The following is a 121,896-nucleotide window of genomic DNA, read 5'->3' on the forward strand; positions in this document are numbered from 1 at the left end:
AGAGAGAGAAAGAGAGAGTGAGAGAGAGAGAGAGAGGGAGAGAGAGAGATGTCATGTTGTAGCAGAGTAATCAATGCACTTTGTTACATAGTTATTCCTTCTTGTTTTGGGGTATATGGTTAGCATTATGTCTGCTAAAAGTGGTACTAATACCATATGGCGTGCTGGAAATGTTTGTTTCTCTGTTAATGAAACATGACAAGACATATTAGTATTTGCTATGATCATAAATGATCAAGCGACCATAAAAGATGCCTTGGTCAACATCATCAAACTATGTGCCACCACTATGTGTCATATTTTACAGAAAATATATTACAAAATGACTTGGCGATTTGTGTATAAAACCTTCAGGTGATCAGCTCTAATAAGTTTTAACATTAAATATTAACTTTCAACGTGAGCAGCACTTTTCTTTGTGGGACATTGGTGATTAGACAAAAGTAACACACCGCTATGACACTGGTTTTAAGTGGGAATTTCACACTTATCAAGGCAAACCAGAACATCAAATCCTAAGTTTAAATTTGCTGAGGGAAGGTTTGTAATGCGAAGGAATGTTAAGGGGAAATAGGGAAAACTCATGTTCCAACTGTGCTAGAGGCGATTCAGCTGATACAGAAAGACAGAAGAATAGGATCAAAAGAGGGAGAGACATTATCCAAAAGTTCCCCAGGGGCCATTTTAGGGTGTGTGTGTGTGTGTGTGTGTGTGTGTGTGGATGAGGGGGTACTTACAGCTTGCAGTAGGTAAAAAATTGATATGGTCTTCTTGGCCTTGCATTACCTTCTCCGTAACACTGTGCCTTAACATATATCTACTGAGCAGTTTCACAACTAATTTGCCATTCAAGTAGTTAGAGATAAGCCTAAAGAAAAGTTGCTCACCGTTGGAGCTGGACAAATGTTATTTTGGTCGCAGAAGACGACATGAGTTACTGGAGTTGATGAGACACTTTTTCATAGATAACACAACCATGCTTGAGTCACAGATAAGGGTTAGAAAACAGTCTAAATCAAAAAAAGGTAACTGATTTACTCTGGAAACAAGGTGAAAGGTTATCTGATAACAATGGCAATACATCTAGCTGTGTGCACAGTAGATTCTTGTTTATCCCAACTTCAGAATTAGACTGACTGCTCTACCAAGGAGGTAAAATCAGAAAAAATGTGGCAACTATAGTCTATAATACACTAAAATATACATTATATTATGTTGATTGTGGTCAGTCTTCTTATTGATACATATAAACTGCATAGATAATTTCAGGATGCATGTGTATGCAAGGTTATCGATACCGATTTCAATGGCCGATACCAACATATACCAATTTCAACCAACCGATACTAATATGAATACTAAAATCAGGACATGTTGGCTATTTTTCAAATGGCAATATGTACAACTTTTCCAAAACGATGAATCAAGCTTAAATTCTCACTGTCAAATCGTTTGCTCCATGGGCTTTGACCCCGCTAATGGCTGCTTACAGCTATATTTTAATTATCCTTTTTTCCAAAAGAGACAGTGACACATTTTCACTCTCTGTATTATTCTGTCAGTGACTAGCTTTACAGAGCTGTTTGGCAGAACATGCCAAGGGGGGCTAAATCTTTTTTATCCATTATCAAGAATAATCTAACTCTAAATTTCAACAAATTTTTCTTAGTAAACTAATACATTTTGTTTTGCCTAAACCAGATCTTTTCTATCCATTCCCTAAACCTACTTACCTGAATATATGAAAATATCTTGCCCACTTTGAGGAAAAAAAACTGTGACACCTTGTAGTACTCAATGTGACGCTTCAGCCAAATTCAGTCTGTAAATACTAACCTTTAAATGCTCAGAGCACACACAGAGTTTATTTTGTATATAACTGGCCTTACTGTAACACAAACGCAGCAGGCACATGCATTATGGGCTTTCAGAGCTGATTATCAAGTTTAATCTCATCCCCTCAGCTTGTTATTGATTATTTTCAAGTTTCATGTGCAGTCCAACAGCTTTTTAAAAAACACTTGTAAACTTACCTGCTCTCGCTCCCCTGAGTGCAGTCAGTGTGTTAGTTGTTCATTTAAAACCCATCTAATTAATTATTCAAGGGTATTATTTTCTACATTGAATCTATTTCCTGCATCAGCGATGCCAATAATGGCTCCCAGAGGACTCTGCAGTGCCACGCTTTCACCTTCCCTGCTTATAACGCATTACCTTCATAATAGTGCTGCAGACACACACAAACACACACAAAAATCAATGTTTCAAGGGCTTTCTGCGTTAAGCAAAGTACTCTACTAAGTGAAATTTCTGTTCTTAGCGAAGTGCTGACTTTTTGCCGATGTTTTTTTTGCCGTTGTATGTGACTCATCATGCTAGAGCAGAACCAGTGTAAAGCCTCTCTGAGTGGCATTAGTACTACCAGGGGAGGTCAGGGGTACGTCCCGTTACCCTAGAAATGCTTCCACCTTCCCTTCACTACACTAGGCAACATGGGAGTATCCTTTCAGGTAGTATTTTCACGTGACGCCCCCGACCACATACAAGTAACTACATTTTAAGATGACATCAGTAACAATGACAGACGGCCAGGATTATTTGAATAATGATAGACTCGAAGATGATTATTACATTTCAAAGCTGTACCTTTATTTGAAAACACTTATGTAGGCTAGCCTGTAGGCTTAATCCTAAACTCCATGAAATGTCTGAAGACTATAGCGTACATACAGTATCTTAGGCCCAATCCTACTTATAAAATACAGATTCAGACTAGGTTTAGCGACAGAATGTTGTTTAATATAATCTTTATCACAGTGCAATAAAACAATAGCTATTGCACTTTTAACAGGCTGATGATGAAGCCCTGAGATTGGCTATAGGACTGGAAGTTTGTGATAGGGCCACTCCATCTGTAATCGATGCAGACTCTTTTGATGCTGTAATGTGATGTGATGAAGGAAACAACTGTTTCAAATCTTTTTTTGTGACCAAATGTTTTCATTATTCTCTAGGGATGGGGATAATTAACATTATCTTCCCCATTTTGTCCCCCAACCAAGTCAATTTTATCCGTGGATGCTTTCCATTCCATAAAAATCTAGATATTATAGAAATGCAGTTTCTCCCAGTATCCTGGAGGCGGTGACAAAGGCAACATAGAAAACACGTGGGAGAATATTAATTTTGATCACAGAAATTCTTCCAGCCAGGGAGGCGGGGATATTGGCCCACCAGTCTGCTGCTGTAGATTTAAGATGTGGCATTGAAATGGTTTATGTTATTTATTATTATTATATTTATTATGTTACAATAGTTGGGAATATGTCAATCCCCAAATATCGAAAATGTGAGACCACTGTGACTGAAAAGTTCTGGGGAAGCATTTAGAAATGTGAGAAATTATTTAAGTTGACTTTATAGCTGGATAGCTGACTAAATTCATTAAGGATATCGAGTGTGGTGGGAAGAGAGGAAGATGTATTATCCAGGTAGAGCAGTGTATCATCTGCATACAAAGAAATATACATGTTGGCGAGTTGCCTAACTAGAAGCCCCAATCAGGTCACTTTAGATCCATTACATAGGCTATAATGTTTCAGATTACTCCAACTGGAGTAATCTGGGGTAGAGTAACATCACTCTTTAATTTAGATTAGATTAGGTTAGATGAGATTATATTAGATTACACTTTAATGATCCCAATGGAAATCAGGTTGCTTCAGCAGCAAAAGTAAAAGAATTCAGCTGGGAAAAAAGACAAACAGAATATGAGCACACAAATAGAATATAAAATATGCAATGAAAGGAAGATATATGGGGGAATCCTGGTGGCTCAGTGGTCTAAGGCACGTACCATATAAACGCGACGTCCTGGGTTTGAATCAGGTCCAGGATCTTTGTTGCATGCCATCCCCCTCTCTCTCCTCTTTCCTGTTTCTGTCGACTTTAAACTGTCTAATAAAGGCAAAAATGCCAAAAAAAAAAGTATCTTAAAAAAAGAAAGGAAGAGATAGTGCATTTATACGGAGCCCGGGAGTGGCCATCAGGAGAAAAATAATTTATATCGTGGCCACGATTTACTGTAACGTGCGATACAATTCGTTCCCTCGATCTGGTTAAAATGAGCCCTCGTTTTGGCGCAAATTGCCAAAATGTGCCCTCAAAATAGTGATATCGTGCTCTCGATATATAATACATGCGCTCTTCACGAGCTTATAAAGAGTCAGTGCACATATTGGTGATTATGTTTAAATGTGGCACTGTCCTGGGTGTGTTGCAGCCACCTGATTGTGTTTACATGGCCTGAAGGTTAAGTGGCTAAATATGTTACAATATTTGGGGGATATGCCTAGTCAGTGTAAACAGACAATGGATATTAACATACCAAATCCTTACTGGCATATCTGCAATACCTAAAAGGTACCTTTTAAGTTGCATTTTTTTCCTAAAATACACAGTTTAATGAAATCGAGGGAACGAATTGTATCTCGTTACAGTAAATCGTGGACTCGATATAACTTTTTTTTCTCTCCAAATGGCCACTCCGGGCTCCATACATTTAACCACAGTTTGATGCCAAGAAAAAAAAGTGAAAATAGTGGAAAAATGTGCAGGAACTATTGGCATTACAATTTGGATTTTGAGCAACTAGAGGAGAGCTTTGCCTGTTTTGCTGCACTTTGGGTGAAGTTGTGTGGCAGGTCCCTGGATTACCATGGTCCCCCAGAAAATGATTTTATCATTTGGATGACTGACTCAATTTACCAATGTGCATGTGTAAAATCAAATTGCCAACCTCCCCTGGCAATACTAATGCCATCCGGAGAGTTCTTCAACCGTAGGAGTGATCACACCTACAGTTGGTTTTCAACTAGTTGAAAAGTTTACTTAGGTTAGATTTAGATTTTGTTAATGGAATCAAAATAAATCTGATTCCATAAACATTAGACAAGCATGATAGACTTGTCTATTTACCCTCTCTGGTCTTCTCCAGTCACATAAAAAATAAGTAATTGCTGGCTATCAGATGCCGATCCGTCTCCTTACACCCATAAAACCTTGTGTTGTTGGTTTGGATTACATTCTCACTCCTAACAAACCTAACATTTCCAGGCGTCTCGGCACGGTTATTTGGTGAAACAAACTGAACTAAAGGAGTAAATGCGCCAGAGTTCAAATAAACCGCTCCAAACTCTCACAAAAGGAGCCGTTCCCAATCCATATGTGACTGCTGATATGGTCTGTCTGTCATTTAATTTTCAACATCAGGTTGCTGGAACAGCTAAGAGCAGTAGAATCAATGAATTCACAAGGTTGCTAGGGGAGACACCCGGACTCCCTATGGCCTTGTGAAATGATTTCAAAATTGTCTCATATTAAACAATACATGACGTGTGTATAAAAATGTATGTCAATGCATGGGTATGGAACTTATTGCAGACTTTTTCAAGTAAACAAATCAGCCACTTGTTGACTGACTGGCTGGCAGGCTGAACACCATTCTAACAGGAACTACACTGTGGCTGTAATTTATTTTGCTTAAGCACTGATAGTGGTGATTGCCACCTTGTCCCATCTCTACGCTTGACGTCACTCAGCACTCTCGGACTATGTTCGTCGTTATGCTTTTGAGATGATGTGACACCTATTTCAAAGAATAATTAAAGAGAAAGAGAAATGGAAGCTGCCAAAATGAAGAATATATGAGTAAACAAAAGGCTGCCAGCTCAAACACTTGGTCTAAGATGCTTTTTAAAACATCATTATGGCTCTATGGTCAAAGATAATTGCGTCTCTGAGATTGTTTCCTAAATGTAACATAACTCTATAGACATAAATAGTGTTTGTATAATAAAGGTGTGAATAATAAGTGTTTTCAAAGAAGCCATACCTTATATGATAGACAATTAGTTTGGTAAGGTGAGATTTCAGAAGGTTTAAAAGTTGATGTGTACTATAGAAAGGAGACAATCCTATGAAAATGAAAGTCAAAAAGTCAGAAAGCCTTGGTCAGACCTGATAGCATGACAAATAAACCATCATATCAGGAATACTCTGAATATGGGATGTGCTATCTGCTAGGATAGGAGGTTAGGACCAGACAGATGGATCAGCACACCAATACGCTATATGGCATTTTTTCTTCTTGTAGTAGATCAGGTATCAGCACACATGAACAGATATTATCAGCACATATTTTGTTCTTGTAAATTTGTCATCACAAACTGAATGAGGATGACCAAAGCATGGGCAAACATCTTTGTTTTCCTTCATATTATCACAAATCGGTGGCCTAATTAGTAATTTTGTTCCCCAATTACCACTTCTGATGTTGAATCTGAAAATTCTGTATCAGTTGGCCCTACATGAGAAACAGTTTTGTATTTCTGGCAATTTATCCTACGCACATTTCTTAGTGAAAATAAACACACATAAAACTTTAAAAACTTGCTGGCAACAAACAACTGCTCTCTAGTGTAATATAATATGTATGGATGGTTAAAGTTCATACATTTACAGGATATATCTCATAGATTAAACTATGTAGGTTTATGTAAGTTTGTTGTGCCAACATTAGGTTAGAGATAACAAAAACACTGCTTTATGCAGTATGTTATTATGAGGTTATATTAATGGGTTTGACACATGGTGGAACTGCTACTGAATCAAATTGTGGCATTGAAAGCAGCATCAAATTAAACGTGGTAGTGAAAGCAGCAATGGATTAAAAGAAGCGGTGGCTATTGGAAATGCAGTAAAATTAATTGTTTAAATTGCTTGTGAATAAATAAATGTCAAGGCGATTAAATGCAATGATAAAATGATGTGTAAATAATTTAATTTCATCACTGTGCAATCATTTAATTTGGTAGTATTTTAACACTTCAATATTGCATTTTATTTGATTTGATTTAATTTGATTGATTTTATTTGATGCAACATTTAATATGATAGCATTTTATTCACTCCACCATTCAATTTGATAGGTATTTAATCAATTCAGTGTTTAATTTATTATTAACTTCCACCCCTCATATGTTATAGAGCTCAAAGCTAAAATATGTAAAGAAATTAAAGAACTTATATTCCAAGGCCATGTCTAAAGATATGTAGGCCTATATCTAAAAAATATGACATGTGGTAGGGAAACTACTATACCTACAGTACAGCCTAGTTCAGTAGTTACATATTTGTGGATTGTGACAAGGACAGGGAACTTACTTCTTCATCCACCAACCACAGTGAATGTTGTTCCACTTTCACTACTTTACCAGCAAAGTGTGATTTTAGAATGCAAAAGCACCCCCACATAATGCCTGGCTATGTGTCCAAGTGATTGGTAGAGCAGACAAGCTTACCAGCCACTGGGTTGGTGTGTTTGTGCTTGTGAATCCTACAAAATCAAAAGGGAAGCCTCACCATGCAAACCTGCAAAACAATCAATTTTCTTTCCCCCTCTCCATGCTCAAAAACAATCGCTAAGCAGATAGCATCTCTAAATATATTTTTCCCACATATTTAAATTGGTTAAAAAGCTCGCCCAAAGACAACTAAAGGTTAAGGTTAATGTTATCTTGGGAGCATAATCTTCCCTTGCCTTGTCAATCATCAGGTAGAACCAGTTTACAGTGTGCCTCATATTAGAGTCAGAATAAACCAACATCACATGATAAAGATAACATTTTCCTCTCCATACACTTAATGAGGACAATTATGAGCGATGTCAGTTTGCCCACAAATAACGGCTCTCGTAAATAAACCCACCTTCCATTTAAATGAACGTGCCAAGTGAATCAAATGTCTTATTATCGCCTGCTGATTATTTTGAGTGTTTTCTAAACAATGTTTTCTAAAGCCCGGGAGTACAACGGATTCTGCATTCCACAAAAGCTCTCCCTATCAGAATTACATTTTTTTTCTTTTTTCTATCAATGTGCCACGGCGAGAGCATTTAATTTAGAGAGAGAGAGAGAGAGAGAGAGAGAGAGAGAGAAAAACGGCATTTCTAAAATCACGGTGGAATTATATGCACAGGGAAAGACACATGAGGAGGCTGTATAAGTTAGCTTGTGTGTGTGTGTGTTCGTGTGAAATAGGAGGAGAGAGGGAGGGGTGGGTAAGGTGTGTGTGTGTGTGGGGGGGGGGGGGGGGGGGAGAAAAAGGTGGGTAAAGCAGAGAGATAAATCAGAAATTGCTCTATACAAAGGATCCATTAATATAACTCTGGCCCATTCTCATTCAAACAGACATAGTGTTATAGAAATTGGGTGATGAAAGTGGTAGTGGAGTGGCGACTCACCTGTAAGATTTCCACATAATCCTTTTTCTCTGATGTATCAATTCTCATTTGCATCACAGTGGGCAGCGTAATATTATGCATTTAAAATATTCTAAAAAATGTTCAAACACCTAGACACATTTTGGTCGGCTGTGCGCGCAAGCCTCCATTTGAATATTGGTTACAGTGCTTGCAAATGCACGCTACCCTTGGTATATCATCATCAGCTGCAGCCCAAAACGCAGCAGAGTGAGTCCGATTGTAGCATTGAGATGTCTTTTTCCAGCCGACATCTCTGAATCTGCATCGCGGTGATAAGGCTCAATTGTATTTCAAAATGTGACTGACTGCATTCCTGTTTCCAGTCAGTCAAATCCAAGAAGCGATTAACATATTAATGTTTTCCCAAACTTTATGTGTAGGAACTTGAACCAGCGTCATCAGGCAGGATCACTGCCAGTGCCCACAAAAGTTTCTGTGCTTTTATGTTGACATGCATATTAGCAGTGTCTCTGTCAGATGTTGGCACAATAACTAGCAAAGCATCCTCCCATCTTGGCCAAACAGATCCTATTCATTTCGGAAACAAAGATTCTCTTGATTTTCTACTCGTGAATATATCAAAGGCGAGACAAAACACCTGCAATTAGGCTTAGGCATGCATCTGCATCTAGCGGTGGCATTCAAACCTTCTAATCTGCTTCAAAGGCTTGTAGGATTTATAAGAAAGAAAGAAATGTGCTGTATTTTAATTTTATGTGATATAGCAGCACTCGCAGGTGCAGAGGGAACTCCAGTGCTGAGCAAATGGGGGGGGGGGGGCTCTGATGCTACCCTGCAGCTTATTTTACTGAGTGGCATAAAGTCAACCAAATACAACAAAGCTTTGCTCAAACACTGTAATCACTGGGGGGTCACACACAAACACACAAGGCACGCCGAGCCTTGAAAGAATACCCACAGTGCCCTCTGCTGGGGACAGGGGGGCGCACCTCCTTCCAGCTTCAAGATTTGACGAGATGCAATGCAGGAGCATCTTGGGACAGCGAGCCCCGGTTAGAGAAACAGGTGTTCACATAAAAAATATAAAACAAATCCTCCTACCTGTTGTTGCACCTCAGACTGTCATTAACCTCAGGCACTCTCAGAGAAACCTCTTCGGTGTAGTCCTTGACTGCATGGCAAACCTCTGGAGAGCTCTAGGAGTGAACAGCCCAGTCAACAAACTATAAAAAATAAAGAAGAAGTCAATTGAAAACAGTAATATCTTATCATATCTTCTATCAGAGGGAAATATTATATGTGTGAGTAATTGCAGTATCAGAAAAGCCCAGTTTCTGTGTTTAATATGATTAAGCAGTAGGGGCCTATTGCTTAGTATTCTGCCCCATCACCACATGGCCATCTTGGTAGGAAAATAACAGGTGATTGTAATAAATTAACAGGTGACTACAATCAAATGACAGCCACAGCCAAGTCAGTTATTCCAGACTAAGATGGGAAATGAAAACCAGCTCCCAGCCAAACTCTGGTCAATTATAGCAGGTAAATTTGAACCAACCATCAGTTGAAGGTTCCTTTCTATTCCAAAAATCTGTTTGACTGGTAAAACAGTGGAGGTGGTAGGTGACGCTTGCAATCAATCAGTTAGTGTCCTGCTTTGCTGTAGACTTTAGTTTTTTTGAAAACTGGGAACTATGTCCAACCGAACGGTGCAGGAGACTGTAACAAGCTCTTAAGAAACAGAAATAGCTGCTGGTAGGCGACTGCACTAATCATGTTATTCTGTCTGCATAATGTGTGATCTGTTCTAGCTCAGTAACCAGCTCACTCAGAGGAAAGGGGAAAGATGATGTGTTAGTGAACATAACTATAGTTTGACAACGCATCAATATAAGTCTTATTATCATGCAGGAGCTGTCTGACAGCTGCTGCCAGCAAAGCAGAAACACACACACACACACACACACACACACACACACACACACACACCCCCTAGGACAGGGTGTTCCTCTGACGCTTTAATCTTAAATGTACAGAATGTGCAAAACGATGATCTTATGGAAATGATGCAAATAATCACACTGCCATCCTCCATAAATATGTGACAGCCTTGCATTATGCAATGCAGTGAATAGTGTTCCATCTACCCAGCACCGTAGCCTTCAGAATGCAGAGTGATGGTGTGCATGTCTAATAAATATTGCAGGAGGATACATTTGGACCATCTACCCCATTGCATAAATCAAGAAGCCTCCTAACCCCACATTATCCAGGCTTCGCTTGGCACTGGCTGCATGGCTGCCTGCTTGGCCCTTCTGCTCTCCAGCAAACTGTCAGTGGCTGCTCTTAAGCATCTGTTAGGCTACATCCATTTTCCAACCTCTCTCTATGGATTGGCCTCCATGTTACTGCCCCCACCTCTCCCCTAAAATCAATGTGTCATTGCATTAAATACAGCTACCCAATTATTTCCATTGTTTCTGTTTTGATTCGTTGGAAGTGAGGATTTTTTTCCATGCTTGCCTAAGTTTTAGATTACAGGAATGTGACAGGTAAACTGAGCGGAACCATTCTGTTTTCAATAAATGGGTCATATTCCTGGCATTAAAGCTGCACTAGGAAACTTTGCACTTTGGCGGCCCCAAGTGGCAGCAGGGAATAACGGTTTGATGTTTTTTTAAAGTTTGAAGGACTTCATTACCCAGAAATCATGTAACGTGATGTCAGTAAGCTACGGAGCCCCCCAGGGGTCACCTGCTAGAAATAAAAAGGGAATTTGGGCAGCAGTTTATTTGGAGTCTTGATCTTTTGAGCACACTTGTAGAGTTGCATAGAATATTTATAGATGTATGCATTAACATGCTTTTTCTACAAGCATGATTTATCGCAAGTAATTAGGTTTCATGTTGTCACCAAATTGTATAGTAAAAAAACAGATATTGCTGCCATCTCTGTCTTCATGGCCTCTTGTTTTCAGCTGAAAATGTAATAATTTAATCTTTTTATTAAGGTTATCCACCGGAATTTCATAACGTGTATTATAGGTTTATGTATGGCGCTGGCATCCAGCAGCTAGCTAGCTTGCTAGATTAAATCCTATATAAAAATAATCACCGCTATTATTTCCTGGTTGTGTTTACTATTTAGTAGCAGTTGGACAGGTCACCTGACCAATTTTCTTGTCTCTGATTGGTTGATGCTGAAACTCAGCTTGGATAGATTTCAAACTGATATAATGTTTTCAGTGATAAAATATTTCCGTAAAATTTTGCCTCTGTATCATCACCTTTAGATTCTGATTCGTCAATTACTGTGGGCAGAGAAGATTTACCATCAGTTGGCATACCTGACATCTGAAATTAATTTAGACAAATACAGCGACTCCATAACATCTCCATCTCAATTAGTGGGATGGGACGCTCTTCTATATTGCAGCCCCACTTTGTGATTTAGGCTGATAAACTGCTGAGTGCAGCTTTAACCTATTTATACAGCATATGTATATAACCACTATGTTAATTAATCATGAATCAAGTGATGACTGTCCCTGGAGATATATGGGCTAAACAGCAAAATTGCCATAAATTACATTGCCATAAGTCACTGTAAACCTACTATTGGGCACCACAAACACACTTAAGTCTCTCTATGGGTATTATAGGAACATAATACCTAGGAACAACAATATAATGATTATCACTCACTGTGTATAGGCTATATTTATTCAATATAACAAATACATTGTATAGAGAGCTGTGTTTGGAGTTTGTTTGGTGTCTATTTCCATGTCTTCCTTTCTTTTCTTTCCCAACAGTTTGGTATCATGGTTAGTAAGAGAAAATGCAATGCAAGAAAAATACAACATGCAATAATGTCAAGTACAAGATGAATCATAAACAATAGGCTAGAAAAACACAAAGGTATGCAGGGGTTACTTATACAAAGACTTGACATGACAGACGTTTACAGTTCCTTTTTGTTAAGCGATGAGGAAATTAATGATGTAATGTTCTCCATTTCTTCAGAAACAAAATAAATTGTGGTTTTCTATTAGTGTATTTGCATTTGTGTATACAGAATTTTGCTACAATCAAAATAAAATACAAAAAAAAGGCTTTCTCATCAGTATTGAGGTCTGCATCACACCCAAATTAAACCATTAACATCTTGCCATAGTTTACAGGTATTATTACAAAACCAGAAGAGATGAAATATTGTCTCTGGATGTGACTTGAAAAGAGCAACCAACATCAACGTCTTTCTTCATTTTCTTTTGAAAATCCTTTCAAGGATATAACCGATGGAGTAATTTGAATGAAATCTCTTTGACCTTGTTCGTCAATAAGTACTTTTGAGGCAAGAACCGTACTTTTTTCCAGTCTCTATTTTCAACTAAATTATTCCAATAAGAAACAGTTGAAGGAACAGAAACAGTGTCTCATTGGAACAAAGCACATATTTTTGTACTGTTGCCACAACCAGAAGAAAAGCAAATTTGCTGCAGAGTCAGCTGGCTTAATAGAAGGAAGTGGTAAAAGTGAAGATATGGCAAGGCCTTTAAATTACATGGTATAATGCCTGAGAGAACAGCATCAAGAACTACGGCAAATTCTCTGGGAGCCTACTGGTACTTTGTATTTTGAAAGAAAGAGTATAAGGAATGACTTCTTTATTGAGTAGCTTAATCACAAAAATGATGATATTGTTAAACCATTATTCAAAAAATAAAGATGTGTTATGTCTTAGATAAATACCCCAAATCTCCATTAAATCAAAGATGGCCAACAGATGCCTCGACTTCTTCGCTGGACATTGATGATAAATGTACCTTTTGTAAAAAAAAAACAAAAAAAAACAACAAACTAATTCAGAAACTATAAATCATCTGTTTTATGGTTGCCCTTATTCAGTTAAACTATGGAAAGATTTAGAGGAATTTCTTCCAATCCTTAATTGAGTCTTGTGGATGTAGGCTATTGAAAATTAAAAAATGTCTGTCTATGTTTAAGCTGAAGAGCTATAAGATATGCTATTATCGATTGTTTGTTATGTTGTTTGCTAATAAATAAAAGAAAAGAAAAATGTGATAAAAATCATTCATTTTGTTAATTTTATTTGAAAATAACGGATTGCTCTCTACACTTGACTTTTCCTTGGTGTCAGAATTTAGTTGGATATTTAGTCTTTTGACAAATATTGTACAAAGATATGATGCCTCCTGGTGAGGCTGTGCAGGCTGTGCATATATTATTTATGTATATGTCATATATTTTTTATATTGTCAATAAAGGAAATCCCAAGTAATAGCCAACTGACCACCTGAAAGCTGAGGTGAACAGCATTTTCTTGTAGTATTTACCATTTGAAGGCTGAGATTAACAGCATTTTCTTGTAGTACTGCTCAAAGCTGAGGTGAACGGTGAATGCTGGGTGAACGGTGGAGTAGCAGTAGCCTACATACTTACCATCTTTCTCACATGACGCGAATGCAGCATAATACAGGTGAGCCTGAACCAGCTGGACCAACGTCACGTCACGTGTTCATGCACAGGCATTTCAATTAACTAGATAATTAGTCGGTTAGAGAACCGTCATGTTACAGTTCGGCTCGCGTGAGAGGTAAACTTGTGATTTGTTTTGTTTTGTCTTAGCCAAAAACGTCGTACATGTTATGCTAGGCTAATCCATTCACTCGCATATTGGCAAAAGACATGAGACTTGTTACACTGCACAAAATGCCTACCTTTGGCTTCATATTCAATCTTGACAAAAAAGTAAAAAGAAAGTGAAAAATGGCCAATGTGGTTCCACTTGTTTCCAATGCCAATGCAGCTTTTTCTTCAAACAAGCGTCATGTCTTGAGACGAGGCAGAATGACACTTCACTGAAGAAAAACTTGAAACGAGCAATGGAAAGCAAGAGAAATTGCTCCTTGGTAGATTTTTTTTTCACCTCCTTTAAGAAAAATGAGATTTAATGTGTCAATACTAGATTAAGTGACTTATTATTACGTTTATGTTTTGCAGCGTGGAGACACTATTTCCAGTGTAGTCCTGAACCAAAGAAGTGCTTTGCTAGCAGCAATGGGGGAATCTCGGGTAATCGTTGGAGAGCTCCTGGCCTTGTGCCTTCAGAGGATTACTATGGAGGACAACGCACTCAACACAGAGCTCGGTAAGACATTGATCTACATGTGAATAGATCCACATTAGACCACAGAGATATGGTACAGCTACAGTATTGAGGTCAGCAATTGGCACAGATGCAAGCCAATGACAGTAGCTTTCTTTACTGTCAAAGACCCCACAAGCATATCAGTAAAAAAGTGTTGATGTTTCTACAGTTAAGGATGATGGATGCTTCTTAAATGCAATTTGGATACATTTTCGGTGTTTCTGTACCTGCCCGTTATGTGTTTTGCTTAGTTGAAGAACAAGGCTAGATGATGAATTTCCCACTGTCTTCAGATGTGTTGGTAGGGGTTGCGGTGGGGAGACTGACTTTTCCCCATTTCAGGGTTGGTCGAAGTGGTTAAGAACTTTGAGGCCACCAGAAAAAAATGGCTTCACGCTGAGCTGGAGCTGAAGAAGTTCAAGGAGCTGCTGGTGAAATCGGACGTGGCCAAAGCCGCTCTGGAGGTGAAACTGAAACACGCCCGCAACCAGGTGGACGTGGAGATTAAGAAGCGCTACAGGGTTGAGGCAGACTATCAGTACTTGGTGAGTCAATCAATGAATTTCACTTATTATAAGCCCACACTCGATGCCCTGTAAACTCCTTTTTTTGCAGGGTTGATGACATTTCCTTTTTTTGTTTATTGGAAACAAAACAAGAAAATGCATTCTTAAGATAACAGATAGATAAAAACAAGGTGGGTTTTTTTTTTAAACTTGGAGGTTAGAAGTCAGCTGGAACAAAGTACGGACAAAGCTCCGGCCATGAGAGACTAGAGGTCAGCTGACAGCCACTGTTCTGTCGTGTCGTCTTATCGTCACCGCAGAGCCTGATGTTCGCTGCTGCGTAGCTGTACACTCACATCACTCAAGCACAAGTGGGTGATTTGATTTTTTTTTTTAACCTGAGGACAGGCTCAAACTTGGCACCCTGTTGGTTTTGCAGCAGAGGCAGATGCAGCTGATGTGTGACATTCTGGTCAACGACGGCAAATCTAGCGCGTGTCTGAATGACGAGCAGAAATCTCTACTGGCTAATTTTGACCACAAGGGAGCCAATGTCACTCTGCACAAGAGCAGTAAACGGTAATGGCCGCGTCACCCTCCTAGTTTGCTCTTTGAACATCAAATATTAAATGAGATTTTGTAATCGATTGCATAACTGTTATTTATTTTCTCTCAGGTTGTCTGTCATCGATGAGTCATCTTTCCTGTCGCACTCTGATATCAGCTATGATAGAACAGATGACGACATGGTATGATCGTTTTCCTTAAACACTAGGGATGGGATGATATATCGAAATTCAATATATCGCAATACAAAAATGTGACAATACGTATCGTGGGGCAGAAAAATGAATCGCAATATTAGCTCCATTTTATTCTGCTGTAGTAATCACAAATGAGACGGCTTGCCCATCACAGTTTCACAAGCTCTTCATCCAAATTCTATTATTGGCTGTTTGTATTGACATTTTTAAATTGTTTACATTCTAGCGAGCCAATACCATAGCGAGAAATATTATTATATCGTGGTTGTATTGAATCGTGAACCCCATATTGCATATTGAATCCTATGGTGAGATAAGCGTATCGTCCCATCCCTATTAAACAATTAGATGTTTCAAATTGTAGCATATAGGCAGTGTGACATACTGTGATAAGAAAGCTGCATGATATGATGCATCAACTTGACGAGATTGCTCTGAAAGGAAGGTTTCACCCTGACTCTTGTTTAAATTGGTGCAGGACCTGGACACAACTGTGCTTAAGCCCCTGAGATCTAGAGCCAGGGAGAAGAGGGTAAGCTGCATTACGCCTCACACACTGTAGGTAACGCAACTGCTTATTGGTTATTGCAAGTATTCAAACTGAAGCTCAAACTGCCAGAAGAACACAAGCTATGTCACCAAATACACATGAACAACTTCATCACACTTAAAGGACATTTCCAGCCTGATTTGAATTTTTTACATTTTCTGTCCATTTTATTCAATGCTGTGACTGTTTTTACATGCATGCACCACGATTAAAGCTATTTTTACATCAGTTTGGCCATACCTCTCAGGCTCATTCACTTCCATTCAGCTCCAAACAACAGAGAAAACAACTCCGGTCTCCTCTAATTGAGTCGGTAAAGGTAATCCATCATGATGAACAAGAAGCCAACAATCGCATTTTGAAAAATTGCATCGGAACGCTAATATCAGGGTATAAACATTTACATTTTGAAAGGAGTTCCATTCACTGTTTCATAATAATCTGCATTGAGGAGGGGTCAGATTTTTCCTCACCAAAATAAAACTTTCAAGCCATAGCTAACGTTCTCTGCAGTTGCGTTAGGACCCGCCTCCTGTCAGTCACAACCCAGTCAAGCCAATAGACAACAGGTGTAGTCCGTAAAATTAAACAGAAAATAAAGCTTGATTTTACACAACTCCAGCTTAAAATTGGCGTCTTTTTCTTTACTGGGAGTAATATGTTTTGAAAAAAGCAAATATCTCACGTGATGAAAATATCTCATGTGATAAAAGCACTAGAAAATCACAGTGCTGTAAAACACTAAGGCAATGCAGGAAATGTGCAAAAACTCCAATCATGCTGGAATTGTCCTTTTTTAGAGAAATGTGATGTGTATACATGTTCTGCACTTAAATGTTCTGATTGGTCTATTAATGGCAGTTAAATCAAAGTACTCCACGTGTTACTCCAGTTACGCTGTTTACTTCCACTAAGAGCGTAATGGCACTAATATAATCAGATTATGGTGTTTACATGGGTCCTGACTTACTTGCATTATTATCTTAATCACACTGCAGTCACATTTTTGTGTGCATGTAAACGTGGTCATTGAAACCTTAATTTTCACAGAGGGAATCTTTTTGCACAAAAAAATGGGAACCACCATCAAGCAGCTATTACAGCGCAACCGTATTAGTATCCTAGGAGTTAATAGAATCTGATCAGTTCTTGTGTGTAATGATATTGGTTTCTAGTATTTCTTTTAGTCCTGCTGAACGCCTCAGGGACCTGATTGCATATTTGATTTCACTGTATTGGGCCATATGAAAAGTGATGTGATTTATTGTCAGTGATGCTATAAAACAGTAATCCATGTTCTGTTGACCTACCCAGCGGTCTTCTATGGGACCCACCATGGGCGCTCCAGCTGGGAGGAGGGGGAGAGTAGGAAATGGCTCTGGAGACCTGCTGGAGAGAAAAACTGTGGAAAAGGTGAATAGAGACTGATAAAATGTCTGTCAGTTGCGTCACAATTGCAGATTTTACCTTGAGCTGTAAATTCTGTATGAGTTAGTGCAACGCTGAACTGCCTGATCCAAGTTTTATTGAAACCCTTTTATTAGTTTAATTTATGAATCCCTATACTGGATTCCTAGAATCTAGCAACGCTATTTAATATTTAGTTTGTGTGGGGTTTAAACAAAAACAGCACTTACCAAAGGACCTGAGGTGAGAAAATAATATGTTGTGTTTAAGTATCTGCCAACACAACATGTTCTTCATTGTGCGTGGTCAGAAAAAATGGGAATTCGCCAACTTGGAACAGAGTATGTACAGCTCCACATTTGATTTCTCTTAGTTTCACACATTGTTGGTGCTAAATCTTGTGCTGAGAATTATTTGACCACACAGAGAGACGGAGCAGCTGAGGTTATGAAAGTTATGTTCAATCCGCTGAAGTGGAACTAAGAGTGTTTTTACTGTGGGGATTCTGACTTGGCTTAGCCCCTCAATTTAAACCTGCCAAAGCATACATTCAAAGGCACAAAAACACTAATTGGTTTCAGTCAGACCACATAGGTCAACTTAATCAACAAGGCATTACTTTCTTATGTTTAAAGAGCTGTAACTAATGCTGTGCACCATTCAAAGTGCGAAATTCTTAGCTGGTAGCTCATAATTACAACTTTCCTGTGTTCCAGTGATCCAGCTCAGATAAACCAGGAGAGAAACATGGACGCCTGTATGACTTTCTTTGCCCAGCGTATACTACCTATACAACAGATGCATTTTTGGCTGCTTTGGTATTGCCTTTCATAATGCTACATCATATTGATGAGTTAACCTAGCTAGCTAGCAAGCACTAATTAGGTAGTATTAATAGAAAATAAAAAGTACAATTACTTCAGCGCTTACCATCGACCCCAACGATGGATGCAACACTTCTCCAAGCATTGTTTTTGAGACTGTTATTCCTGTAGTCTGTGAAATAAAACTTGTAGAGAACTGGGAAACCTTTAGTGGCTATGATCAACTTTTCATTTTGTACTTGACATGTGCAACTATTGTTCAGGAAACTAAATCACATCGGTAGGGAAACAAGAAAGCGTGGAAATCTGATTGGCTGTCAAAAAAATCCATCCATGGCCACACATCGTCCGAGTTTCCCTGGTCAATCAGTTCTATATGAAGTGATTGGACTTCAGTGAGTTGTTGATCATGTTGCTGTCAGTTTAAACATGGTGTAAGTGCAACTTAAAGGTCCCATATGGTGTAAAACAGGACTCCCCTTGCCTCTTTGATTATAAAGGAGTTGGATGTGCTATCTAAACATGGTGAAAGTATCAAAATGCACAGTCGCCAACTAAATCCACACAATCCATATTAGAAAAGCGAGCCTCTAAACGAGCTGTTTGGACTTCCGTAACTTTGTGGCATCACAAAGGTTCGCTCATTATCATTTCTGTAAGAAATAATAGACTAACAAAGCGTTTTTGTCAGCTAACTGCATCTCTGAAAAACTCAGATTAAGAAAACAGTTTCTCAGCTCTTACATTGCATTTTTCCTAGTAGGAAGTCAGAATTTCCACCTGAACGACATCTCCAGAATGCAGCATAACCACCGAGTGAGAAACGACAACTCTTGCCTTACTACTCTTAGGGGCATCGGAGAAATGGCACTCACGACGTTTCAGAGCACAGTTTAGCAAAACATTAGCATTCTCTGGTGAAGCATGACAGCCAAGTGCTATTTTTCTTTACCCTCTGAATTTAGGCACCGTGAGATGTCAGTTTCTATTTGACGGCTCATCCATCAGTCCTTAAGTTCTGTTAGGCGTCATCCTTTCAGTGTACAGACGTGCAAACCATCCACCTGTCCTCTCAGGTGGAAATGACCCTGGATCATCGCCCATAGCTAGTCTGCCCACCACTGGAAGACCTACACACACACACACACACACACACACACACACACACACACACACACACACACACACACACACACGGTAGAGATTGCTGGTAAAGAACAATGGCCACTCATAACCTTAAGCTGATTTTGTTTTGTTTTTCTTTCATAGCAACAGACATTGGAGTGGCCACTGAGGATACATGGCTGCTGATTAGTCTGGAATGATGTTTGGGTTTTTTTTTAACCCTGAAGCTTATTCTGTGTAATTCAGGAAGTGGAGACAATAGTGAAGGCATCCGTCACAACCCCTGAAAACGGAGGTCAAATTCACATGGTGATAGGCATTACCCAGGAGACTCCAGAGAAACCGTCCAGGACAATAACACAAGAGTGTGTGGTTTCAATCGGGGGTGAGCAAGGTGTGTCGAATTTACAATGACATAAATTACTGTCGCTGAAGGAATTTTGGTTTTCTGTCTTAAAACCCACATCTGACCAGTATAACCGTGACCTGGCCATGATATAACCCCAAAATCGGCGATTCTCTGCTATCTGTTTCTCCGGTGCAGATAACAAAGAAAAAGCAAGAGACTCATTTTTCATATATTGGCAGAATCTGCTTTGTCAAAGTCCTGTCTCCCACCTTTTTTCGCCTATTTACAATTATTGATATACGTACTATTTTCTTTGTTCCATCTGTTCTTGTTCACACCGAAAAGTTTAATAAACATAAAGAAACCGATCCACTTTAACACAATTCAGCAGCATGACTAGTTTTTAGCCCTGCGACAGCAGGGGCTGTGGTCTTGTTTTATATATTGTCAGAATCTGCTTTGTTTGCGTTTGTTTTTGTGCTAGAAGTGTGATTTTCAGACCTGTTCCACCATACAATGGCAGTGAATGGAGAGAGAAAAAAAACACAATTCTCCAATCTCCTCTACTGGAGCAACAGATAACAGAGAATCACAGATTTTGGGGTTTCATCATGGCCAGGAAGCTACACAACCCAAGGTACCAAAGTCCAACAGCACTTTAAGCTTAGTTGACGGATGCACTTCTCATTCCCCAGACCAAACTTCAGTGTGGGTGCCCGATGATGAGACCATGGCAGAACCTGACACTGTAGGAAAGATGGAGGAAACCACGGCAGAGGTCCACGTCAGACCGGTTTACACTCCTATAGCAGAGAAAATCCTGAAGCATGTTTTCCTGTCCAAAACGGTATGAACTGAATCATGACCTACACCTACGCCTTTAAAAAGCAAACAAAAAAAAGTGTATTAGTGCTTTCCAGGTGCTACGTTGACTTTAAAAACTCCACCTATTAACACCAAAGTGCAGTAGTAGCACAGTGTTTAATTCATTAATTGACCTAATTTCCCTAAGAATGAACACAAACAGCCCGGCTCTTATAGAGATGCTCCTCCTGAGCACCTAATAAACTGAAAGAGGATGTAATGATTCTTTATTCCCCGAGTTATAATTAGAAAGACTTGTGAGAGGTGGACTGGAAGTGTTCTGAAGGTTGTTAAGAGGCATGGGTGCATTTACAGACTTGCATTGACCTTGAATACTGATTTAACACTTGAGTGAAAAGTTTCTGCTGAAAATCTAATCAAAAACGTAGATCTTATGGTGGCATTTCATTTTGGTCCAGATTTTTGGTAATATAGTGTATATATCTCTAGTTTGTGAGTGTGGAATAGGGGCAACCTATAACCAGCACCATTTTATTTATATTTTTAAAACCTAACATAAAACTGCACTAGGCAAGATTTTTATCTAAAAAAAACACCCATCCTGATTAGTTCCTCCTCTCTGGTTGAGCAATTAGCAAATCAGCAAAGAAAAAAAGTCGAACAGGTAATATGATTTTCACTGTGCTAGATCCTACTTTTTAAGCATTGGTTTTGCCAATTTGCAATCCCCAATATTGAGAGATATGGGGAAAAAACAAAATACCAGTGTCAACAGCGGGTCCCCAGGGCAGACGGGACTGTTGCTGAATTTCTGTCGAAGCGTGCGTGCTGAAAAGTGCAACTCCTCCTAACAATGTGAAATATTGCTTTAATGCCCTGTAAGACATCCCGAGTCTGTCAGAATAACTGCCGCAGTACATCCGTGCCTCCTTTCAGGTGATCCGGCCAGAGACGTGCTTGCCATGCGGGAAGAGGATCCGCTTCGGCAAGATGGCAGTGAAATGTAGAGACTGTCGTGTCGTTGCACATCCAGAATGCAAACAGAAATGCCTTGAAGGCTGCTCTCCTACCACCCCAGGTGCTCCTGTACAGGCGGCAAAGGTTCAGTGTAGCACTCATAACCTCCTGCTCTCACATACAACTAAGGATAAAGGACTACACACACTTTTTTTTTTTTTTTTTTTGGTTGTGTTTTTAAATCAGATCTTTTCATTTTCAGGACACCTTGGAGAGCTTTGCTCCAGTGACCCATCCTAGAGTCCCTCTCTTGATAGTTCGCTGTGTGAATGAAATCGAGAGAAGGGGACTAGAAGAGGTAACGCTTATCCACAGTGTCCCAACCGTGTGTTCTCACCTCTGACTCGTATCACAGAACCGTCATTATAATGGTTGATCTCCTCATCTCTTGTCCTCGCTGTCCCAGAGAGGAATTTACCGAGTTCCCGGGGGGGAGAGGTTGGTGAAGGAGCTCAGGGAGAAGTACATCCAGGGCAAAGGAGTGCTGATGCTCAGCAAAGTGGACGACATCCATGTTGTCTGTGGCCTTCTCAAGGATTTCTTGAGGAAACTGAAGGAGCCTCTCATGACCTTCCGGCTCCACGGGACTTTCATGCAGGCCTCAGGTGCGTAATGTCAGTTTAGCAAATCATTTATTTATTATTAATTTATTTGCACATTTGAAAATAATAAAGCACAGAAAAAAATACAGATCGGGCAGAGATTATAGAGCCCAAGGGGTTTATAAAAGCTTCTCACTGCCATTCAACTACACTATATTTTATTGCTATAAGCACCAAGTGGAGATCGAGTAGCACTAGAACTGCCCACACTTTACTTTCTACACACACATCAAGAGTTGTGTAATTTACATGTGTAATCCTCGACAATCAGTAGCACCGCAGTTAGTAATCTATGTGATTGCAGGCTTATTGTATTATTAACATAAGCACACTTGGTCATGATTGCTGAGCAGGGAGGTGTTACACTACCAGATTGAGTGGCAGGCATGGACTTAGCCACAGCGCCGACGAGGCTGAGCTGACACGGATAGTGTGTTTTCAGATAATTGAAGCTACTTTCTTCCTGGAGATGAGAAGCTCACTCCACGAAGCAACGTGAGGCGCTGAAGATGAAAGATCTCAACCTGGCCTCCGTTTAGAAACTCCATAGAGGATGGGAACTCGGTGAAACATTCATGACTCCATAAAATGCATTAGCTGCAGTCACAAAATGGATTTTGAAAGAGCATATTTAGATGCCTGCCTAAACCGGGAAATACTAAGTGCCCAAGGCATGGTAATTGATTGACTTAACCTCATCCATTTTGGACAGATTATTTCCTTTCCATAATGTCTGACAATTCCCTGATGCCTGCAAAACAATCAAAACTCAATACTTTTCCCTACATATTACTGCTCCTTGCATAGCATGTTAATTTCTGTTTACTAGATAAACTTGTCTAAATGGAAATTGGTAATTTGAGGGTAATCGGGATGCGTGCATGCCTGGAGTTATCGCATGTAGATGTGCTTATTTGTCCATCTTCAGAAGGCAAACATAAAGGCTGACAGCCACAGCTCCTGTTTACTAAATTGGCATTGGTGCGGGAAACTTACGAGCACCTCGGCTGGTTTTGTGCCCTCATTTCCTTGTGTCGTTACAGCCTGACTGTACTGTGGCACCTTAGTGGCCTCTGATCAACTCATAACTATGTTGCATTGTCTCTCTATCAGAGATCCCTGATGAAAACAACAGCACAGCCATCATGTACCAGGCCATAGGGGATTTGCCAAAGGCTAATCGAGACACCCTGGCTTTCCTTATGCTTCATTTACAGAAGTAAGACCTACTGTTACATTGTACTGACTGCCCTCTGTTTGCAAGAACCTTTGACACAAAACAGCAATGACTTGTCAGATAATGGAAGGTGTAAGTATAAGAAAAGATAGAAATACAGTAGTAAATACATTATTGACATAGGGTGCATTACATACATTGTTGTAATTAAAGGTATTGGTAGATCAATTATTCCCAAATGTTCATTTTTCTAGGGTCATGAAGAGCCCACAGTGTCAAATGGACCAGAACAATTTGGCCCGGGTGTTTGGACCGACCATAGTTGGACATGGGATGGCCGAGCCCACTCCGATGACCATCATGAGAGACACAAACACTCAGCCTAAGGTTGGCATCTCTCTACTATTGAGAGGAAATCTATATAGTCCAACAACATATGCCTGGCACCACCAATGTGAGGCCTGCTGTACCTCAGTTATACATCAAGGCTGAAGATTTGTTTTCTCCAGTCTTGCCCTTGAGAATACAGTACGCAAGTAACCCCAGTTCATTTATCAGATCAGTTTTGTTGTGACAGTGTCACATGGGGGACCTTATAGATTCCATTTGAAAGGCAGAAATGCTCAGATTTTGTTGAACTGCAGTGCATCAGCATTTTACCGAGTTGCTTGATTTCATCGTCTCAGGTTGTTTGCCGCATGTTGTCCTTCCCTGAAGAGTATTGGAGGCGTTTCCTCGCTGTGCAGAAGGATCAAGTCTTACCCTCCATGAACAAGGCCAACAACCAGGATGACGGACATGGTACTCGCATAGCATGTCGTACATTAAATTGGCTAAGACACTGGCTAACAACACCCATAGGGTTTTGAACAGAGGCCATTGAATGCTATAGTTTTTCTTGGGAGTGAACAGCTACACAAACGACGATCAGAATGATTGCTTGAGCTATAAACAAACAGCAGTGACTCCAGTCCCTCACTAGGCTTATACACAATATGTGTGCCTTCCGACAAATTGAGTCTGTCACCCTGCAGCAGGAGACATCGTCAGTTGCACAGCTGCTGCCAGGGATTGCAGGGTAACAGTGATGTAGAGGTAAATAACGTGCATCAGTTTGATATTGCAACAGTCCAGTAAATACTCTGGTCCCCATGGCTGTGCTGCCCACGCTGTTGTTTCCTCAGATCGGTTGTTCAAGCCGCTGACCTCCCCCGAGCTGCGCACCTACTACTCCCAACAAGCTCCCAACGGAGGCTCACTGAGGGGCAGAATAAGGAACCTGGGCAACGCTTTCAGCAACACGTAAGACGTCGTTTCTGACGGCGGTTGGATTATTTATTTATTTTTTTTCCACTTGTCACAATACTCTTAACACCTCTCCCGTTTGTTTTGACATTTACCCTCAGTGGCAAGGCAAAGGCAGAGCCGGGGAAGAGGTTCTTCACATCCCCCAGTTGATTGCCTCGTCTTCCCTGAAGCCATGAGTGTTTGTTTGTGTGTGCGCGTGTCTCGCTTTGTTATTGATTGTTCAGTAAAGTGAAGAATATTGGTATTTGGATGTAAAAGCTATACAAGCTAAGTAAGCAAGTATTTTTCGTGTATAAATATTGTGCTTGTACACTTAGTGTGGTATGGGAGTGGAAAGCTCATCTGAGCTAATGAATTTTGGATTGCCCCTTGTGTGGGGAGCATTCATCATTCCAACTAATCAGCCTCCCACCTAGTGGATAAAATACAGTAATGAATGCCTTTAGATTGGGAATTGGGAGTTTTTTTTTAAGCACTTCAGTCACTTGAATCAATGAAAAGCACAAGCATCTATGGAGGAAACTTGAAATAAATTGATCATGAATAAAAAAAAATATATAAACTTGGAATTTTTTCCCTTTTCATTGGAGGGTAGTTTGTGACAAGATTACCTTTCATGGTCAAAATATGCTGCAGCTCCAATTTCACAATTTAGAAACTAATGAAGTGTTTTCCGCACTGCTCCTTAATAGACACTCATGCTTTAATAATGATCTTTGGAACAGCAGGCTAAAGTGTTCATGAGTGCTTGAAGGCCGTATAAGTTCATGTTTTAACACAAGAGCTGTAACCACAAATAGGAACATTTCTTCCGGTGATTGCAAATACAGAAGGTTCCCAATTTAAGTCTGTTGTAGCTGCTCATAAGCCAGTCTCAAGACCCCCTGCTAAGTTCACATTTAAAAAGTCAACATTGCTTGATTGTGATTTAAATCTTAACATCACTGATTTATTTTGTTGGGAGCCGCTGTATGAGGCTAACAATTACGATGCTGAAAGGTTTTAATCAGAGCCCCTCACAAATAATCACCTCTTCAAATTAACCACACAGTTGGTAAACGCTGATTTTTATTTTTTAATTCTTGTTCTCGCACAAAAATAACTACTTGTTCGAAGTAACAAGTCCTGAAACACAAGGTTACCCTTGAGAAACAGAACATGGTCATCTATAAACCTTTTTTTAAACCATATTACATCCAACCAAATATATTACACAGGTGTCTGCAGTAATTCAACAGTTCAATAAAATTCATAAAAATCCAATATCAAGTTCTGGCATAACAGCACTTTTCAAGGTGAGTCAACATGCGTGATTAGCCTCTCTAAGTACTTCCAATGTTGCCAACACCCAAGGATGCATAAAGGCTTCAGCACAAATATATAAAAATCCATCTTTCAAAACCACTAAATAAATGTCCCATATCTTCTCTCTTTTGACATCTTATATACAGTAACTCAGAGGCAGCGCCAACGCTCTGCTCGCTGCATCCTTCATTTGTGACACTAAGTGGACAGGGCATGAGGAAGATTAACTAGAGAATAATTTGGTTTTTGAAGCTGCGGTTGAGGTCTTTGTGCGGGAGAACAATCGAGTTGAGAATAATCACCTCGGAGGGGATGGTCACATTACAACCTGAGGAGACAAAAGCAGGTATTTAGTCTGCAGTGCGGTGTGCAGTCTGCCTGGGACTGAAATGCTGCAAAGCACCAAGACATTTCAATGAAAACCCTCAATAGACAGTTTTTTTTTTTAGAAATTGAGTTCCTCATAACATTGACTGAACCATGAACCAAGTCTTTATTCTTTGAATTTTCTAATTCATCCACAAATACCGCTTTTCAACCAGTGGATTTTGTCATATACTGTGATTTCAGGTAAAATCTTAAGGTAATAATGTGACATTTAATACAAATGAATGTCTGTTTTGCTACTCTCTATCACTGATTGATACAACACAACAGTGATTCAACTATATAAATACTAAATATTTATGTATATAATCTATATTTAACCATTCATCAGCAGGTCAGCAGTGAATACAAGCTTCAAATTTCACCCAAGGTCAGGGCATGCTTACCGAGAATAGTAATTGAGGGTGTGAGTTTCCCATCTCTGAACAGGGTCTCACTGTCAATCTTTGCATAGGGGTCATTGGGGTTGGGGTCGCTGGGAGTTCCTTCTACTCTTGCCCACTTGCCAATGGTGCTGTCCCATCCCACAATGCAGTTCAAAACACAGCTGTGATCCTTGTGGGAAAAGAGAGGAATTAAGTTAAAGCAGATGCAATAATTTAAATACCAAACTGAGCATGGGAGAGGGGATGGTCACGTGACAGAACAGTATCTACTGTCTATTAGGATACCAAGAAGTACTTGTCAGGGATAGGGCCAAGTCGAAATATTCATAACGCCACATCAAAAGCACTGAGTGTTTATTTGAAATTATAGCTCAACTAACAAATTGCCCTTGTGGGCAATATGCAATGCAAGTCAATATGTCACCATCATTCTAAACTCATTTTGGAGACACCCAATCATCAGTGGAGACACGAGGGATTGTATTATGCCAATAGTCAAATCGTTAAAAATGACATCTCTTTGTGAAAGGCAGAGGTAACAAAACAATTTCTGGTGTGACTGGACAGCATAAAGATCCTCGTCACCGTTGAAATGTGACTAATCTTGCTAATAAAATGTTGAGGATGTCTCCAGCAGTGGAGGGGCGGATACATTTTTAGTTTACATTTTTATCTTAAGTTTTTCTTATTTAACCATGATCAAAACCTTATCCTAACCTTAACCAAAGGTGTTGTACTTGATCAGGTGAAAATGGCGTGTCCAATTCAAGCTTTTGTCACATTATCCTTTTGTGGTAGAGGAAAGTAATGTCCACAATATTCGTGTCCACAACACGTACTCTGCATGTCGGAGTTCGTGCTAATTTCACAAAATGTGAGACTATATTGGAATAAGCCCTGTGATGTTTCTCCTTGTCCAGCATGTAAGCCAGTATATGTTCATACAGGGGCTCACCTGTAGAGTTGCACCATGGAGGATGATGGATTCTCGGACTCTCACCCCAGCACCGATGGTCACTCCAGTGCCAATGGAGACGTTGGGACCCAACTGTGGAGAAAAAGGAACAACTGACCATAGGTGATAACGGTTGCACACAAATGCTCACAATAAATAAACAACAATCAACCATCCAGCTAGGAGTGAAGACAGCCTTTCCTTATTCCCAGACTCATTTCTTTTTCTATGCATTTATGGTGTACAGTGCAGTATAATACGGAAGGACCCTTACCACAGCAGTGGGGTCAATATTGGCTGTAGGATGAATATAGACGTTACCTAAGGAAACAGAAAGTAGCATGAATAGAACTGTCAATAAATGCACTCTAGGAAAGAGCAAAGCTACAAAAGGTTAATAAATGTACCGCTTATTTTGGGCCCTCCCTCCTCATTTGAGGCCAGTCTTTCAGGATGGGTTTTGTGGTACTGGTTGAGGTACAATCGACTGGCATAAATCGCAGACCTGGGAAAAGATTCAAAACAACAGAAGATGATTATGAAGGTAAAGACGGCTAGCTTTCAGCCTAAACATAAAGCAATTTCTTTTGAATTAGGGGCAGTAATGTATGGTTATGTTGTTCATAGCACAATGCACCAGCTGACCAGACCTGGGTCCATTCACACTGTTTATTTTACCACATGGGTGGGGTTACGGCAGCAGCACAACTGAGGGTGAGGTAAGTTTTCTATCACATAAAATTATGTTAAATAGCCTTGCAAATACTTTCCTGTGATTGTCTTAAGTTTCTGGCATGCATTTGCTGAATCTCATTTCAGGAATGTGTAAACTCCGAGTTTTTTTGGGACCGATCAACTGACAGATCACTCACATTTCTCCATCCATATCTGCCAGTCAGTCAAGAAAACATTCAACATTTTAGGCTATTTAATACCTTTAATTCGCAATGAATTATGTGAAATTCAAATCGAGAAACTGTCTGGAGTCTAAAACACTCGTAAATGAGATTCAGCCATTGTATTGTCCTTTGTGGCACACCTCACTTACTGTACCTGCTATGCTGCTGGATATGACATATGCACTCACCCTGCAGATTTGATCTGGCTCCAGAAGCTGAGGGTTTTATATACGTAGAGCTTGCCCTGTCCTGCCAGGGCGGTGAAGATGTCCTGCTCCAGCCGGATGGCTTCCGCCCGGTGCCAGCCGTTGGTTGGCTCCTCTCTAGAAGGGACAGGACAGGCCTTCAGATTATGGCACTGTGTTACAAACCAGGGCCTGGGGCCTCATTTATTTAAAAAAAACTAATGCGCAAAGTTTGTGCTTACAATCAAATCCAAACCAATGTTGGGATTTATAGAAAAAAGAAATCTCGATGCCAAAATCAGTAGGTTGCATTGATCTACTCAAATTTCTGTGATATTATGATAAAACTAAATTCTGACATTATCTAAGGCATGAATGCCATGAATACAATTACAGTTGTTTTTTTCCATATCGTTTGAAAAGAATTAGCAACATTTTTAAAAATGAGGCCCCTGGTTTCCCAAAGGTCACTGACTTAATGGATCAAAGGTCCTCTTAGTACTAAGAGGCTATTGAGAGACCTAAGCCCAGGGTTCTCCCACTACAACCAACAGGATTTGCAGTCTTGTGCAGCAGCCTAGCCCCGACACACCTGATTCAAGCCGTTTTTACTGCCCATTAAAACCCTCGGTGGCCAACCTGACCGTTCTCTCTGACCGGCTCATGAACAATTCAAATATTTAGTACATATTGTTTCATTGCATAACAAATTGTATAGGAAATGGAATAGGAATTGTGTAAGAATTTTGAATGAGTTCCAATGGCCTTCTGTTTACCTCTCAAATACTTTGTAGTCTGTGAGATTCTTCAAAACCAACCCAATGGCAATGTTGCCACCAAAGTCTCTCTAAAAGCCGGGCAGAATCCTGGATTCAACGCCTTGTGATCCAGCTCCCAGAATTAGACGCGAGCTCCGATTTAAAATGCATCGTTGATAAAACGTTGACTCAGATGTGTCAGTGCTGGATTGAAACCAAAGCTGATTACCCAGTAGTGATCCAAAACTGAAGTGGAAGAGTCTACTTGTTCCATATTAATCAACATCTCTGGTACAGTATATCCAAGCTAGTGCATTGTGAGAGCCCCAAGATGAAAGGGAGTGTTAAAAATTGATGAAAAGAATATTAAAAAGGATTGTGCCCACAATGGAAGTTTGGCCAAAAAGGAAGATATGTGGTTAGAGGCAAAGTACTCCCAGTGAGTGATTTTGCAAAGTGTAACCCTTTTCATGTATATCAAGCATCTCGCTTGTGTCGAAAATGTTGCTGATTATTCAGTGCACCGCTTGACAGCTTTTAAAGTGCACCTGATATAAGCAAGTGACTTATATTCTCATATTTGAAGTCTCATTATCTATGACAGGGATGCACGTTAGGTCACATAAACTATGGAGAATGTGAAAACACAAAAAATGAAATGTGTCAAATCTCCAATCAACTTAAAAAAAAAGTACACACTTTGGCAAACATTAATCCCATGTGCCCTAACTGTAGCTGTATGAAGTCTTAACCACTTTTAGGCCGTGATCAGATAGGAGGCTTTTTTTCTCATGTTCAGACGCAAAGCAGAGCTGTGACCGTTGCTGGTAACAAAGAGCAAGAGCTCAAAAGGCATGAGGAGTGTTATATCATTCTCCATCCTATGCAATATAATTATCTAATTAGCATTAACTAACTTGAAGTAATGAAGGGGATAACGTTGAAAATAAAAGTGGACGAGCGGAAGTTAGAGATTGCTCTGCTTGCTCTTGAAGGAGGAGCGGATTCAGAAACGGAGGATGTGGATACAGGATGTCTTCCTAGGGAGAACAGAGCACCAACAGTTTCATCATCTTCTCTGCCTAGATAGAACCCGGTTCAGACATGTTCAACTTGGAGTAACCCGAAATGTGCTGCATCCAAAACGCAAGCTGTATAGGAGAAGACGTGCGCCTGTTGCAACCAAACCAATGAAAATAACTGGGGGGGAAAAGGCGTGTTTAAAAAAGCGTCCCACGTGATCACACCCTTATCATGGCTAATCTGTCCCTAGCTGACACCTGACACTGAGCACTCTACAACCACACCGTGCAGCCTAGTTGTACCAACTTACCCATCGTATGGATATCTGATGATTGTGGGAGGGAGGGAGGGGAGGGGGGAGGCAGGAAACAGAAATCATGGCAGGGAGAAGGGAAGAAAAAAAAAGACAAATGAAGAGAATGAAAGAAAAGGAATTGATGGTATTCACGTGCATGCCCCCGGCGCACAGGGAGGAAGCCCTCCCACTCACAACAACATGTCCTGCTGGTTCTTCTGGAAGACGCCGCCGATGTGCTGGAAGATGTCGGGGGTGAACAGGTATATGCCGCAGTTGATGATGTCGCTCACGAACGTGCTCGGCTTCTCCACGTAATGCAAGACCTGGACAGAAGACATGGGTTCAGCGTTTCGAGGGGAACCGGCGAGAAGCGGCCGTTTGTGTGAATGAGACGGGACTGGGGCAATACCTCGTTCGTTTCCTGGTTTTCAACAATGCATCCGTAATTCATGGACTGCTTCCTGTTTGCCTAATACAGGAAGAATGATGATATGATTCAGGATCATGTTGTTACACTAAATAGCGAGAACCAAGATCTGACATGCCAAAAACAAACAAAAGGTGGATATCATTACTAACCGAAACCGAAAAGAAGCTAAAATTCTTAGTTTTACAGATGAGTCATTGTTGTTTAACTCGGTTTTCACTATATTGTGCCAGTTGTATAAAAGACAGTCAAATGATGAAATCTCACCGTTGTCCCTAGGATTACAAAGCTGTTTGGCTCTCCGTGTTCCTTCTGGAAGCTGAGCATCTCTGGTAGAGGGAACTCGGAGCAGACGTCAGCGTTCAGGACAAAGAAAGCCTCGGGACTGCCTGAGACGATCTGATCTCTGAAGTGATAGATGCCCCCTCCGGTGCCCAAGGCTGCATACTCCTGCAAATACCTGTAGTGCAGGTTCAAGAAGAGCAGCGTCACACTGCAGCAAGGAAACTACTACCACTGGTACAGAAAATATTCCATTACAAATGCCTTTGTCCCAAAAAAATATCAGAAATCACAGGACCAGGGCTCGGATTTAGCACTTTTTGTTGATAAAGCATTCCAATAGGAAACGTTGTAGTGCCACAAACTGTACTATAAACAACACTGAGTAAAATATGCAGATATACTGTAGAGCCAAACACAAAAATAGTTATAGGGGAAAACTTTGAAGAGTGTCAATAGAGGTGCTTTCTATTCTTTTAAGTGCTGTGATCAGTCAAGTGAAAATCAGGATGTATGCTCATAAGAACATTTGAAATATATAGCATTTACTTTAATAGAATTGTGCATTTAATCTAATATGATTGTACTTTTTGAAGGCAAGACATTAGCAGCTGTTAAAATAGCGTTTTAATTGAGTATTTCTATTTTTCCCAAGGCGCTGTAGGCATCAAGAGCCAAATTCAGGTCAGACAGTCAGGGTGTGATAAAATGTAATTCAGAAAAGAAAGGAAAAAGAAATTTTAACTATGAATATTCACACCTTAGCCTTTCCACAACACCCAGAATCCTCTTCTTGTATTCAGAAAGAACTACACATCATCTACGACCGCGAAGAGGATTTTCTGAGCCTTTTCTTTTCTGAGCTCTGCTGTTTACCTAATGGAAATTTTGAATTCCTGCTGCGCATTCATCAGGAATCTGGTCAGTTCTTCATTTGGCTGGTAAAAGCCGATGAGCAAGATCTCCTTCATATTTGGTACCTTGGAACACAAAAGATGTTCAGTGTTAGACAAAATTTAATTACAAGCTATTCTCTGTATCACAAGGCGCAGGGCGGGAAATTATTAACACCAACCACCAGCTAAATGGAGTCAATTCAACCAGCCACTTGGCAGGTGGGCTATGTTAAGTGTAAGACATTTTAAAGGGTAATTCTGGTTATTTTCAACCTGGGCCTTATTTTCCTAGTTTTTGCCATCATCACGATTGATGGCATTGAACATTTCATTCACAAAAAGTGATTAAAACACGTCCTTTAAACACAGTAACACTCGCACTGCAGTTACACATATCTTTAAATAGCTGTGATTGAACGATTATCATAACATTTCAGTTATAAAAGCCCATTTGATACTTTTTTTGCCATGCTCACACACTTCCTTGTTTACTGTGCTCGCTGCTGGTCTTCTGCTGCATTCAAGTAATCTCAGAAGAAGCGCAAGAACAAGATTTTGTTGCCTCAGTATGAAAGCATTCTTTACGTGTTTTACTCATTGGAATGGCCACATCCAAAATGTGTATTTCTGAATTTAAAATCAACCATAAACAAACTACAGCAAATACTTCTCGCTTTTTGTGAGTGTGGTTGATTGTATTAGTGTGAATATAACTGATAATTGTGCTTTTTCACACCTTGGACCACCAATATCGGTGGATTTGCTGCTATTTTTCTACTGCTTGTGTTGACACACGCAAATTGTGATGCCGGATGGGAGATATCATAGCCTACCAAAAACTCCCACATATACTACTTGTAATTACCACTAGGAGGCTGATGTGACGTTTTTTCAAAGTTGGCAGTTCCCAATGAGTTCATCCTAGTAAAAATAAGTTAAAATAACATATCTAATACCGCAATATACAAAGTTTCAGGCATGGGATAATTGGACATTGGATGTAGGAAGGTCCCATTGCAGTATGAGCTGGTTGGTTACTGTGTTAAAAGGATGTGCTTTAACCGTTTTGACCCTGTGCATGTGTGTTGGGACAGCAGCGCTCCCAGCAACCTGCAGGTATGAACGTTCTACAGTGAAGTAAGTGATGAAATTTTCAACACAATCAAATTGTCATGATGGCAAATCATTAGGAAAATAAGGCCCAAGTTGAAAATAGCTGGAATTATCCTTTAAGACCTTTTAATGCCAATTTAAAATCAAATTTAGGACCAATTCCGCCCCTCATAATAAACCTTAAAAGTACAAAAGACAGTAGCAGCATCAGAGTAAATAGTGCAGAACCAGGGAGATTTCTCACCGTAAAGTAATGTACCCAGAAAAGTCAATATTCTAAGATCTCTGAGACTGTATAAGGTAACATTTAAGACCTAAGGCCCTTACTTTAGATAATTCAACTAAACCGTTTGAGAAATGTAAGGGCCTGCAGAGAAAACATGTTACACACTCTGAAAAAGAGTGGCAGGTGCACAACTGAAACCCAATACATGCTGCTATTCATAGCACCAAATGATAGTGTGTATTGAACTCACCTTGGCACATGCTTCAATGTGGTGTTGCAGCATGGGCACCCCAGCTACTGGAAATAAGGGTTTGGGAACTTCAAATGACAGTGGCCTAAACCTCGTGCCTGCAAAACAATGTATGTGATTACTTGCCGCACTCAGACAACTTTTTGTCTCTGCTGTTGTTGTGTAAACAGTGTCCTTTCAACAACGTTGCCATACAGTTACCCCAATATGTGACGTTCAGTCATGTATTAAGAGAAATCACGCGCCAAGCTCATTAAAAAAAATCTGTCCGTTTAATGTGGCCTCGCTTATCAGCAAACGCATGCTCGTGCAATGGGGGGGCTCGCGGGCTTGGACACCTGCCCTTTTGGTTTCCATGTCAAAAGTTTGGCCAGGTCGAAATTTGGAGTTTGTGCCCTCAGCCAGCCCTTTATGTACATACCTAGCAAAACAAAAACTTATACGAAACGTTAGGGTCTTATGGTAAATTCGGCATACAAGTGATCCACAAAGCAGCACTTTATTTCAATAAAATCTCTACTTTTAGAATTGTTTTCCACTGCTCGATAGGCTTTCCGCTTAACACGGTGTATTGTGGGGCCAACCAATTTTTAAAAGTTGAAATCTCATTGAGGAGTACTGCTAGTGGATTGGATGCATGCCGAATTGAACAGCAGATCCTACCAATATGTAAAAGGTATTTAGTCATGTTCTGCGTGGTGTGTACGTTTGCCACTTTACAGGTAATATTAAAAGGCCACATTTTTTAATCGAGTTTCTGTTGATATACAGAAGAGAACGGAGCGTTGTTACCTGTACACTATTATTTATTTGTGAACGGTTTGTTTTGTTACGTGTTGCGGTCATTAACATTACTAATGCTCGTGTTTATAGTCTTTTATAGTAATTATTAGTCTATCAAGTCCAAAATATTATTGTTTGTGTGTCATCTCTATATGCCACGTCAGTGATATAAACAAGCTCCGCTGGGCTTAATGCTGAAAGCTAGTTAGTATTAGCTAATTTCACTTTGACCGCACACACAGCGCTGGCTCTGGAAACATGACGAGCTGTGGACATCCATCTGATTTATTCTCACCTTTCTGGGGACCTCCAATTAAAATAACTGCCTTCAACATCTTGACTGTGAACCTCCGATAAACCTCTCTGCCTGACAGCTAGCGGAATCTGCTGCTCTTCTGTCGATACTTCCGCATCCACTTCCTGCTTCTGACGTTTCACGATGTCAAGGCAAAAACACGGAACGGAGTCACGTTAGGTAGAATATACCATGGAATATACACTGAGGTTACTTACAGCGAGGTCACTATAAAATCCCTTATCATAGACCTACTACAAGTTCCTATAGGAGGATTATAGGAATATTATCGTGATACTATAGGTGTTTCACTATAAACTCATTACCATAGACACACTATAAGGAATGTTAGAGTGATTTTCTGTTGGGCACACAGATACAAATACACACACAGACAAACAGCCATCTCTCTCTCCCCTGGGTGCTGGTGTAGCTGGTGCTTGGACTGTGGCAAGAGGCTCTCTTTGGGAACCTTTTTACACGGCCCTCATTTCAGACCAGTATTGGACGCTTGATGGAGTGTTTGGGAACTTTGTCTTATATTATGTAAATACTACTGAAATGTGTTTCTGAGAGAAATGAGGACCCTGTGAAAACACGCCTTTAAATGATCGCAATCCACCGAGAGGTGGAGCAGAAGCATCGGGTGATGGACAGGTGGCAATCACACCGAGAAGCCCCGCTAGAACCCGTCACCAGTAAAACCATTGTCTTCCTATGGTATGGCCCCACCCGGCGCGCGTTCCTCTCTTGTGACGCGCGTCGCGTTTTTCTGGCGGTTTTTAGGCGCGCATAAAAGTTTAAATATTTTCAACTTTTTAGCGCAAGGCGCGAGTTGCACCGCTGATATTAGCGGTCTGTAACCCTGTCGCACACGCTGCCCTGCTCCACAGCCGCACCAAGCTGTTTTTGCCGACACGGTCTGCCTAGGTGTTTTTGAAGCGCCCCGCCTGTAGCGCCGCTTCTCGGTGTGATCGCCCCCTATAGGCTTTGTGCAAGAGGTCGGGCGAGATTGGTGGTGTCTCTCGTGGCGGCTTTTTTTTTTAAGCTTTTATTTTTTTTCTAGTTAATTTTGATAGGGTTGTAGGCCCTTGTCAAAGTCCACAGTAAGAGCTTTACCAGGGCTCCAGGGAATGTCGTGGGTGCTGCCGCTGCTGCTCCTGCTGCTGCAGCAGTACCGTTAAGCCAGGTGCTCGTAGTCAGTAGTGGCAAGCAACAACACTGCTGCTGCTGCTGCTACTACTACAGCTGCTGCAGCAGTACAGGCCTAGTGGTGGTAGTTCCAGTAGTTTTCATTTAAGATATTTTGAATTACATTATGACTAGTCAAAATGCTAATTTAAGATATCTCTCAATGACTAGTCAAAATGCTAATTTAAGATATCTCTGATTACATTATGACTAGTCAAAACTAAAGTGAAGATATCTCAAATTGGAGATATCAGTCAACCGGCATAATCTCTTTCTCTCTCTCTCGCTCTCTCTCTCTCTCTCTCTCTCCCTCTCTCTTTCTTTATATATACACTCACCTAGCACTTTATTAGGAACACCTGTACACCTGCTTATTCATGCAATTATCCAGTCAGACATGTGACAATCATGTGACAGCAGTGCAATGCATAAGATCATGCAGATACAGGTCAGCAGCTTCAGTTCATGTTCACATCAAACATCAGAATGGGGGGGGAAATGTGATCTCAGTGACTTTGACCGTGGCATGGCTGTTGGTGCCAGATGGGCTGGTTTGAGTATTTCTGAAACTGCTGATCTCCTGGGATTTTCAACTGTGGTGAGCAGAAAAGCATCTCAGAATGCAACACGTCAAACCTGGAGGAGGATGTCACTTTGGTAGCCGGTTGACACTGAGCTGAAAGCTGATACCTATCCAGTATTAGTAAGGTGTTCCTAATAAAGTGCTCGGTGAGTGTATATTCAAAGACCATCATACTATAAAGCGAGGAATCTCTGTCTGTGAGTGAGTGTGTGTGTGTGTCCTTCGCATATCTCGAGAACTGTTCGTCCGATCGACTTCACACTTGGCGGGTGTATTGCTGAGGACCCAAGGACGTGCAGTGTCAGATTTGGTGCAATTTGGACACGTGACACGTTCAATATTACTAAACTTTGAATAAACAAGCGGACAGCGCTCTGTGCAGCAGCGGGGCTCAAGTGGTACGGGCACACGCGGTTCTCGAGAAAGCTGCAAGCAGCAATCGGCCCGTTCCGGACAGGCACGTTTTGAACGGGCACTGCACTAGTTTTACTAATCGAAAGTCCTGTCTGGAATAGCTTCACCTTCCTATTCCTGCTGCAATAGCTCTAACAAGTTCATCTTCCTCCTTATCCTATTTTCTCCAAGCAGGATTTGTATTCTGGCGCGAGTAAACAGGTTTACATAATGTCACCAAATTGTACAGTAATGTGGAAATAAGAATAAGGCACATATCTGATCATAAATTAGACCTAATCATGTGTGATCAATCAATAAGCTATTATGACACACAATATATAGTGGTGCGTAATGACTGTGCGTAATGATACAGTGGCTGCTGTGGCGTTGTTAGTAAGCAGAGAACGAGTCTGATTTTTCTGGCACATGATGATGCTTGTTGTTTATGTCCAAACCAGGTTAAACGGGTGTGCATGCAATAAACATGGACATAAACACCAATCAGCATAACTGTACGAGAGGCTATATGAAGTATGAGATTAGTGTGTGCGTAAAAGCGCATTCCAGGAATTCCATGCACTAAATTCACGCTGATTGAACAATCCTGCCATGTTTATGAAATACCTTATAGTTCGTTACTGTTAATCATTTAATTGCAGTTCTTTTTGCCGGTTTGCTGCTCAAGCGCTTTGGGCGATGTGCCTGTAATATTTAATATAATAAAGTAATGATTACGCCTCCATTTCCCCTGTATATATTGTGTTTTAGAAATAAATACACAGACACTGATTTGGTTGTGTTGTTTTTATTCCAAAGATGAAGTATGGTGTTTTCAGGCTACATTAGTTATTGGAGTTGCTGTGGATGCAGACTTCAGCTGTGATCTGATGGTCTGTTGGCATCTGGACTCACAGCTATAGTCCAGACAATAGCTATGAGTGATCTCATCTCTCCATGGTCACCTTCTGAAGCGGTGTCTTTTCTATATGCCTTTTGTTTTAATTATGAATATCCATCATGGACTGATGAGCAGCCAATGCACCAATTGGCTGAATTACCATAAAAGAATCGCTTGATCTGTGTGGGTGGGTTTAAAATTAAAGAAATGATGTATTAATTACTATGGCTTTAGATAAAAACAAACAGTGCACATTATAGCGTACAGTCCTGAAGAACCGTCATATTAACACTATAGTTACTGCCCCCTAATCAAAGCAGTCTAGAACCAGGCCAGCTCCATGGTGCTGAAAGGGCGCACAGCGCTGTATACGGACTTGTAGCGCAGCGGCTACTCCTCAGTACCAAACATAAGGATCTCGTTCCCACGCGTTACTAAGTCGTGGCCACGCATTATTTTATTAACATGAGATGTCACCAGAGGGGCTCCGTAGTATATCTATATATATACAGTATCTATATATAGATATTGCAAATAAATATAGGTAAAATCTCAAAATAATCATAAAAAGACTATGCATTTAACTGTAGCAAGAATACAGCCTATATAGTCGCAAAAGGGACAATGTATATAGAGAGCAAAAAAGACCTCATGGCTCCAATTGGATAAAAAAAAATGTAAGGGAGACCATAAAGGAATGAACATTACAAACACAAAAAATATGTCATAGGACACAGCAGTATTTTATCAATAAAGTAAGGGACTGAGAGTGAGGGAAGACGCCTTGGGTAAGACCGATCAGGCGATAAACTCAATACACAGTCAGAGAAAGGATTTGAAATCAAAATCAATATTCAAGCTATTGGGGGTAAGGGTGTTGAATGTATGGATATGGTATTCTTGCTACAATTAAATGCATAGTCTTTTTATGATTATTTTGAGTTTACCTATACTTATTTGCAATATCTAGAGAGAGAGAGATGGATGGCTGTTTGTCTGTGTGTGTATTTGTATCTGTGTGCGCAACAGAAAATCACTCTAACATTCCTTATAGTGTGTCTATGGTACCCACCAATGAGTTTATAGTGAAACACCTATATCACTATAATATTCCTATAATCCTCCCATAGGGACATGTAGTAGGTCTATGATACTCAGAAGGGGTTTTATAGTGACCTCACTGTAAGTAACCTCACGTGACTCCGTTCCGTGTTTTTGCCTTGACCTCGTGAAACGTCAGAAGCAGGAAGTGGATGCGGAAGTATCGACAGAAGAGCAGCAGATTCCGCTAGCTGTCAGGCAGGGAGGTTTATCGGAGGTTCACAGTCAAGATGTTGAAGGCAGTTATTTGAACCTGTTGTCTATCCTATATATTGTGCCATACTGTGAAAATACCCCGAAGAAGACTCTTGTCGAAATGTCGGCTATAATACATGAATTGTTTTGCATTGAGGCTACGAGTGTGCGACTTCTTCTTCCACTTCTGCACTGCCTGACCACCAGCACCTCTCCAATACTGGTGTCTGACCCAAACTCCAACCCCTTCTCCTCTATTAAACATACATTAGTCTTGAAAAGTTTGACTTGGAAATGGAAAACAAGCGTTGGGCAACTTTCCTAATGCATTGTATCTCAACCGTAGACTGTAAAAAAAACAAACTTTTTTTTTGAGACAAATATTCTACAGCCTCAAAATGCATTTAAAACTGCTTAGTTGGGACTCAAAGATTCAAAGATGTATCTAATTTCAGCCGGTATGTCCTGAAAATGTCAACTCTCTTCATCAATCACGACCAAATTTCATGGATCAACTCGGACATCATCCTACAACGTGTGCAAAATTTCATAAAAATCTATGCAGTCAATTATGAAATGCAAATTTTTGCATTTGTAGCGCCCACTAGTGGTAGAGCTCAAAATGCTTTTGTGGGCGTGTTCAAGCAACACCAAATCTGCTGCTGACACTATTTTTAAAGTGACAAAAACTGCAATCTATCTCGCCTGAAGCCCCGAGTATTATATTAAAAGATTTTAATCACTGTAGTTTGAGGAAATCTTTGAACAGCTTTTATCAATATGTCACCTGCAGTTCTCTTGCCCTACTGCGAAACCAAACCCCTTCATTTTATCCCTGAAATGTCCTTAATTTCTCCGTTATATAAACATTAATTATCCATTAAAAATAACATAGCTTTAAAAAAGTAAGGTTAGTATCATGGGTTTATAAGGGATTTATTCATGAGTTGATTCACAGAAACACTAGAAATTAAGGGATTTTTCATGCCTTTTGTGCATGGTTTACAGGGTTATTAAGTGGAAATTAATGGAAAAGTTCCTGTCTCCTTGAATTTTTCATTAAATTATAAAGTAACAAGTCAAGATTAAGCAGATGTTTAAGGAGGATTTGATGGGATCTCCTCCATTAGTAACTGCCTTCATTAATTTTAAGCTGATTTTGCATTAAGGGGTGAATTAATGTCAATTAATGACAATGTAAGGTTATTTTAAGGGATTACTGGTTCGTAGAGGGTTGCTTTAACTGTACAGACTGATCAGTGTTCCAGGGTTCAACTGATAATATTGATAACTGATAAGGAAGGTGATGTTATTACTGAGAAGGAAATTAAGAAGGAGGTGAGGACAGAACTCTCTCTCTCTCTCTCTCTCTCTCTTCCATCATACTAAGGTCAGAAAGAGCCCAGGACCTGATCATATCTGTGGTCGAGGACTCAAAACCCGTGCAGAGCAGCTTTGTGATATCTTCTATTTTATCTTCACACTATCTCTTCAGCTGCAGAGAGTGCCAAACATTTGGAAACACTCAAAAAACCCGTCACAGTGTAAAAACCCAAAGGTGCTTAAGAACTTCAGTCGTTCTCACTCCCCTAGTCATGGAAACATTTGAAAAGATAATAATAAAGGAAGTATTAACTCAGGTGGAGAAATTGTGTGTAGAGCTGACAGAGGTGTGGAGGATGCTACTCTCACCCTGTTGAAGCTGCTGTTCCAGCACCTCGAGGGCCCTGGGACTCATGCCAGGCTTTTATTCATAGATTTGACCTACTATTTTAATACTATCCTGCTTGCAGAGAAACTTATCTCTCATTTAAGCTTGATTTTAACACTACTTGACTTTTGAAATAACAGGACCCAGTGTGTGAGAACAAATGGTACATTGTCCAATGTGCTTTATTCACTGGCTCTCCACAAGGTCGCTGTTTTTCCCCCATTCTGCGTTTTTATGAACTTTTGGTGAAACTCCAACATGTGGAACTGGCATATACTGACAATTGCATAGCGCTGGCGGAGGTATTCGCTCTACTGAGTGCCATCTAGTTGTGACAGTGTTGGTCTTATTGCAAAGGTCTATGGGTATAACTCAAAAATGGAAAATGGCCAACTACTTATTTCACTGGAGAACAGGATAATTAACTGGTTGACTAAATTTCCCAGTGTTATTCTTTTAATTGGTGGGGATTTTAACTGTGCTCTGAATAATCAGATTGATTGATGACTTCATTGAAGGCCCATCTTCCTACATAACAAATTCAAATGTTTCATAGAAAGATCTAAAAAAATTCCTAATGAGATTTGCCTCACATGGTGTAACATTAACTACTCTAAATGGTCTCAAATTGACTTCTGGTTGGTGTTTAATTGTATTAATAAAGAAGATATATCTGTCAATATTCTTCCCACTTCACTTACCAATCATAACTTCTACTAACACTTCTAATAGAGCCTCTTACTGGAAACTAAACTGCTCTTTATTAAAGCACCAAACAGGACAGAGATTCTAGATTGATTTCTCACTTATATGGAAAAAGCAAAGTCAGAGAACTTGTACACTAAGAACTTTTGAAATATGAGGTTGCTGTACTCCAGCAAAAGCAAGGAAGGCAGAAGAAGAGGAAATTGTTACTAATATAACCCCAGCCAACATCACAGAGGAAGAAAGGACTGCTATTTTTCAATTACAAACTAGGAGGATGAAATGTACAGTCAAGGCAGAAGGAGCTTTTGTGAGGTCAAGAGTGAAATGGCTTGAAGAAGGAGAACGGAACTCCTCCTATTTCCTCAGAATGGAGAAATGTTGCTCTATATTGAATACTATTCACCAACTGAATATAAATGGTGCCATAGATAATCTCACAATACGATTCTTCCTTTTCTAGTAAACTTTATACTTCTGAAAACTCTCATCAGGCAACAGATCTCATTTTAAATTCTTTACAGAACATTAAAAACATTAATGCTACAGAAAAAGAACAATGTGACAAACCTATTTTTATTGATGAAGTAATCAATGATATCGAGCATCTCAAAAATAACAAATCGCCTGGGACAGTTGGTTTTACAGCTTAAGTTATTTTCTCAACACATTGCACCATTTCTTTTAAATGTTTTCTCTGAATGTATGGCTAACTATCTTTCTCCCAGCATGACTCAAGGTATAATTACACTGATATCTAAGCCCAAGAAAGACTGTTTCCTTAATAATCATTACAAAATTTTTGCCTCAATTTTTTGCTAAAAGATCAAAATTGGTTTATAGTCTATTACTGATGAAACAAGTCTGGTTTTATGAGGAACAGATATAGTTCTAATAATATCAGATTAGTTCTAGACATAATAGATTACTCAGAATCGATTACTGATAACAGTTTGTGTAAGGCCTTCAATTTGGTGGTGCATACATTCATTTTTCACTGTCAAAATTTCGATTTGGAAGGTTCTTTTACAGGGTTATTAAAACTTTATGTAGCACTGCTAACTGCTGCGACTAAAAGGTGGCACTTCTCTTAGTTTTAACAAGGTTGCCTGATGTCTCCATATCTCTTCCTACTTGCTGCCCAACTTCTTGTTGATTATATAAAGATAAGTCATGTTAAAGGGATCTCTATTGCAAGTAGTGACATTACAATTAGCCAGTTAGCTGATGACACCAGCTTGTTTTTGAAGAATAGCAGTCAAATTCCTCTTGTACTTGAAGTAATTGTTTTTTCTCAAGCATCTGGCCTTCACTTGAATGTTAAGAAATGTGAACTCTTAGCTATCAAAGAATGTCAAGAGACCTGTATTTGCAGTATCCCTGTAAAATAAAAAGAGTTGTTCTAGCTAAAATCATATGATGCTCTCTGAACTTTAACCCTATAAATCCTGTAAAATTCAGAAGAAACTAAATCAGTGGCTTCAAAGAGACCATTCGATGAGAGACCTGTAGTCATCAACAACCACTGAGTTCCCAAAGGAATCACTGCACATCATCTGTACATCATCTGTACATCAAACTTTTTGATTTTAATATACTTAATTCTTCCCGTAAGCAAAATTGTCTTTTTGCCCTGTGGTTAGGATGCAGACTTGGGATGCAGCTACAGTCTTCTTTTCACTTTTCACATTTGCTGTTAGTTGGCATTTGTAGCAATGATTGCAATTGCAGTTAGCTAGTTAAGCTTCATGTAACTGCAACAGAAACTTTACCTGGCACGCCACATTCAAGGAAACGGCTTGACTCCAGCAATAGATGGAGCCCCAAATGAAGCCAGCTAACTTATTTGAGGAGTCTGAGGACATACTTCTCAATTTTGACTCAATCATTTTGTTTGCCAAAGAACAGCGGTGTTTTTAAATCGGCAATTACTTGGCTTTGTTGTTGTGGAGCAGCTAACATTAGCCCCAGCCGGCCAGCCGCTAAAAACATCAATGCAAATAAAGTTAGGGTGTGTGCCTATAAATCAAACTCAAACTCAATACATGTAGACTTCAATTTATTTCTGTTCGGAGTAAAGAATATCAGAGCTCATAGCATTCACTAGAGGGTTATTATAGCAAATCCCTACGGCGGCAGCAGTTATCTAGCCGGAAGTTAGTGTTTGGTTGTCATGACCTCAAGATGATTTGGTCTGTACCGCTGTTGTTCCTGGGGCTTGCTCTCTGGGGAGGCTGGGCAAGGAAAAGAAATAGATCCTTTCCAAATCAAGCATGTTTGTTTTCTTTATTTCCTTCTCAGTAGTGTCGGCAGATAAGGTGAAAACAGGCTCGATGTACAGTGAGCTCCACAAGTATTTGGACGGCAACACACCGTTTTGGCTCTGTAACCTATTCTTATGAGTTTGGCTGTGAAATGACCCGATCACTCTGACGTTCAAGTGGCTGTCAGCTTTAATAAAAGGGTATTTTCAGCCATATAGCAGCTCATAAATAGGCCTTTTTGTACATCAATCCAAGGCAATTCCGAGACCAGGTTCAGTCGAGTTCAAGTGAAGACCAGGTTCATAAGAGGGTCGAGGCCAAGTCGAGACCGAGACCAGAGCAAATCAAGTCCAATTCAGACCAAAATAGGCAATAAACAGTCAGCGTACATGTGTTTCCAATATAAAAAAAACGCTTAAGGATCACTAGAGATGTTTCTTAAGGAGTTCCTGAAGGATCACTAGAGATGTTTCTTAAGGAGTTCCTTAAGGATCACTAGAGATGTAGATTTGTCTGCAGGAGCTATGATCTAAACCCCTCAACATTCAAGTATGTATGGGTCCTCAATTTTGAGGACCGATACAGGTGTAATCCCTTAAACTGTTTGTAGTGCTGGGGAGAAAATAAGCAAAGGTCGACCAGGTAGAGAAAAATGAAAAGATTTTAGATAGGGAGGAAAAAAACAAGTCAACATTCCATAGAAAATAGGCACAAGACCGAGAGGAGTCCAAGGCGTTAGGAAAGTGGTGGAGACTGTGTGAAGGTTATTAAAGTGTCCGATGTTTTAAGTATGAACTGAATTCAATGGAAAGTATACTTCGCACGCCTTGCTTGGTTCAAAATGATTCTGAGGCACAGCAGTATGGAGTACATGACTTGAGTAAATGAGAACAGTATGTACATGGAGTTATGAATCCAGTTTTGAATCATGTCCCTGCTACAGAAAAGCAGGATACAGTCTTTTTTCCAATGGAGTTCAACACAACAAAATGAATCCACTGTTCAATACGTTTCACCCATATAGAATATCTTCATGTGCATAAAGTCGGTTATTATTCCTATTAGTTGAGGGGGAAAATAACTCGCTCGTCAGTTATGAACAGCCATAAAGACAACAAACACACCTACACGGCTGTAATGGAGTTTACTTTCATAGCTCCTCATTAAAATGTAACCTGAAGTGAAACAGTCTCCTGCGCGGCGGCGTTCGTGACTCAAACGCATGCAAATAAAATGCGAGTCGGCATCAGACGAACGGAATCAAATTTTTGTCAACAATCACCAGGGGACTCAGTGTTTTGGTACGGGAGCGACGGAGGAATCTGAAGAGCATTTCATCTCGTCAGAAGCTAAAAGGTTTATTCCTGTGCATTCTGGGAGCGCGTTACACCGCTTTCACAAACTGACATGCAAAAAAGTGAAATATTCAAACACGCACGGCAATATAACCATGTTTATTGTATTGAAATAACTGTTCTCAAATATCAAACAGATTATTGTCATTCAATATATTAAAAATAATATTCACAATCTGTTTTCAACCCATTAAATGAATATAAAAACATTATACGTTACAAATTGACAGCCACAATCCATCCATCCATCCATCCATCTTCCATACCCACTTATTCCTATTCAGGGTCATGAGGGGGCTGGAGCCTATCCCAGCATGCATTGGGTGGAAGGCCATCACAGAGTGCCATAATGCCACATTCCATATCCATATTACAGTTTTGCAAAAGAGAAAATGACAGCCAAATCTTGCAATTCCACCAACACCTTCCTCTTGATTATTACAAATTTGATGCATCAATAAGGCAAAAGTCTTCCCATGTGCCCACTGAATTGTTTGGATCAATATTACCCTGTAAACCTACTGAACATAGCTGACAGTCCCATTATTAATTCTGTAGGCTAATACATGTATCCATCCCTTCACCAGCCATTCAGTCATATTACACTATAATATACCAATATAATGTATTGCAAGTGAAACCCTTCATAGACAGTGCTGTGAAAGTTAACCTTACTCAGCAAAAATCACTCGGTATATAATTTCCCTGTGTGGTAAAAAATAGGCCTTTACTGGAAAACCTATAATAACTGGAGTCCACTGGAAGAAACAACTTGTTGGCATTGCTTAAGTGAATTATAAAGCAAAAAAAAAATCCCTGTCACACAATCACATTTCTTTAAAGAAGAATCAGCCCACTGAGTTGCACTCTAAAGAACTAATGTTAGTTAAAGCTAAAGTTGAAACAAATATGGCTCCTATTCGACGATTTAACTCAAATATTCACATGAAGGGTATTTCTCCCAAGGGCGCACCACTATTCTATTAGCGTTGATTCTTACATAAATTATTGACAGCAAATTGTATTTATTTGTTAAATTAACTTTGTCATTAACGGTGAAATGAAGATCAAATATACACAATCAAATAATTGCAGTCCAAAAGACAAAGCCTTTTGGAAGGGGTACCTCAACAGCACTGCAATGTCAAACCAGTGTACCAATATAGCCAGCATATTTTTCAATACAGACAAATGAAAAATAATTCTACTGACAATTTATGAATTGCCCTAGAAATAAACCTTACTATGCAGTAAGTATACAGTACCTCACATGCTGAAATAACCATGAAATAAAAACAATATGTAGTGTGCAGACTTTACAGAAAAAGAAAATCCACTTAACATCATCACCCTGTCATTCACAAACCAGAATCAAAAATCTGGTTGTCACTATTGGCAAAAAAAACAGAATGCTACACATGCATTCTACATTATTGTTTATGTTTGTATGTTAAAGGAGCAATAAGGAAGCCTTGTATTGCACCATAGCACAAAATGACCATAATATATGTGCAATTGTCTCCATTACAGGAGCTCTGTAACTCTGTAAAGGGATGGGAGAGGTGGGGGAATTGTGTAGGAGGAGATCAGTTCTATCAATGTTGTTGCAATTCCTACTGGGTGTCACTAGAGGTTGATAAACGTCGTTCAATGCCCCTTTAACTTTTACAAATGCTACCCAATGTATCTGAGCAGATTCAACCTTTTACACGTTACCTAAGAGCTTCACTTACTCATTGTTTACAAATGCACCTCGCTTCTTCCATACCACTGTCTAGTACGTACAAGTGAGCTCGCCCATCTGACCTCCGGTGCGAGAGCTCCCGGTACTATCTCCTGTTGTAAAGGTCCTTGCGCTTCCGCAGCTCCTCCAGGACCCGGGCCCTGAACTGGGTCCAGTCCTCGTCCTGGAACTGCTGGAGGCCCAGCGCCGCGTGGAGCTCGGCGGAGTGGATCCGCAGGAAGGGATTGTAGCCCTTCTCTTCCCCGATGGTGGAGGGACTCTGGAAAACGGAGTGCGTGTCAAATAGCAGGTTAGCCAATCCTCTCAAAATGAACGTCTCTCTCCAGCGACCACAACAATTTGCAAGTCATTTATTTGCGAGGCAGAATGATTGTTAACGACCGGTTCCTGCCAATTCAAACTGACGCAGCTTTGCATCTCTGCCCTCATTCCCCTGCTCCTCATTTAGAACGGGATTGTGACAGGTGGAGACAATCATAAATCACCCTTTACATTTAGGCATTTAGCTGACTCTCATGCAGAGCGACTTACAATGAGAGCAACTGGAGAATGAGCTTAAATTCCTGGATCATCAAAATTAGAAGCAACCAGGGCCTTTAGTGTCCTTACTGTTTATTAAAATGAAAAATTTCCAGGGGACTTTAGAATTGTGAATCGGGTGATGAGGTTACAACACTGCTTTCTTAAAAAATAATGACTTAAAGCTGCATTTGACTGATCAGCCAAAATCACCAAGTTTGCGTCCCATCCCCCCTAACTGAGACGCAGTAGATTCACCCCGTTTGCCCAAATTAATTTCTGGTGTCAGTATGGTCACTGGTGGTTCATCTTCTCCATGCTTAGGAAGTGATGAATTGAAACTTAAGAGTGAACCCCAAAAGTGTCTCCTAAACAGCAGCGAGGGGCCTCTCCGTCCAGAGAAAGCTGGACTCCCCAACGATCGGCTGAACCTCCTCACACCTCCACCTCACACTAAGAAGACATTTTGTTTAAAGACATTCGGGATCTCGGTACTCAAGTCATAAAAATCCAGCTACCTCTCGCTGCCGTTTGTAGCTGCCAATGTGCAAAGCTGCCTCTAGTGCAGCTTTAAAAACTTTTTGGTTTGGTCACGGTGTTTTGCCGTATAGATGACAGACAAAATCTAATCTGAATTCTGGATAGCCGCTCCTCTAAACACTGAACATTAGCTCTGCTGCCAACTGTATCACAGATAGGACTCGACGGAGGCCCTGAAAGAGGAGGGGAGCGCTCGGGCGTTTGACAACACATATGCTGTAAGCCGGCGATAAGCCCTTCCTTCCCAGGTGCTGGACAACGCGAATCCCCCGCTGAGACGGCGCGCTGGAGGAGCATAACAATGCCGACGCGTCGTTCTCACCGTGCACAGCTTCTGGCCCCGCTGCTGTTGCACCCACTGATATTTGTTTTCCCTGGCAGCGTTGCGCGGCTCGACCTCGCCAGCGAACAGCAGGTTGTCCTCTGCATACTCATGACCTGAGGGGAGAGGCGGTTCACACACATACAAATGGAAAATAAAACGCATTGCCCACACGCACAAACGCTTACACTCCACAGAAGTCACCGCACAACCCCTTCACTGTAAATAAGGAATGACTGGTGTGTGTAAACAGAACATATGATGCTCATCTCTTCAACTGCTGTGCCTGTCACACACACACACACACACACACACACACAGAGTACACAGTAGTTTGGGCATGATGCTCCGACAGACAGATGATTTTCCTACCAGGCCACAATAGAGTATCATCACTTAAGGAGCAAACTGTGTCTAGAGATGACAGCATGGTTGTGGCGCTGCCTTCAAACATCCTCCCTAAAAAGACAAGAAGAGGTCATGTTACAACAACATTACTGAACTCAATACCAACTTAAACCTAATGTTTTGATGCAAGGAGTTTTCAGAAGGCCAAATGCAAGACTTTTAGGACCTTTTGAACATAGCTAATTAACGTTATGAAATTATAAATAAGCACAATAAGAAAAAGGACAACAGGAAAATAATTGTGTTTAGTAAAACAGATGCATATTGTACTATGAACCCTGTTCTGTACTAATTTAGAATTTAGAAACCTGTCATACCATAGTGAAAAAATGACCTCTAAGACCTCCACTTTTAAAGGCCTTAAATTTAGATCATTTATTTTAAGACTTTTCAGACTTTTTAAAGGACCCGCAGATACCCTGTAATTGAATTCTTTATTGCTCCTATGGGAAATTGTCTTTCTTGCATACATAATGAGCATGACGTATCAAAAGAAGAACAATAAGTAACAGTGTGCCAGCTCTGCAAAGATCCCAGTGGGGCCACAACCTAAATAGAAAAAGCAATGTCTTGATAAAGGCCAGCAAATAATACATAATGTGATGGAGAGCCAGGTGGTGTGAGTGTGTGTATAAGCCGTTTAAACCTTTTTATGCTCTTGTTTGTCTCAATAAAATGACATCAAGCGGCCTGCTGCACAATGGCTCAAGCATCAAAAGAAGGCATCTGAACTCATTCCTTTCAATTAAAAGGCAGATAGGAGCTGTAGAAAGCTCTAGCCTCAGTGTGAAAACATGTGGTTCAGATAATGTATGTAATGATGTAGGATGCCGTCCTCACCACATCCAGACAGGAACACCAGGTCACCAGAGAAGAGGCTGGAGGGGGCGCCGACGGCCTGGCCATCCAGGAGGTAGATCATGTGGCCCACTGTGTGTCCGGGAGTGAAGAGGGCCTTGAAGTGCATGCGGCCTACTGTTACCGAGTCCTTGTGTGAGAGGGGGCTGACAACAGAAAGAGAGACTTTTCAGTGCATTCAGTCATAAGACTCGGTCATGGGTTCTGGTCTAGTGTAATTGAATATGGTTAGTTAAAGCAACACAAAAAGCAAGATTTTTATGTAAATATACACCGGTCTCATCAGCCTAAATCGGGCTGCAACAGGGAAGAGCATCCCATCCCCACTAATTGAGATGCCGTAGATTCATCCGTTTACCCAAATTAAATTCTGGTGTCGGCATGGTCACTGATGGTAAATCTTCTCCAAACGCAGGAAGAGGCGAAACACAAACTGTCTCCTACACAGCAATGAACAAGCACTGCATCCAGAGAAAGCTGGTATGAGGCCTTACAGACCGGCTGGGTTGGTAAAATATTAGCATGTGCAGTTTAGTGACCCAGTGACCCGTTACCCAGTAGGATTTCTGGGAACAGTTTAGGGTCCAGGCATCCAATTCCAGACACTCATGGGCAAATCCGACACACACAATCTCATATGAATTATATATATATAATGATCCCCATTCTTCATAGTAAGGCAATTAGTAAGACATTCGACTGAACAGAATTTACCACATCATGACACAGTTTACTGTGAAGCTAGCCGTTAAGTCATCCATGAATAGCCCAATGTTTTCAGCGGGACACGAGAAAGTGCTGACAGAGAGAACAAGATGGGATTCGGTCCAATCAAAGTCATTCTATGGGAAGCGCTACGCCTGCCACCCTGCTGCTGGTTACTTACTGTGTGAGGCCGGGAATGTTATCAGTTGCATTTCCATAAACTCGACAGGAGCTGTGGAGCCGTTTCAGTCCTTTGTTTCCCCCACTGTGATCCCTGTAATTATAATAAAAAAAAGTTTAAATATGAGTCATCAGCAAGTGTATGAGAGTACAGCCTAATGCATGCATGTTCTGTATCTCCCACACTTGGGATATTGAGCCCCACCCCCATGAGTTTATTATCCATAAAGACATTCAGTTGGACATACCACACATTAAACTCTCTGACTCCACATTAGAATAGGACTCTTCTCACCAGTGTTTGTGCGTACAGAGGATTGCTTCTAACATCACCCCTTCTTCCTTGAGGACTGCCTGGAGAGTTAGAGAGAGTTGTTCAGACCTTCTGTCATCACACTTATGTTAAATCAACAGTTTCACAGCAGCTGATTCAAAGCAATGTTAAAAAAAGAGGCTAATCCAGGTGTAAAATATGTTAGATTGTGGACACTGAAGGGGATTAGACCAGGGCCTAACACTAACTTTCAGCTTTTGGTTGCCGAAATTGACAGTATGGTTGCCGTATTTTAATGGGCTATATTTGGAATGATTAAGGCCTTATGTAATTATACCCCATATTTCAATCATTAAACATTTTAAGTTATCCTAGTGATACTAGCAAACTAGCATGCTAGTAGCTAATGACTAAGTAGCTTCGGAAAGTTCAAGTGTGACAAATTAGCTAACCAACACAATGTAGCCCTAGTTAACAGTAACTTCTTTGTCTTTTAGTGAAGATTTTTCCTTTTACACAGAAAAAGTGGTTGCCAACAGGGAACCGGACAGGGTGCTCTGTGTGGGTGCTCTCTCAATGCTGCTGGTGGGGCAGGAATTGCGTACTGTAGGCATTTATCATGCTATGCTTCTATCAGTCTATTGTATACAGGGTATACAATGCTCTCACTACTGTCTTCTCCTGCTTCTGTACAGACTGCTGTAGTTTGCTGAAAACAACTTTCTCGCCCTCGTGTATTTGTATACCGCGAGCGACACCCTTAACCGTTGTACTTGTCGTACCTGTCCACCTGCACTGTATGTAAGGTCCTGTTCAACTAGGTGTCTGCTGCAATATGAGAAGTCTGTGATGTGAAGAGCGAGTATAAAGTCATGCTACTTCTCACTTTGTATTTGTTCTGCCACATTCCTCTGTATTACATTTTGTCATTTTGTTGCCGTTATCCATTTCAGTTGTGTTTTTGTTTGTCATCTTGATTTTTTTTTGTCTCAGCAAGATGGTTTTATAAGCCCCTTGATTTTTCTAATCTCACCTCCACAAGTACATAAATTGTCATTAAGGTTAATGCAAAACTGTCAGTGGACAGAGCATGTGGGCGGAAAACAACACCATTCTCAGTTTCTGAAATACATCCTATACCACACATTACTAAAAAGTATCTAAAACAGTACATAGTGTGAAGTTTCCTTTGGAACCCCCTATTCACTTTTTGGTATATTTAAAGAAATGCCTTGGAACCTCCAGTCCAAACCAGGCCACGAAGCATCAGACTTGCCTGAGAAAGACCCGCAAGAATCAATGGACATGGCTATGCTCAAAGAAACTCTGAACAGAAACTGTGGGCCAAAATTGACTCAACCACAGCATCATTGTCCAGTGAGCCCCGGCACTATACGACCAGAGCAAGGCCATTTCTCAGCTGCTACAAAACTCCCTATACACTGACTATACTCCTACATTGGACTGGGCTCAGAAGCTTGCAGCCACGGCCTAAAAAGGGCGATTCACCATGCCCGATCGTCGTCAAGTTCCATTATTTCCAGGAGAAAGTGGACATTTTTTGCAAAGCCTTAAGAATGGGACCCATTTTACACAAGCGTACAAGAGAACTGCTACAAAATTCAGTCTTTTCTATCCAGCTACATTAAAGATCCTGGTGAGACATGAATGATAACATGCTAAAGGCCTATAGGTTGGCTAACATTAATGTTTTTAGCCACATGCTTTTCACATATCTGTGTAGCCGCTATACTGCCAACTGTCTGTCATTAGCCTAGCTCTTGATCTGTATTGTGCACATAACACAGGAAAATGCATTGTATACACATTCAGCGAGAGGAGCTGTTGTATTATTCAAAGGAGCTTTTATACCATCTGCTGTTTTTTTTATGTGATTTTAATTCCTTCATCACTGATAATGTTTTGAGTCTCAGTTTGTATGGCTTTTAATCTTTTATATTGCTGTGCTCCATAAACAAATAGAATTTTTATTACTGATGTTAATTATACTTGCTTGGACACACGTATTAATAACTATAGCAAAATTGTATTACTTTATGGAACGCAGCAATATAAAAGATTAAAGAGCATATCATTTTATCATTAGATGTGATCATTTATTGTTGGATTACGATGACGAGGCAGTTAACGTTAATAACAAAACATGAGAGAGCATGAAAGAAAGGAGAGGTTCGTATGTGAAAGGATGCTATTTACAGTATTGTTAGCTAACTGTAGCTACACACTACGTAGTTTGTTTGTACACCTTAAACAGCACCTAACCACACTGACTGACTGCGCTTTTTTAGGGCACCCGGTACCATCTAGGTCACATGACGTAATAATCTAGCATATAAATAGGCCGTGATCAACCCTGCCTCTAAATATGACAGATCGCATGAGAAGAGGAGCAGTGGTGTCGCCACTTTTTGACAATGAGCTGTCACTCTGTGAATTGAATGTACCGAACCCGATAACAATTACACATTGAATCAGGCTTCTATGGCAACAAAGCAGCATCCACCTGTAACACCTACCCTGTTCTTTACTCGTTTCTCTTCTTTTTGTTTTCTCTTTTTCATTTATGATTTATACCATGAAAAGGCTTGTATAAGTGATGTCTATAAACACACAAACAAACCCAATTCTACTTTCGTTTAACATGCTAGTTATAGGATAACGTGGCAACAACATCTTTTAAATGATAGTAAAAGCATTCACCTGAACCGCTTGTGGGTCTGCAGGGTCTACAACCACCGCAACACTGGAAGCCGTGTCAATCACAAGATAGCTGTAGTTGTCTGACAGCACCGAGATGGGAATTATTTTGATACCTGTGGGCAGAGAAAGAAATGGTTCCATCAGTATTTCCAATACACTGATTACTGATTTTTCATTTTGAATGGTGAAGAATTCAATGTGTAATCCAATGTCCATAGCATGTCTAGCATTGCCCCCTTGCATTGTATGTGATGTGTATGTGTGTCCTGTTGTCCTGTACCATGTTTGTCAGTATGTACAGTACTATGTTAGTTTGTTAAAGGTCTGTTGTGTGTGTCAGTATGTACTGCACTACTATTAGTCTGTTAAGAGGTCTGTTGTCCTGTACCATGTATGTCAATATGTTAGTTTGCTACAGGTCTGCTGTCCATGTGTGTCAGTACATACTGGACTACTGTGTTAGACTTTGTGCACATAGAGTGAACATAGTGAAATGATGACTGTTGCATACCATTGAACTCCATGGGCTGAGCCCTGGAGTGTCCAGAAGGGTAATGTTCGCGGGCTTTCCTCATTTGCCTCTTGTAGTACATGTAGCCAAGTCTAGTCCGCGTGTATAGCGTGTACCTGGAAATCAGTTCAAACGACTGGGTAATGTCATATGTGGCTAAAGTGGCTAGCCAAGTTAGCGGGTTGGCTGCAGCTCCGACTGTATGATGCTTACATCCGATACGTACAGTTGTCTAGTATGAAGAGAACGTCATGACAGCACCATTCAAAATGTGCTTATTTAAAGTGGCCTCGGTTATCGACCAAGGCACACAACATTGCACATAAATTGACATTATTTGTATCGAGTTTGGAGTGACGTTCTCTCCATACGAGACCGCCGTCGCATCCGAGCTAGAGGAAGCTAAGCTAATACGTTCCACCGCAATGACAACAAATCTCTTGTGTCTTTCAGGCTTAGCATTTTACTCACGCAATTCGAAACAACGGCTTCTCCGTGCGGGCCATTATCTTGGTCAATAGCTTTTTCCCAAGTATTCGTCCTGTACATCTGAAGCGAAGACATAGAAATACAACGCAGCAGAAGGATGCGGTGGCGACCAGCGTTACCGACCAGTCAGGAAGCGCCATGGCTGGCTGGCAGGGAGGAGCCGCGATGACGTATTTTACGCAGCGCCAACCGCGGAAGTGAGGGGATAATATAATAATCAATAATAATAAAGCCAGAGTTAAAAGTTTATTAACGAGTTAGTAATAACTAAAAGTAAGTAGTAACCAGCATTATCCACTCTGCACCTCTCCCGAGTGAGTCTGTTATCGCGCATATCAAGTTTCAATAAAAGTTATTGCTGGTAGGCTATAGCTATAACTTTATGTTTTTGGTTGGCATGTCCATAAACTCGTCATTGCCATGTTTTGAAAAAACTGCTGGAAAGATTTTTTTTTTCTCTTGCATGTAGTCTATTTTAAACAAAGAAATATACTAGAATACAATTCATGTTAAGCTGAATTCTACCTCGAGACCGCAGTAGCACGCTCAAAGTTATTAACGGCTTTAATATTTACTTTTATCTCGTGCACCAGTTCATGCCACTTGAATTAATTGGGAGTTAAATTGGCGTAGGCTATGTAATGGAATGAGTATGGCATCAAGCCAGGTTGTGTCTGGTTCTAAATAATTTAGCGACACCTACTGGCAGCACATGATATAAACGATATCAACATGTAGCAGAGAAACACCATGTAGCAGAGACACACCATGTATAGCCTACATTTGGATAGACTTAGAAGGAAGGTGCAATAGGACATGTACAGTATAAGCCCACATAAATGGTGATTTCTTATTTGAAAATGAAAAATAACTATAAACTGATGGTTGCCTACGTGCTTTTTAATGTAGTACCTTATTTCCAAACTCTAAAATTTGTAAAAAAAAAAAAAAAAAAAAAGTGCCTCCACATTTCTGAGAAGCACCAGCAGCAGTGTGTGTTTCAGTGAGCATATCTGGTTACAAAGATGACATCCTCTTGTGGTGCGAGTCTGCAAACCTCCAGGGAGAGAGAGAGGAGCAAAAAGGCACAGCACTCCCATCTCAGTCGAAATCCACGAGGTAAGCAGGCTTGTTTTGCTTTACTTTATATGGAAATACAGAATACAAGACTATAATATGCATGCAGTTTTGTCTGTGTCATTGTTTTCCTCGGCTTGTCCAGGATGAATATATTCTTAGAACGACATGGCTTTTACCAACACTGGCAACCTGGCCCTGAAAATAAATATAGGCCTTTTTTTAGATTGCTTGGTTAAAATATATGTTTTGTAATTGTGTTATTGTGTTTTAAGCACAGAAAACAGCAGTGCCGATGCTGATGAGAGTCGCCAATCTTTTGATTAACTAGTTTACCAGTGTGATCAACCAATCACCGATCTGATCACTGATTGAAATGATGCATATTATGGGTTACAGCACCTCTTCACTGCTGGTCAGAGCCTGATAACTGTTAAGTTGTCACTCACCTTGTACTGAGTGATGCTCACTGAACCATGAAATACTGATCAAACATGGACAACTGTAGGCCAAGTGTATGTTTATATTTAAAAAAAATACAATATTAATTTGTCAATATGTACTGGGTAACGCTTTATTTTCTGGGTCCACATTTTCCTAATAATTTCCTAGAAAGGAACTGTTAATTTCTTGGGAAGTTTCCTGGAAATTACCATGAAATGATGTAGTAGTTATATAGAAAATGTCAGCAGTCTGGTGGAGTCAATAAGTTACTGTCAATTTCTTCCTGGAAGAGTTTCCTGGAAGAACTGCAAAACTATAAACTATTTATTGGAAGTCATTATATATATTATATAATTATATAATATAGTTATTTGATTAATTGATTAATTCCTTCCTCTAATTTCAAATTTTCTATATAACTACTACATAATTTCATGGTTCTACAAAAGAAATGACTAGGTACTTACCAACTACCATTGAACTCTTTCTCTATTTTCACTATAACTAGTACATAATGTCATGGTTCTTTCCTGGAAACTTCCTAAGAAATTAACAGTTCCTTTCTAGGAAAATATTAGGAAATTGCAGACCTGGAAAATAAAGCGTTATGTACTGAATCTCCATTATTCACACATATACACATTGAGTCTGACGTAGCTGTTCTTCACTCATCCCCTCTTTAAGGTGGGCCTACTATAATATGCACAAAGCAGATGCCCCTCCAGCCTACGAGGATGCACTGAACAGCCCCAGGTATGCGCAGCAACAGTACGGCTATGTCGAGCCACCGCCACCGCCACCGCCTTACAGCCCCGATGGGCCCGGGTACTGGGACCAGGCGAGCGCCAGGACGGGCCCTGGCTACCCTCCAGCCATCATACCCACTCTGTCCGCCGGAGTGCTGACGTCTTACCCAGGTCCTGAGGCAATGACACGGGACTTCTGTTATCACAGCCTGGATTTACACGATACAGATTGAGCAGTGTAGTAGCATGTAATCCAATTTAACTCTTACCAATCCTGCAGGAGACATGGAGGCTTTTCTGGGCGCTCAGTGGCACAACACATGGATTCGGCATGCCTTCATCAGAAAAGTAAGCCTTTTCCACTGCTGATTTTGACTGCACATTTCACTGTTGTTCAAAGTGACCATCCTGTTCATCTCATCCACATCCACTTAAATGTTTTCCTTGGTTTTGTGTTCCTGGGCAGGTTTACTTAATTTTGGCTGCACAGCTTTCTGTCACCATTGCAATTGTAGGCACCTTTACATTCGTGTAAGTGTCTCCATTCATCCCAATACAATATCCCACCTGACTGTTACATCGCCTGCTTAAAGCAATATTCCACTTAGTTTTAACATGGGGGTTATTTGGCACTTGACCACCATGAAAACCAGAATATAAACTAATCACCAAGATCAGATGCAGCTAGACGAGTTAGTAGCATTCAGATTTTTACTTCCCATTCATTTGAATGAGGCATGAAAATACACTGAAAACTGACATTTATAACATATATATATATACATTCATAAACAGATTCAACAACAGATCCTGCTACTGTAATTTTCAACTGACTGTGGGTCCAACGTTTTAGAGCGTAATTTCACCAAATAGCATTTTTATTGATAGAAGAGAACATAGCGGAGGATACCATTTAGGAGAGATAGTTCCTGTTTGGGAGACCAGATCTACTTTTATTTTTAAATACTAATTTTAGTGTAAACCAAGAATAAAAATGCAAAATGAGGAGGGACCCATGACTGCTTTATTGTCTTAAAGGCAGGATCTGTTGTTGAATCTGTTCACCAACGTGTTAAATGTCAGTTTTCAGTCTATTTTCGTGGCCTCATTCAAATGAATGGGAAGTAAAAATCTGAACGGTATAAACTCCAAGTCCCAAATAACCCCCATGTTAAAACTAAGTGGAATACTGCTTTAAGGTATCTATTGAATAATAAATAACTGTTTACTCCTGAGTGATGCATTTTGTCTGCCCTGCCACAGTGACCCAGTGAGGCTGTTTGTCATCAATAACCCTGCTATCTACTGGGCATCGTTGTGAGTCGCAGTCTTGAAATAAACACATCGTCAATGCTATTCACTCTCACGCCACGCTGTTTAAAATATAACACTTCTCATGATCTATCTTTCCACAGTGGGGTTTATGTGGTGGTTTACTGCATTGTCATCTGCTTCAAAGAGACCAGGTGAGCATGGTCCCCACCTTTCCTGTGTCGGATTAGAGAATTGTGTTTATTACATATTCATAGCAATTTGTGTTTAGGAGGCGTTACCCATGGAATCTTCTGCTGCTGTCAATATTTGTGAGTAATGTTACTAGCCTGGTTTGTTACATTATGGGTCAGTGGCTTCCGAGTGGATTCATATTTGGATCCAAGACAGAAAAAGTAAAAAAAAAAAAAGAAAAAAAGAAAAATGAACAATCCCTGTAAAAAGTTAAAGAACCCTCAGCTCAGTCCACACATTCATTCCCACACTGTTAGTTTTATAGTGCTGAGCGAAGAGGCCTCCAAGTACTTTATTCTCTGTATACCATTTATGAGACTGTTCGCCTCCATTCATCGATTCATGCTTTATCTTGCAGACTCTCGCCTTGTCCTACATGACTGGAACAATTGCGAGGTTTGTTTGCAAGGTCCTGCCAGAGCAATGCACCCCAGCCACCCAAATCCATTTTGATAATGAAGTTTAACACTAACACACACACACACACAGCAGCGTTGTTTTTGTCTTAATCCTCCACCTCCTTCTTGTATTTTTCACAGCTACTACGACACGAAAGCGGTGTTCCTCGCCATCGGAATAACAGCGGTAGTCTGCGTCGCCGTCACCATCTTCTCCTTCCAAACCAAGGTAGATGGAGCGGTAAACTCTGCCTCTCTGTAGCCCGTGGCTTGTCAGAGGATGTCTTTGTTGTGAGTGTAAGAGAACGCCTTTGTCTCGCATTACAATGGGGCACTGAGTCCTTTAAATATTCATGGATTTTTTCTTTTTTTGGGGCTAAGATGTTATGCGAATCCGACTTCAAATCTGATGTAACTCGAAATGAATAAGTTACATTTTCAGTACATTATGGGGGGGGGGGGGATTGCATTATGCAGCCTCCCCACGTTTGACTTTTTTTTTTACATTATTCAGATTCCTCTCTCATATCGTCCAGACCGGTCTTTCATACGGCCCGGAGCGTGTTCTCTTTGAAGCGCTCACTTTCATCCTATTAATGACTTCTGTTTCTCATCACAGGTGGATTTCACCTCCTGCGGGGGACTCCTCTGTATTCTCTCCGTCTCGCTCATGATCGTCGGGATTGTCACGGCCGTCGTCCTCTGCTTCAAATACGTGAGGGCTCTTCCCTTTTACAATCCCGCCGGGTCGACCCCGCGCTTTACACCAATCCATTCGCTCTCCCCGTGTTTCTAGTAGCAGCTCAGTAGGGAGCATCTGTTTGATTTCATAGAGGCCTTTCTGTTTTTTTCCCTTTTTTTATCGCTGTGAATTATATGTTCCTTGTTCTTTTTGTACTGAGACGACCCAGCACACAAGCGCTTCATTGCACTGTTTGCCCTGTGTATGCTGTGTATATGACAAATAAACACACTTGAACTTCTCATCTGCAACTCAACAGATCCCTTGGGTTCATATGCTCTACGCTGCAATTGGAGCCATTGTTTATACTCTGGTGAGTCTGTGTTCACATGGATTTTTGAACTGGAGAGCTTGGAATTATGAGTTTCTATCTGGTAGAACTAGGGATGGGACGATATAAGATAAGATAAGATAAGATAAGATAGCACTTTATTAATCCCCTTGGGGAAATTCAAGATATGCTCATCTCACGATATGATTCGATACGCGATATGAAGTTCACGATTCAATACAACCACGATAAGATGTAATAAATAAAAGTTCAATGATAAAGTCTGCCACAAATCTTTCTAGCATTGGCTTGCTAGAATGTAAACAACAATTTAAAAATGTCACTACAAAGTGAAAATAATATAATTTGGATGGAGAGTTTGTGAAACTGTGATGGTCAAGCCGTCTCATTTGTGATTACTACAGCAGAATAAAAAGGAGCTAATATCACGATTCATTTTTCTGCCCCACGATACGTATCGTCACATTTTTGTATCGCGATATATTCAATTTAAATATATCGTCCCATCCCTAGATAGAATCTTATCAAGCTCACAAGCTGTCATGCCCATGTTCGTCCTTTTTGACCACTGTGAATTTGCTTTTTATCGTCTTTTCTTTCTTTCTGTCTCTGTTAGTTTTTAGCATACAACACCCAGCTTCTCATTGGAAACAAAGAGCTGGCCCTCAGTCCGGAGGAGTACATCTACGGAGCCCTTTGTCTCTACACCGACATCGTTCAGATCTTCCTCTTCATCCTCCAAATTGGTGGCGCTGCCACTGAATAAGCCCATGATAGTACACAACTTGTCCTACATCATTTTGGCCTCAATGTGTTTGTCATAAAATGGAACGATTCCCGCACACAAGCACAAAAATTAGAACATGTCGCAACCAGTTATCAGTATTGAAAATCACATCTATATGCTATATTTTTTGTCATTAACACTTAAGCACTTTGATTCATCCTTGCACTATAAGAAGCAGGGCAGCGGATAGAAATGTTAAGTCTTTCCTTCGCCTGAACGTGAATGTAGAAATTGATTTAAGCCTTGCATTCTTCTTGGTTGTAAATTAATAGTTTGTCTTGCCCTTCTGCTTCTGCAAGTGGCATTTGAGTCATGTAGCCATCCAAGATTCTACTGAGACTATACTGGAAGGGACATGTAATGTTCATCCTTTAACAGTTGTGTCAACCATAATGTTAATGAATTCCTGTAGTCAAGGTTAAGTGGCCATCAGAAACTGAATAAGACCGAAAACGTGAAAAACATGACACGCACTCCAATAAACATTAATAATTCTAGAGTAGCAGAGAAGCGATTTATGGTTTGAGAAGTCTTTTATTATTCCCGTTTAGTTCTCTAATTACTTACAAAACATGTGTAGTAATCAATACCGGCGTATTGCTAGAGACCTTAATCATTACTCTTAATAGTGCTGATTTAGACCTGTATCAAAGTAGACTGGTATATCTCCATAAAAAAGAGCTAAGACAAACACTGATTTATTGATTAAGAGATGGATTATGTGTGTGCACCTTTACGGCAACATGTCCCTAAATCACCTGCCAACTCTTTCCCATGAATGTCTCTTGTTATTCGTTGTGTCACGTTAGACAGCTGTGCACACCAATCAATAAAGTACACCCTATTGTTACAATACTCCCTCATGCTCTGTGTCTCTCTCTGGATTGTGGATTAGTATTGTTTCCCATGACCAGCGTCGGTGATGGCTGGGGTTCATCCGCGTGGCCGAGGGGCTCAAGGGGTCAGGCGCTTGGGGTCGCGTGGGAACATGGAGGTCTGGCGGATGTTGTGGAGACCCAGGTACAGCATGCACACTCTCTCCAGGCCTGGGAGGGATGACAGCTGAGTCACTCAAAAGGTTCACTTACTGTCTAATTGGAAGTGGCTCTGGATAACAGCGTCTGCTAAATGCCTCAATTGTAGGGCATGTTCACGCTATTACACCTCTTTCAAACTGTCAGCGCCTTTTTTACATTAACGCGGTAATCCATGAAATTCTTTTTTTATTTTACATCTTTATCACTAAGCGCTCATTGCTGTGGTGTTTCTGCACTGCACTTCCCAGAGATCACCTGTCAATCAAACAGTGTGTCCAGCACTGTGACATCTTTTTCCTTGGATTTTCTGTTGATGAAGTTTGAGTTTCTCTTTTCTTTGTCTGTTCAGCCATGGTGGCTATCGCTGCTCATGCTAACTACCCAGTTCTTCTTCTGTTTATTCCAAACAAACTGGAAACATAAAACGCATCACTTCCTGTGCGCCAGAGGATTTTTCTTTTTAGTGTTTTCTAAAGGTGAGGAGGCGGGGTTTGATGGTACATAGGCAGCTGACAGTTTAGGACAGCAACAAGAAGCAGAATGAAAAGTAGTTGGACGTTTCTCCTAAATATTCTAGAGTTGGACATCAGTACCATTTGCTGGTTTAACAGCTAGTCTGTACCGACTTGATGTTTATCAGAACAAAATGCAGCTGAGGCAGAGCTGCTGCAAAAAAAAGTGGAATAGTGTGAATGCACCCTCATGAGTGGTGATACAGAGCATCTGCAGTGTACAATGGTGCTGGTGGCTGCAACCAAAGGCTTATATACTGTATGTCAAGTCAAAAAGCAAAAAAATGGAGTGACATCAAGTAAAAAAAAAAACGGTGTTATATATTGCTTACCAATGCCTCCGCCGCCATGTGGGGGAGCTCCGTACCGGAAGGAATCAATGTACGCCTTGATCTTCTCCAGATCTGTATTACAAAAAAATAAAGTTGGTTCAGTTGTGGTAAAATTATAATGGAGGAATGGAAGAAGATGGGTAATGTACAGTGTGGACGTCAACGTCTTCACAGTGAGGCTTCACTACTGGCTGTACGAATAAATTCCCTTTTCCAACTTCCAACTTTTTCCTCTAAGGCACTATATTTTCAAAGGATTTTTTTTTTTTAGCATGACTCAAACTAATGGCCAATCCAACAAAATCCTGACCACTCTTCTTTTCATAGGCATTGCACACATAAGCACTAGCCATGCTGATGTGTTTCAGCCTGGTTTTGGTGGTCTTCCTCAGAGCGTGTGAGCCTCGGTGTTTTATAGGCTGCTATGAAAGGAAAAAGTCTTTTCAAAGCTGGAGCACAGCCCCTGCTTTTAGTATTTTTTACCTTTATAATATTTTGCACCTTGCACTACAAAGGCTATGGCAGCATAATATCAAGATGCTATTGCCAAAGCAAGACATCCATCATGTGAGAAAAGTGACACGTACTCTTACAAATTGATTGATGGTAGGAAATGAATACAAATTACGGTGCTTTTAAAAGGGTCTGTGAATGTTTCAAGTCATTCCGTCTGGTAAAAATATGACTTTATTATTTTTGTCAGTTACAGGCCACCGTAAGCTGTGCCACAGACCTGTCGATATTCCTACTGGTCACCAATAGAGGTTGATAGAAGTGATAGACTGCTTAATGCCCCTACCGATCTGGTGATGGGTGGCTCTCTCAGTCAGCAGCTGAGCATCGTGGATCCTCTGCGCTCCGGACAGAATCTCCTCTCCCCTCATGAACATGTCGTACGAGTTGGAGTATTTCTGGGGGGAAACAACAGAGAAACATCATCCACCAGGTCAAGGGGTGCGTGCATGTGTGAGTGTGTGAGTGTGTGTGTGGGTGAGAGAGAGAGAGAGAGAGACTGATTGACTTACAATGTCGCTGGGATCAGGCATAGTGTAGAATGGTCTTACAGCCAGTGGGTACTTGTCCAGCACGTAGAAGTCAGTATCGTACTGACAGAGGAAAAGGGGAGGAGTGGGTAAGATTCAAATAGTCAAAGTTTTTGTTTTCATCCCGAAATATTAAAACGAATATCTAAACAGCAACACATAAGCAATCAAACACATTGACCCTTACCTTTTCCTTGACGAGGCGGCCGAGCAGCTTTTCATTCGGTGTACTATGGAACAAAAAAAATAAGAAAGCCATGTAAACTTGTAAACAAACCATGTAACCATGTAAACAAAAGTTTTTACATTAGAGCTTGCATTTGTATGAAATCAGCAACCGCCTCCTACTATCATTTGTTAGCAATGCTAGCACAAGTCAATGGGGTATGAAACCATAACTCTTAACATCACTTGCAAGCAATTCCATGTGCTTCCATAGCTGTAGTAATAGTACGAAAACGTAATAGAACTTGAATGGGATTTTGAAAGCAGTGGTTTCATACCCTATTGACTTGCACTAGCATTGCTAACAAATGCTAACAGGAGGCTGGTACTGATTTCTCAAATGAAACATGTAAAAATGTTTTGAATGTTGTAATAGTGGACATGGTTAGTGATAAATAGGATTGGTGCAAGAAAAGTGATTGTTTTTAAATGATTTCTATGGACTTGTGTGGGGTGGGGGGTGAGGGGTGTGGCGTATTGAGACCTGAGGTCTTCCTCATCGCCCATCTCCACCCCAGCCTGGCGCAGCATGGCCACGCCCTCGGTGTACTCCAGCCTCAGGGTGGGCTCCAGGAACTTGAAAGGCTCGCTGGGATACTGCTTGTTCACCATCTGGATCTCCGTCTGGAAGCTGATATAGACAGACAGGCAAACACAAACACATACAGACATATGCATACATTACAAACTAATAAGCAACGTCCCAAGTTCCCACCTGACAAGTACCAGTAACATTTGTCTCTGGCAGATAAATCACCACGGGTCACCTGCCACACTGGCTGGTAACTTTTTGAAAAGATAACATTTGTTATATACAGTCTTTAGTCTTTGCCTGTTTTCAGACTTTGTCCCTGCTGGCCACCATACACTCTCTCCGACTGTGAGCCAATCAAATCAAAGCAAAACAAAGGCTGTGTATCAAACAGGCTCCAGATTGTCTGCCTGGTATGCTGCTATATACAAAGCAGTAGCATCTAAATTATTGTTAACTTAATCCATTGTAGAAGTGAGTGAGCAAGTTTTAAATTATATCTGCTCTTCTCTTTATTGAACTCACATAGTACCTTATTCTACACACAAAATAGGTAGGTTAACATATTAAATTGTAAGCCAACTCATTACTTAAATTGCTACCAGCCCTTTACACATGCTGCACTATTTAACACCACCAGGGGGCAATAAAGCCATATCAGAACATTGTCTTGTTGGCAGTTGACTTGGAAATCACTCATTTTCAAAATGAGCTGACAGCACATGTGACAACGCTTACATTGGATTCAAAAGCTGAGGGAGCTTTGGCCAAACATAAAATATTTTAACTTTTAGCCATCCTCCGCCTCTGGGTTTCCAACCCAGATGGTGCTTCTGTCAAAATTCAGCTCTTCTTTTGACTAGGAAAACAAAACCTGAGCCTCTTATGGCATGTAATTTGCATCAATAATTTTTAGTGTGATCATCACGTGACTTCACATTAAATTTGAGGATTACAAATGCTCTGTGAATTTGGAAAGTAGGACGAAAACAGTAGAGCCAGGCAGTCTGAGCAGAATGTGCCACCCACTTCCACCGACTCTAGCCAAAGCAGTTTTTTTTTTTCAAATGCCACAATGAGAACAATCTATTAGTGTTGGGCATTAACTGTACCATCCTAATCTTACTTGTCTCTCAGGCCCTTGAAGATCTGTACCATGGTGTCAGTGATGGAGTCAATGACCTCGTGGTAATGGTAGTTGAAGGCCATCTCGATATCCAGACCCACAAACTCAGTCAGGTGGCGGTGGGTGTTGGAATCCTCCGCTCTGAAAACTGAAATGATTGGGATTTAACGTCAATAAGTTCGACATATGCTACTTACAAGGCAGCAGGAAGATACAATTTTGCCTTAAACTCTGACGAGCCAGGGTCGATTCCCAACTCAAGAAGTTTTCATACCATGATCAAAACCTTACCCCAAATTGTTTTAGTCGCTAACTTTTTAATTAAACTTAACTGTGGCGAACAGGTGAAAATGGCCTGTCCAATTTATGTTACTGTCACATATCCTTTCGTGGTGGACTCATTTATTCATCACATTATTCTGTCCACAACGCGCTATCTGCATTTCAGAGTTCATGCTCATTTCTCAATTGTCAAATTTACTGAGTCATGGGTATAACAAGAAATAAGGAACAAGGCAAGAGTACACATGCCATCCCACAGGAATGATGCAGTCACCCCTTCAGTAACAATTACAATCAAGCAGCAATAACCCCCCTACCTTGTATATGTACTACTGTATCTGTAGTTTGTGTATATCTCACTCCCTTTAGGCCATGTACCAAGTTTGGTGTTTATAAGCCAAAAAATTAAAAAACATTTTCAATTCAAAATGACTAAAAAAATCAAATATGGGTAGGTGGATATGTTATATTTCATCATGGGGGACAATTATGGATCAGTATAATGAGCAGATATATGTGGCAAACTGACAGAACAGTAGTTTTGTATAGGAGCTCATATGCACTATGTACTTGTGTTTTCTCCTATATGCATCCAAGCAGATGGTGGTGCTGTTAACTTACCTATAGAGCTGAGGAGCGACTGGTACAGTACCATAAACTCTTTTACAAGTCCCACTCCCACACTAAGCTTTACAGCAGCTCTCACCACTTGTAAAAGCAACAGAGGCCTCTCCAAGTTTAGGGGCCTAAACGCGCGTGGAAATGTTTTTCCAACCTGTCGACTCGGTTAATAGCGAATACCGCTTTATGTGTTTGGATTTTCTTGATACTCTGGCTGCTCGTTGTGCTGTTGGCCGTGAGTGAATGAAAATGAGAGAGGGGGGTGATAGGGCATGCATACCTGGACCAACGCAGAAGACCTTGTCGAAGTCAGCGCAGATGCACATCTGCTTGTAGAGCTGGGGAGACTGGGCCAGGTAGGCGCTGGTTTTGAAGTAGGACACTGTGAAGACGTTGGCCCCGCCTTCGCTGGCAGCTACAAATAAACAATGACAACGTTTAGGTACGATTTTTGCTGCCCCGTAGCACAAAAGGACCATAATATATGTGCAGGGGGTTCATAGGGTTGGTGATCAATACCAGTGACTCAATTATTACTTGGGCAGGTGCTGAGATTTCTGGCTTTCAGAACTCTGTTTTAGAACAAAAACTCCAAAAACACCTACTGGAATGTCAAGACTCTCCCAATCATCATGATATATTACCTCTTCATTGGACGTTCCTTTTGGATCTCTGCTCTAATTAGCTAGTTTAATCATCTGTTGTGAAAATGGGATTTTTTTTTAATGTCAGTTACAAGCCACCGTAAGCTGTGCCAGAGACCTGTCAATGTTAAAATTCCTTGGTCGCTGATAGAAGTCGATAAAAGTAATAGATTGCTTAATGCCCCTTTAATACAAGCTGTAAACAAGAAAGCACACAAGATTGCCTACTATGTTTTTCCAGTCAAAACAAATAGAGGTCACAGTGTTCTACAATATAGGCCCAATTTACGTAATACATCAGCGTTTGCATATTTGACACTGATGTCAGAGATAATCTTATGTCCTCAAAAATAGGGTGAGGGGTGGAGGGGGGTTCACACAGTACACGCTGTTCACTGTACATGCTATGGGTGGTGGCAGGATGGTGTGGTTTTCACGAAAGTACACACACACAGAATGTTGATTCACAGCTGCCGCCAAACTAAAAGGGCGCCGGTTTTGAATTTAGAAAGGTCTTGTGATTGGCTTGTGAGGATAATGAGGATGTGAAAGTGTCACTGGCTTGCACCATAGTTCAGTTTGAGCCTGGGAGACATGTGGGTAGCTGCGGCCTGGAGACACTACTGTCGTTTATCATGTGAAAAACAAAAGACAGACAAACGGACACCTTTATTTAGCGAAACAAAACACAATGCCAATGACCGCAAAAAGGAATTCAGATAAAAGCCTGTTCCTCTTAACTTAGGCACAACTTTCATTATCATGGAAATATGCCTTGCTGAGGTTCATCCCAGGGAACAATGAACTCATTTCAGCTTAAGAATAAAAAAAAAAGGTTGGCCCAAGGCAGGTGCTTGTACTGTACTGTGTATCCTCTCGCACCAACTGTTGAGAACGAATTCCAGGATAAAAGGGAAACTAGGCAGGGGAAAGCTCAAATAACTGGGTCTCCTGAATCCCGGTGAGAGGATTTCTAGTTGAATGTGATGTTTTTCTACCATCTTTCTCCTCCAGTTCCTCGCCGCCTCCTACAAATGCAGACGTACAATGAAGTCAGCTCCCATCGAATTTGAAGGGCAAGGTGAGGAGAGGTGAGGGTGGAGGGAATTGATGTGAGAGTCGGTCGATGCGCCAGGATTCCTGGCGGGTCGGCGTAAACCCTTATTGGCCTCGTGTAGCGAAGCTCTCCCCAACACAGACGTTCCTCTGAAAATAGACGCGTGTGTCCTTGATGTGGTGCAGCATCTCTCTGCGAGTCGAGAGTCCTGCTTTATGAGCTTAAAGTTTGGTTCACGATTTGAACTGCAGACAGAAAAATAAAACGACTGACTGGAAGCCAAACCTTGAAAAAACGGTCACGCCGTGAGTCATTGCACGACTGTAGGTGGTAATATGAAAAGGCACGCCTCTTCTGAAACATCTAATCAAAAATGATTCAATGCAACGTCAGTCGAACTTTATTCACCGCCCGAGGGCGAGATGACGATGAGTGTGCGCGTACCTGATATGATTTTGGGGGTCTGGATCTCCACGAAGCCTTTCTTGGTGAGGGTGTCTCGGAAGAGCTGGCACACGCCCGACTGCAGGCGGAAGATGGCCTGGCTGGTCGTCGTCTTTCGGGAGAGTAAACACATACACACAGACGCACAGAGCGGCCACACACAGAGCGGCGTTAACACACACGCACACACACACAGAGTGATTCATTGGATTTATGACTCAATCATAAGAGAGGTGGGAAAACAAGACTGACACTTTCTGTTCATGCACGTCTTCTCTAGAGAATAGTGGAGCATTCATTTGCTGGCAGGGGGTATATATGGGGAGAGTGAATTCAAACTCAGCAAGGGCCTCGGGAGCTATAAGCCTATCATTAGAAATGTAAATACTGATCTCAGCGAGTTGAGGGGTAAAACTGCTCAGTTAAACCAAGAGACTACAGTAAGGCATGTAGGAGATTAACAGCGGCCCAAGAATGCCTCCAAAATGCAACTGTTAGGCTACAGAGCGTGTCGATACGTGCGTGAGCACACCCTCGAATCGATTGACTCATCTGAAATGACCACCGAGATCTCTAGAAGCCAGCTGTATCGGCTTTCGGCTCTGGGTATTATTCATCTCCGTAAAGGCGGGCAGTCTGGCCCTGGTCCTTCCCATACAAGACATTCAGGCCCGCTTTAATTGAAAGCCTTCATATTTCTCTTTCTTTACCCCTCTCTGTCCGAAGTCCTTTGTCTGACGAGCTATCGGCAGAATGGAAAAGTGATAATGACTAAATACTGGCGAGCTCATCAATCTGCAGACAATGCCTCAGGGTTGTCTGGTCAAAACTGGCTTTATCTCCATTTTCAATCACAACCCTCCTTTCAATAGTGAGAGTAAATGAAGAAGTGAAGGGGAACTGTAAAACTTCCCTGTTTCCAAATATCATCGCCACAACCAGTGAAACAGGAGTAACCCAGACGAACAGTGATAAAATCTAAGATGGCCTCAGGTCTGATATGACTGTCGGTGATGTAAACACCGTGGGCTGCGCCATCTGTTAAAACCAAGAACAACGCACCGATACCCACCTAAAAAACCAGAACCAGCCTGCGCAGGAACTTGAGTGACAGACTCAGAGTTACATAACTAGAAAGTCCTTCCTGTTTATAGCACTTCTCTAGTGAGTGGGTGTCAAGGTGGGAGGGTGGGCAGCGGTTGGCGTCGTCACCAACTGACAGTTCTCCTTATGACAGTGTCCTCGCGGTGGGGTGGGGGACCTCGCGGAATAAGACAGAACGCAGTGAGCCTCGCTGCTGTCAAAACTGAAGTGTCAAACGGTAATGGCTTGAGGTTTTTTTTTTTGGCAGCAAGCCAAGTCAGGTTTCACAGTCCAAAATGGCTTTTTTTTTTAATATTTGCTAGAGCTCACCCAATGGGCTCGGCTTGCTTTTTTCAGTCACTCGGCCAGCCAGAAAATAAAGAACAGCTTGATATTGTGAATGTTTACCCTCTGAGTTGAGCAAAATCCCCTGTGAGGTATGACGACTTGCCGTTCTAAGGGTACGTTCAGACCAAGCGTGTATTGGAGCAATTTATTTGAACTGTGGAGCGTTTCCTCTAGTTTGTTTGGCCAGGTGAGAAGAATGCCATTTGAACTCTGTCTGCACCAAATCACCACACTGTGATGCCTAACGAGAACTGCAGTGCGGTTCGTTGTGAGAAATCTCAACCAACTACAGGAAACCACCCCGAAACGCAAGGTTTTATGGGTATACAGAGACGGATGTTGGCATCTAATAGCCAGTAGTTACTATGCTTGGAAAGCCTAGCATACCCCCCCTCCCCAAAGCCCTGGCTCGCTTGTAATTGGCCGGTGTGAACCTAAACGAACCGAATACAAAAGAAAATGCTACACAGTAAAGTTTCGCCTACGGTTTGAACCCAAGCGCCCTAAGTTTAAAGACGGTCAAGTTACAAGGGGACTTGCATAGGAACCCGTTCATTATTGGGGGAGTTTTATGGCTCCCTGTGAGAATGTCTGTCTGCCTGTGTGAGAACCAATTTACAGCTTCACTGGGCTCTGAAGTGTGACAACAGAGCCGCGTCCGACGAGCTCAAAGGGTATAGTGCTGTAGAAACAGGTGTTGCTGCAGAGCCGGGGTGAGCTCGCTACCGGCACTGCGCTGCGCTGCGTCTGCGGTGTGGTGTGCCTTCCTGCCTGCCGCATCATCCATGTGGGAGGCAGAGATCAAAACAATGAGGCCCTCTGTGGCCCAGGCCTCTACTGTTGTTCAGCGCCTCCCCCCTCTCAAGAGCTGCACAGGATTCATTGCGTCAGCGCGCTAAATCACACGCTTCTGAGAAAACGGGTACAGAGAACATCCACACAGGATATTAGTTTCATTACCTGGATGAAACTTTAGAGATGAATGCGCCGCGTCTAACGTCATTATTATTACCGTGCCATTTGTAAACGTTAGAAGGGTTTAATCAAACTATCAATGTTAATGTAATCGATGGATAACCAGACCTGAAAAGGCACATTCGTCTTTCCAGACAACTTAACAAGCCTCGGATGTGAACGTGTCACTTAGATAAAGGGATTAGACAACTCAAGACAAGCAATCTACACGTTCTGTCAAGTATTCAAAGTGCTTTCACACTATTTTTCCCCCACAGGTCTGGTAGCAACTCACCCTGAGGTCGATCACCCTGTTGTCCAGCTTGGTGTCCTGGTTGACCGTGGCTCTGCCGTCCTTTAGGGGAAAGAAAAACACAATCATAACACCGAAAACTATACTTAACCCTAAAACGATAAAATACTCAACAATATAACCGAAAGCAATATTACATTTTAGCATTTAGCTCTTTCAGTTCCAAGAATGATATCTAAAGCCGATGACTAAATATCAGATATCAGCCAGTCATGTCGTCCTCCTCTGATATGATGAAGGTTCCTTACTGACCTAGTACTACTTCTGTCTGGAAAACCTGACAAACAGATTTTACTTTCTTTGCACATTTTATTCATTTATTCACTTGTTCAAAATGTTTTTGTGCATTAATTCTATATTTAAAGGATAATTATGGTTATTTTCAACCTGGGCCTTATTTTCCTAGATTTTGTGATCATAACAATTGATTGTGTTCAAACTTCGTATCCCAGAGTTTCTCTACCATGGAATAGGTGTGGTGAGTCACTCTGCCTTAAAGAGCTGTTAGCACTAAAATAATTTCATTAGGCTGAGTTTCAATGGAGAGTTTTAGTGTCCCATGATGGTCTAGATTCTGTCAGAGGCTGTTCCACCCAGACAAGAATAAAATTCAGGGGGAAACAGTGAATATTTTTTTTTTTTGGCATATAATCATTAAATTTGACAAAACTGCAACTTTCAGCAATAAGCAGCTGTCCAACCTTAATCCTCAGTAATATAACCAAAAACAATGCAATGTACAACTACAATGCTAATGTAGCTTTCACACTAACAAGTAAAAAAAATACAGTTCAATGACAGGGTCAACCGCAAAAAACAAACACAAAACATCTGCAGTGCAGGATAAGTTGACAATACAAAACAGGGCGAGAAGAGAGAACGAAAAAAAAAGCAGAGAAAATCAGCTGAAATAGTAAATGTTTCATCGCAGGGGGAACTGCTGCTTCCAGGGTCGTGGATGTCAAGCTTCCTCGGCGGACCCGCTGGGGTTTGAGCTAATAGCCTGTGAAGCCACATCCTGCTCGGCGTAGCCCCGCACGGAGGGAGGGGCCGAGAGGTTAGACGGGCAGACAGACAGCCAGATAGACGGGATCGATCAGGGGGGGCAGCGTCTCGCGGGACGGCAGGTGCTGCTGGAAGCGTGCGCAGAAAGCACCTGGGTCGCCCGCTGCAGCTGCGGGGATCGGCTTACTGCATAAACACGGACGGGCCCTCAGCTGTCTCTGCTGGGGTTACACCGATATGTTGGTTTGCTGGTACTGGCCTTTTATTAAATATCAAATATCAGCCAGTTATGCGGTCCACCTCTGATATGATGGAGGTTCCGCCCTGACCACAGCTTCAGAAAAACAGTCTGTAAAACATGCAATGACATTTTATTGTCTTTGCATATTTTATTTATTCATTCAATTGTTCAATGTTATGAATGTGAAAGTCTTCATTTAAAAGGCCTAATGTGTCCCAGAGTTTCCCTACCATTGAGTTTTGGAGTCCCATGAATAAAAGATTTTTTGAACATTCACATTCCATTTTTATTACAATGGTGTGATAGCGTTGTGCTACAAAAGCAATAAGCCACGCAAGGCCATGCTTTACTGTGACTTCTGAACAGATAAAGCCATATATTATGTTTTCTCATATTGGCTCCAAATGGCAGCGATAGGGTTGAATTTTGTGAACTTCAATTCCCAGAAATCATCTTAGTATGTACATATACTTCTTAAAATTTCCTTGCTGCTGATCTTTTCATTTCTTTTTAATCTTTATATTTTTGTACTTTGTCTTGTTTCACGTGTACAAATCTGCTCTTTTTATGTTTATGATTTACGATTTTAGTGTTTTTTTAATGTAAAATCCTGTGCTGATTTCAGTACACCTTACTACAAGCATGAATTAATAAAGTCAAATCAAATCATGTAATGTGACATCAGTAAACACGCTCATGTTAACCAACCTGGACTTCAACCTGGAAGTCTAAGACTGCTTCGTACCAAAGAATACCAAAGGGATGAGAGCCGCAAAATATGTACTGTTTTCAACAAAAAGTGCAAATGTCTTCCTTTGAGGCAACTTGATACTTTCTATTTTTCTTTTAAAGATGCTCATAAAATCTGCATTCTCCAGTTTACATCTGTCACCTCCTGTGTACCAAGATTTCCTGACATTGGTTGTTCTTGACCACATGGGCTCATATGTGTAAAAGCAGGGTGTCATTGCCGACAGGTGGATTTTCTGTTGTTCAGCCCAACACATTACTTAGAGCGGAAATAAGGCTTTTTTTTTCATGAAAATGTGACACAGTGGGTTTTAGTCACTTAGCAACACCTAGTCAACACTGATCTGAAATCACTGTGAACCACAACTTACTGCGAAAGTGAGAGGAATGGATAACAACGGCCTTGGGTGTCGGCCAATACGCATCCCTAGTATTAAGGCTCTTGGGCCAAGTACATAGAGGAAAGCCCTCCGTGTCCACTCATCCTCACCTCATCCCCCTCTCCTTCCGGCCTGACGGCATCCTCCAACTGCAGGGGCAGACGAGGCTCGGCCGGGCTGATCACAAAAATCTGACAGAGAGGAAGAGACAAAATGCATTTGCAACAGTGCAAGAAAAAAGTGTGAGTGAGAAAAAAAACACCAAACTTTCCATTGTTTGGGTGATAAGGAGATGGAAAGTACCTGGACTCCTGTCAAAAGGCTGAAAAGTGAAAGTGAGAGACAATGGTTGGCACCCGCTGCATCTGCTTACGCTCTATATGTATGAGTGTGAGAATGAGACTGACTGTGTTTGAGTTTATGGGCTTGTGTGCTGCTAAGAACCATTTGTGTTCCTGTGTGTGTGTGTGTGTTTGCGTTTACTTGCTTGAATGCCAAGAACAGTGTGTGTGTTCCTGTGTGTGCCCGCATTTAAGGAGGCGGTATACTTACATCAAAATCTAACTTGCCTGAAATAGTGAGACATGTGTGTTTACATGCTGGAATGCCGTAAGAACAGTGTGTGTTTGCATGTTTCAGTGTGTGCCTGCATTTATGTGCATGCCAAGAAGTTTGTGTATGTGTATGGGCTTACATACTTGCATGCTAAGAAACCTGGTTGTTCCTGTGTGTAGATGTGTGTTTACATGCTTGAATGCTAAGAACTGTGTGTTCCTATGTGTGCACATTTACGTGTTTGTGTGATTTTATTCACGTGCTTCAATGCTAAGCAGTGCATTTCTGTGTGTTTCTATGTGTGTGTGTGTGACATCTCTCTCACTAGGGGTGGGCGACATGGCCGATCCACGATATGGATCCCGATTTCCAGGTCTTGTTCGTATCTACTGTTTTTTCTGGGACCGTTTGAAAAATGTGAAGTACAAGAAAACCGTGGAAATGGCTGTTTTTTGCTTGAGTTTTCAATAGTGCAGTTACTTTAACATTTTGTTAATTTAAAAGGCAGGTATCATACTTTAGTATTTTGACACTTTTGATTTGGAACACTCACCTAAACCTTTGATAAAACTACAACAAAAACGTACAATACTCTTACTTACATGTTTGGTCTTCAGGTGGTAAAATAGGTTGCTGGTGATGGCAATGACAGTCACACTACAAAGTTTGCAGATGATAGTTTTCTGTTTTATATCCAAACCATGTCCACGGGATCGAGGCTGCCCGCTTTTTAGACAATTCTTTCTTCATCCTTGTTTGGTCAGTGATTGGAAGGTGCGCTCGTTTTACTTTCACTTTGTGTTTCCGCCTACGTAAACAAACAGTTTTTTCACACATTCTGCGACTGATGTCAAACTGCTGGACGTTTATAATAAAGGACGACCTTGTTTTGCCCGCCTCGTTTGGGAAGCCTACCATCTGCAGACTGAGCAAAACATCTCTGGCATGGAGGGATCAAACTGTGTCTTCCATAAGGGACAACAGTTTCTCCCTTGTTTCCTTTTATAACACTATGATAACACTATATATATATATATAGGCTCACATGTCCTTTTTCACTGACATTTTGAATGACGCTTCATTGGGGATGCAATTTGTATCCTGTAATGGCAAAATGTGACAATACTGTCGCACTGCAAAGCCCTGGTGCAACATTCAGCCAATTCTAGTCTATGCAGTTAGCTTGTCACCAGCAGAGTTTGTAAAATGGAGTGTGATTCAGCCTGGTCATCGCCAGACAGTTAAGTTGTGAAAGCAGTTTGGAAGCAGTTAGCGCAATTATGATGAATGAATGCATTGCAAAATATACTTGGACGGTGTTGTAAAACAGTTCTTACAATCTCTCTGTAACGGCAGATTGTGGAGAAATTTTCACCATCACCATCACCACCTAGCCTATATGGGGAAACAGCATATCAGCACACACTAAGCTGTTTTACCTTTGCATGACCTCCCCAGAGTCCTAAAGCCTCAAACCAGGGGGACTGCGGTATGTAAGGGGGGGATTGTATTGTGCGCATTGTGTTTACGTGCCTGCCTGCTAAGAGCTGTGTGTGTGTGCGTGTGTGTGTGTGTGTTCCTGAGCTTGCTGAATGTAGGAAGTGCCCTGCTGCCCACAGGCCTACCCTCTCAATGTGGAGCTCCACGTCCTGCTGGGTACAGCTCTCGATCTTCTGCTCCACTTTCCTCACCACTGCCTCCACGTCCACGATGCTCTCCTTGGTGACGCTGGTGAGAGACGGGGGGGGGGGGGTGAACAACAATTAACACTCAGAAAACAAACACCTAAGTGTGGGAGGTTAACTGCATGAGAGCTATGTTTCCATCAAACCCCGATGTTGACAGACGAGCGCTTTCAAGGGGGGAGGGGGGGAGTGAATGTTGGCGCAAACAGTAAACCACAGACACCGAGAGACAACAAAAAGCATTTTTTAAAACTCGACACATTCTGAAAATACCACTGCTGCGGTGGCATTTGCTAGTTGAGAGAAATGTCTACAGGGGCTGCTTTACTATGCCACGTGAGCTTGTGGCCTACGTTATCAAAGCACCCTCTGAGCTGGCACCCGCTCGCTGCGTGACAGAAACACCAGTCTGCTTTGATTTGGCTCAAATCAACAGGTTGCGACAGGGCGGAAAATCTGTGTGCTTCATTGCCCCCCCCCGCAGCAGACTTTAGACAATATTTTGCATGTCTGTTACGGAATGAGTCACGTTGCTTTGGCGTTCGGTGTTAATCTACTGAGGTAAGAGGATGAATTCACTAACAAACCTGACCAGACACCGGTCAGACCAGTGTGTGTGTTTAAGCTCAACTCACTATAGCACAGAGTTACGCATTTTCAGTGTATATGTTTCCATTAGGGATGGGACGATATATCGAAAATCATATATAAATATATATATCACAACACTGAATGTGACAATACGTGTCATGGGGCAGAAAAATGAATGGTGATATTAGCTCCATGTTATTCTGCTGTAGTAATCACAAATGAGACACTTGACCATCACAATTTCACAAGCTCTCCATCCAAATGATGTTATTGTCACTTTGTAATGACATTTTTAAATTGTTGTTTACATTCTAGTGAGCCAATGCCATTGCTAGGAAGATTTGTGTCTCAGAAATAAACCTAAATCTGCACAGTCAGACTTTGTTGTCACTGAACTTTTATTGTATTGAATTGTGAACCACATATCGTGTATCGAAACGTATCGTGAGATAAGCATATCATCCCATCCCTAGTTCCATGTTATTAAAAGTTCAGTGTTTCAGTTCACTACAGCACACAGAAGTCTGCATAGTTTACATTTAACTTGTCTAATAAAGAGGAATGGAAAAATTCAAATCTGTTTTTGACTCAATTTGTCCCCTAATCCATTTCAATAATGTACATTAACATACACTGAATGTACAAAACATTAGGGACACTTACTCTTTTCATTAAGTACACTGATAAGGCGAATCCAGGTAAAAGCCATTATCCCTTACTAGGGGTGTCACGATTTCGATTCTAAATCGAAAATCGAAAATGAGCGTTCGATTTCGAACGCTCAAGCAGGTTCGCGATTCTCCCCGTGTTTTTTTCTCTCCACCCCTGCCTACTTGTCTGAAGAAAAAAAAACAACATTTCAATGACGACACAGCGTAGCTGCTAGAGAGCGCCCGTTCTATATTTCACTATAGCGCCCAAGAGCTCCCGTCATTTTTAAATCGTTTAAAATGTACCAAAAACTGAAAATCAAGTTATCAGCTTTGTTTTATATATACTTCAAGTTGTCATCGATGAACCGGAACCGGAAAATACTGTATATCTGGTGACACTGAGACGTTTGATTTTCCCCGGGTTTAGTCGTCCTCCACCGGTAACGTTAGATCTAAAAATGGCTTCGCCGGCTAAGCGTCACGCTTTTAAAACCTTCTGGAAGCTGTCAGATTGTGCTGTGAGACAGAACCTGACCCGCCGTATGTAGTGGAAAGTTACGAAGACATTGTGAGTCGAAGTCTTTTGATCGGAATCGCTTGTTCTTGCTCGATAAAACAAGACACAAGATCACCTTCACTAAACAGCGGGACCTACCTGCTCTCACCGCCGGAGACGGATGCTGTTTTCCAGGAGGCAGTGCGCCGAAGAGTCGGTAGGAGGACTGGCCGGGTCGCCGCGACTTTTATCCATATTTGTTTGGCGACTATTATTGTCTGATCTTATTACTGTGTGGGCTGAAGCGCTGGAGGTTTTGTATGTAACGTTAATAAGATAAGATTGGAAGGATCTGTTTCGTTGTCATACTGTGAATGACACTGAAGTGAGGAGACGCCCTGAATCGCCTTGCCATGTATTTGGTACCAAATTAAAGGGAAAGTTGTGTTTTTTTAAATGGAAAAACTTTGAAAAAATTGGACCATATGGCCTTAGTGTGGTATATTCCAAAAAAAAAAATATGGCAGTTATATCACACTTGATACCATCTTTTTAAAGAAGAATTTGGAAATGTAAATGACAGTTGTCAGGGCATAAAACCAATGATCTGTTGATCTTTACAAATCAAGACTCGATAGTCTAACAATGGCATAGCCGTCAGTGCTGTAAAAAAAAATTTTCAAATCGAAAATCGAATCGAAACCTTAAAATCGAAAGTCAAATCGAATCGTGGATTTGGAGAATCGTGACACCCCTATCCCTTACTGATTTCTGATTTCTCTTATCAAATCTATACCAATCACAAAAGAGGAGATGTAGATAAAGAGAAGCAGATGAGTTAGAGAAGATTTTTTAAGCTTCGACAACTGAGATGTAGATTGTGCAAAAGGGGCTGCAACTCAACATTAGGAAAATGTCCCTAATATGTTGTACATTCAGTGTACAGTATATGACTATTCTAAAAAGGTGCGCTCTGCAACTCACTGCAATATATACTATATATATATATATATATAATACTGAGAATCTGAAGTAACACATTGTATCGTGAAGTCCTTGACAATACCCCGCCCTACTACATGCCACTGTGGAAGAAAAAGAATTAAAGTGCACAGGGGTTAAACTCTTCCCACTGAATGCAAATCCCCATCAACAACTATAAACTGAGGTTAAACTAAACATATTTTTTTGTTTAGTGGGGAAAAACAGGGCACCATTGTCCTACAGGGACCCCCTCCGCTAGAGCTGCAACCCAGAGCATGTCAGAGATATGAGGAACAATACCGACTGTCATGCAGCGCAAGGCCAGATGGAGAACCCGCTGTAATCCTTCACTCCTTCTCATTAAAAAGCAGTAATGAGGGACTGAGCGTCGGGGTGCCGCTGTCCCCTCAAGTCCCCCAGCAGCTGCTGCCGTAGTGCTTTCCCTTATAGCGGGAGATCAGCTAGATAAATAAATCCCCACATTAATAACCTCCACTGCAGGCCCCCGGGGCTGGCGACAATGCACTCGGCACACAGTGAGGGAAACAGACTGATTAGCTCAGGACCGAAAGTCGACAACATCACACAGGGACGGGAAAATTCAACTCGGAGAGAAAGAGAGAGATAGGACACTTAACTCAGCAGAGAGATAAGGAACTCGGGTAGGTGCTAGGGTTAGACCGATTTATCGGGCCAAAATTGGCTTTTTATCAAAAATCGGCCAGTCAATGCCATCCACCTCAGTCGTCACGGTGGGGGATCCCTCTTTCAATTGGCCTGCCCAAGGTTTCTTCCATTTTTTTCCCTTGGAAGTTTTTCCTTGTATGCTCTGAGGGTCCAAGGCTGGTGGTGCTGGGTAGATTAGGCTATGAAGAATAGGTAGGCTGTTATGTCTTACTAAAATTTGCTGTTGCGTGTTCTTGTGCTTTTCCTTATATTTGTCCTATATCATTCTGTTCTATGGTTGATTGTTGATCAGTTAAGATCTAGTTAGGCTCATTCTCTGTAAAGTCCTTTGAGACATGCTTGTGAAAAATATAGAAATAAATTAACTTGAACTTGATGGAGGTTCCTCCTTCATCACCACCTCAAAGAATTTTATTTACAGGGCATCCTGGTGGAATACTTGACACTTTTTGGCATTAAAATGATACTGGAAATTTTTTTTTTAAAGATACTGGATTACAAACTATCGGCAGCTTCACTTAAAAAATACCAGTACCGGCCTTAAAAAACCCATATGGTCGCACCCTAGTAGGAGTATGTATATGCGCGACCATATTAATTTCTCTATGACCTATGGGGCAACACTCAGCACTGCTAAGATACTTGAAGTGTACAGGAACTGGAGGCTGAGGACATCTTAATTAAATAGTGTGAGTGAGAGGAGGATGACTTGGACATACAATATGTGATCGACAATTTCCCCAACAATGTCATCACAGGCCTCTGCATGATTAGGAGAGGATTTACTTTTAATCCAGGGTTTTACTCAGCTTGTCAATCATCCCAACAACGTGTGTGATACTGGACTAAGACACTGACTTGGGACCAACAGCCAAAGGAAACAGTCACAGGAGACGTTAGTGCCACATGCTTCAAATCAAGATTTAAGTATAAAGAGGACAGGATGTTTTGATCACAAGAGCGAGAGTTCAGAATTTCCCTTGGTAAGTCACGCTACAGCGTGACTTTGCTATTTGTGTTTTTTTGGTGTAAGAAGGTGTTGCATGGCAACTGTGTCATCACTTTCACTTGTTCTGTTGTTAGGTGCCACTGTATTGCAATACAATCTAACTGTCAAACCACAACATTGCACAACCAGATAAATGAGGAACTATTTCACACAGAAGTAATGAACTGACGCGTTAAAAAAAACACACATTAAAATGTGAAAGTCCTAAAAACATTAAAAGATATACTGTATATTCTGTTGTGTAGCCTGTATTCAGTTTTCCAACAATATCAGATTACATTATAAAAACTGAAGTCAATGCTCCTTTCTCTTTCTGTGTTCAGATTTATTTTCTTAAGTTGCAAGGCATTGTGGGATAACACCGAAACTAAGCTGAACCTCAACAAGTCCTGGGACCGGGTCAGCTCAGTGATTGAGAGGAACCATCATGTGGTCAGGGTATTTTGACACTTCTAACAGAGCGGGGTCAGTGGGTTCAGGACACAGAGGTCAAGGCTCGGTCTGTGTGACACTGACCTGGATCTCGATAGAAATACTGATGTTGTGTTGGGGTTAGCTTCAAGCTGCAACAGTACCTGTACATCTTGTGAGCACATGAGAAGTGTAAAGTATCCCAACCTGCGAGTCAGTCAGTCTCTCTTAATAGTCTGCAAATCCCCTTTTTCCTTCTCGGTAACCTCTCAGCAATCTCTGCTTGGGACTATGGAACCGGAACCCTGTCTAGAACTACGCTTGTATCCTTTCTGTCCCCGTAGTGTAGAGCCTGGGGAGAGCACTTCTGCTTGAGTTGTTTGATATGTTTACACTGGGGAAACATCTCAGCTAGTAGAGACATGCAGAAAATCATCTCTTTTCCATACTTTGTTTTTACATCGTCATGAATACAGTGCGGGGAAAGAGACAAGATCCACATACACCATCCTATAAACAGTCATTGTTGCCAGGAGACGTATTTTGGCATTGGCCAATGCGTAGATGTCAGACTCTATGGGAGGCGTAGCTTGTGTAGCATTACATTGGGTCTGACTCGTCAGACTAATCTCTCCACAACATCAAAATCCTCAAGCTACTTCAGGAATTGCAGTTGCGACATTCATTAGACGAGTCAGACGTGTTGGCGTTTAATTGCGGTCTAAGTTGAGTTCCAGCGGGCTCCGTTTCCATGGAGCACCTCACACTTTTGATTGATTGAATCCATTCATCTCCGGATAGGCCGGATATCCGGTAAAGCGTGCCACATACTGATGTGGGGCAGTTGCCGTCAGATTTGAATATGGTAATATTACAAATCTGACTTCTGAGATTACCTACTGAGAGGTTATTAAGGGTTGCTAGAAGCGTATCTAACTGACTCATCAGCTCCCGGCGCCATTTTTATCAGCCCACCCTCTCAAGGAAGTGCATATGTGTTGATATTCATGTTCATTCATAGAGTACCAGTAATGGACTTCAATCTGGTCTCCAGCATGATTAATGATGCCTGGGTCTTAAGTATTTCTTCCTCTTCTGATCCGGGCCGCTGTATCTGCCATCTTGACAGGAACCGCTCCATTAAAACGCTGCTGTATCCCACCCTGTTCACAGCCGGCTTTTGTCGTCATGTGAAAAATGATCGATTCCCCTACCCCCCCACCCCCCAGCCACCAGCCCCTCTCAGAATGTGTGAAAATGGATCGGAGGACTATTAGGGCCCAGGGATTTTTCCCACCATTGTTTTGCCTTCGCTGACAGGAAATGCAGTCTCAGTACTCACTTGGCGGCAAACTTGACCATCTGCTTGCTGGCACGATCTCCCACTGCGACCAGGGCCTGCACGTTGAACTGCTGTTGACGCAGGACCAAGAAGCACTGCTTCCCTGAAACGACAACAACAACAATAGATAGAGCCGTGCTGTTAACAGACCCCTTTCATTCACGCTGAACCGAGCTAATGGGCTTGTCAAAATAAAAGCTGAGGCTCTCCGCGCAGAGCTGCGTTAATTTGTTCAGTCAAAAAGCCTGAGGGAGACATGACTTAGAAGTATAAGGACCGTCCTTGTCTTCCACAGGTGAAGTGTCAAACATCTGCAAATGGATCCTTCCCTTTGAAGAGGGCTGTATGGAGCCAGGGTGATAGCTACCTTCCTAACACACACACACCTTGGGACAGTGTAAACAAGTTAGCCGACAAACACTTGGGACATTAGACAGTCAGACCACCCAGATGCTTTGATGTTGCTCGTCTGTGCGAAGGGGGGGGGGGGGGGGGGGGGGTGACAGCGATGTCACGGTCCCACCAGCAGAAACGCCTCATCCCCGACCAAATCAGGATGTTATTCAACTCACAAGGACATCCTCCATAGCGAGCAGAGAAGACGAAGAGACGAGTGGAGGGAAGTGACTCTTGACATGGAAGTTGTTTTGGAAGGAAACAGCTCCGAGATCATCATAGCCTCGCGGTTTGCCCATAATCGCATTGTTAGCGTGCCGGCGTACGTGCTCGGTGTTTCGCGTTGGGATGCGATAACCCGCCGAGGCTCAATAGGTTCATTGTATTCAAATAGGGCAGCGGCCTCATACCTGCCAGTAGCTGGGGCCAGGCAAAGAAAGGTTATCTGATCTCTGGGTTGGCAGTGACATGTCATTTTGACAACGGAGCAATGATATCAAAAACACCCTCGGGTTTTCAAACTCTGCTAAACATGAGGGAAAGGGAAGAAAACTGTTCTGTAAGTGTCTGCACAATCCCACAGAGGAATATATTCTAGAGAAGGGGGAAAAAAAAACACAAGTCACACTCCACCACATTCACAGTGTCATCTTTCACCAGGCTGCAAATATGATGAATAACTCTCAAGTCATACGGCGGTATTGTGCAGCATGTATTTTCAAAAATACAAGCTGCCAATTTCTTTTTAGATGCTGACCTTAGATGGTGGCCAACCTGAATGGAGCTATGTGAAAAATGGCATTCCTTTTTGTAACTTCTGGCCCGAGGGCAGTGGGTTTTTTGGCTATAGTACACCAAGGATTAGCGACGGGGGCGTCTAGTCTGGGCTGTTTGTGTCTTTGGCACAAAAGGTGAACAAAGATGGAGGGTGATCTCACCTTTGGCTCTGCTGGTGTGGATTCTGGCACGCAGCCAGATCAGCTGGTCAGCCTTCTCGGGAGTCAGGTCTTGGACACGCGTCAACACCCTGTCTGGCTCACACACACAGAAAAAAAAAAAACAATTTTAGGATTACTTCAAAGGATTTATCTCCCTCTTTCCCCACCTCTGTGCAAAGTCTCTCCCCCCCCCCCCCACTCCTGCTTATGCACTGCCATAGGCAGAAAGGAATGTGAATGTGCATGCATGTACGTGTACACACGCACACAAACGCATACGCCGAAAAAACTGCTCAAATTACAAGAGGGACAGACGTGCCTAATAAATAAGACACACTAGGAGGCCTGCTGAAAAGCCTTCCAACTTGCCTATTCTCTGTAGGCTTTATGACAAATTGACTCCAATTTCACCTGTGTCACTCAGAGGCATGCTTCAACCTTATTATCAAGGAGCAGAAGAGGCAGACACAGAGGCAGCACTAGAGAAAGCAGAGCCGCCCTTTTGGCTGGGAACTATGCTTCCACCCACATGAAAGCCTCCCTGAACCCCCCCCCCCTACCCGCTCCCCCCCTCCCCACGGCTGGGCTCGGCATGCAGGTGAGTGGAGGCTCCACTTTGTTCGCTGCCACTGGAGCTGAAAGAGCATCCAAACAGATGGACGACCTCGACGGGCCTGCCAAAAAGCCTCAGTCGCGTTCGTCCGAGAGTTATCACGGGCTATTAGTCACTGCAATTATCGCTGACACCGCCGCCGCCGTGACGAGAGGGGTGACCGAAGGCATTTGTCACGGAGCTGATCGCTTGTAATCGCGTTATCTATAGAACTTTTAACAGCGCGACAAAGGTAAACCGAGAGGTTGTGGATCAGGGTGTCTCTGGTATCAATACACACAATTTCAGGGTTCCAGCACATTTTACATTTCATAACGCTGTACTTTTTTTTTTACGATTTTAACTTCTTAGCTTCTAGACTAGCTATTGCCCATTTACTACTGTCAACATCAAGTTTACATTTCCACAATCATCTTGCAATGCATGCCACATGTAATTAGATTTTTTCGCATTTACTCATTGTTTGATGCTTTCAAAATACAAAAACAAAACATTTTATGGTGTCTAATGAAGCCTGAAATTAACTGCTAAACTTCCATTTCTTCCTGTGGGTGTCAGGTGATTGACAGTAAGCAGAGCGTAGCGTAATGCACGTACTTATATGAAAACACTCAACTGAGGCCCCATGGAGAGACGGGGAAGCAGTGCTATCAGGGAAATCAACCAGAGGGGTAATCTGCTTCTATATTAACGAAGGCCGGTGTAATGATGTCAAAGCATTGCTGAAATCATGCTCTCCCGACCTAGAATCTTTTTTCATGAACTTTAAGCCCTTCTATTCTCCCTAGGAACCCCCCCCCCCCCCTTTTTATTCTGGTGCACCTGTGTGCACGAGATGCAGCGGCGGGTGACTGAACAGATAACAGAGGTGAAAAGGGAAAACCTGGACTCGCAACTCATCATTCCGGGAGACTTCTGCAGAGCAAACTTGAGTGAAGAACTACCTTACAGGCAGCGCACCACAGTTAAAGATTCATATCGCTTTCTCCCCAGTGCGGTTCTGGGACATTCCAACCACACCACAGTCCATCCCGACTAGCTAAAATCTAAAATCTGCCAAATCTGTCAACACCACAGTGAAAAAATGGAGCTACAGGAGCGACAGAGCTGCTTTGACGACACTGGTTGGGAAGTATTCAGAGATGCCACCGACAGCCTGGGTGAATACACAGACACTGTAATGCCATACATCGGTTTTTGTGAAGATAGCTGCATTCCCACAAAGACCCGGGGTAAATACAATGACGACATGCCCTGGTTTAAACAGGGTTCCCACACCTTCTTAAACATCAAATTCAAGGACTTTTCAAGGACTTTCCAGGCCCAATTCCCTCAAATTCAAGGACCCAACACGGCATAGTTTGAGAGACGGATCAAGGTTAATTACTGTTACAACACTAAGAATTTTTATAATGAGAACTAGCAGGCTTTACAGAAGCTCACAGACAACAATTAAAAAGAGAGAGAGGCTTGAATGTGTGAATGTGAATGTGTGATCAACTGTGCTGTGTTACAGTGATGGCAGACTATGTGGTCTCTTGCCTTCTCTAACACAAATATATAAATTCAAGCACTTTCAATGACCCATGTCTATTTATGTCTATTTTCAAAAACTTTCAAGGCCTTGATTTTTTTTCTTAAATTCACAAACTTTCAAGGATTTCAAGGACCTGTGGGGACCTTGTTTAAAGTCGAGATGAAACGGCATTTCGAGAGTATCTAACTTCCGTATCGTGACGTATTTCCGAGTGAAACAGGAAAGACAGGCGGGACATAACGTTGGGAGGAATTTGATTTGAACGTTGAAAAGAGGGCGTGTCATAACACCCGAAGACACACCGAAGTACCATGCTGTTGCTAGCTAGCTAACTAATGAATCTTAGCCTCTTAGCTCTGTGCGCTAAAAGTTGAAGATTGATTGATGGGTGGATGTCATGATATTATTGGTTGAAATTAGTTATGGGCATGCTTACGTAAGCACACGGCATATTTTGTTTTACAGGAAGAAAACATGATTGAATTTTAACATAAGAATACAATGAAATTGAATTTTGGTATTTTTTTTAGCATATATTGTTAAATAGGTGCACAATATGACCGGGGATGTGATCTAAAAGGGTTAAAAAGGCATTTTTCATTTCATCTCGTCTTTAAAGCAGAACTCGGGCAGCTTCATCGGGCAAAGGAAGAGTGGGGATACAGACCCAAGTACAGGCTGGAGAAAGGAATCAAAGCTACCCAGCGAGGCTGAGAAACTGGTTCTCCGCCAATGACCCATCTTCAGTGTGGAAAGGCCTTCAGGAGATCACCATCTACAACAAGAGGAAAGCCCCCCACTCCATGGACGACCCTAAACTTGCTAACAGTCTCTGAGTTGTACTGCACACCCCACTCGCACCAGCCAGTCTGTAAAGCTTTTCATCCTTTGCAGACGACACAACACTGATCTGACTCATATCCAGTGGTGACCTTCTCCATAAGTGTGGTTCAACTAGACACAAGAATAGCTTCTTCTCACGAGCGGTGGCCCTTAACAACTCAACTGCACTCCACAACCACTCTGGACAATGGCACCACAGTGGACCAACAGCACTAAAGGGACAATAGCACTCTATTGCTGGTATCCAGCAATCTGCACCTACTGTAACACGGTTCTGAAATACTCAGCTCTGCTCTGGCTGTACAGTTCTATATTTATACCTATTTATACTCCCAGTGCAATATTCATTAGACCTGTATATACTCACTCATATTTTTATTATTATTATACTCTACCACCGACCTAAATAGCTTCCCACCAGTGTCGCCAAATAGTCAGGTTCCTACAGAGAACCATGGGCATGTGTATAGATACATTTCTTAAAATTGTACTTTTAGTTTACTACATACTAGTTATAATTGTCTAACGTCTACCTGAAATTTTTTATATGAACCTACTTGTTTTTAAGGTGATGTTGAACTTTGGTAGTACCTTTGGTTGTGAAGCTTCCTGGCCATGATAAAACCCCCAAATCAACAATTATCTGTTATTGGTTGCTCCTGTGCTCCGTGAAAGGGGATTGGAGAACTATTTTTTTTTTCTCTCTCCATTCACTGCCATTGTATGGAGGAGCAGGTCTCCAAATCACACTTCTAGCACATAAACGACCGTGACAAAGCAGATTCTGACAATATATAAAAAAACAAGCCCTGTCACTGAATTGTGGTTAAGTGAATCACTTTCTTTCTGTTTATTAAAGCTTTCAGTTTGAAGAAGTGTAATACCGAAATCCGGTCGGAGGAAACGTATGCCGATGGAATGAAATTTTTTTTATGTTTACCAAAAATTGTAAATAGGCGAAAAAAGTGAGAGGCTTGTTTTTTTATCTATTGGCAGAATCTGCTTTGTCAAAGTCCTGTCTCTCACTTTTTCATCTATCTACAATCCTATTATCATACAATCCTTGTATGTGCAAACTTACTTGGCCAATAAAACTGATTGTGACTCTGATTAAATGACAGTAAAACAGAAACACCAGATTGTGATGTATGAAGATGTATGTATGGTGATATACTAACCCAGTTTTTGCTGGGACTGGACCATAACTGAAACACCGTACCGGTCCTTGGCAAAGTCCTGAAAGAATAAGAACACTGTTTCTTAGCCGTCAAGCTCAGTCATTTCATTTAAGGCAATCTGTGTCTAACTACAATCAAACCAACGTTTCTTTAGGTAATATTACTACTGAATGAAACATAATACTGTTATTGCCGTACGCACATTAACTCTTAAAATATCTTGCTGTCAAAGGCACTGCTACCGCTCTCATTTCATGAGCGTCAGTCTGTCTACTACATCTGAGATAACAGCAGATAATGAGGCTTATCAAGAGCTTAGGAGTAAATTGTCAAACAGAGGGTGGCAAAATGGGAGTTCAGCATGCAGGCATTTGCATACAAACCATTGGAAAGGTGTGAAAGCGGAGGCAGAATGAAAGTCAGACAGAAAGGCAGAGAATTGGCCTTGGAGGCCGAGTAGTGTGATGTTTTCGGGGATACTTACATCTTCCTCTGTGCTTTGTTGTTCGGCAACCTGAAACACAAAGAGGCAAGGTGGTTTTAAAGGGTACTGCAAATAGCCAGGAAATCACCACAACAGGAGGGCGTTGTATTAAATTCAAAACACTACATAAAGAAAGTTCAAACATATTCCACTTCAAATGGAGCAAGCCCAAACTGTTTGCTACAACGGCCGTGTAAATGTTGTTTTCATCTTGCGCTATCAGGGATTTGAATAAAATGAATAAATCAAAAGCTACAATTATAATGTCTTCCCGGAGCCGAGCCTTGGATCCCCGGCATCCGCGTCTCTTCTCTACATGGCTCTAACACATCATAGACAATGAGTAATGGCAGCGGGAGAAATTGCTTTGTAATAGAAAAAGCCTAAGTGGACAGATATTCTTTATCTCTGCACTGACTCCTAGGCTGCTTTGAGGCAAATGACTTCCCATTCTGTGAGATGGAGTCTTGAGGAAGTTACAATTCCATTCCCCATGAAAAGTGATATTGGTGTGTGGAGATAGCTGGCAGTAGCAAAGTGCATGGGAATCACCCTTCCTTGACATGATAATCCAGTCATATGATGGATGATGTTGCGGTATATGATCAACTAGAGCAGGCACACTGATTTGAATACAGGCCTGTAGTAGTCATGAAGCAGCCGCCCACTACAGGGGAACCCCGAGCTGAACAACCAAGTGACAGTGACTCACAATAAGGAAAGTGCAGCACAGAAAACAACAGTGCAATCAATCACACGATAAACATTCTGCTCAGCTCTCAACTCTCCCCCTTGGCTATGCCATACAGATATAGCCAACAACATACAGTAGTGTGCTCTTTGAAATAGGCTGCCTGGATGAATCCAGTTGGAAGCTATAATCCCTTATTGCTTTTACCTATGAAATCTGCCTGAATCATGAAAGGGCGACTTTTTATTTAGAAAGAGTCTTGGATCACTGGGATAAGCTAGTGTTTGGCTGCATGGATGACATATTTCCTAGCCAATGGATAAGGAGGAGAGGGCCGGTGGAGTCGGGCTCCCGGATCGCCCGACTTCAATCTTCTAGATTTTGCTTTTAGGGGCCGCCTGAGGGAGAAAGCGGATTCTGTAAAAAATACAACACCAGCAGCATCTGCAGCAGAAAATTACTGGCACCTGCGCTGCCGTCGATCCGGATATGCTTCGTTGGATACAAAGAAACGTGGAATTCCGTTTGTACTGTAGTGGTACTGAAGTACTTTGGTAGTAGCTATTGATCCAGATATGCTTTGTTGGATATAAGGAAACATGGTAATCCATTCCAAACGTGTCTGTAAGTTGCCGGTGGTCATGTTGAGCTTTTTCTGTGAAGGAGCGAGCCATTTCCCTATGAATCCAGACTTTGCTTTTGCACTGCATGTTGAGTGTGTTGCTACTATTTAGTGCACTCAGTGTATAAGAAAATATCTCTTTGTTTGGGTGGACATAAACAAAGCCGTGAGGACAGGAATACTGAGACAATGGATACCCTGTGCCCCCCCACCAACCCTCCTGGACCCATGGTGCCCAACAACACAAAACGTCACACCACTACCAGCTGTGAGGGGGTAAGGGGGGGGGGGGAATGGATGTGGAACGACAAACCAAAAAAAAAAAAAAGTCACTGACCAGCTTGGCCTGTTTCTCAGCCTTCTTTGCAGCTTTCTCTGCTTCCTTCTGCTGTTTCTTCTGGGCTTTCTTTGACTGGGCCTGCTGCTCCTCCTCCGTCGCCCTGGAGCAGGAAGACACGCATAACACAAACATTTAAAGTCAACTTCCAGCTTCTATTTCTCCCTCGTCCCGGAGGAAGTCATGGGCCGCCTGGGAAAATTAATTCCGAGCCATCGCCACCTCCAGCTTCGAGCCACGTCCAGGCTTTTAAGTCTGTGCTACCTTTAATCCCATTGTTTTTTTCCCACATGAAAAACAGCTGTAGCCTGTGCAAGTGGAGGTTTGGGAGTTTGGAGAGCAGCTAAAAGCAGAGATGTCAGAAAGCAAGATTAGCTGGATAAACACACAGACCTGGTGTGAGCCACTGACGAGACAGTAGTCTCACCAAGACTCTCTAATCCACTAAAGAACTTGGTCTGAATACGGATTATCTGATTATGATAACACTTAGTGTTATCTGAAAGTAAAGACATCTTTATTTGCTAAATGCTACTGCCACACTATACCGTATAATATGTCAGAGCTAATAAGCACATGAAATTTGCCTATTCAGAGTCATGTAATAAAACATTTAGATCTCTTCTTGTCTGGACCTTAGGTTTTTGTTCATTCATGAAAACTGCTTAATTTTGACATCTGGCTGATATTGAACACCAATCTCAGTACTTTTAGTGACACTGACAATACTGGCTAGGCAACAGAAAATGGTAAAAAATGTTTTACTGGATGTTTTTGGAATTAATAGCCATTTTTTCACAGTGAGTGAATACGATTGTTCAAGTGTATTTGTTATCTGTGGGCTTCATTGACACTAAGTGCAAATGCTTTAGCTTGGTATTGGCCTCATGTCAGTGCAACATTACAATGCAAATAGGCTTCAATAGGTCACTGTCAGCGGCTTCCTAAGAAAATGATAACACTATATTGTAGGTCAAAGACTAACGGCTGTAAAAGATAAAGCAGATTAAACTACATGAAAGCCTAGCTGCAATTTACCAGTGGATTTAAGAAGGCGATCATTGACTTTATATTAAAAACCATAGCCTGAACTTTGCACTTCTCCAAGTGAAAATAGCACCGACTCTGTGATAAAAGTGTGCTAGGTTTGCAGTTGAGTAAGCGAGTGCTTTTTGGTTTTCCCAATAACCGTGCGTCTAGACCTGGAAGAAGCCTATAGGCAATATAGGAGCTGCTCCCATTTAGACACAGGAAATAACAAGCACCAATGGCCAACTATAAATAGCAATATAGCCTAAACAAAAAACACAGATGACGTCTTGTACTTGAATTCCAAAGCCTATCAGGTGTTTTCACACTGCCATGTATTCCCCATCTTCAAACAAGAGCTGCACAAATTGAGCTGTCATAAGACTATCTTTCAAACAACTCACAGTCAAATGTAGCTTCATCATTTGTTCATGCTTAAAAATGTTCTTGTGGAAAAATATTTTACAAAATTTCAAACCAATTTTTCATCTGAGTTTTAATTTAGACTACACTTGCTGCCATAACACCTGAGACTAAACTTGGGCATATATTTCTTAAAAATATTATTGTTCCATTCCCATTGTGAAAGAGCATGGCCCCTGCATCTGAATCGGCTTCAAACACACATAGCACATGTAGCCTATCTACTGTAGTAGTAGTATCTACACCAATGTTGTTGTGCCCCTAGACTACAGCGAGACAGAGCGTCAAACATATTAATAAAGATATGCTCACACTGGTTTATGTGTTTTCCCTGCCAGCAGGTTGGACTTGCTAAACTCAATCAACAGTCTGATTCGTAGTTTACCCTCAGACGATTCAGATGATTCCAACTGTCTGGAGCAGCTGTCCCCAAAACACCTGTGCTCTGCTGTCAAACCAGACCACAACCACACCTCTCAGCTGTCGATTTATAACAAAGCCTGTTTAATTCCACACAGACTATGTTGTCTATGATGTACAGTCAAGCATGATCACCTTATCCTATTTGTCTGTATTCCCAACAGCCACTTAACTACTTTTAATGAATGAGATTGAATGATATTGGCCACAACTCAGTAGTTACACTTTCATATGCATTTCCAAAAATATTATATCGTCAAGAACAATAAATGGATGGTAATAATTTAACTACATGTTACATATTTGTAATATATAAAATTCATGTTAGACTGCAAATTTGTCAGCCCTTCTATGAGCCACAGACATTATGGTAAACCAATTTAAGTTACCATCCCACACATTCTTCAATCTTTTGTAAACCCCACGCAGTTAAACTGATAACTACCTGGCACATAACCAGAGGGGGAAACTGACAGGAGTGAAGCAGTGGAATGTGCATGAACAGGACCTGACAAGCTGTCAATTTGCATGTTAAATAGGCAACCTAACCTTACCTAGCAGACACACCTTGATATTTATAGAAATGCACGAGCTCCACCTAAATAAACATACCTATCATGAAACGGGTGAAGACAACATACAAACAGAAGTTTTCAACGACACTGCAATGTGGCTAACGTAAGTTAGCTACAGCTAGCCTTGATATCGTGAGCGGCTACCGGCAAACCTCGTTGAAAAACTTGGTAGTTTCATGTAGTATTGCTTATTGGCAAAAGCACCTAACTGGAAGAACATGACTCAAGACCTTTTCTGAATCGCTAGGATCCAGACGTCAATTCGGCATACATGCAATAGCCTACACCAGCACTTATTTCAATAAAATCCCCATTTTTACAACGGATTCGCCTGTCATTCCCATAATATCATCCCATCAAAATACACCGTAGTGGGCGGTAGCTAGCACTGTTAACCAATTATAAAAGATGACATTTTATGGATATTAAGTGCTGCTTGGTGGATCATCAATGAGCCGATTTTACCAGAAGAGTCGAAGAATTCATGAAAGGTCTTAAGTCGTGTTTCAGCAGTCTTGCACCTTTGACAATAAGCAAGTCGACATTACACTGACATATTTTTGAATGGAGTTTGATGTGAACTTCTCTCCACACAAGGGGAAACGGTACGCTGCAGATAAAGTTAGCCAGCAACATTAGCCCACGTTAGCTAACAATTCAACCTTGCAGTTGGCTCATATTGTGTTTGACTATGTATTCCTGCTATTCGATACATTTTAGTACACATTGGGAAAACTTTCCAACTTTCGGAAGTTGAACTGTCAGATGATGCAATCTACTGCATGTTTGTGTAATGCTAGATGCTACCCATACTAATGCTAGCATACATTAGCTGTTTAGTTAGCTAAAGCATGCCGTGTTGGCGATGTTGTGAAACGAGAGTTATGATATGCATATCTTTCAAACCCTTCTTACCCTTGGAGTTCTTCTTTAGTCATGTCAACTTATATTCTTGGACAATAAGTACAAAATGCTTCAGGTTTCTTTAACAGAGAGAACCACCTCATCAGCTGTTCAGAGCATGGACGGGTGCAGGAAGGAAGGACCTGTTTTGGCGAAGCACCGAATACCGGTTTCTTTGGGATCCGGCTAGAAACAAACGATGAGAGTGTCGTTCTGAGTGAGTTGCACGTGTATTGAGTTAGGCGTATACCCTACCAGGGGGTCTCAAGCTGGGATCATCAGATAGATACGGTTTCGATACATTTTTTGGTCTGTCAAGTGGTGACAGTGAAACCTAGCTGGTTACAAAAGTCATCGTTACATACATTTCAGAACTGAAACTGATGCTCGTTTTGGTGGGGACCTCTCAAGGTCCCCTGGGGGTCCCTGGATCTTAGTTTGGGAATTAGGCTACTGAATTATACAATACAGTTGAGTTATATGGAAATAAGCGAATAACTACTGACAACAAGATTGTTTATCTGAGGAGGTGAACTAGTGATCACACTGCCAGGATGAGGGTTGGATTTGTAAAATGTATGTACTCAGGATATTCATATATTCATGATGTCACATGCATTTCCTACCAATAAAGCACTTTACCATATACACAGCTCATTGGCTGTGGCTGACATTTGATTATAATCACCAGTTAATTTATTACAATCACCTGTTATTTTCCAACCAAGATGGCCATATGGTGATGGAACAGAACAGGTTTTTCATTCGTGAACATGTGCACTTTTCCATTAACATTTTATGTATGTATGTGAAATGACGTTTCCACACGTGAAACTAATATTGGAATATCCACTGGCAGGTGAAAATGTGAAAAAAGTTCACGTGGAAAAAAAAACACTGAAGTAAAAACTGTCATGTGACGTCAGTATACGTAAGAAAATTTGTTCACATATGAAAACCAACATGTGTCCAGAAAGCACATATGCTTTTGAATTCACATGTGGATTTTCACATGTGAAAACCAACGTGTCCAGAAAGAACATATGCTTTGATTTCACATATGGGCTTTCACATGGGACTTTTTTGTAAGGGAAATCCACTGACCACCATGTGTGTGGGCTTTGTTTTTTTCCAGCCATCCACATCTACGTTAAGTGCTGCTTGCCATGAAATCACTTTCACACCTTTGGCTGAGTGTGGTGAGTGCACCCAGGCATCCAGTGGCCTTTTGACCAACGACCACGCACAGCAAGCCATGCTGGTCTGAATACAGTGGGGGTCATTTAAGCCGTTTCTCAGGCTGTTGCCCACAGGAGCTCCTGATGCAGGAAACAGTCTTCCTGCTGCTCACTTCCCAACCAAAACAATGTCACCGTTAATAATAGCTCAATGCCCAAAAGGAACCTCTTGTGTTTGTGTTGCTGTCGTCCCCAGCTTGCTATATACCTTTAAGATGATCTTTGCACTTAAAGATACTTATTGCCACCCATAATTTTAATGTATCTTAAGCCTAAATGAGCTCTTAACCAGGCTAGAATATGCTCCCAAGTTCCAGTTTGAAACACAACACTGCTAATGAATCACCAACAGAAACTATTTCCTGTCCATTTCAACAGCTTTGGCCTTTAACCCAGCAAAGCAAACAAGAAAACCACTCATCAAACATCTCCGACTACTTTGCTAAATCACAATATTTTGACTGTTTGAGTTTGTTTTCGCTGAAATATTACATGTCAGAAGGGGTAGGATTTTTTGCAGTATTGCGTGGGAAGATGATCTAGATGCGTTGTCCGTGACGGGTGTGATACGATTAGGATTATATTAGAAATGCCGAGCCTATCTGTGAAAATAAACACTTTTGTAAGTTAATAGTGCACCAGGAGCATTGGAAGGGTTTCTAAGCAGCATTAGGTTATTTTCTGACCACACAGAAAGACCAATCATTTTAATGATGAATAAAAGATCATGCTCTCTGATCTGTGGCCAAGCAAGTTTGTGAGGATGATGTAGTGCTGTGTAACTCATAGCTATAGCACTATCAGGGCTTCATTCCCAATGGAAACGCCAATACTTCAAATGTGTGCATTAAAGTATGCACTGCAACGTAAGACACTTTGGATTAAAGCATCCACCAACTAGCATATGTTTTGTTATGATGATGATTAAGGATGGGGTGATTCAATTCGCGATATGGGGTTCACAATTCAATACAACCACGATACAATGTAATAAATAAACAGAAATTTGTTTATTTCTGAGCCACAAATCTTTCCAGCGATGCCATTGGCTGCTAGAATGTAAACAACAATTTAAAAATGTCACTACAAAGTGCAAATAATATAATTTGGATGGAGAGCTTGTGAAATTGTGATGGTCAAGTTGTCTCATTTGTGATTACTACAGCAGAATAAAATGAAGCTAATATCACGATTCATTTTTCTGCCCCACGATACGTATTGTCACATTTTTGTATCGTGATGATATTGAATTTCTATATATATCGTCTCATCCCTAATGATGATGGTTGGGCATGCAGTGAAGTGATCCTAAATGCTTTGAATGTCCATTGGCGCCGCATAAACAGTCAATTAACCCTGGAACAAGAGAGTGTATGGTAATGCACTGGACTCTCAGCATGAACTCCTCCATCAACAGGGACTGTTATACTGCACTAAAGGCATTTCTTCCTCTATGTGTACTGATTTACTGTGAACCATGTTCTTAACTGTTGCATTCTCTCTTGCACCCTCTTGCACCGTGTGGGAGGTCCTGTCCCGCTATACATCTTGTGTAATGTGTGAAGTCGGTGTAATGTGTCATATGAGAAGCGTGGATTAGGGTTTGACTGCATGCTGATAACCAAGATTTTGTGCCGATATTCAATATCTTTAAATGGGACCATTTTCTTGCCAAAAAATGTTCCCCTCGTATCATTTTGTTCTTGTCAGGGTGGAAAAGCCTCTGAAAAATAATTTAGACAGAATTTAGTTAGACAATGAATAGGTGCGGGGTTTCCCATTGCACCTATTCAATGGTAGGGAGAATTCTGGGACACATTACTGCCTTTAAATGAAGAATTCATAATAAAAAAAAAGGGAAATGTACAAAGAACCTAAAATTCCATTGTAGTGTTACAGACTTTTTTATGTAGCTCTGGAACCTCCATCATATCCGAGGTGGACAACACTGACTGGACGATATCTGATATTTAATATATGACCGATATATGCCCCACATATCAGTTTACTGTCTAACCCTGGTATGTATACACCAAGTCAGATTGCTTTCCAAAGGTGATTTTTTTACTGTGAGCCTTCCCGGCGTCAGTGAGAGAAAGAAGCAGATGACGAGGCTTCAGCTGAACTCGGCCGAGTGTAAATGACACATCTCTCCCCTATTCTGACCCAGGCAGCTGAGCTCTTATGCTAATGGCCGGATCATCCCGCAGCATTTCCAACTGAAAAAGCGCTTCTTGTTTTTTATCCTGTTTCACCGTGAGAAACTAGACTCTAAGAAAAAGAAAAAAAAAAAGAAATGTCCATAAACCTTGTTGGCTCGATGGGAGCACTTAGCACCTTTTTTCAAATGTAAAGCAATGAAAATGTACCCCCCCCCCCACACACACACACACACACACACACACACTGGAGGCTTGAGTGAATGCGAACGACCACAATGCACGACGACTTCATTCTCCTTGACGTCTATTGTTGTCTGCTTCCTTTGGTCTCCAACTTGAACATCACTCTGTCATCAGTCCACCCCCAGATAAAATCTCCATGCATAGCGGATCAAACAAGCTCACAGAAAGATTAATGCGACAGCCTTGTTCAAAACTCATCATCTTTCTCTCTTATCTTGTTCACATCTCGTCACCGCAGTCCAGGAAAATCATCCCCAGCAGATTTATTGCTGATGATTTATTGCCGATGATATATAGCGGCGCGAAGGGCTACATCTGCACTTTGCAGAGCATCATCTGAATTTTGAATACTATTATTTTGGTTTTGGCAGTGGCTCGGTTAACCCATTGACCTATTTGGAGTTCTGTTTGCGAAGTGAATGAGGGTAAAGCTAGTTTACAAGCCTGACAGAATGGAGGCGGTACATCTCTCCGATTGAAAAGAGAGGGGAAAAAAGGAGAATTTAACATGCTATTTTGTGTGTTAATGAGCCATATGGGTGCTAATTCTAACCCAAGATTTGGCCTTTTGTGTCATGGCTGCTTAAGATGTAAAAGTGCACAGATGTTCTTGCAATTACAGGGCCTGCCTGCCTCGGTCCTCCTCCTGCCTTTTCAGCCAGATCAGGTGGAGACATTTGTCTTGGGAGAAAACAACCCCCCCCCCCCCCCCCACCTCTCAACCCGCCTTCTACACCCCGAGGGGGAAGAAGCTCTCAGAGGAGGAGGCTTAACTGAAAACGCACACCACACCAGTTATTACAAGGAGCATTTAAGAATTTATTTTTGACACAAAATTATAAAAAAACACAACAACTTTGACAAAGGCCAAAAAAAGCAGCATGCATTTTTTCTCTTTTTTACAAAACTTCCAGTGTGAGTGACAGCAATAAATAATAGCTTTCAGATAATCACACACCTTAAGTGCGAAACACACAAAATGCTAAGAACTATTTACAGGTTTTTAAAAAAGCTACTATCCCTGAAAACAGAGAAGGGACTGTATGGCCTGAGGAACACAGTTTGGAAAGGTGACAACAGGTAAATGAATACTGGTTGCACAGCTAAGAGACAATGAATGGAAATCAGGCTCTGCCTGAGAACACACTCTGCTTTGAGGTGGTTAAGACTTAAAAAAAAAATGACAATAAAAACGCTCACAGGACATACTATAGCAGTAACCGAGGCAAACAATACAAAATGTATAAAAACTTTTTCTTTACATCTGTACAAAATGTAGTAAGTCCATGGAATTAAAGCTTAGTTTTTTCTCTGAGAGTGTCAAGTCAAAGGCTCTGAAGGTGTCAAAGTGTTTGTTAACTGGACAAAACACTTGAAGACTCAGACTCGGTGGACACAGATGAAATGTGCCCTCGCTTTTTGGTCATAAGAGTTGCTTTCTGGCTGGACCTGCTGTTGAGCATCAGCGCGCTCTTGGCCGACTTCTTAAACTTGACTCCTAGGAAAGCGTACAGGATGGGGTTGAGGCAGCAGTGGAAGTACGCCAGCGCCTCCGTGATGGAGATCCACTTCTGCACGCCTCGCTCCAGCCCACAGCTGTGCGGGATGACGTTCAGCATCACCAGCGTGTCCACGAAGATGCCGGCGCAGTACGGCAGCCAGCAGCCGAAGAAGCACAGGATGAGGATGACCGTGGTCTTGAGCGCCTTCTTCTTCAGCGTCTGGCCCTTGGCGCCCCGCGACAGCTTGGCGATGATGATGCAGTAGCAGGTGAGGATGACCAGGCCGGGCAGCACGAAGCCCACCAGGATGTGCTGGAAGCGGAACGCCGCCATCCACACGTTGCTGGCCCCCTGCGGGTAGATGCGCTCGCAGATGACCTTGGGGCCCAACGTCTCCACGGCGTCCCCGCCGAAGAGCAGGTCCGGGTCCCTCAAGTCCTGCGCCTTGGCGAACACCAGGTCGGGCACGGTGAGGAGCGCAGCAGGCAGCCACACGCCCAGGTAGATCACTTTGTCTGCCAGCAGCTTCCTTGTGGCTAGACTGTTGGTGGCCCGCACCACTGCCAAGTATCTGTCTAGACTGATGAACGCCAGGATCAAGACGCTGCTGTAGAGGTTGACGGTGTAGATCATGTGCACAGACACGCAGAGGAAGCTGCCGAAGTACCAGCCGCTGGCCGCGTCCACGGCCCAAAAGGGCAGCGAGAGGACGAACAGCAGGTCGGCCACCGAGAGGTGGAGCCGGTACTTGTCCGTCATGGTTCTGACCTTCTTCTGGTAGCCCATGACGCAGATGACTAATCCATTGCCAATGATCCCCAGAAGGAAGATTATTCCGTACACGACGGGTAAGAAGATCCGGTAGAAGTCGTTGCTGAGCGCTCGGCCGCAGGGCTCCTGGAAGTAGGGGTAGTCCGTGTCGGAGTCCCCGGACCCGTCCGAGCTGTTGTCGAAATTGTCGAAGACGAAGCGCTGGAAGCAGAAGGGGTGGAAAGGTTAGGGTCAAAATGGAGATCTGTCTCACAGTACATCATAGGCCCACATGTCTCTGTTATAAGACTGTTACTGTTTGGCCTGATCAGTCTAAAGCTGGAGTTGTCTTATAGTTTGACTGAAGTTTGGCTGAACCATAACTTTGATATAAATTTGATGAAAGGAGCTACCAGCAAAGAACTACATAAGTCCTATAATCAATTTACATTTTTATAAATGGATGCCATGCAAATATGACAGGAAAACTATGCCCATAGGAAAGTTTTAGGAACATGACATCATAGGAGATAAAAAAAAAAAAAAGTATAAGGTCATCATCAAGTAGGTTTCTGTAAACTCACTATTCAGTACCACAGACTCACTATAACTCCCTATAGGAATATTACCGGAGGAGATAAAAAATACCATTAAGTAGGCTACATAAGGTCACCGTAAACTCGCTACTGCGCACCACATAGCCTACACACGGTGATCCCTATAACAATATTACAGGATAATTCTAATGATTTTTTTTTTTAAGTAGTTAATTTTACCCTTACGTTGCATACGTTGTTGTATTTCTTTACAATCGGGCAGTTAGTTAGGATAGACTTTCTGCATGCGATTAATTAAGAGGCGGAATAATAAATATAAAAATAAAGTCTATCCGAACTAAACGGCCGATTCTGAAAAAAAAGAGCAAAAACAGGCAAACTTAACATAAGCCTATTGTTAAGGTTATAATAAAAGAACCCAAAATGAAAAACTGCAAGAACACTCACCTCTTCGTAGTATTCCATGTTAACCACGCGTTGATAACGTTATTTTGGATAGGCTACTATGTGTGTGTATGTGTGTAACTTTGAAGCAATGAGTTTCAGTGAGGGCCCCACGGATAAATACCCCTGATAAATGCCCCTGACCCCTCCCTCGCGAGGAGGAGCAGACGGGAGGGAGGGGTGACACGCTGAAGGATGCACCGGCCTCTCCAAAACGGGTAAGCTATAAAAACAAACACGCTGCTGTTGGTAGGAGCGGCAGTTCACTGAAACCACCAAACTATCGCAAAAGTCCCTGCATCTGATGACACATTTACCCACAACACTTCCAAACCCGCTTATGTGACTATAGGCAAAATCTCTAAGGACAATGACTAATGCGAGATATTATTCGGTCAATGTGATCAATTGATTAGACATATAGAGACGCAGCTTAGAGGAAAGATCGGGCTTTAAAACACATGGCTTCCAAATGTATTTCTGGTGATTTTTGCTTGATCTTTGCTCTCCACTGTGATAAAAACGGCCAAGATCAAAGCTTCCTGTAAAAGAGAAGTCTGTGTTACCTTATTGTAACCTTATGAAAATTAACTAGCCTAGTAATCATATAATAAAGGATTTTGAAGGATAATATACAAACATCACAATCAAATTATAACTGCAACTATAGGAATATTATAGAAAACTTATAGTGATACCATAGGAGATACCATTAAGTATGATAAAGTCAATATAAACTCACTATTGAGTACCATAGATAAGTCAACTATAAGACAACTGTAAGTAATGATGATGTCACCACTAAAGATTTGCTTTCCAGTAGTAAGTAAGAAATAATATTTTGATATGAAATACAATAAAATACACTTTTTGTCTTTTTTTTTTTTTGGCATAAATTGTCAAATGATATGATATCATATGATATCGTATGATATCATAGTTACAATGAGCTAAAAAGGACAAAATGTCAGTGTAACTTTAAATATGATAAGGTCACTATTAACTCACTATTGACTACCAGGCACACTATAAAACCCTATGTGAAAACCCTTTATGAACAAAGGAATATTATAGTGTTAACATACGAGATAGAAAATACTATCACAGCAAAATTATAATTCTAACTATAGGAATACTTTAGGAATATTATAGAGATACCATAGGAGATAAAATACCGTTAAGTAGGATAAGGTCACTATAAACTCAATACAGTCGCACTATAAGTCCGAATAGGAATATTATAGTGATACCATAGGAGATAAATCCATTAGATGTCTATTACCTCCTATTGATAACAAACAGACACGATTTAAGTCCATAAAGGAATATTAGATTTAGGATTAAAGGGATACTATTGTGAGGACGGGCATTTATATTGGTCTTTCTCCTCCCAGCCTTCTATTTCTCTCTACCAATCGCTTTCTAACTGCGTCTGATGACAGTTTTCATCAGCTGAGGTCTGAATCTCTCCTCACCTCTCTCACATGCCCCCTTCACTTTCCAACCACTGTTATGTCTGCGCTCCCAAGTGCTGAACGACCCTCCTAGGTTTGAAAAGAACCACACACTCTTATGTGGGATTTCTATCAAACAGCTCCCTCGCCTCAAGAGCGCAAGAGTACTATTCATCTCTCACACCCTCGCCGCCCTCTCTGATTTCAGTGAAGTTAGTGATGACAGGGCCGGGCCACACGAAACTCCCCACCCTCCTCTGCTATATAGACGGAGGTTGTGGGCTCTTCTGTAACTGAATATGTGCCATGTGGCTCGCAAATGCCGTTTCTGCTCTTTGATATAGGAGAGCAGTGATTGATTGAATGAGTCTATCCGCATCATCGGTCCCATGTGATGATGTCGCTTGAACACTGATTCTTACTTGATCAATGTTTTTGCAGATCAACACATTTGAAACCATCAGGGCAGCTTGGTTACATATGAAAAATGAAATTGAGCCATAATCTGCAACATTTTCATATGAATAAATGTCTGTTTTGCTGCTCTCTATCACCCATTGATATAACACAAGAGTGATTCAGCATATATCCACTTCATGAAAACTTTGACCTTTGCTGTGTCTGGTGGGTTTTTCCTGGCAAAAGAAGAACTGGGTAGCATGAGCAGCCAGCGATCCAACAATATCATATTCATGGGCTGAACAAACAAAGAAAAGAGCATTGCGTACAGAAACTCCAACTTCTTTTTTTTTAATTTTTTTTAACTTTTCTTGAGAACCCTCCCCCCTAAAAAAAAACCCGAGGAACTCACGGATTACCCCTTTAATAATACAAAATAATAGAATAATCAAATAATCCAGCATTCGCAAACACATTCACAAAACCTCATTGGATTTAAATACATGTAATAAGCATCTGTAAAGGCTTATCAGAGCTGCAGTAGACTTAATCTTGTATGTTTTGTGTCTGTTCTCAGATCAGCCTGTGCTGGACTCCTGAGGAGAGCAACAGGAGTCTGCTGCTGGGAGAAAGGCCACTGTATGGGTATGATACTCTTATCACAGCCACTCAGCCGCAGACAGTTGCTCTGCTGTCTGTCTGGACCTCATGCTTGTGCTGAATTACACACATTATTCCTTTTTTCTTTTTTTTTTTTAAAGTACCCAAATCACTTTCCCTTCAGAGGGGGGATTCCAGTGACAGGTACTTTTTAGTTTTGGTTTTGTGTTTGAGTTATTTAGTTTGTTTTTGTTATGAGGTTTTTCTTCTGAAAAACATTTTTCTTAAGAATTCCCCAAGATATTTCTCAGTTATTCTATGAATTTGATGAGTTGGGTTCTCAAGAATACAGAAGGTACAATCTTTTCCAATTGAATTGCATTGGATCACTGTACCTTCATTCAACATGAAACTTAACAAAATGTTTAACATCTGCACAGGAGCATCACTGAGTTTTCATTCAGTTTTAATCAGAGATTGAATGATACTGGATAATAGAATAATACAATAATCCAACAATACCCAGCCAATAACTCAACCAAATTACACAATATGCATCACTAATCTGGCATTCATAAACACATTACCAGATGCTTATTGGATTTAAATCATTTTGACAAGATAACATGACTATTCATTAAAAGTTATTTCAATTTGTTAATCTTTGTCTTTATCTCAAGAGATAATAAATCAAACCTCATCAGAATATTTATCTTACTAGGCATCAAATTTAGGGTTTTAAAAACTCATTTCATGTTCGGGCTTTTCCAATATTCTCATGTAACGGAGACAAAAAGAGTTCAAAAGTTTCAGACACACTTTAGTCTTCAATGCAACATTCTGCCCTTTCTTGCATTGTTTACTGTATCCTATGTAATGTATAGTCTGTCTGTGACCAGGTACAGACATGAACCGCAAAAGCTTTTGCCAACTTCTTTTCAGAACCGGTATTGAAGATTTATTGACTTCTGAGATCCGAGCGATACATTCCAGCGTGATTCCAGCGATGACAATCAATCCGCTTTTGCAATTTACCTTTTATCGTTTGTGCAGTGTGTGTACACGGAGCTTATCATTTGGTGGGATTTCAACAAAAGAGATCTGAGTCTTCATAATAAATCAACCTTTTCTCTTTTTTTGGGGGGGGGGGGGGGCATCGGCAGGATATCTGCAGCCTCCACTGTCAGCGTCGAGGATTCAGATTGCTATCGGCAGGGAATACAAAAGATCCATGAGCCCACTTAGAATACAAATCACAAGGAGTGTGAACGGCGGCGAGGAGGGGGGGGGGGGGGGGGGGGGGGGGGGGGGGGGGGCTCTCCGGTGAAGAATGGGTATTGAAATGAGGCAGAAGAATGCCTGGGAGATAAAGAGAAGAATGAGCCGAGCTGCTCCGTCAACAACAAGCAAGTCCTCCAGTTCCAACTCATCCCCGGCCCTCAGCGAAGGCAGCATGGGATCATTTTCATAATGATACCGCTGCTCAAATATCACCTTCACTTCTTTTTTTTTATAATAACCGCACAGAAAAATAACATCCACTTTTTGTTGCCGAGGCTGACTTCGGGTCTCGCCCCTTAAAGGCATGACAGGTTCAGCCCAAATACCTTTAATCTCTTATCTGGGGACTGCCAAGTGGTTTATGTGCATTTTTAACTGTGCACATGCAGTGTGGTTGCTCTGTGCGTGCCTGCCAATGCATTGGAGGCTTACATAATTGTGGAATGTAACACGGAGAGTATGGAGGGATTTTTTCATGTTGCAGATCCCCCTTTTCCATACTGCTTGTTTTTCGCTGACAGTCTGATTCAGTGTAGCAAAAACATCTGAAACTTTGTACTGGAGTATTATTTATTTTCCTTCTCATGGACTAGGCTGATTCTTGGTATGTCATAAGCATACCAAGAATCAGCATTAAATATATATATATGTATATGTACACTGCCCATCAAAAGTTTGGGGACACCTGATTGAATGTATTATGTTTTTCATGATTTTAAAGCCATTTTGATCCAAAGGCTTATGCTTAAATGCTTGAAATTAGCTTCTTAGACAAATATAAATAGTGAAGTTGATCCTATGTGAATTTCTTTCCAAAGTTTTTGCCTTTCCATCAAGGCAAAGGGCGGCTACTTTAAAGAATCTAAAATATAAGATAGTTTGGATTTGTTTAACACCTTTTTGGTCACGGCATAGTTTGTGTTACTTCACAGTTTTGATGTCTTTACTATTATTATTAAAGCCTCTTGAAAGTTCGTCTGTGATGCTCATGTTCGAGTTTCAGCGTGGATTCTGTTGTTTTCACATGACTAATAGGGATCAGAATGTCCCCTGCGTGTTTGTGCACAGTTATTTTCGGTATTCACGTCGGAATGCATAACTCCTCGATGTGCGATATCAGTCAAGGTACCATCAGGGTACTTTTTGTTTTTCCATCTCTCCACGGTCTATGTGTGAAGTCTCTTGGGCGGAGGGGGAGGGGGGAGGGGGGTTGTTGGAGGTCGCCAGGCGGGATGAGAGATTCATCCCACATGCTTGTTTTATTCTGCTCTCTGGGCCTGTGTGTGGGTTTTTATCTTCTGGTGAGACGAGACGCATCCAGCCTCTGTCAATAGGACATAACACCTGAAAAAACAATGCTCGGATACACAACTTATCATGGGACTTTTTTTTTTTGAATGAATGAATGCAGATATATCGTAGAGAAGCAACCATAAGCTCATAAACCGTCTCTTCTGGGTTTGAGTGGCGGGTGAAATCTAATTTTTTTTCATGAAGCCGGCAATGTGAAATATCTCCCAGTGATTATATTCCACTCCGAAAAATGTTTGCGAAAGCATCCGGCGAGCATGCTTTAAATGCTTGTGTTTAAAATTAAGAGCTTGAGTTTGAACAATAGGCCCGTTTTTAAAGACAAAGGTTGGTCCTTATCTTTGGAAGGCACCCTGTGAAACTTCCTACTTTTGCAGTGGGGTTGGATGTGTGTTGGCTCTTTGAAAGCTGTTCCCTTGACCTCGATCAAGGTCACAATATCCCAGTGAATTCATTACAAAATACAGGGCAGAAACTCAGGCCACACGCTTTTCAGAAATGACTAGTAGAAATCAGAAAACTGACTTATGAAAGTTATGTTTCCTTTACAATTAAACAAACTCCTTATTTAATTTATATCAAATAATTCTTGCAAACCAGCTACACTAAATGCAGAACTGTAAATGACTATATTCACATGGTGGCCATTTTGAACACTCAAGATTGGTATAGCCTATATATAAAACTAGCGCTAAATAAACATGGTTGTTAAAGTTAGAACAGATAGACCTGACAGTTATCAAATTAGCTTGCAATCTTGGGAACAACAACAACTGCTTTTTGCCAGGAGAGTTAGCTAGCTAGCTTACTAGTTACTAGCTACTAGCTAGCTAAGGCTAGACTCTCAAATATATGAAAATGTGAACCTGTATCCCCCCAGATTCATTCATTTGTAATATGTTTTTCAGTGGGGAATCTATAAAATGGTAAATGTTTGTATGCTATGAATCTTGGCACACAACAGTAGGACAAAGCTGGGCTGTACCTGCTTTTCCAGGTAGAGCCTCCCACCCGAAGTGTTCAAAATGGCCGCCGTGTGAATAAGGTCCATTGTTTTATTATGTAGTCTGAAGGTATAATAGACTGGCTATGCAGCAATGTAAATGTTTAGTCAGCGTAACAACTTTGTGTGTTCTTTTAGCATAATGTTGTTAACAAGTTTACTTCTTTTTTTGTCTATAAAGAGTTGTAACTTGCTGCTGTATTCTGAACAACAGCTTATTTCGAGTCTTATTTGTGCACCGAGGAATGACACCCAAACTTGTCTGAACAAAATCGGTTTTAATTTCATCACCCGTTTAAGGAATGAGGTGTCTTTTTCACTGTTTATTTACTAACCAGCTCTCTTTTGGTATTTATGGTGCTGTTGCTTCTTACCATGAATTTCTGTTATTCAGGATGACAGAGATTCTTCCAAAGACACTTTGTTGGATACTAATGCAGAGCTGAAATATGTGTTGCTTTGGGTCCATATAGGAGGTAAGGCCAGTTTTTCTTCATTCAAGTGGTGAAACTGCTGCTCATGCTGCTTTGGGATCATGGCAGTAGGTACAGCACTGGCAGCACATACGCAAGTTGTGCCTTATAAGCCTGAGGCCTGAGTGATTTGTAACGATTCTATTCACTGCTTAGTTTTTGCTCCATTTTTCATGTAGGAATACAAAGACGCTAAGTCATCACCTACTAGTTCGACAGGGTTGGTGAGCAGAGCAACAACAGGAAGCAGACGAGTTTTACTTCGGGACATCTTCACCCTGATTACCCTGAATCCTGCCACCGCCTGTCTTGACATGGAGTTCCTGCAGAATCAGACAACGAGGCATGAACCAATAAAAATTGAAATGGGTGACACTTCCCTCGAGCAGTCGGGGAGAGAAATATATATCTGCTTTTGGCCTGGATCCAGCGCAAGCTGCAAGGGTGGTTGGGAAATGCAGCGTGATGTTGCATAGGAAGGGTGTTCTCTATGAGTCTGTGATAAATGCAACCGGGGTTCCCTTTCCTTTTTCTCTAACGTCTCCACTGTGGTTTTTGGCTTTGCAACAGCCTCAAAACACCCCTAGGTGCTTATCTCTAATGTGTAGTTTATACAAACCTAACGCAAACTCACCTGCTTTGGATGATTTTAATGTACACATTTGTATGATAGTTGATACGTTCTAGTCAGTTCCCGACACGCTTTCTCAAAGAAACCCATACTTGTAACTCTGACTGCCTCGGTAGATCAGAGACACAAGCTGGCATGCATTTCAATCAAACCCTGAATGAGCGTGAGGGCCTGTCCTTGAGCTGCTATTCTCTCCGGACACCAGGACATCCCATTGCAGCCTTCGTATGCGACAGAAGGCCATGAAAAGGATCACAGCCAGCCTTCATTCAAGCTCTCTGTATGTGGAGGTCCTCCATCTGGCCCGTGTGGCTGCCGGAGGAGTCGGGGCGAAGCGAGGCCCACTCAGACGGACAGAGCCTCTGCTCAGCCCTGATCACCTCAGATAACGGGGACAATAGGCCAGATGACAGTAGATAAGCTTTCTAGACTACAGAGACCAGCGGAGGGAAAGAGGGAACAAACCTGCTGTCAAGCCAGACTCCTCATCTACTTCACACATCAAGTTTTCCTAGAGGGGAATTTTGAAAGTAAATGTCAGCGGCTTTATTTTTAACTAACAACTAGCAAGAATACAATGTTTTTCTTTTATTTATATAGTTGAAATTGACCCCAATGTATAATTGAATGGTTTCATTCCAAACTGCTAAGTATCCATTTGTAACAAAATCAGAATTTTAAAAAGTCGGATGATTCTATCTTCAAACACCTAAAAGTCTTGGATACAAAGGACTAGCTGTAGTTTTTTAAAACTGATATATTGTTTTTTGGAATGAAACTGCAATTGATGGTCTTTTAAACACAGTCAGAACAGACACAGAAACACAGTCAGGTCATGCAGGTCGTAATAAGTGCTCTGTTACTCAGCATTTTTTGCACTGGAGCCATAAACACGGCATCACTTATGCATTCCCTCTTAGTCTAAGATTATTTAAGCAAACCCAACATTTTAACCTCTGCTTTCCAAAGAGGCTTTGTGCATAAAACCTGTCGCCTTTGGCACTCTGCTTTTAGTGCTGATTTATAGCACTACTCAGCACACGAAGACTCGCCTCATTCATTATTAAAACATTCTGATGGAAAAGCAGCAAGCCGGGTTTGTGTGTTATGAGCGTCCTTGTCGATGCACGTGGCTTCCTGTAATGGGTGACATAAAGGCCCGGGTCAGCAGCGAGAGGACGAGTGTCCAGCACTAGACCAGAACAAAGTACCGGTCGGGGGATATCTATCACCCCCGGCCAGAGGGACGCTTTACCACCCCTCTGGTGCCTTGTAGTCTGAAAGATGACACTGTCTACACGGCTTGCCTGAAGCCAACAGAAAACAAATAGTTGTTTCATTTTCCTCTTCCTAGAGTCTCCAGGAAAGGGCAATAGAAAGTAAAAACAGCAATTTTGTTTTTCTCCGCTCTCGCTGTCTTTCAGCGTGAGTCATCCCCTCTTAATCATAGTGTACTCAGCAAGTCGGCGCCTATAGTGAAGCAATTTGAATTACGTGCCAGCTTTCTATTTGCTTTGGAGCAATCAGATATATTGTTTTGCTAAGCGTTTTTTTCCGAGATTTGCGATGTGACTTTCGCAGCTAATTGTCGGTGAGAGTGGAAACGAAAGATACCTGTCTGTCTCAAGCTCTGTATGATTTCAAATGGAAATACACAAAAAGATGGCTGCTGCAGAACAACAGCAAAAAATAGCACTGGAAGGGGTCTCGCATGCGCAGGCACAAGCCGGTTTGTTTGTTTCCTTTTAGTTTGTATGGAGGCTGACAGGGAGTGTCCCTCGTGAATAAAAAAATGCTGGGATTTAAAGCTAAACAAACCAACCCTCTCCGCTCCCTCAGCCCCCTGATAGAGTTTCTATGGTCAAATCCTAAAGGCGCTCGCCCGGGACTCCAGGCCCTTTGTATTCCGCTGCCTTTGGGTTTATTTTCGCAGAGTTTGCAGGCACAATTGAATTCTTTTCCTTTCTAAAGACTGTAGATCCCTCCGCTGATACCGACTGTTGCCTTTTCTACCCCCACTGCCCCAAATCTGTGAGGATTATTGTGTTTTTGGGTAAACAAAGATGCGGAGTAAATAATACATCTGGATGCACTGCTCCTAGAACCAACATCCTGTCCAGCGCCTTTTTGATTATTTAACAGGCCCATGCTTTAGGGCTGTTTATGACAGGAGGCTGGCTGCCCTGTCAGCATACCAATAACACTGTATCCCCAGAGGAAGGCTATCATTGATCAGGATACAGCAGGTATTGTTTGTTGGGGGGGGGGGGGGGGGGGGAGCTACTTGGAGCGCTACTTCAGGAGGAAATCTCAGTGTTGTCTGATTTAATTATGCCCAGCATGCCTCTGAAAATTGGAACAGGATCTCCCTTGGTCTCGGCAAGCCGATTTGGACAAAACACACTCTCCTCTGATTGACAGCGAACCTTGAAATATCCATTAATTGATTGTAAGGAGGAAGTGTGTCCAACTTATGACTCATCATAGGAGATTGAAGAGCAGGATATGATAAAGCATTGCCCTTCTGAAGACAGACAGGGCTCTTTCAGGCCCCCCGGGGGGAGAGCAATCTCCTATGAACTCATATTGTTTAGACTGATTATTATCTGTCAAGCAGCGAGACACTTGGATATTTGCTTTGGGCTGCGGTGGCCAGAGAAGGTAGACCCAAGGCAATTGACAGAGCGTGTCATTATCAGGAGTGTCAACAGCGGTTCTGGGTTATCATCAATAACATCTGCATGACTGTGAGAGCGGCGTGTGCTTCAGTTATCTCCCTGCCCTGTTGTGATCGCTTGTTTACTCTGGTCTTGTACCTAGATAAACCTTGTGTATTTTGTCATTTTTATTGCTCACCAGCCAATGTATTGTTTACACTCTGGTCACGCTGCATTGTTTTGTATCTCTATTAAAGTGGTAATCCTCCAAAAAATATATTTTCTTTAGATCATTTTGTCTCCATCTTTGGTGCCAAACGGTCACTGCTGTGGTATTATTTTTATTATTTTGTCTCCATCTTTGTTGCTAAGCGCTCATCGCTGTGGTGTTTCTGCACTGCTCTTCCCACAGATCACCTGTCAATCAAGCAGTGTGGGGGCGGAGCTTGGATTTTCTGTTGATGAGGTTTGAGTTTCTGTAGGTGGCGCTCTTTTTTTTGTCTATTCAGCCATGGTGGCTATCGCTGCTCATGCTAACTACCCAGTTCTTCTTCTGTTTATTCCAAACAAACCGCTGTTGCTGCTGTTGGAAACGTAAAACGCATCACTTCCTGTACAGAGGAAAGCCCAGTGTGACACCGGGTGTTTAGAACAGCAAAGACATTTATTGATATGAAAAAGTTTTTTTTTTTAAAGCTACACTACGTAACTTCGCACAGTAGCAGCCCCAAATGGCAACGAGGTAACTGTTTGAAATATGTGAATTTCAACACCCAGAAATCCTGTAAGATGACATCATTAAACTGCACACAGCCCTCTCTTGTTTACCAACCCGGCCGGTCTGTGATGCTTTAGACCAAAGGAAATCAAAGAGACAAGAGAGGAAAAAGATGTAACGTTAGTGAGTCCAGCTTTCTCTGGACAGAGTGCTCACTCACTGATACTTTGGATTTCACTCTTAAGTTTTGATTCGTTACTTCTTGTTTGGAGTAAATTTCCCACCAGTGACCATACATGATGCCAGAATTTAATTTGGATAAATAGAATGAATCTACAGTGTCTCAATTAGTGGGAATAGACGCTTTTCTCTGTTGCAGCCCCACTTTGTGATTTAGACTGATAAAACGGGGGTGTTTTTACCTAAAAATCTTGCCTAGTGTAGCTTTAATAACTGCCATGCAATTATATGCAGACACTTTTATAATAACCGAATTAGTTTTGTGTATTTGAAGAGCAACAACTCTGGACAAGTCTGGCGGAATAGACAGGATATGCAGCTGGGACTCCTTTTTGTCTCCACTCTTATGAATCGACAATTCATTTCCAGCCGATTTGTACAAAAGGTGATTGTTAGCAGGCCCGTCCACTTACAGTTTCCTGAGTGAACCCTCCAGACAGCCATCGCTCAATCATGGTTCACCTCTCTGGCAGAGGGCATGGACAGCGGCTTTCACTCTCACTTCAAATCAAATCAATGTCTGATCCATCATGGGCCTCGTGCCTCGGGGGCAGCTTTGGATCTGTAGGGAGTATCAACTAGCTGCTTATGTCTAAGACTGGTGTGTGTGTGAGTGTGACTATGAGTGTGTGTGTGTGTTTGCCCGGAGTAATAGAATTAGAGAGGGCTCCTGCCCCCCTTGGGAGGTTTCCATCTGGTTTTATATGTTATCTGACAACATCGGGAGAGTTGGACATCTATATAAGCAGATGCAGTTAGGGCGGAGACAGGATACTCGATAGATTGGGGTGTTTTGAATATCTTCGGCGTCTCACTTTGACCTGCAAGGAAATAAAAGTGTAGAGTTGTCTGTGGTAGTAACAGATACAGTTTCTTAGTTGAACATTACAGCTGATGCAGTTGGTAGAATATCCTACACTGCAAAAAATCTCCATCTTAACAAGTCATTTAGTCTTTTATTGAGTCCAAAAATCGTAATTTTCTTAAAATAAGTAAAAAAAACATCTGATAATTTCACTTGTTTCCAATGCAAATCAATTTGTTTGTAGAATCAAGTGTCATTTTCTTGATAGTAATGCAGTGATCTGCCTTATTCTGACTGGTTTCAACAGACTGACACTCATTTCTAGAAAATTCCTGAAACAAGTGAAACTGCATTGGAAACAATTGGAGTTATCTCTCCTCACTGGCTGAATTTTTCTCGTTTTAAGAAAAGTAAGATTTGAAGGCTGAATATGAGACTAAATTACTCGTTAAGATGGATGTTTTTTGCAGTGTAGCTGTTCTGTGACTCATTGTATTGAAACAACAACACACAATGCCAAAACCTTGGCTACATTTACATACACAGAGTTCCCTTCTCAACCTGATTACTCAGGAACCTGGTTCTGGGTCGACGCATGTGGATGAACCCAGTTAAGACATTGACTATGACTAAGACTATCGTATAGTATAACATTTTTATTTATTTGTATAGTATGACTAATGCAATGTACATGAAGTAAGTATATGATGTAGTATAGGATGTATATGATGTGTATATCTACAGTAAATGTATTATGATGTAGTATGGTATGACATGTATATGATGGTATGTAAAGCCCTTTGAGACTTGACTGTGATAAAGGGAGAAATATAAATAGACTAGACTAGAATAGCCTGGTAAGCTCATACTCTGGTTATTAGAAACCTGGTTAAGATGCCTGGCTTATTCCCATATTAAACAGGTTACTACTGCCTGGTCACAGAGAGTAGCTGGCAACTGAACCTTTTCATACTTTTTTGCTGGTGGACCGTTCTATCAGTGGACAGGAATATTATGTTAACTGGTTTATTCATGGCAACAGAGATACTCAACCGCAGGGTATCAAAGGTTCATGGAAACAGGTTAACCTGAATAAGACCTTAACCAGAATATGACCAATAGAGTTACTCTGTGAATGTACATGAATTTCTAAGATATATCTACAGCAAGTGACTTTCTTCTGCACCCGTAACCTGATCTCAAACACCTTCTTGTTGTTCAGACTGTTTATCAGTCTTACTCAGCTAACGTCTGTGGTCTTTGACAGGACTCTGGTGATGGTGACTCACGCAGCACTCACCACATTCACCTTTCTCCTCCCCAACATGTGCATCTCCTGTTTCTTAGGCCTCTCTTTTTTCTCTTCCCCCATGATTCATTAGATTTTGTATGTTTGAATGCCCAGCGGCTGGCTGCCATCATAATAGGTTGAGAAAGATTGTTTCTGCCATCATCAGGTTTCTAAACCATCTGCGGGGCTTTTCTTTTTTCCTCCTACATAGATAATGATAGTGGCTTTGTAACACACAGACAGCGAGATGTCATAAATCACCTTTTTAAAAGAATCAATTTTACGTTTGGTTATATAACGCACATCTCCGGTGATTGCTCCTATCCATCTCCGAGCTCAGAAAATGCGGCTATTCTGCCCTATCATCATGCGATTTGGTTTCATGTAACTTGTTTTCATTCGAAGCTTGCGGATGAGGAGGATTTTTGGATCCATATTTTACGAGTCTTTGCCACAGTATCAATGCGGCCATTTGGTGCCGTTACAAGTGAACATTTTCATTTCGAGATAATCAAGTAATCTCTTTTAATTTCAGACAAACGTCTGGGCAGATCCTTTACAAATATCTGCAGTCATGTGAAACCGACACCCTGGCTGCGTCTCCCAAAAATGTGCAAGCATTAACCCGTTGCTACACTTTAATGTTGTTGGCACCATCCATGATTTTTGGCCCAAACAAGCCCATTTTCCAGCTCGCCGAGCCCCGTCCTGATTATGGAATGCTAGCTGCGGATACACAGCTATTTTCTTCCACTGCCTTTTTTTTTTTTAAATACAACTGCAAACAGCCAATGCCTGTTAACTCCTCATGTGCAAGTAAACACCATCACTTTCCCTTCTCCCACACATATAGCACAAAGAGAGGGAGATGGAAAGGGAGGGCAGGCAGGAGAGAGAAGGAGAAATAAATAGAGAGAGAGAGAAAAAGAGAGAGAGAGAGGGAGAGAGAAAAACAGGTTGCTCATGTTGTTGGATTGCCAGAGAAGTGGGGTGAACTCTTAGTGAACCTGCTTGGCTTGCTGGTTGTTGTCTGCCTGCTTCATCACACATACATACGGCCACTCCGCTCTGCCCTCACTTCCCCTGTCTGCTGACTGACAGCCCTCCTGATAGATGCCACAGATGTCCGCAGCCACAGGGGCCGCGCCGAGATCAATAACTCCCCCCCCCCCCCCTCCGCCGCGCACCGTGAGTCACTATCGCAGGCATCGTCTGCCACGGTCGCACTTCCCTCATCTCGGATTGCGTGAGAGGTTCGAAAACATGAACTATCGACTGCCGCGGAGAGAGAGGCTTGTTTTTGTCTCTCGGCCCCGGTGCGCTGGCGTCAGACTGTGTCAAAACACCAGCTCCCTCTTGTCGACACGAGTGCCCGGAGTTGTGTCATGAAATCTTACGCAATGAGCTGATTGGGCCTTCGCCGGTGGGGGCCAACCTCCGTAAAAGTGTGTTGGTTAAAAAAGCCACAGGTGATTAAGTCATCGGCACTACAGCGGTTGATCCGGCGCTTTGGAAACAAACGAGCGAGGTCTCCTCAAATGAACCCTGTAATGCTCTCGGCGCTGTAGTGTGGCTGAAGAGGCTGCGGGTTGTTTGACAGTGTGAGGCGCTGAATGAATTTTTAACAGCGGCAAAGTCTTCCTCATTAGTGGATTCCTCTGATCTGGCCATTGTGTTGCTGCTCCCACAGGCAGATGGCCTCTGCTCTCTCAGTGGTGGGGGAGGGTGTGTGTGTGTGTGTGTGTGTGTGTGTGTTTGTTCATGTGTCTGCGTGTATGTTTGTGTGTCTCTACGCATGTGTTACTCTTGGTATGTGCCTTTGGTTGTGTGTGAATTTCTGTGTATGCGTGTGTTTCTGTATGTGTGTATGGTGTATATTTGTGTGTATGTGTGTGTGTGAGTGTGTGTGTCTTGGCTGAGTCTTGCCCAGCAGGGCAGAGAGGCAGCCAGGGAGGCACAAAGCAGCAGAAACATTAATGGCGGTGTATCTCCGGCCGAGTGTGAATACACTACGATCAGCGAGCCCGGTGTGTGTGCTTTGTAGCCGCCGACAATGCAGGGCTGACAGCACATCTGGCCTCAAAGTGGGGCTCATAGAGTTTGTCACCACCTGCCGGGATGCTCTGCACCATTAGCTGCTCACCAGGCAGGAAAAGGGCAGCTACAGCACAGTCCTACTGCCAGCCATTCATGATGCATTGCTCAGCACACTCATTCGCCATAGAGGGATTTCAGGTGATGTAACACACACTCTGGCAGCCATATTGGAGGTCCACAACTTTTGGGCAACAATGGTTGAGAACAGCTGACTGCGTTTCAACTCGGCCGTCTTAACAGAATTGAAGAGACACCGTTGATTTTGTGCAGTTTTTGACTGGGAACTGATCATTTTGCCACTGCTAAATCTGATCAGTTTTGTGTTAACGCCATTCACATTTCAGCAAAAGAACAAGGCCATGTTGAAAAGTGCAATGTTGTAGCCTCTCCAGCACACTGGGTAGTGCTAATTCAAAACCAATGAAGAATTTCTGAACAAAGATTAAGCTTTTCCTCCATTTGGTGTAGCCTACTATAACTGTATTATAACTGCCGACGATAATGCCAGCTTGTTAGCTAGCAAACCATAGTGTTTGTTCGGCTAACCATCACTGTCTTGTTGTAAGAACATCTGATTCAAGTGAATTCTAACATCAGAAACTAGTAGGAAGTTAGTAGGCCCTATAGTTGCATATTACATTAACCTCAGTTGCTTTGCTAAATTAGCCTGCTGGCTAGTTAGCTAGCTCACAAAGACAAAATCCAACTGTTTGTTCAGGATAACTGAGCTTATTTGTCTCAAGCTACAACTCATAGTTCTTTGTTCTTGAGTAGAGACTAGGGCTAAAGGTGCAAGGACTTAAGACAACCTTAAACAAATCTACCTTTTCAGAAAACTCATTTCACACATCCATACCACGGCAATATTTTTCAGGTATCTCTCTTTTTCTAGCCTGGTTGTTACATATTTAAATGTTATTTGTGCACAGCCAATTCTCTATCTCTGACATAACTGCAGAGGCGTGGCTCCTACTACAACAGAATTAGGTGACTCAACCTTCCATTCATGCCTCCCTTTGAACATTTTAGTACAAGTATTGAACATTTATACATTTCTGTTAATTGAATCTTTTGCAACAGTAGTAGTATCAAATTAGTATAGACATTTTGGTTATGACAATGCTAATTGTCATAGTCTCGTAACAAGGTAGCAACATGTCACCATGTCACCCATACAAATGATGAAATCCCCCTCTGGGCCAATCTGTCACATGTCAACTTGTTTTGACCTGTGATTGTAGCATTACAATTGAGCCAGCCAGTTTAATTTTGAAAAAGCCACAACACAGTGCTGAGATACATTATTGCCCAGGTTTCATCAAAATGTGATCAGCTGTGTCTGACATATCATGTGACAGACAGATAAACAAACAAATGAACGGATGGAGCCTGATCCACAGCCCCTCCTAAATTTATCTTGTGGGACAGTGAGTCTAAATTTGATCTTGTGGTTCTTATCATTATAATGGAAAGCAAAGATCAAACAGAAATTGACAAATTTGGAAGCCATATCTTTAAAAAGGCATTCAGGACCAATGTTGTGACCTACATCTAATAAAAAAACAAATAATTGTTATATCTTGTCAGTCATCAGCCATTCTTCCACTTCTTCTCCCTTTAAGAATCCAATAAAGGGAAATCTGCACTCTAAAAAAGATATCTTGATTGATTTATTTTACATGTTTCAAATAAAAAATATGCAGCATGGCAAACTGACAAGACGAAGCCTACAGGCAAAACGTTGCCTTTTCTTGCATATTTTTCATTTGAAACATACAATAAATCAATCAAGATATTGTTTTTTAGAGTTTTCCCTTTTTTTGATTCTTGATTTGCCTATTTGAAATCGACGCACCACAAAACCCTTACTTTATGTACATTTTCTTACCCAGCATATGGACTTTCTCAGTCATCCACTTGTCCCTTTGATATGCAGTCGATATAAGATTCTTTCAATGGTTTGGTGGCAAAGGATATTCGCCAAGCTTAGAGTTTAGTGAACTGATGCGCCTGATACAGAATTAGGAAGGCGTCTTCGTCTCAAAACGGTAAGAAGAACCCTTTAAACAAACAAACAAAACTAACCCTGCAGTGAAAGAGTGAAAGGAGAACCGAGTGACCTCTCCCCCGCTTCTGTGTTTGTTCAGTGCATTTCAGGTCATTAGAGCACTAACAAGCACGCTGCCCTTAAAGGCCCTCATGGTAAGAGGTTGAAATGACCCACAGATAATAGCTGAAAGGAGGATACAATTGTCCTGTTTGATCCAATGTTTTGCTTGACCCTGAGTCTTTCACACAATCAGTGGGACTAAGCTATTCTACAGGATTTAGAACTGAAGCCTTTTAGGTGATCGGGGTTCTGAACTTCTGTCTTGTTATCGATTTCTTCATCAGTTTGTTACGTCAAGACATTTTTGTGTAATCTTAAAGGGATGTAACACCTCACAGCACTCACACGCAAAGATGATTAGAGCATGACGATGACAATACTAGTTGATTGATATCTTACATTATACATACATCTTACTACAATTATATGATTGAAATAGCTGAGAAAACACAATCATGTGAAGTGTGAAACTTGAATTTCACGTAAAATGTTTTTATGGTACGCTGTTGTTGGGTTTTACTATCCCAGCACACAGGTTTTATGGCATAAAACCCAACAGTGTGCTGTCACTGTACCAGCTAAGGGAGCTGAATTTATTACCTGGTAAATTTTGTTATGTGCTTCTGTCTGGAAGCTTCCGGGGGTTAAACATATGACATTGGGAACATGAATAATTGCCGGCGTGACCCCTGTCAGGCCGTAATACTTCTTATTGGTTAACTAAGACAGATCAACAGATCAGAGTCAGTAGATGCTTGTTTGGACCACTGGTGATAAAATTACTGCCTTTTAGAGGTTGGGGCCTCACTTTTCCTCCACAGGGTCACACACACACACACACACACACACACACACACACACACACACACACTAAACAAATGACATATGCCTTCACCAGCTGCTGGAGAAAACTGTCAGTCATACGTCACGGGTTTTTGTTTGCTTATCCATCCATGTATTTCTCTCTTTCTAAAAATAGAGGGACAAACTGAAAAGCAGCCCAGGAAAAACATAAAAGCTGAGAGAGACTCGGCCCTGGGTGGTATTTTACTGCCGATCATCACGCTGTAAAAAGGGAATCCTGTCTGAGCAGTTAGTGACCTCCTAGCCCGCACTTTTCCACTGCGTCTGTTGCAATAGAGCCAGATCGCACACACAGAAAGCCCTTGAAGCTTTGTGGGTGTTTGCTCATTACATGCGCACTGAATAAATGACGTTTCTCAGGCCATAAAGGCAAAATCCACCAGATGGTGCTCATCACTTCCTCATTTGCCTCCTTCTCCATTTTTATATCATCTCTTTTTCATTTTGATACAAACCCCACTGCCCCACAGCCCGACTTTCCCCTTTATACGAGCGTACGTACGTTCGCAGAGCAGAGCTGTGATTCTCAGCATTCTCGTTCCGGCTCTCGCTACACGTCGGCTTTAATGACTTATTGATGGACGACTGCCTTTCATCTGAGGGGTCTTTCTTGCTCCCCTCGAGTGTCCGGCCGTTCCCATGTCTAAGGTTTCACTCCCGTTTGATCTGTCCCTGAGTCTCTTTCAATCCATTTCAAGTCAAGTAGGCCCGCACCACCTTCTCCGGCGCAGTCCGTCTCTGAATTCTCTATGAGGATGAATGCGTTGAAAAGAAAAAAAGGGGGTGGCTAGTGAAAGACTGACAGGCTTGTGTTACCGCAGAGAGATTTACATGGGGCTGTAAAAGCCAGGGTGAAAGGAGAGGAGGTATAGAGCCCATCTCAAGGGGTCAGAGTTGGGGGGGGGTTATGGGGACAGAGAGGTAAACTGACCCAGCTGGGATGAAGGCCGGACGGCCCACACACACCACCTGCACACCCTCCCCGTTAACACCCTGCCCTCCGGCCGGTGGCTTTTTGGCTTCGGACACCGCACCACCCCCCACACCACTATCTCCTCCTCCCTCTCCCTCCATCTCTGAGCTTTCTACCATTTCCTCGCGAAGAACAACCGGACCTCTTCGTTATTTTATCATCCTCCTTGGCCCCATAAATCACCAAGAGGAATGGTACCAGCTCCACCGACGCGGCTTAGCTCGTGCCTCGAAGCCATGTCAAGGCTGAGCACTCCTCTGACACCCAGTATTCCCATGTGGATCGGTGCGGATAGATCCCAGGGTAGCTCGCTGCCAAAAGAAACAAAAGAAGCCTTGTAATATTGTGACCGACAGCCCAAAGGCGGACTTGTGAGAAAAAAAAGTTGTTCAGGTCTGAGATGTTTATGAGAGGCCTTGGGAGGGAAATCCATCATTGTGGAGAGAGCAATTTATGTCCGACACTAGATAGTGACTGACATCTCCTCTCTTACAAAGTGACTTTCTTGGCTTTAGCGCATTGAATTTGTCAGCCGTTGCACACTTCATTGTTCGCCAAGGTACACGAGTGCAGTTTGTTAGTTTGCTCCTCGGCGGGTGATTACAAGTTGCTCAGTGAAATGATTTCATTATCAGCCGTTAAAAGAGGATTGCGTGTGACAGTCTGCTGAGCAAACCACTTCCTCAATTGGGTAGAACATATTGTGCTTTCCATCATAGTGTTGTTGTTTTTTTAAGGGAGAGTGCTATTTCGGGCTTACTACGCAATGTGTAATGTTTTCACGTTACACAGAAAAAAAGCTTCCTCTTATACGCACAACATGAACTTTTATGCGTACTTTGGATAATAAATAGAGAGCTTTCATTATTGACTTTTGGCATTTGAGCACTATCTGTTGTTAACTTAAAGTTGACTCTGTGCCAGTTACCAGAAAAGTTGAATTTGATTGTAAGATTCATTCTTTATTGGAGCACGCATTAAGTAGGCAATCATATCAAGTACCAATGGAAACATGACTCCTGAAGAGGAGCCACAGCTGGGTGCAAGGGCCATCTAGTGGAAAGACTTGCGTCATTACACAGATTCTCCTGCAGATTGCACATTCACAGTCAATTATGAAAGTTTCACCTTATTAACACAGCAGCTACATGTGGATGCCAATCCAAATGCGCTCATTCATTAAATCAAATTATCCCCTTTGTGAATGAGTGTTGGAACTGAAAAGTGACAGATGAAATCCCCACATTGAGAAAACAAAGAGTCTATTGTTGTTGATTTCTCTCATTTGCATCATTAGGAGGAGGGGATAATGATTTTTAAGTGCTTACTGGAAATAAATGAGGGCTTAAAATCAATGGAAGTGATTAGTTTAGCTGGCAGTCATTGCTGGTCCAGGTGCCACCGTCTCTGAGGGACAATAGCAAATAGAGAGAAAACAGCCGAGAACACAGAGAAAACAACAGTCTCGTAATTGGAGAGTTTAAAGGACCACGCCAAGGTTTTGGGAGATTGGTCCTTTGGTCAACTGTTAAGTGTTAAGTGATGAGGAAATAGAGACCAAAATCATCCATGCGTCCCTGGTAGATGCTTGACTTCAATGCTCCATGCTAACACTTTAGCATGTTGAGTGATAGCTGCACACTAGCATTAGTTAGAAGACTGACCTTTTAGTCATAAAAAGTTGTTAGTGGTTTTTGTTATATGGCTTTTGGATATATACATTTAAAAAAAAAACTGAAATGTCTGATGTAGCCAGGTTTATTTTTGTAACTATTTCAGGTGAGCAACCACATATTCGTGATTTTTAGCTGTACACAGTCTTCCATCGCCCACCACCTTCACCTCCTAGGCTATAGAAACAGACAGTACATTATTTTTATATCATATTGTCATACAAAACTGCCAGACTTGGCCAAATTTCTTTTAGGATTACTTAGGTTTAGAGCTGCTACAAGTTCTCATATTCTTGCCAGTAGCCTACTGTCACTCATACTGTAGTGTATGCTAAAGTGTTAGCATGGAGCCTACTATCACTCAACATAGTGTATGCTAAAGTGTTAGCATGGAGCCTACTCTGACTCAACATAGTATATGCTAATATATTAACATGGAGCCTACTATCACTCAACAAAGTATATGCTAAAGTATTAGCATGGAGCCTACCTGAAAACCATGAAAACCTGTTTTTTCAATTACAGTAGAGAATTGTGTTGCATCTGTGAGCAAGCAGCTTTATATTGTATATCTCCACAATTTGAGAAAATCTCCCAAAAAACTCTGTGAAGGACAACATGAGGAAGGATCAATGAACTAATCCACTGAACCTGGAGTAGACTATTTCCGTTGCTTATCCATATCTGGGCTTTGAGACGTTTAACAGTTCAACTGAGCACCTTTCTGCTTCACACAAAGCACATCAGACGGCAGAACTCACCTGGACAATGCCGCGCCATGGATGAAATTACAGTTTAAGATATAATGGCGGTATAGAAAATCTTACAGCACATTATGATGAAGTATTACCCAGCTCTGTCTAAAATATTGACAGAGCCCAAGTGGCTAAGTGGGCTGCTGATACATACTGTAATCCAATGTTCCTCTCAGGCCAGGTTGATTCACCAAGGCATTTTTACCTTGTTTCCACAAATGGTTTTGTGTTTACGTGCCACAATTGAGATAAAGTTATCTCATTTAACTCAGCATCCGGGGGGACTAAAGAC

The 121,896-nt window shown here is 41.5% G+C and overlaps 6 protein-coding genes across 7 annotated transcripts; 2 read left to right on the forward strand and 4 right to left on the reverse strand.

The window, feature by feature from the left end:
• Window positions 1-14,367: 14,367 nt before the first annotated feature.
• LOC139924451 (rac GTPase-activating protein 1) lies at window positions 14,368-24,910 on the forward strand. The gene is made up of 15 exons (XM_071915466.1): window positions 14,368-14,458; window positions 14,801-15,003; window positions 15,404-15,543; window positions 15,641-15,713; window positions 16,207-16,260; window positions 17,593-17,691; window positions 19,881-20,028; window positions 20,679-20,830; window positions 21,745-21,909; window positions 22,028-22,123; window positions 22,232-22,430; window positions 23,541-23,646; window positions 23,859-23,991; window positions 24,291-24,411; window positions 24,789-24,910. The coding sequence occupies exons 1-15, from the start codon at window positions 14,368-14,370 to the stop codon at window positions 24,908-24,910; spliced, it is 1,902 nt and encodes a 633-aa protein (XP_071771567.1).
• Window positions 24,911-25,898: 988 nt separating this feature from the next.
• Window positions 25,899-35,494, reverse strand: gmppaa (GDP-mannose pyrophosphorylase Aa). Of its 2 annotated transcripts, XM_071915479.2 has the most exons (13): window positions 35,381-35,494; window positions 34,303-34,400; window positions 32,694-32,797; window positions 31,803-31,995; window positions 31,518-31,577; window positions 31,301-31,431; window positions 31,121-31,135; window positions 29,033-29,167; window positions 28,353-28,450; window positions 28,220-28,266; window positions 27,946-28,038; window positions 26,991-27,159; window positions 25,899-26,545 (listed from the first exon to the last, which is right to left on the reverse strand). In XM_071915479.2, the coding sequence occupies exons 1-13, from the start codon at window positions 35,418-35,420 to the stop codon at window positions 26,445-26,447; spliced, it is 1,284 nt and encodes a 427-aa protein (XP_071771580.1). In that variant the 5' UTR covers window positions 35,421-35,494; the 3' UTR covers window positions 25,899-26,444. The 2 variants fall into 2 exon arrangements, with proteins under 2 accessions (XP_071771580.1, XP_071771588.1); XM_071915487.2 differs by lacking the exon at window positions 31,121-31,135 and having other exon boundaries at window positions 25,902-26,545.
• Window positions 35,495-45,859: 10,365 nt separating this feature from the next.
• On the reverse strand, window positions 45,860-55,190 carry pnkd (PNKD metallo-beta-lactamase domain containing). Its single transcript, XM_071915754.2, has 9 exons — window positions 55,033-55,190; window positions 54,562-54,677; window positions 54,051-54,163; window positions 51,351-51,409; window positions 51,057-51,149; window positions 50,153-50,316; window positions 49,277-49,363; window positions 48,905-49,020; window positions 45,860-47,782 (listed from the first exon to the last, which is right to left on the reverse strand). The coding sequence occupies exons 1-9, from the start codon at window positions 55,188-55,190 to the stop codon at window positions 47,609-47,611; spliced, it is 1,080 nt and encodes a 359-aa protein (XP_071771855.1). The 3' UTR covers window positions 45,860-47,608.
• A 2,081-nt stretch (window positions 55,191-57,271) lies between these two features.
• LOC139924717 (protein lifeguard 3-like) lies at window positions 57,272-61,021 on the forward strand. The gene is made up of 11 exons (XM_071915841.2): window positions 57,272-57,488; window positions 57,598-57,665; window positions 57,784-57,848; window positions 58,581-58,634; window positions 58,733-58,783; window positions 58,861-58,900; window positions 59,182-59,219; window positions 59,363-59,450; window positions 59,841-59,936; window positions 60,223-60,276; window positions 60,872-61,021. Exons 1-11 carry the CDS (start codon window positions 57,272-57,274, stop codon window positions 61,019-61,021), a joined length of 921 nt encoding a protein of 306 aa, XP_071771942.2.
• Window positions 61,022-61,556: 535 nt separating this feature from the next.
• dars1 (aspartyl-tRNA synthetase 1) lies at window positions 61,557-93,531 on the reverse strand. The gene is made up of 18 exons (XM_071915546.1): window positions 93,386-93,531; window positions 90,024-90,126; window positions 88,374-88,403; window positions 87,890-87,947; window positions 83,719-83,811; window positions 82,385-82,487; window positions 76,152-76,254; window positions 74,082-74,162; window positions 71,578-71,637; window positions 68,898-69,009; window positions 67,033-67,167; window positions 65,850-65,997; window positions 64,676-64,822; window positions 64,154-64,196; window positions 63,949-64,029; window positions 63,723-63,834; window positions 62,924-62,995; window positions 61,557-62,088 (listed from the first exon to the last, which is right to left on the reverse strand). Exons 1-18 carry the CDS (start codon window positions 93,406-93,408, stop codon window positions 61,997-61,999), a joined length of 1,596 nt encoding a protein of 531 aa, XP_071771647.1. The 5' UTR covers window positions 93,409-93,531; the 3' UTR covers window positions 61,557-61,996.
• Window positions 93,532-97,811: 4,280 nt separating this feature from the next.
• cxcr4b (chemokine (C-X-C motif), receptor 4b) lies at window positions 97,812-100,349 on the reverse strand. Its single transcript, XM_071915537.2, has 2 exons — window positions 100,273-100,349; window positions 97,812-99,490 (listed from the first exon to the last, which is right to left on the reverse strand). Exons 1-2 carry the CDS (start codon window positions 100,288-100,290, stop codon window positions 98,372-98,374), a joined length of 1,137 nt encoding a protein of 378 aa, XP_071771638.2. The 5' UTR covers window positions 100,291-100,349; the 3' UTR covers window positions 97,812-98,371.
• Window positions 100,350-121,896: the final 21,547 nt, after the last annotated feature.

The sequence above is a fragment of the Centroberyx gerrardi genome, chromosome 10, assembly GCF_048128805.1.
Source record: "Centroberyx gerrardi isolate f3 chromosome 10, fCenGer3.hap1.cur.20231027, whole genome shotgun sequence".
Classification (NCBI taxonomy): domain Eukaryota; kingdom Metazoa; phylum Chordata; class Actinopteri; order Beryciformes; family Berycidae; genus Centroberyx; species Centroberyx gerrardi.

Excerpts from the sequence above, each read along its gene's own strand:
- LOC139924451 (XM_071915466.1), top strand. The coding sequence starts at position 14,368 with ATGGGGGAATCTCGGGTAATCGTTGGAGAGCTCCTGGCCTTGTGCCTT. Across the intron at positions 15,544-15,640 it reads CTGCACAAGAGCAGTAAACG|GTTGTCTGTCATCGATGAGT; the intron begins GTAATGGCCGCG and ends ATTTTCTCTCAG. Across the intron at positions 20,831-21,744 it reads ATGTTTTCCTGTCCAAAACG|GTGATCCGGCCAGAGACGTG; the intron begins GTATGAACTGAA and ends GCCTCCTTTCAG.
- gmppaa (XM_071915479.2), bottom strand. The coding sequence starts at position 35,420 with ATGTTGAAGGCAGTTATTTTAATTGGAGGTCCCCAGAAAG. Across the intron at positions 32,798-34,302 it reads ACATTGAAGCATGTGCCAAG|GTACCAAATATGAAGGAGAT; the intron begins GTGAGTTCAATA and ends TTGTGTTCCAAG. Across the intron at positions 28,451-29,032 it reads AGCCAGATCAAATCTGCAGG|GTCTGCGATTTATGCCAGTC; the intron begins GTGAGTGCATAT and ends ATCTTTTCCCAG.
- pnkd (XM_071915754.2), bottom strand. The coding sequence starts at position 55,190 with ATGGCGCTTCCTGACTGGTCGGTAACGCTGGTCGCCACCGCATCCTTC. Across the intron at positions 51,150-51,350 it reads CTCTGTACGCACAAACACTG|GGATCACAGTGGGGGAAACA; the intron begins GTGAGAAGAGTC and ends TTATAATTACAG. Across the intron at positions 47,783-48,904 it reads GGGGCCAGAAGCTGTGCACG|AGTCCCTCCACCATCGGGGA; the intron begins GTGAGAACGACG and ends TCCGTTTTCCAG.
- LOC139924717 (XM_071915841.2), top strand. The coding sequence starts at position 57,272 with ATGCACAAAGCAGATGCCCCTCCAGCCTACGAGGATGCACTGAACAGC. Across the intron at positions 58,635-58,732 it reads GCTATCTACTGGGCATCGTT|TGGGGTTTATGTGGTGGTTT; the intron begins GTGAGTCGCAGT and ends ATCTTTCCACAG. Across the intron at positions 59,451-59,840 it reads TCTTCTCCTTCCAAACCAAG|GTGGATTTCACCTCCTGCGG; the intron begins GTAGATGGAGCG and ends TTCTCATCACAG.
- dars1 (XM_071915546.1), bottom strand. The coding sequence starts at position 93,408 with ATGACTAAAGAAGAACTCCAAGG. Across the intron at positions 87,948-88,373 it reads AACAAAGCACAGAGGAAGAT|GACTTTGCCAAGGACCGGTA; the intron begins GTAAGTATCCCC and ends TTATTCTTTCAG. Across the intron at positions 63,835-63,948 it reads TGCCTGATCCCAGCGACATT|AAATACTCCAACTCGTACGA; the intron begins GTAAGTCAATCA and ends GTTTCCCCCCAG.